General features: G+C 36.4%; 1 protein-coding gene across 7 annotated transcripts; it reads right to left on the minus strand.

Annotated features, from left to right (window-relative positions):
* Positions 1-34,223: 34,223 nt before the first annotated feature.
* On the minus strand, positions 34,224-121,168 carry MINDY3 (MINDY lysine 48 deubiquitinase 3). Of its 7 annotated transcripts, XM_032425585.1 has the most exons (15): positions 120,864-121,168; positions 108,871-108,950; positions 105,165-105,225; positions 103,304-103,477; positions 100,008-100,059; positions 99,034-99,148; positions 96,293-96,366; positions 95,371-95,450; positions 80,679-80,749; positions 75,735-75,815; positions 57,945-58,017; positions 42,908-42,980; positions 40,640-40,727; positions 37,028-37,099; positions 34,224-35,198 (listed from the first exon to the last, which is right to left on the minus strand). In XM_032425585.1, exons 1-15 carry the CDS (start codon positions 120,955-120,957, stop codon positions 35,049-35,051), a joined length of 1,338 nt encoding a protein of 445 aa, XP_032281476.1. In that variant the 5' UTR covers positions 120,958-121,168; the 3' UTR covers positions 34,224-35,048. The 7 variants fall into 7 exon arrangements, with proteins under 7 accessions (XP_032281476.1, XP_032281477.1, XP_032281478.1 ...); XM_032425586.1 differs by lacking the exon at positions 75,735-75,815; XM_032425587.1 differs by lacking the exons at positions 105,165-105,225; positions 108,871-108,950; positions 120,864-121,168 and adding an exon at positions 101,355-101,529 and having other exon boundaries at positions 103,304-103,387.
* Positions 121,169-127,823: the final 6,655 nt, after the last annotated feature.

Consider the following 127,823-nt stretch of genomic DNA (forward strand, 5'->3'; position numbering starts at 1 on the left):
CTGAGGAATTAAACAAGAGAAAATGTTTTCAATTGGCTATGACTGAGTAGAAATGGGAGTCAAGAACAGTCACAACTTATCTCATTTGACTTGGGTAATAACTGTGTGAGACAGGTATAATTATTCCCATTTTACAGCAGAGGAATTAGAATTCAAACATTAGTGACCTAGCCAGCACACAGCCTGGTACCTAGCAGCTAGTCACTGCATGCTTTCTAAATGAGTAAGTCAAGTATGTGATAGAGCCAGGATTTAAAATCCGATTTTATAATCTCAAGTCCAGTGCTCTTTCTGCTTTATTGTCCGTCTTCCTGGAATGGACTGGGGTGAGCCTAAAAGATCAGTGGTATCCTGTGTTACTCATTCAGCAGTGTTTGATTTTGAAAGAAGAGGGATATGTTGGTTTCATAAGCCTTTATCTCTTTTGCTTAGTTCGTCGATAATTATTTATACATTCCTATCATCAGCCTTCTTTTTTCAATTGAGATATAACTGATCTATAACATTGTATTAGTCCAAGGTATATAATTTAATAATTTGATATATGTATACTGTATTGCAAAATGATAACCACAGTAAGTTTAGTTAACATCCATCACCACACAGTTATAGACTTTTGTTCTTATGATGAGAACTTTGAAGATCTACTCTCTTAGCGATGTTCAAATACATTTTACAGTATTGTTAACTATATTCACCATGCTGTACATTACATCCTCAGGACTTATTTATCTTGTAACTGGAAGTTTGTACCTTTTGAGCACCTATGTCCATTTCACCCCCCCCAACCCCGCCCCAATCCAACCCCGTCTCTGGCAACCACCAATACGTTCTCTGAGTCTATGAGTTCATTTTTTTTTTTATCCATGTGTAAATGAGGTAATACAGTATTTATCTGTGTCTGACTTCTTTCACTCACCATAATACCCTCTAGGTCCATCCATGTTGTCAAATATGGCAAGGTTTCCTTTTTTCTCCTGGGTGAATAGTATTCCATTGTAAACGTATACCACACCTTCTTTATCCATTCATCCAATGATGGACTTTTAGGCTGTTTACATATCTTGGCTCTTGTGAATAATGTTTCAGCAAACATGGGAGTGCATCCATCCCTTCGATAACATGTTTTCATTTCCTTTGGATACACACCCAGAAGTAGGATTTCTGGATTGTGTGACAGTTCTGTTTTTAAGTTTTTGAGGAATCTCCATACTGTTCTTCACAGTAGCCGAAGTGGTTTACAATTCCACCAACAGCACGCAAGGATTCCATTTTCTCCTCATCCTTGCCTATTTTGTTCTCTCTTGTCTTCTTGATGATAATCATTCATACAGGTGTGAAGTGATAATGTAGTTTTGATTTGCATTTCACTGGTGATTACTGAATGCCTTTTCTTACACCTGTTGGCCATTTGGATGTCTTCTTTGGAAAAATGCCTACTCAGTTTTCTGTGCCCATTTTAAAATCCAATTGTTAGGGGTTTTTTGAAAATTGCGTTGTATGAGGGGTGCCTGGTGGCTCAGTCAGTTAAGCGTCTGCCTTCAGTTCAGGTCATGATCCAGGAGTCCTACTCACCGGGGAGCCTGCTTATCCTTCTCTCTCTGCCCCTCCCCCTGCTTGTGCTCTGCCTCTCTCTCTCAAATAAATAATAAATAAATAAAAAATTTTAAAAATGGAATTGTATGAGTTCTTTATAAATTTTGGATATTCACTCATTATTTGATGGGCTTGCAAATACTCTCTCCCATTCTGTAGGTTGTCTTTTCATTTGTTGATGGTTTCTTTTGAGTGCAGGAGCTTTTAAGTTTAATGTAGTCCCATGTGTAGATTTTTTTTTTTTAAGATCTTATTTATTTGATAGAGAATGTGAGAGAGAGAGAGAGAGAGAGAGAGAGGGAATGTACATTGGCAGGCAGAGGGAGAGGGAGAAGCAGGCTCCCTGCTGAGCAGGGAGTCAGACACTGGGCTCGATCCCAGGACCCCTGGATCATGACCTGAGCTGAAGGCAGACACCCAAGCAACTGAACCACCACCCAGGTACTCCTCGATTTTTTTTTTTTTTAATTTGTGCTTTTGGAGACATATCCAAAAAATCATTGCTGAGACTAATGTCAAGAAGCTTCTTCCTTATGTTTTCTTCTAGGAGTTTTATGATTTCAGGTGTTATGTTTAAGTCTTTAATCAATCTTGAGTTAATTTTTGTTGCTGGGGTAATACAAGGGTCCAATTTAATTTTTCTGTGTATGTTTATCCAGTTTTCCCATGACCATTTGTTGAAAAGACTAACTTTCCCTACCAGATGTTCCTGGCTTCCTTATCAAATATTAGTTGACTGCATATGTGAGGATTTAATTCTGGGCTCTCTATTCTGTTCTATTGGTCTGTGTGTCTATTTATATACCACACTGTTTTGATACTAGCTTTGTAGTATAGTTTGACATCAGAAAATGTGATGTCTGTCTTTTTTCTGATTTCTCATGATTGCTTTGGCTCTTTGGGGTCTTCTGTGGTACCATATACATTTTGAGATTGTTTCTATTCTGTGAAAAATGTCATTAGAATTTTGATAGAATTTTTTTCTGTAATTTTATTAATGTATCACATTGATTTGTATTTGTTGAACCCTCTTTGCATCCCAGGGATAAATCCCACTTGGTCATGGTGTGTGATCCTTATAATAAATTCTTGAATTCAGTTTGCTAATATTTTGTTGAGCATTTTTGCATCTATGTTCATCTGGGATATCGGTCTATAGGTTTTTTTTTTTTTTTTTTTTTTTTTGGAGTGTCCTTAACCTGGCTTTGGTATCAGGGTAATACTGGCCTTATAAAATGAGTTTGGAATGGTTTCTGCCTCTTCTAATTTTGGAGCAGTATGAGATGGATTGGTGTTAATTCTTCTTTAAACGTTTGGTAAAATTCACCAGTGAAGCCATCTGGTCATGGACTTTTCTTTGTTGGTAAGTTTCTAGTTATCAGTTCAATATCCTTACTAATAATTAGTCTGTTTAGATTTTCTATTCATGATTCAATTTTGATAGGTTGAATGTCTCCAGGCATTTATCCATTTCTTCTAGGTGTTTTGACATATAATGTTTATAATGGTCTCTTGTGATCCTTTGTATTTTGGTGGTATCCACTATAACTTCTTCACTTCCATTTCTGATTTCATTTGAGTCCTCTCTTTTTTTCTTGGTGAGACTGGCTAATTGTCACTTAAAAAAATCTTTTCGAAAACCCAGCTCTTAGTTTCACTGATCTTTTCTGTTTTCTCTTTAGTCTCTATTTCATTTATTTCCCACCTGACCTTTGTTCTTTTCTTTTTCTAAATTTGGATTTAGTTAGTTCTTCTTTTTCTAGTTTCTTGAGGTATAGTTAGGTCGTTTGAGAATGTGTTTCTTAATGTGTCAGTTGCTATAGACTTGCCTCCTACAACTGCTTTTGCTGCACCCCATAAGTTTTTGTATATTGTATTTCCATTTTCATTTGTCTGAAGATATTTTCTGAACTCTCCCTTGATTTCTTCTTTGGCCCATTTACTACGTGTTGTTTAATCTCCATGTATTTTTTAAATTTTCCAGTTTTTCTTGTAATTGATTTCTAGTTTCATACCATTGTGATCAGAAAAGAAGCTTGATATGATTTTAGTCCTCTTAAATTTATTAAGATTTGTTTTATGATAGAACATGCGATTAATGCTGAATTATATTCCATTGTGCTTCAGAAGAATGTGCATTCTGCTTCTTTGGGATGGAATGTTGTGGAAATGTTGTGTAAGTCCATCTAGTCTAACATGTAGATTTTGCCCAATGTTTTCTTACTGATTTTCTGTATAGATAATCCATTGTTGAAGGTGGGGCACTGAAGTCCCCTACTATTATTGTATTGCTGTATATTTCTCCCTTCATACTTGTTAGTATTTTTTCTTAATATATTTAGGTATATGTTGGTGCATAAATATTTACAAATGTTATATACTCTTGTTGGGTTATTCCTCTTTTTATATAATGACCTTTATGTCTCTTACTACAGTCTTTGTCTTAAAGTCTATTTTGTCTGATAAAAGTATAATATCTCTGCTTTGTTTTGGTTTCATTTGCATGGAATATCTCTTTCCATTCTTTCCTTTCAGTCTATGTGTGTCCTCAAAGCTGAGATGAGTCTCTTGTAGATGGCATATAGTTGGGTTTTGTTTTGTTTTTATCCCATTTAGCCTCTCTATGTCTTTTGATTGGATTCTTCATTTCATTTACATTTAAGTAATTATTATTCATAGGCATAGACTTACTATTGCCATTTTGCTCATTGTTTCTGGCTGTTTTATAATTCCTTTGTTCCTTCTTCCCTTGCTCTCTTTGTGATTTGATGATTTTTCCTTAAGAGTAGGCTTAGATCCTTTCTCTGCATCTTTTGTGTATGTACTATAGGTTTTTCCTTTGTGGTTAACATGAGGCTTACATAAAAATCTAATATTTATACCAGTCTAGTAATTTGATAACAACTTAAGTCTGAACACATTTTAAAACACTGCATTCTTCTATCTTCATGTTTTACGATTTTCATGCCACAATTTATGCATTTTTATCTTGTGTATCAACTAAAAAATTACTGTATTTTTAATTATTTTTACTCCTTTTGTCTTATTCATACTAGGTTTAGGAATGATTAGCCCACCACAATTGCATTAAGGTATTAATTTAAATAAATATTTAACTTTGTCTATGAAATTTATATTTGAACATGTTTTTCTATTACTAATTAACATCTTTTTTGTTTCAGCTTAAAGAATTCCCTTTAACATTTATTGTAAGACCAATCTAGTGGGAATGAACTCATTTAGTTTTCTAGACAGGAAACTATCTCTGCTTCAATTCTGAAGGAAAATTTCGCTGGGTAGGATATTCTTGGTTGTTGATTTTTCCTTTCATCACTTTGAATATATTGTGCCACTTTCTTCTGGCCTGGAAAGTTTCTGCTGACAAAAAAACCTGATATTCTTATCATGGTTCCCTTATATGCAACAACTTACTTTTTTCTTGATGTTTTTAAGATCTCTACTTATCTTTGTCATTTTAATTACTATATGACTCTTTTATATCCTATATGACTCGGTGTGGGTATCTTTGGGTTCTTATTTGGAACTCTCTGAAATACCTGAATTTGGATATCTGTTTCCTTTGCCAGGTTAAGAAAGTTTTCAGCCATTATTCCTTTAAGTGTTCTACCTTGTCTGTCTCTTCTCCTTCTGGGACTTTATAATGCAATATTAGTTTACCTGATACTGTCCTCTAAATTCCTAAAGTGTCATCAGTTTTTTAATTTGCTGCTCTGATCAGATGAATTCCACTGCCCTGTTTAAGGGTAGTGCTAATCCTTTCTTTTGCTTCGTTTATTCTGTTGTTGAACCCATGTATTTTTTTAGTTCAGTTACTATATTCTTCAGCTCTGTTTTCTGTTTGGTACTTTCTTAAATTGTCTATCTTGGTGAAATCTTACTTTGTTCATGCATTGTTCTCCCGACCTTGATGAGCATATTTATGACTATTATTTTGAACCCTTAATTAGGTGAATCACCTACCTCTTTATAACATCTTTTTCTGGTGTTCTTTTTGTTTCATGTGGAACATATTCCTTTGTTTCTTTATTTTCCCTGATTCTCCATGTTGGTTTTTATGTAGTAGATAAAATAGCCACCTTTCCCAGTCTTGATGGAGTATTCTCTTGCAGGAGATGAGCTTTATTGTTCTACCCTGTTATAGCTTTTATTTGTTTCTCAAACCTTTGTGATTGTCCCAACTCTCTGATTTGTTCTTTTTTTAAGTTTTTGTTTTAATTTCAGTTAGTTAACAGTCAGTGTTACATTAGTTTCAGGTATACAATATAGTGATTCAACAGGTTCCATACATCATCAAAACAAGTGCCTTCCTTGATCTCCATCATGTATTTAACCCATTACCCTTTCTACTTCCCCTCTGGTAACTATCAGTTTGTTCTCTAAGAGTCTGAATCTTTCCCTTTGTTCATTTGTTTTGTTTCTTAAACTCCACATATGAGTGAGATCATATGGTATTTCCCTTTCTCTGACTGACTTATTTCACTTAGCATTATACTCTCTTGTTCCATCCATGTTGTTGCAAATGGCAAGATTTCATTCTTTCATGGTTGAGTAGTACTCCACTGTGTGTGTGTGTGTATGTATACCACTTCTTTATCATTCATCTATGAATGGACACCTGGGCTGCTTCCATAATTTGGCTATTGTAAATAATGCTTCATTAAACATAGAGGTACATGTATGCCTTTGAATTTGTGTTCTTGTATTTTTTTTTGGTAAATACTAAGTAGTGCGATTACTGCTAGTACCAAGTAGTAGTCCTATTTTTAACTTTTGAGGAACCTCCATACCGTTTTCCCCTGGTGACTGCACCAGTTTCCTTTACCACCAACAGTGTATGAGGGTTCCTTTTTCTCCATATACTCACCAACATTTGTTGTTTCTTGTGTTTTTGATTTTAGTCATTCTGACAGGTGTGAGGTGATATCTCATTGTAGTTTCGATTTGCATTTCCCTGATGATGAATGATGATGAGCATCTTTTCATATGTCTGTTGACCATTTGGATGTCTTCTTTGTGGAAATGTCCATTCATGTCTTTCATGTCTTTCCATTCTTTTAAGATTTATTTTTTTAGTCAGTGGTGGGGGGTGCAGACAGGGAGAGTGAGAGAGAGCACAAGCAGGGAGACAGGCAGACAGAGGAGAGAGAGAAACCCAAGCAGACTCTATGCTGGCCCAACATGGGGCTCAATCCCACAACCCCAAGATCACAAATCAAGCTGAAATCAAGAGTTTTGGACTCACAACCAACTGAGCCACCCAGGTGCCCCTCTCTGTACATTTGATTTTTTATTTTTATTTATTTTTTACTTTTTTTTTTAAATTAACATATAATGTATTATTTGTTTCAGGGGTACAGGTCTGTGATTCATCAGTCTTAACACAATTCACAGCACTCACCATAGCACATACCCTCCCCAATGTCCATCACCCAGCACCCCATCCCTCCCACCCCCCTACACTCCAGCAACCCTCAGTTTGTTTCCTGAGATTAAGAGTCTCTTATGGTTGGTCTCCCTCTCTGGTTTTGTCTTGTTTCATTTTCCCCTCCCTTCCCCTGAGATCCTCTGTCTTTTTTCCCAAATTCCTCATATCAGTGAGAACATATAATTGTTTTTCTCTGATTGAATTATTTCACTTAGCATACCTTCTAGTTGCATCCACGTCATTGCAAATGGCAAAATTTCATTTTTTGATGGCTGCATAATATTCCATTTGTGTGTGTGTGTGTGTGTGTGTGTGTGTGTATACAACTTCTTTATCCATTCATCTGTTGATGGACATCTAGGCTATTTCCATAGTTTGGCTATTGTGGACATTGCTGCTATAAACTTTGGGGTGCATGTGCCCCTTCAGATCACTACATTTGTATCTTTGGGGTAAATACCCAGTAGTGCAATTGCTGGGTCGTAGGGTAGCTCTATTTTCAACTTTTTGAGGAACCTCCATACTGTTTTCCAGAGTGGCTGCACCAGCTTGCATTCCCACCAACAGTGTAGGAGGGTTCCCCTTTCTCCGCATCCTCGCCAACATCTGTCGTTTCCTGACTTGTTAATTTTAGCCATTCTGACTGGTGTGGGGTGATATCTCATTATGGTTTTGATTTGGATTTCCCTGATGCCGAGCAATGTTGAGCACTTTTTCATGTGTCTGTTGGCCATTTGGATGTCTTCTTTGGAAAAGTGTCTGTTCATGTCTTCTGCCTATTTCTTGATTGGATTATTCTTTGGTGTTGAGTTTGATAAGTTCTTTATAGATTTTGGATACTAGCCCTTTATCTGAGATGTCATTTGTAAATATCTTCTCCCATTCTGTCCGTTGTCTTTTGGTTTTGTTGACTGTTTCCTTTGCTGAGCAAAAGCTTTTTATCTTGATGAAGTCCCAATAGTTCATTTTTGCCCTTGCTTCCCTTGCCTTTGGCAATGTTTCTAGGAAGAAGTTGCTGCGGCTGAGGTTGAAGAGGTTGCTACCTATATTCTCCTCAAGGATTTTGATGGATTCCTGTCTCACACTGAGGGCTTTCAACCATTTTGAGTCTATTTTAGTGTGTGGTATGAGAAAATGGCCCAGTTTCATTCTTCTGCATGTGGCTGTCCAATTTTCCCAACACCATTTGTTGAAGAGACTTTTTTTCCATTGGACATTCTTTCCTGCTTTGTCGAAGATGAGTTGACCATAGAGTTGAGGGTCCATTTCTGGGCTCTCTATTCTGTTCCATTGATCTATGTGTCTGTTTTTGTGCCAGGACCATAATGTCTTGATGATTACAGCTTTGTAATAGTGCTTGAAGTCTGGAATTGTGATGCCACCTGCTTTGCTTTTTTTTTTTTTTTTTCAACATTCCTCTAGCTATTTGGAGTCTTTTCTGGTTCCATACAAATTTTAGGATTATTTGTTCCATTTCTTTGAAAAAAAGCTGATGGTATTTTGATAGGGATTGCATTAAATGTGTAGATTGCTTTAGGTAGCATAGATATTTTCACAATATTTATTCTTCAAATCCATGAGCATGGAACATTTTTCCATTTCTTTGTGTTTCCTCAATTTTTTTTATTTTTTTATTTTTTTATTTTTTTTTAAAGATTTTATTTATTTATTTGAGAGAGAATGAGAGACAGAGAGCATGAGAGGGGGGAAGGGTCAGAGGGAGAAGCAGACTCCCTGCTGAGCAGGGAGCCCGATGCGGGACTCGATCCAGGGACTCCAGGACCATGACCTGAGCCGAAGGCAGTTGCTTAACCAACTGAGCCACCCAGGTGCCCTGTTTCCTCAGTTTTTAACATGAGTATTCTATAGTTTTCTGAGTACAGATCCTTTGCCTCTTTGGTTAGATTTGTTCCTAGGTATCTTACAATTTTTGGGTGCAATTATAAATGGGATCGACTCCTTAATTTCTCTTTCTTCTGTCTTGTTGTTGATGTATAGAAATGCAACTGATTTCTGTGCATTGATTTTATATCCTGCCACTTTACTGATCCTGTATGAATTCTAGCAGTTTGGGCATGGAGTATTTTGGGTTTTCCACATACAGTATCATATCATCTGCAAAAAGTGAGAGTTTCACTTCTTTGCCGATTTGGATGCCTTTTATTTCTTTTTGTTGTCTGATTGCTGAGGCTAGGACTTCTAGTACTATGCTGAATAGCAGTGGTGATAGTGGACATCCCTGCCATATTCCCGACCTTAGGGGGAAAGCTCTCAGTTTTTCCCCACTGAGAATGATATTCGCTGTGGGTTTTCATAGATGGCTTTTATGATATTGAGGTATGTAGGTATCCCTACACTCTGAAGAATTTTGATCAAGAAAGGATGCTGTACTTTGTCAAATGCTTTTTCTGCATCATTGAGAGGATCATATGGTTCTTGTTCTTTCTTTGATTAATGTATTGTATCACATTGATTGATTTGTGGATGTTGAACCAACCTTATAACCCAGGAATAAATCCCACTTGGTCATGGTGAATAATCCTTTTAATGTACCGTGGGATCCTATTGGCTAGTATTTTGGTGAGAATTTTTGCATCTATGTTCATCAGGGATATTGGTCTGTAGTTCTCCTTTTTGATGGAGTCTTTGTCTGGTTTGGGGATCAAGGTAATGCTGGCCTCATAAAATAAGTTTGGAAGTTTTCCTTCGATTTCTGTTCTTTGAAACAGTTTCAGAAGAATAGGTATTAATTCTTCTTTAAATGTTTGGTAGAATTCCCCTGGGAAGCCATCTGGCCCTGGGCTCTTGTTTGTTGGGAGATTTTTGATGACTGCTTCAATTTCCTTAGTGGTTATGGGTCTGTTCAGGTTTTCCATTTCTTCCTGGTTCAGTTTTGGTAGTTGATACATCTCTAGGAATGCATCCATTTCTTCCAGATTATCTAATTTGCTGGCATATAGTTGCTCATAATATGTTCTTATAATTGTTTGTATTTCTTTGGTGTTGGTTGTGATCTCTCCTCTTTCATTCATGATTTTATTTATTTGGATCCTCTTTTCTTTTTGATAAGTCTGGCCAGGGCTTTATCAATCTTATTAATTCTTTCAAAGAACAAACTCCTAGTTTTGTTGATCTGTTCTACTGATCTTTTGTTTTCTGTTTAATTAATTTCTGCTCTGATCTTTATTATATCTCTTCTCCTGCTGGGTTTAGGCTTTATTTGCTGTTCTTTCTCCAGCTCCTTTAGGTGTAGGGTTAGGTTGTGTATTTGAGAGTTTTTTTTTTTTTTTTAAAGATTTTATTTATTTATTCATGAGAGACAGAGAGAGAGAGACAGAGGGAGAAGCAGGCTCCCAACGAGCAGGGAGCCCGATGCGGAACTCGATCCCAGGACCCTGGGATCATGACCTGAGCTGAAGGCAGACGCTTAACCATCTAAGCCACCCAGGCTCCCGAGACCTTTCTTTTTTCTTGAGAAAGGCTTGTATTGCTATATACTTTCCTTTTAGGACCACCTTTGCTGCATCCCAAAGATTTTGAACAGTTGTGTTTTCATTTTCATTTATTTCCATGAATTTTTTTAATTCTTCCTTAATTTCCTGGTTGACCCATTCATTCTTTAGTAGGATGCTCTTTAGCCTCCGTGTATTTGAGTTCTTTCCAACTTTCCTCTTGTGACTGAGTTCTAGTTTCAAAGCATTGTGGTCCGAAAATATGCAGGGAATGATCCCAATCTTTTGGTACCAGTTGAGACCTAATTTGTGACCCAAGATGTGATCTATTCTGGAGAATGTTCCATGTGCAGTAGAGAAGAATGTGTATTCTGTTACTTTTGGATGTAATGTTCTGAATATATCTGTGAGGTCCATCTGGTCCAGTGTGTCATTTAAAGTCTTTATTTCCTTGTTGATCTTTTGCTTAGATGATCTGTCCATTTGAGTGAGGGGCGTATTAAAGCCCCCTACTATTATTGTATTATTGTTGATGTGTTTCTCTGATTTTGTTATTAACTGGCTTATATAATTGGCTGCTCCCATGTTAGGGGCATAGATATTTACAATTGTTAGATCTTCTTGTTGGATAGACCCTTTAAGTATGATATAGTGTCCTTCCTCATCTCTTATTATAGTCTTTGGTTTAAAATCTAATTTGTCTGATATAAGGATTGCCACCCCAGCTTTCTTTTGGTGTCCATTAGCATGGTAAATGGTTTTCCACCCCCTCACTTTCAATCTGGGGTGTCTTTGGGTCTAAAATGAGTCTCTTGCAGACAGCATATTGATGGGTCTTGTTTTTTTATCCAATCTGATACCCTGTGTCTTTTGATTGGGGCATTTAGCCCATTTACATTCAGGGTAACTATTGAAAGATATGAATTTAGTGCCGTTGTTTTGCCTGTAAAGTGATTGTTACTGTATATTGTTTCTGTTCCTTTCTGGTCTATGTTACTTTTAGGCTCTCTCTTCTCTTAGAGGATCCCTTTCAATATTTCTTGTAGTGCTGGTTTGGTGTTTGCAAATTCTTTTAGTTTTTGTTTGTCCTGGAAGCTTATTAGCTCTCCTTCTATTTTCAATGACAGTCTAGCTGGATATAGTATTCTTGGCTGCATATTTTTCTCATTTAGTGCTCTGAATATATCATGCCAGTCCTTTCTGGCCTGCCAGGTCTCTGTGGATAGGTCTGCTGCCAATCTAATGTTTCTACAATTGTAGGTTACAGATCTCTTCTCCCGAGCTGCTTTCAGGATTTTCCCTGTCTCTGAGACTCGTAAGTTTTACTATTAGATGTCGGGGTGTTGACCTATTTTTATTGATTTTGAGAGGGGTTCTCTGTGCCTCCTGGATTTTGATGCCTGTTTCCTTCCCCAAATTAGGGACGTTCTCCACTATAATTTGCTCCAATATACCTTCTGCCCCTCTCTCTCTTCTTCTTCTGGGATCCCAATTATTCTAATGTTTCACTTTATGGTATCACTTCTCTCTCGAATTCTGCCCTCGTGATCCAGTAGTTGTTTATCTCTCTTTTTCTCAGCTTCTTTATTCTCCATCATTTGGTCTTCTATATCACTAATTCTCCCTTCTGCCTTATTTATCCTAGCAGTTAGAGCCTCCATTTTTGAATGCACTTCATTAATAGCCTTTTGATTTCAACTTGGTTAGATTTTAGTTCTTTTATTTCTCCAGAAAGGGATTCTCTAGTATCTTCTCTGCTTCTTTCAAGCCCAGCTAGTATCTTATAATTGTCATTCTGAACTCTAGTTCCAATGTCTTACTAATGTCTGTATTGATTAGGTCCCTGGCAGTAGGCACTGCCTGTTGTTCTTTTTTTTGAGGTGAGTTTTCCCATCTTGTCATTTTGTCCAGAGAAGAATAGATGAATGAGAGAACAAAATGCTAAAAAAATGCTAAAAGGGTAACAACGACCCTAGAAAAATATACACTAATCAAATCAGAAGAGACCCGAAACAGGGGAGAAAAGAAAAGGGGGAAAAAAAAAGAATATGATGAGGCTGGTGAATATAACAGAGCTACACACTAGATTTTGGGTGTATTTTGGTCTGTTAGAAGAAATTGCCTCCTATAATTTTAAAGAAAGAAAAACTTATATATATGCAAAAGTAAGAGTAAATATGATGAAGGGATGGAATATGACTGTAAAGATGAAAATTAAAAGATTTTAAAAAAGGAATTGATAAGTTGGTTGAAAAGTGAAAAAAATTAGAGAATGTGATCATGCGGGAGACTAGGACAACATCATACACTAGATTTAGGGTATATTTTGGTCTGTTAGAAGAAACTGTATCCCAAAATTTTAAAGAAAAACATATATACAAAAAATAATGTTAAATACAATGAAGAGATAGAATATTATAAAAATGAAAAATTAAAAAAGATTTTTAGAAAAGAATTGAAAAGATGTTGGTTGAAAAAGGAAAGAAGAAAAATTCAACTAAAAAATAGAAAAAGAGAAAAATAAAATTTAAAAAATTAACTTTGAAAGACTAAAGAATCATGGGAAAAAAGCCATGAATTCTATGTGCAGTGTTCCCCTAGTGCTGGAGTTCTGCCATTCTCATTGATCGGTAAACTTGGTCTTGGCTGGCTGTTCTCGCTGATCTTCTGGGGGAGGGGCCTGTTGCCCTGGTTCCCAAATGTCTTTGCCAGAGGCGGAATTCCCCTGCCCTTGCCAGTCTGGGCTAAGTAATCTGCTCGGGTTTGCTCTCTGGAGCTTTTGTTCCCTGCAAGCTTTCTGCACAGCTTTGGAGGCTGCAAGTGAAAATGGTGGTTCCCAACTTCCACCCTGGAGGAGCCGAGAACTCGGGGCCCTGCTCCTCAGTGAGCCCCCAGAGAAAAGCAGTCAATCACTCCTGTCTCCCCGGTCTCCGGCCACACTCCGCGCTCACCTGGCCCGTGACCGAGCGTTTCTATCTCTGGCACCCGACTTGGTGTGGAGTCTCCAAACCCAGCAGATCCCTGCCGTGCACTCCCGTGCTGCTCCTCCCGGGGGAGGAAGGGGAGTCTCCCTGGATCTGCCGCTTGTTGGGTCCCTGCTGGAGGAGCAGTGGCCCGACTGTGCCGCAGATCACAGTCTATGGCAACCCCGAGCTGAGAGCCCGCTCCTTGGCTCCGTCTCTGCAGCCAGCTTCCCCGCTTCGATACCTGGGAGCTCTGCCGCACTCAGGTACCCCCGGTCTTCCTGTGACCCCGAGGGTCCTGAGATCACACTGTCCCACGAGGGTTCCACCCCCTGCTTAGCCACTGGAGCGACGTCCCTCAGTGGAGCAGACTTCTAAAAGTCCCGATTTTGGGCTCTGCGGCTCTGTCACTTGCCAGAAGCGGCCGACAGAGGCCCCCTCCCCCGCCGTCTATCCTCCCGAATATCGCCTCGGATTCACTTCTCCACATGTCCTACCTTCCAGAAAGTGGTCACTTTTCTGTTCAGAGAGTTGCTGCTATTCTTTTCTTCGATCTCCTGTTGAGTTTGTAGGTGTTCAGAATGGTTTGATCCCTATCTAGCTGAATTCATGAGACCAGATGAAATCCAGGTCTCCTACTCCTCTGCCATCTTGCTCCTGCCCTTTTTGTACATTTTAAGTTGGACTATTTGTTTTTGGGGTGTTTAGTTCTTTATATTTTTTGGATAGTAACCCTGCATTGGATATGTTATTTGCAAGTATCTTTTCCCATTCGGTAGATTGCCTTTTAGTTTTGTTCATTGTTTCCTTTGCTGTGCAGAAACTTTTTAATCCCAAAAGTTTATTTTTGCTTTTGCTTTCCTTGCCTCAGGTGACCTGTCTAGAAATTATGTTCCTATGGCCAATGTCAGAGAAATGACGGCTTGTATGCGCTCTCTTCTAAGATTTTTATGGATTCAGGTCTCACATTTAGGTCTGTGATCCATTTTGAGTTCATTTTTGTGTATGGTGTAAGAAAGTGGCCCAGTTTCATTCTTTTGCAGATTACTGTCCAATTTTGTCAACACCATTTTTTTGAAGAGACTCTTTTTCCCATTAGATATTCTTATCTCCTTTGTTGAAGACTAATTGGCCATAAAATCGTGGGTTTATTTCTGGGCTCTCTATTCTGTTCCATTGATCTATGTGTCTGTTTTTGTGTCAGTACCATACTGTTTTAATTACTACAGCTTTGTAATATAACTTGAAGTCTGGAATCATGATACTTCTAGCTTTGCTTTCTTTTTCAAGATTGCTTTGGCTAATCAGGATCTTTTGTGGTTCCTTACAAATTTTAGGATTTTTTTGCTCTAGTTCTGTGAAAAATGCTATTGGTATTTTGATAGGGATTGCGTTAAATGTGTAAATTGCTTTGGGTAGTATAGACATTTTAGTATTTGTTCTTGCAATCCATGAGCATGGAATGTCTTCCCATTTCTTTCTGTCTTCTTCATTATTTTCATCAATGTTTTATAGTTTTCAGAGTACAGGTCTTTCACCTCTTTGGCTAGGTTTATTCTTAGTTATCTTATTATTTTTGGTGTAATTGTAAATGGGCTTGTTTTCTTAATTTCTCTTTATGCTGCTTCATTATTAGTGTATAGAAATGCAGTGGATTTTTGTACACTGATTTTGTATCTTGCAACTTTACTGAATTTATTTATCAGTTCCAATAATTTTTTGGTGGAGTCTTTAGGTTTTTTTTTTTTTTAAAGATTTTATTTATTTGAGATAGTGTGAGAATGAGCAAGGGAGAGGGGCAGAGGAGAGGGAGAAGCAGGCTCTCTGCTGAGCAGGCAGCCTGATGCAGGGCTCAATCCCAAGACCCTGAGATCATGACCTGAGCCGAAGGCAGATGCTTAACCATTTGAGCCATGCAGATGCCCCTTTAGAGTTTTCTATATAGCATCATATCATCTGTAAATAGTGAATGTTTTACCTCTTCCTTACCGATTTGGATTCTTTCTATCTAGCTAGCTAGCTAGCTAGCTAGCTATCATCTACTTATTGTCTAATTGCTGTGCCTAAGACTTTCAGTACTATGTTGAATAAAAGTGGATAGAGTGGTCATCGTTGTCTTGTTTCTGGCCTTAGGGGGAAAGCGCTCAGTGTTTCCCCATTAAGTATGATGTTCACTGTGAGCTTTTCATACTTATGGACTTTATTATGTTGAGGTATATTCCCTCTAAACTAGTTTGTTAAGGGCTTTTATCATGAATGGACGTTGCACTTTGTCCACTGCTTTTTCTGCATCTATTGAAATGATCATATGGTTTTTATCCTTTCTCTTATTGGTGTGATATATACATTGGTTGATTTGTGAATATTGAACCTTGCTTGTATCCCAGTAATAAATCCCACTTGATTGTGGTGAATGATTTTTTTAGTGTACTGTTTGCTAGTATTGAGGACTTTTCCATCTATGTGCAACAGAGATACTGGCCTGTAATTCTCTCTCTCTCTCTCTCTCTCTTTTTTTTTTTTTTTGTGGTGTCTTTATCTGGTTTTGCTATCAGGATGATACTGGCCTCATAGAATGTATTTGGAAGTTTTTCTTCTATTTTTTGGAACAGTTTGAGTAGAATAGGTATCACCTCATCTTTAAATGTTTGGTCCAATTTTCCTGTGAAGCCATCTGGTTCTGGACTTTTGTTTGTTGGGAGTTTCTTATTATTGACTCAATTTCCTTGCTGGTAATTGGTCTGTTCAAATTTTCTCTTTCTTTCTGCTTTAGTTTTGGTAGGTTATATGTTCGTAGGAACTTATCCATTTCTTCTAGATTTTTCTAATTAGTTGGCATATAGTTTTTCATAATACTGTCTTAAAATTATTTGTATTCCTGTGCTGTTGGTTGTAATTTCTCCTCTTTCATTTGTGATTTTATTTTAGTCCTTTCTCTCTCTCTCTCTTTTTTATGAGTCTAGCTAAAAGTTTATCAGTTTTGTTGGTCTTTTCAAAGGACCAGCTCCTGGTTTCATTGATCTGTTCTATTTTTTTTTTTTTTTTTTTTTTTTTTTTTTTTATATAAATTATTTCTGCTCTAATCTTTATTATTTCCTTCCTTCTGCTGGTATGGGTTTTTTTTTGTTGTTGTTCTTTTTTAATTCCTTTGGTTTTAAGGTTAGCTTGTTGCAGATTTTTTTCTTGCATCTTGAGGTAGGCCTGTATTGCTGTAAACTTCCCTCTTAAAACTGCTTTTGCTGCATCCCCAAGGTTTTGGACGATTGTGTTTGTTTTCATTTGTTTCCATGTAATTTTTGATTTGGATCCTGGAGTTTTAAAAGTCAGTTGACTCAGGACTAGGTGAGCCTGGAGGGTGAATGATAGCCTGGTCCTTTCCCTTAAAAAGACAACAGCCTGAGGAGAGGCAACATAGAAGCACAGTTTGCACAATGGGAGGGAGATCTGCATGTTGGGGGTATTTCTCTGGCAACAAAGGAGCTGGCGGGTGCCATTTTGTTCCCTCAACCCAGCATAAAAACAGAGCCACCTGTGGGAGTTAGTGCTACAAAGACACTTACTAACTAACCTGCTAGCAGTGTGCCTCACCCATAAGTTCTGAGGAATCACCCACTCCGAGCCTGCTGGCCTTGGTCCTGGGCTCAGCACTAATTTTGCTACACTCTGTGCACCCCACCCAGACACCAGCTGCACAGATACCGTATGCCCTATCCCTTACGCTCCATGCCCCACCACTATGCATAGATCATGTGTGCTGAACCCAGACCTGGCTACCACCACTACCATGCTCTACACCTCAGGCTACCACAGCACTTCAGGGGATCTGACCTAGGACCAGTTCCAATTTTGCTAACACAACCGCCCCGCCCCCATGCCCTTCTGCAGTCATGCCCCCTCAGAGGTGGCCAGCCTGGGACCCACTAACATCATAGAGATCAAGCACAGCCTACAACAGGCAGAGAGTCAGTGCAGTCATTTGGACTGAAAGGAAAAGTGACTCAGACACAACTGAAGGATGCAAGCAAAACACATAGGAAACTCCTGAAGAAAGACCCCATTGAAGGAGTCACCCTTTTAAGCCGAGGGGCTTGCTCAGTGATCTTCTGTAACTGAGTTTCAGCTTCCCTAGAAGTGTTAATCCAGATATAGCAGGTGATGTTAGCCACAGCACAAAATCCTCCTTGCTCAGCTAAAAAATAATCAGGAGCTATCCTGTTACCAAATACAACTTTTGGCCAGAAAGTCTAAGGCTCCTTATTGGGCAGCTATTGCTCTAGCCGCAGATTCTTCAGTAATTTCAAGAATTAAGAAGTTCCTGATGATAGCCTCATTTACATTTATCTTTAACCAGGGAAATAGGACCTGCCAGAAGGAGTGAATCCTGAATCATGAAAGCCTGCTAGTAGATCTTTTCTAACTTGACTATACAAAGTCAGGGGAGTTAACTAATGAGATATCTTTGCTTGTGGAAAGTTAGAAGCAGGGTTAGATTTTCTCAATGGCTGAAATATTGTTCTTAATATTGTTCCAATGGCCTGGGAAGTACAAATGAGGGCATTATCTTTCCGGGGCAATGCTAGAGTAATGGAAAAGAAGAAGAAATATTTTTATATTCAGTTAAAGTAGAAAATCTTTATCAGTCATCTTGGGTAGAAGCAGTCTACCCCAATGTCAGCTACCTCTCTTCTGCATCAGTTTGATTTGGAGGTCCCGAGTGTCCATCCAGGACCCAGTGTGAGGTGACGACTTGTTCAACAATGAGATATTCATCCAAGGCTCAGCGCCTTCTAATTTTGCAGCCTTGTCAGTGGTCAGGATCACTTGGTAAGGTACTTTCCAATGAGGTTCGAGGGCTGTTTTCCTCTGATGACATTTCCAGAACACCTAATCACCAGGCTTCACACTGTGACCAACAGGATCCTTTAAATTGGAATCCAGGAAGGCTTCTTTAACCTGTTGATGATAGGCTTTAGCGTAAGACATTAAGGATTGACCAGAGCTGGTCGTATTAGCATGAGATAATGAGGGATAATGAGAGATCAACAGAAAGTTGTGTACCAATAGACACTGGTCTATCAGTGACTATCCTGTGTGGAAAGAGTTTGTTTCCCAAAGGGGATACTGAGAACAGTCAGCAAGACTAAAAGCAATACCTTAGGCCAGGGAAGTCTGGTAGCTTTGGCAAGTTTACTACTTTTAAGTCTGACGATCCCATTAGTCCTCCTGACCTTGCCTGAGGATTGAGGATGGTAGGGACAATGGTAATTCCAAGAAGGTTGCAAGGTTTTTAAGGCTCATATGATAGGGGCTCTGTAAACTGGGTGCCTCCATCACTGTAGTTTGAGGAAGGTATAGCAAGTGGGAAACATTCTCTAACAGTTTCTTATCATCAGCCTTGAATCAGAAAAAGCTTCAACCCATCCAGAAAACACACCTACAGTAACAAGAACAGATGGATAACTCATACTAAGTGGCAGTTGAATGAAGTACAGGTGCAGGTGTTCAAGGGGTCCAGACAGAGGCCTGAAGCCTCTGGGAACAAAGCCAGTTTTTCTATGATTACAGAACTAACAGGTCAGACATTGTTGGTAGAATATTTAAAAAAATTTATAGGAGTCTCTGTCAGTGTCTATTCATAATTGGAGTCAGTTTAAATGCACTATGGTAGGTGAAGGAATGCAGAAACTGAAAAATGGGGCTTGTCAGGGCGCCAGGAAGAACGAAGTGGTTGTCTTTGGTTTCCCATAGCCCTGACTGCGAAAGCCATCGTTTACTCATCTTAATTTCTGACTCAGGAGCACACCATTGCCATACTAAAAGGATGGCAAAAGTCTGGCAATGAGGAGCCGTTTCTTGCAGGAGGAGAATGGACTTTACACATGCTGCAATCTTAGAAATATGATATAAAGAAGGCTTAGTATTACCTATTGAAAGTGTTTCCCTTATAATTTACATATCAACTAAACCTAGTTACTTTAACAAGCCCTTTGGAATATTCCAGGTTAAAAAAGATTTCACTTAGAATTTGATTTTGGGAAAGGTTGTGAAAAAATATTAAAGTTTTTAAAGCACTTGCCTAAATTGGATCACAGATAATCATGAAACTTAATAATTTAAAGATAAACTTTCACAGTCTGTTACCAAAAGCAGACCAGAAGTCCAAGAATACTGTCCTTTTAACAGAAAGAAAACCAAATTCTACAACTGCGGCAGCTTACTTTTGATATTAAAATTCATTTTAAAATAAATTCATTTTAATTTTAGCCAGCTTGACTACACATTAGAGATTCCTTTTCCACAAACTTGCAACTTTCTGTTTTACATTCTGATTTTGTCTGATGTTTTTCCTCTTTAAATAATCACACTCGCTTTAGGACCAAATTGCTTTCTTTTCCCTCAACAACAAAGTGTATTTCCATTTCTCATAACTTCTCTTACTGAAAACAAATCCTACTTCCCTGGTGTACAAAGATGTTTTCCTTATTATTTTTAGTATATTTAATTACATCTATTATTTTGAATTCTTAATGCTCAGAAACCTTAATTTCTAGTGAAAACTAAGAAGTAAACGAGTCTAAACTGCTTTACCAGCATTCTTTAAATTTGCAAATTTATGAATATATTTCATAATTTCTAGAAACATATGCCTTTTTCAGTTTTCTAATATCTCACTAACACATCCAGTTATCTTCTGGTTTCTCTGTAGTAAGAAGCCAAAGTAGATAAACTTATGTACAGTAATTAATGTTGCATTATTTTATCTTACTGGGAAATGATCTAGATTTTCAATGAATTTAAATTTTTTTTTTTTAAGATGTTACTTTTAAGTAACCTCTACACCCAGCATGAGGCTTGAACCTAAAACCCTGAGATCAAGAGTCGCATGTTCTGACTGAGCCAGGCCAGGCGCCCCATAGATTTTCAATGAATTTAACTTAACTCATCATTTAGCAAACCTTCAAGGTTTCAAGTTACTAAGATTTGGGAACCCATTTAAAAAGCTTAATTAAAAATTTTTATTCCATCTACTTGTTCTTAACATTTATGTCTAGATTACCTATGAAAACTTCATTAAAAACTAGACAAAATCAACTACCATTCTAAGTAATTTTTGCTGACAAATTGCAACAGATATAACATGAATTTAACAGGTGAATTCAGGTAGAATAAAAGATGATTATCTGCATTATATTCAATATTGATAATTCTAAACATGTCTGTTTTAATTAAGTTTTAATTTTACTGAAGATTATCCCAGATCTTATGAACTTGAAAAACATTTGGGTTCTGTCCATTATATTTGAGAATTTAATTACATAGGTGCTTAATTTTTTTAGTCAATTAAATAGAGCTTACAAATTAATTTTAACAATACCAGCTGGAGGTAGAAACCACCACACACCTGTAACACATATGCATAGACACACATGAACATGCAGAACCAGAGATCTTATGGCTTCTGTTTTAAAATTATTGCCATTGTTATAAAAGTTGGATCTAAATTTATTTTTCTGGTAGATGGAATACGTTAAAGTTACCTGTCTAGATAGGTTAAGCTTTTCCACTTATATTTGGAGAACACAATTAAGATTTATATGTCATCTCTTTGGCATATATATTTTATAAATATATGTATGTATACATATTTAAAATGTATATGAATTACCCCCCTGAAGTTTGTCTATCAAAGAGATGGGCTAGATGAGAGTTCTTGGGAAGACTTTGGAAAAAATTTACATGTAACAGACAGGGGGAATAATGCACTCTCCTCTTGGAAGGACTTCGATTCCCTTAAGGTCAGAATTTTTACAATACTTAAAAGCCTTTTGAGATACATAGGGGAGGTTTTTGGAATTGGCACAAAGGATTGGCGGACTTTGAATCATTTCAGGAACCACACTTCTGGTTTTATAAAGACTAGATTTATAGAACAAGGACAGTTTTTTTTTTTTTAATTTAATTTTATTATGTTATGTTAGTCACCATACATCATTAGTTTTTGTTGTAGTGTTCCATGATTCATTGTTTTTGTATAACACCCAGTGCTCCATGCAGTACGTGCCCTCCTCAATACCCATCCCCCACCCCCTCCCCTCTAAAACCCTCAGTTTGTTTCTCAGAGTCCATAGTCTCTCATGGTTCATCTCTCCCTCCGATTTCCCCCCCTTCATTTTTCCCTTCCTTCTCCTAATGTCCTCCATGCTATTCCTTATGTTCCACAAATAAGTGAAACCATATGATAATTGACTTTCTCTGCTTGACTTATTTCACTTAGCATAATCTCCTCCAGTCTCATCCATGGTGATGAAAAGTTGGGTATTCATCCTTTCTGATGGCTGAGTAATATTCCATTATATATATGGACCCCATGTTCTTTATCCATTCATCCGTTAAAGGGCATCTCAGCTCTTTCCACAGTTTGGCTATCGCGGACATTGCTGCTATGAACGTTGGGGTGCATACGGCCCTTCTTTTCACTACATCTGTGTCTTTGGGGTAAATACACAGTAGTGCAATTGCTGGGTCATAGGGTAGCTCTATTTTGAATTTTCTGAGGAACCTCCACACTGTTTTCCAAAGTGGCTGTACCAACTTGCATTCCCACCAACAGTGTAAGAGGGTTCCCCTTTCTCCACAACCTCTCCAACATTTGTTGTTTCTTGCCTTGTCCATTTTTGCCCTTCTAACTAGTGTAAGGTGGTATCTCAATGTGGTTTTGATTTGAATTTCCCTGATGGCTCAATGATGAACATATTTTCATGTGTTTGTTAGCCATTTGTATGTCTTCTTTGGAGAAGTGTCTGTTCATGTCTTCTGCCCATTTTTTGACTTATTTGTTTTTTGGGTGTTGAGTTTGAGAATTTCTTTATATATCTTGGAACCAACATTTTTTTTTTAAGATTTTATTTATTTGGCAGAGAGAGAGAGAGAGTGGCAGACAGAGGGAGAAGCAGGCTTCCCGCTGAGCAAGGAGGCCGATGTGGGACTTGATCCCAGGACCCTGGCATCATGACCTGAGCCGAAGGCAGACACTTATCCAACTGAGCCACCCAGGCATCCCGGATACCAGCCCTTTATCTGTAGCATCATTTGCAAAAATCTTCTCCCATTCTGTGGGTTGCCTCTTTATTTGTTGACTATTTCCTTTGCTGTGCAGAAGCTTTTTATCTTAATGAAATCCCAAAAGTTCATTTTTGCTTTTGTTTCACTAGCCTTTGGAGATGTATCTTGAAAGAAGTTGCTGTGGCCGATGTCAAATAGGTTACTGCCTATGTTCTCCTCTAGGATTTTGATGGATTCCTGTCTCACACTGAGGTCTTTCATCCATTTTGAGTTTATCTTTGTGTATGGTGTTAGAGTATGGTTGAGTTTCATTCTTCTGTATATAGCTGACCAGTTTTCCCAGCACCATTTATTGAAGAGACTGTCTTTTTTCCATTGCATATTTTTTCCTGCTTTGTCAAAAATTATTTGACCATAGAGTTGAGGGTCCATATCTGGGCTCTCTATTCTGATCCATTGGTCTATATGTCTGTTTTTGTGCCAGTACCATGCTGTCTTGGTGATCACAGCTTTGTAATATAGCTTGAAATCAGGCAACATGATGCCCCCAGCTTTGTTTTTTAACATTTGCTTGGTAATTTGGGGACTTTTCTGATTCCATACAAATTTTAGGATTGTTCGTTCCAGCACTTTGAAAAATGTCATTAGAATTTTGATTGGGATGGCATTGAAGGTATAAATTGCTCTGGGTAGCATAGACATTTTAACAATATTTATTCTTCTGATCCATGAGCATGGAATGTTTTTCCATCTTTTTGTGTCTTCTTCAATTTCTTTCATGAGCATTCTGTAGTTCCTAGAGTATAGATCCTTTACCTCTTTGGTTAGGTTCATTCCGAGGTATCTTACGGTTTTTGGTGCTATTGTAAATGGAATCATTTCTCTAATTTCTCTTTCTACAGTTGCATTGTTAGTGTATAAGAAAGCAACTGATTTCTGTGCATTGATTTTTTATCCTGCCACATTACTGAGTTGCTGTATGAGTTCTAGTAATTTGGGGGTGGAGTTTTTTGGGTTTTCCACATAAAGTATCGTGTCATCTGCGAGAAGAGAGAGTTTGACTTCTTCTTTGTCAATTTGAATACCTTTTATTTCTTTTTGTTGTCTGATTGCTGTTGCTAGGACTTCTAGTACTATGTTGAACAATAGTGGCGAGAGTGGGCATCCTTGACGTGTTCCTGATCTTACGGGAAAGGCTCTCATCTTTTCCCCATTGAGGATAATATTCGCTGTGGGTTTTTCATAGATGGATTTTATGAACTTAAGGAATGTTCCCTCTATCCCTATACTCTGAAGAGTTTTAATCAGGAAAGGATGTTGTATTTTGTCAGATGCTTTTTCTGCATCAATTGAGAGGACCATATGGTTCTTCTCCCTCCTCTTATTAATGTGTTCTATCACATAGATTGATTTGTGAATGTTGAACCACCCTTACATCCCGGGGATAAATCCCACTTGGTCGTGGTGGATGATCCTTTTAATGTATTGTTGGATCCTATTAGCTAGGATTTTTTTGAGGATTTTGGAATCCATATTCATCAGGGATATCAGTCTGAAATTCTCCTTTTTGATGGGGTCTTTGCTAGTTTGGGTATTAAGGTAATGCTGGACTCATAGAATGAGTCTGGAAGCTTTCCTTCTGTTTCTGTTTTTTGAAACAGTTTCAGGAGAATAGGTATTATTTCTTCTTTGAATGTTTGGTAGAATTCCCCAGGGAATCCATCAGGCCCTGGACTCTTGTTTTTTGGGAGGTTTTTGATCAATTCTTCAATCTCGTTACTGGTTATTGGCCTATTCACATTGTCAGTTTCTTCCTGTTTCACTCTTGGCAGTTTATAGGTTTCTAGGAAGGCATCCATTTCATCCAGGTTGCTCAGCTTATTGGCATATAGTTGTTGATAAAAATTTCTAATAGTTGTTTCTATTTCCTTGGTGTTAGCTGTGATCTCTCCCCTTTCATTCATAATTTTATTACTTTGGGTCCTTTCTCTTTTCTTTTGGATAAGTCTGGCCAGTGGTTTATTGATCTTATTAAATCTTTCAAAGAACCAGCTTCTAGTTTCGTTGATCTGATCTACTGTGTTTCTCGTTTTTAATTCTAATTAAAATCTGCTCTAATCTTAATTATTTCTCTTCTAATGTGTGCCTTAGGCATCGTTTGTTGCCTTTTCTCTAGTTCTTTAAGGTGTAGAATTAGATGGTGAATTCAGGATTTTTCTATTTTTTTGAGTGAGGCTTGGATGGCTATGTATTTCCCCCTTAGGACCACCTTTGCAGTATCCCATAGGTTTTGGACTGATGTGTTTTCGTTCTCATTGGTTTCCATGAATTGTTTAAGTTCTTCCTTGATTTCCTGGTTGACCCAAACATTCTTGAGCAGAGTGGTCTTTAGCTTCCAAGTGTTTGAATTTCTTCCAAATTTTTTCTTGTGATTGAGTTCCAGTTGTAAAGCATTATGGTCTGAGAATAAGCAGGGAATAATCTCAACCTGTTGGTATCTGTTGAGACCTGATTTGTGACCCAGTATGTGGTCTATTCTGGAGAAAGGTCCATGTGCGCTCGAGAAGAATGAGTATTCTGTTGTTTTAGGGTGAATGTTCTGTATATATCTATGAGGTCCATCTGGTCCAGTGTGTCATTCAAAGCTCTTGTTTCTTTGTTTATTTTCTGCTTAGATGACCTGTCTATTGCTGAGAGTGGAGTATTGAGGTCTCCTACAATTAATGTATTATCATCAATATGACTCTTTAGATGGCTGCTCCCATGTTGGGGGTGTAGATATTTACAATTGTTAAATCTTCTTGTTGGATAGACCCTTTAAGAATGATATAGTGTCCTTCTGTGTCTCTAACTACAGTCTTTAGTTTAAAATCTAATTTGTCTGATATAAGAATTGCTACCCTTGCTTTCTTTGAGGTCCGTTGGCATGGAAGATGGATCTCCATCCCTTCATTTTCAGTCTGGATGTATCTTTAGGTTCAAAATGAGTCTCTTGTAGATAGCATATGGATGGGTCCTGTCTTTTTATCCAATCTGCAACCCTGTGCTGTTCTATGGGAGCATTTAGGCCGTTCACGTTGAGAGTGATTATTGAAAGATATGAATTAATTGTCATCATGGTGCCTGTGAAGACCTTGTTTTTATTGATTGTCCCTGTAAATTTCTTTTCTATATCACTCTTGGGGTCTTTCTCCTTTTATAGAACCCCCCCTTAATATTTCTTGCAGGGCCAGCTTAGTGGGCACATATTCTTCCAGTTTCTGCCGGTCTTGGAAGCTCTGCATCTCTCCATCCATCCTAAATGACAGCCTTGCCAGATAATGTATTCTTGGCTGCATGTTCTTCTCGTTTAGTACCCTGAATATGTCTTGCCAGCCCTTTCTGGCTTGCCAGGTCTCTGTGGGTAGGTCTGGCGTTATTCTGATGTTCCTCCCTCTGTACGTAAGGAATCTCTTCCCCCTAACTGCCCTTAAGGTGGTTTCCATGGTTCTAAGATTTGCGAGTTTTACTATTACATGCCGGGGCATTGGCCTGTTTTCCTTGATCTTGGGAGGGGTCCTCTCTGTGCCTCTAGCACACGAATGTTTGTTTCATTCCCCAGATTAGGGAAGGTCTCAGCTACGATTTGCTCAAATATATCTTCTAGTCCTCTCTCTCTCCACCCCGTCAGGGATCCCAATAATTCTGACATTGGAACGTTTCATGGTGTCACTTATTTTTTTCATGGATTCTGAGTTTTTCCCTGTCCTCCTCTTTTACCTTTTTACCTATTAATTGGTCGTCGGGATCACTAATTCGTTCTTCTGCCTCACCCTAGTTGTTAGATTATCTTGGTTAGATTGGATCTCACTGATAGCATTTTTAAGTTTTGCCAATTCAGCTTTCATTTCTGCCCTTAGAGACTCTAAGTTGCCATTAATCGATTTCTCCATTCTAGCTATTGTCTTCACAGTTGTGAGCCTGAATTCCATCTCCGACATCTTGGTTATATCTGAATCCATTTGTAAATCTGTGGCATTAGTCATAGTCTCTGCATCTTTCCTATTTTGGGGGCTCCTCCTCCTAGTCATTCTGTTGAGGGGTGGTTGAGGGAATGTAGAGAGTCCAAATTATTGACCACAATCCAAGCAAGGTGCACCTGTTTTCTGGGGACCTTAGGGTTGCTGGCCTCTTGTTTTCCCAGCCTGTCTTCTGGGGGAGGGGCCTGCCACGGTGTTACTCAGGCAACCCTGTTTGGGCAGATTTGCCCTGTCCCCTGTGGTGGGGGATGGGCTCAGTGAAAACTGTTTTTTGGGGGCTTTTGTTCTCTGGTGGCTTTCCCTGGTGGCTTTCTGCGTCTCTTCTGCGAGTCAGAGCAGAAGAGACCGTTTCCAGCCCTCTGCCTCAGAGCAGAGAGATCGCAGTCTGTTCTTCAGTGAGCTCTCCAGGCCACACTATCTCCATTTCTGTCTGTGCTGCTATAAACTGCAGAGTCCTGGGTTGTGCGCCCCTCCACAGCGCCCCCAGTCCTCGCCACCAGGTCAGGGCACATCTCTGCCCTTTGTGCTTCTAAAACCACCCCCAGTTTGCACATGTGGTCCCCCGCTCCTGGTTTCCATCAGGGGCTTGCCCTAAAGTCCTTTCCCTGCCGCTAGCAGTCTGCGAGTCTGTGCCCCGTCCCCAGCGCGGGAGGCTGTCGCTCACCGGCCAGGCTCCCTCCCGCTACCGTTTATCCTCCGGTATCTGCCCACAGAATCACAGAACCGCCTGCGATATTCTGTTTGTAGAGCTCCAGATCTATCTTCTTACATCTCAGGCTGATTTTGTGGGTGTTCAGAGTCGTCTGGTAGATATCCAGCTCAATTCCAGGGACTGGTTGGAATAGGGTCTCCTACTCATCCACCATCTTTTCCGCCCTCCAAGGACAGTTTTTAATTCCTCAAAGAATTGGGTTGCCATCTAAATGATATTAAAGACTAACCTCTATCCACCTATGTTAGAATGACTTTTTTTCCCTCTGGATACCTTTATTTTAAAAAGTAATTTCATAATAGTCACTTCAGAGTGGAAAAGCAGTTCAGACAGAGAATTACTAGGATGAGTACTCAAATGATAGAGGGGAACATCAGGAGTTATAGCAGTCTTACAATCTTTAGTTCTAGGTATCTTTTCCTGTTTTTCCTTAGCTTTTTTTTTGTAATGAATTTCAGTGAAACTACTTTGGAAATTTGAAAACTTCAGGATACTTCTTCATGCCAGTTAAAATAGGTATCCCATTCCACTTAACTAGAACCCTTGCTTTCAAGTGCATTTCTTAAGTGATCTTACTAACTGGAACATTCCTCACAATGATCATTGTATTTCTAAGCTGTAATTCCCCTGAGGGCTGGCAGCAGTTTAGTAGGACCCTAGCTGCAAATGGAGTTAACCCACATTTCTGTCTGGCCTTATTTTGTCCACCCCCATCTCCATCTAATGGTTACCAAGCCAAGCTCCTCAGGAGATGAAACAAGCTTAGTAAGATTTTGCTGTTTTTGCTAGGTATCTGCAATTTTTGGGACTCTAGTTCTGAGATGTAAAATACACAGGTGTGCTGGAAAGTGGTATGCTTGACTCTTGAGAATTTAAGGATTCCATTAGCTAAGCCTTTGGGTTTCTCAGAACTGATACCTAGAAGAAGGGCTGTGCCTCAGGGTTGGAGATTGTGTGTGATTCACAGTGTATCTCATTGCACAGAAGTTTTCTTGAGGTTGGTGGGTGACATAGTGTCAATCTAACCCTTGCTGTGGCCAAATTTTCTATCATGGGAGTCTTCTTAAGGTGGTGAGCACCCTAACAGCCTTTAAATGCTTGACCTGTGCCCACCAATTTTTGCAGCTTTTTGGTCTCCAAGATCCCTGTTAGCAATAGCTTTTATCTACACTAAAGAAGGCAAACAAACTTGCACCTTAATGTATCTGGAGTAATCAAGAGATGTTACTGTGTCTGGGACACAAGGAGGCCCTTTGTGCACCACCAATTTTCATGGAACCTTACTGACATTTTCCACCTAGGGAATTGTGGTCTGAAAGGCTAGGGGCTTAGCTCTAGCAGCCCCTTCTGCCAGCTCAGTGGGGCTCTGTGCAAAATTGCCAGCTCGTTTGGGCTCCAGGCATAACCATCAGCCCTCTCAAGCTGACCTGCCCTGTAAAGGAAATACAACTAGTTTGGGAGCTCAAATGTAAAAAACAAAACACAACAAAACAAAAAACTGGAGCTCACAACTGAGAGAAGCTTACCCACAGCCCTCAGAAATGGCAAGAAAGTGAACTCAAAAGCTTCTTGGGTTCCATGCCTGTGTTTCTTGTCTCCAAATGCTATTGGAGTTCACTTAGGATCCCATTGCTGCTATTAAATCTGTTAAAAAAAAAATCAAGTAAAATTTAAAGATCTAACTGGCTTTAAGAAAGGACTCATGAATCAAGCAGCATCCCATCTAGTAAATGGGGAGGGGGGGTGGGCTTTGAGGAGTTGTACAAAATGGAAGGTTTTTATAGGAAAGAGGGTGGGCCAAGAAAGTAATTAGCAAAATAAAAGGAAGGATTGTTTCAGGCAAGATCACCTTCTCTTACAAGGAAGTTCAAGGGATCTTATTTTGCATACCATTTCATCTTCCTTTGGGGATGAAGACAGCCCATGTGGCAAGTCACCTCATTGATGCTGACCAGAAAATTCCAGTTTATTGACTGGGGGCTTTAACCTAAGTCATCACATTTTGGGCCTGTGATTTTCTTTTTAAGAGCTCTAATAGTTTTTTTTTTTGGTAGAGTCTTGAGGGTTTTCTATTTATAGTATATCATCTGCAAATAGTTTTACTTCTTCCTTACCAATTTGATGCCTTTTATTTCTTTTTCTTGTCTGATTGCTGTGGCTAGAACTTCCAGTACTATGTTGAATAAAAGTGGAGAGAGTGGACATCCTTTACTTGTTGCTCATCTTAGAGTAAAACCTTTTAGCTTTTCACCATTGAGTATGATGTAAGCTATGGGTTTGTTATAATGGCCTTTATTGTGTTTCTTCTATTCCTACTTTGTTGAGAGTTTCTATCATGAATGGATGTTGAATTTTGTCAAATGCTTTTTCTGCATCTATTGAGATGATCATATGATTTTTATCCTTCATTTTCTTAATGTGGTTTATCTTGTTGATTGATTTGCAAATACTAAATCATTGGAATAAATTTCATTTGGTTGTGGTGAATGATCCTCTTAATGTGTTTTTGAATTTGGTTTGCTAATATTTTGTTGAGGACTTTTGCATCTATGTTCATCAGAGGTATTTGTCTGTAATTTTCTTTTTTGTAATATCTTTGTCTGGTTTTGGTATCAGGGTAATGCTGGCCTCATAGACTGATTAGAAGCATTTCTTCCTCTTGTATTTATTTGGAATAGTTTGAGAAGTATAGGTTACTTACATGTCTGTAACTGTTTGGTAGAATTCACCACTGAAGTCATCTGGTCCTGTACTTTTGTTTGTGGGGAGATTTTTTTTTCTTAACTGATTCAACTTGGTTACTAGTAATCAGTCTGTTTAGATTTTCTATTTCTTCCTGATTCAGTCTTAGAAGTTTACATATTTGTACATTTCAGGAATTTTTCCACATCTCCTAGGTTGTCCAGTTTGTTGGAAAGTAAAATTGTTCATAATAGTCTCTTATAATCTTTTGCATTTCTTTGGTGGCAGTTGTTAACTTTTCTTTCACTGATCATTCTTTCTTGAATTTCTCTTTTTATCTTGAATATTCTGACTAAAGGTTTGTCACTATTTTTTAAAATCTTTTCCAAGAGTCTGCTCTTAGTTTCATTGATCTTTTCTATTATTTTTTTAGTTCTTTTATTTCTGCTCTGATCTTTATTATTTTCTTCCTCCTACTAACGTAGGGCTGTTTTCTTTAGACATAGGCCTATATTGCTATACACTTCCCTCTTAGAGCTGCTTTTGCTGCAGCCCAAACATTTTGAACTCTAGTGTTTACATTTTAATTTCTCTCCAGATATTTTTTGATTCCCTCTTTGATTTCTTGATTGACCTGTTGGATGTTTAGTAGCTAATTGTTTAGCCTCCATTTGTTTGTATTTCTTCCAGTTCTTGAAATTGATTTCTAGTTTCATACCATTATATATCTGTTAATGTTAAACTACTGATTTTATCTTAAACGAACTTAATACTTCTGCAGTACTCACTAGTTATGTATTACATATAAGCACATTGTACACACACACATACAAATTTATTGATGGGTTTCATATTGTATAGGATTTTTGTTTTCATGACCATTGGAAATATTTGGTTTTTAATCTTTCTTATAATGTCTTTGTCAGATTCTGTTCTCCTCTCAGCACCATTTTGGCTTCATAAAATAAATACTCTTTTGTCTATTTCCTGGGGGTACTGGTTTACAATTTGTATTATTTTTTCCTCAGTGTTTGGAAGCATTTGCTAGTGAAACCCTCTAGGCCAAGAGTTTTCTTTGAGGGAAGGCTTTAAAGTATTGATTAAACTTCTTTAATGGATGTAAGATTTTCTTCTTGTGTCAGTTCTGTTTTATTTCTTATATAATTAGTACATTCATCTAAAATTTTAAATTTATTGGCATAATAAATATCTTCCAGTATTTTTAATACCTAGTGAATTTCTAGTGTGTTATTTCATTCTTAATTTTTTTCACTATTTTTAGATTTTACTTACATTGAAGTTACTTAACATATAGTGTATTATTAGTTTTAGAGGTAGAATTTAGTGACTCATCAGTGGCATATAACACCCAGTGCTCATTACATTAAGTGCCCTCCATTTAATGCCCATCACCCAATTACCTCATGCCCCCAGCCACCTCCCCTCTAGCAACCCTGTTTGTTTCCTATAGTTAAGAGTCTCTTACGGTTTGCCTCCCACTCTATTTTTATTTTTTTTTCCATCCCTTCCCCTGTGTTCATCAGTTTTGTTTCTTAAATTCCACATATGAGTGAAATCGTATGGTATTTGTCTTTCCCTGACTTATTTGGCTTAGCATAATACACTTTAATTCCATCTGTCGTTGCAAATGGCAAGATTTCATTCTTTTTGATGGATGAGTAATATGCCACCGTGTGTGTGTGTGTGTGTGTGTGTGTATGTATACACATAGGATCCATATCCAGCAAATGTTAACTTCTGGATTTGTTTTTTCCCTATTATGTATCTGCTTATTTCATTTTCTTTTATTCTCACAGTTCAATGTTTTTTAGCCTGTTCAGAATTATGCAACCATCACCACGATCTAGTCTAGAACATTTTTATCACCCCAAAAAGAAACTCCATACACATTAGCAGTTATTCTCCAATTATGTTCTCTACTCCATTTATCCTCAACCCCTGGTGACTGCTAATCCCATTGCTGTTTCTATGGCTTGCCCATTCTGGACATTTCACAAAAATAGAATCATATATGATCTTTTTGTGATAGGCTTCTTTAACTTAACTGTAATGTTTTCAAGGTTCATCTATGTTGTAGCATGTGTAAATCTTTTTTTTTTTTTTTTTGGTCAAATATTCAGTTGTATGTATATATTTTTCCCATCCATCATTTGATGGACATTTAGGTTGTTGCCATTTTTGGTGAGTATGAATAACATTACTATGAACCCCCATATAAAAGATTTTGTGTCAACGTTTTGTGCAGATATATGTAGCTAGTATTGAATGGCTGGATCATATGCTAACTCTGTATTTAACTCTTTGAGAAACCATACAACTATTTTCCTAAAGTGACTTTACCATTTCGTATCCCCACCAACACGAGGGTCCCAATTTCTCTAATCTTTGTTAAAGACTTGTCTTTTTGATTTTTAGATATCCTAGTGGGTGTGAAATGGTTATTTTGTGGTTTTGATTTGATTTTGCTTAGTAACTATGTTGAGCATCTTTTCATGTGTTTACTAGCTGGACATTTGTGTATCATCTTTGGAGATACAGCTCTTCAAATCATTTGCCCATTGAAAAATACTTGTTTTTTATTTAAATTATGAATTCTTTATATACTCTAGATACAAATTCCCTATGATACATATGATTTCTCCCCATTCTATGGGGAGAAAATATTTCTTCATGAGGTCCTTTGACACACAAAGGTTTTAGTTTTGGTTAAGACCAGACAATCTTTTTGTATTTGGTATTTTGAGAAACTGTTGCTATGGGTTCAAGGTCATGAAGACTTACTCTTTATAGTTTTAGCTCTTACAATTAGACCTCTGATCATTTTAAGTTATTTTTTGCATATGGTGTGAGGTAGGAGTACAAATGTTCTTTTGTTATGTGAATATCTCTTTTTATCTTGTTTACTTTCTTTGGTTTATTTTGAGACAAAAGCTTAGCTTTCCAATTTCCAAACCTTTAATTTAAGGCTGTTCATTTCCCTCTAAGTATTGCTTTAGTCACATCCATAATTTTTGCTTTTATTTTTATTATCATTCAGTAAAACATGTTCTAACTTCCAATTTCTCTTTGACCCTTGCGTTATTTATAAGTGTGCTACTTAATTTCCCAACTTTTGGGATTTCTCTAGATTGCTTTATGGCCCAGCATATAGTCGATCTTGGTAAGCATCTCACATGCATGTGTAAAGAAAATGTATCCACAGCCTTAAGTGTAGTGTTCTATATCTGTCTCTTAGGTCGAGCTAAGGTCCAGTCATGTGAGTAAAGACCCCTCCAGTCTCCCAGCTGAGCCTCTAGATTGAGAAGCAGACAAGCCCTCCCCACTGTGCTCTGTTTAAAATCTACAGCCACAGAATTTGTAAAATGATTGTTTTATGCCACGAAGCTTTTGGGATGGTTTGTTATATAACAATCATAAAAAGTAAACACTATTTTGTAGGCTCAATGTTTACGGGAAAATCTATTATTTTTCATAATCCTATGGAATTTGGGACCAGAGTTAGCACAATGTGTTTTATATACATTTGGAAGAAGCCAAGAGTAACAACAAAAAAAGACATCGCACAGCTGTAATTCTAGTAGCTAGTATCACACTCCTGAACATGTCACCAAAATTCTTTTCTTATGCTAAAACCTACTTATATTAGAATTGTTAACATTATAAAAATAAAATTTAAATAAAACCCCAAATTCACAGAGCAAATATATATTCAGCTAAACAATGAAGGTAAAATTTAGTTTTTTTTTTTTTTTTTTTTAAAGATTTTATTTATTTATTTAAGAGTGGGAGTGAGGGAGAGGGAGCAGGCCCCACCGAGCAGAGAGCCCAACGTGGGGCTTGATTCCAGGACTCTGGGATCATGACCTGAGTTGAAGGCAGACACTTAACTGAGTCCCACAGGTGCCTATAAAATTCAGTTCTTAAATTCCTAAGAGGATACTTGACAAATGCTTCTCAAGTGAAGGAAGGAATGTATTTCTGGCTATTCACATTTCAAATTGCTGGGCAACAAACCTATTGAAATAAAGTAAAATCTCTCTTTAAAATGAACAGGATGGGGCTTCTGTAACTTTGTCTACTCAGGTTCTAGTACTCCTGGCTGTCCAAGTAAGTTACAGAACTCTGAGGTCAGCATACGGTTTGGTCTCCTTTTCAAGGCGTTGTGGAAGTTCATTAGGCATTTGTTCTATGATGTACTCTCAGGATTGCTGGGCAGAAACACTGTTGAGTATTAGTTTCTTTTGAGTCACTAATAGAAAAAATGCCAAGTTACAGTTAAAGAAAAAAAAATGTTTATTTAGACCATCCACCAGGATCATAATAAATAATGCAATATACTAATGTAATAACAGATGTTCTCATGCATTTATCACATAAATATACAAGAAAGCTGGCTTACAGGGCTGCTGGGACAAATTTGGAAAAGTGTATTTGGCAATACAGTAAGTTAACAGTGTTAAGACTATCAAACAGATTCTCTTACCTATCATTTTTTTGAAATACATCCTCTAAATATCAGTGAGTAAATGGTAATGTTCCCTTATAGTTTCTACTTTTTATAAACATGCCAGAGCTAAGCCAATTGGCAAAGAATCCAGGTTGATAATTTATCAGTATTCCTAATGGAAACCAGATTTTAGAGAAGAAACAACAAAGATTTAACTCTTGTGCATTTCAATGTGGAGGCTGATAGACTGCAAGCCAGAATCATTGAAACCATAAAATGTCTGAATGAAATAAAAACCCAAAGTAGTTTATAAATAGTAACTTTGATACTCAATATACAAATGCTGTATAGTATTAGGATGTTTACACTTCAATAAATGATCAATTATCTGACTGTAAAAGTGATGAACTCTGATTAAAGCTAGTAAATTTGCTAGTAAATTTCACATAAAGAGTTAAAATAGGATAACCTTTAACATAAAGCTTTAAAACAAATAATTTAAACATATCTTAAACACCAAAAATGTGTTTTTAATTGTTATTTACAGTTAATCAGTGATACCAGTGTATAGCTTAATGTAGCCGACTGCCAGTCTTGCATCCCTCTTTCAATATCTGCTATTACAATATTCCTTATAAATAGGCAAATTAGTTTAGTGAAGGAGAGCGATCTGTGGTCCACAGTAATTCAATGTATGGCCATTTGGTTTGGAGACAGCGTTTAATAGGAGTGTCATCTGTTTGTAGCATGGGATCTTCAAAACCCATAACAACTGCGGTCCCTTCAACATACATTACCTGTTGAACAAAGCAAGCCACAAAGGTCAACCAATATTCTTAGCCAATTCTTATGAAGGATATAAAACTGTGCATAGGCTAGCAAACAAGGCGTTGCATATTGTTTCATATGGAACTGTATATTTAATTTTATTTTGGTAGATATGAGCAAGAATATTTGCTTACTAGTTAATGTGAAAATATATTTGGAAACAAGATGATGATACACATTTTAACTGATAGCTTGGCAGTTGATTTTTAGATTAAGATCATGATTTAAAAAATGTGAATCCCGGGCGCCTGGGTGGCTCAGTCGGTTAAGCGACTGCCTTCGGCTCAGGTCATGATCCCAGGGTCCTAGCATCAAGTCCCACATCAGGCTCCCTGCTCTGCGGGGAGCCTGCTTCTCCCACTCCCACTCCCCCTGCTTGTGTTCCCTCTCTCACTGTGTCTCTCTCTGTCAAATAAATAAAATCTTTAAAAAAAAAAAAAAGTGAATCCTAAAATACATGCAGGTTGTTTTTGATAAAGGAAAAAATCATCCTTTAATTAACATATACCAGTTGGAAGAAATGTTTATTTTATTTATATAACATATACTTCTTCCTGCTTTAATATGGAGGCACTGGAATGGAAATGCTGTCTCATGAGATGAGAAACTGTAATAGAAATAGAGCTATATATTCAGAGGAGGACTTCACTTTCTTTCAATTTAAAAGTGTTAAATTTCCAGAGCTGGAGGCAAATTTGCTATTGTAATTATGAAATGCTATTCATGAGTGTACTCCGTACTGCATGAAAAATCACGGAGAAAAAAGAAGGGTGTTGGGACAGAAACAAAAAAAATTGGCAGATAAAACTAGCCAGGTAGTGGGGCGCCTGGGTGGCTCAGTTGGTTAAGCGACTGCCTTCGGCTCAGGTCATGATCCTAGAGTCCCGGGATCGAGTCCCGCATCGGGCTCCCTGCTCAGCGAGAAGCCTGCTTCTCCCTCTGACCCTCCCCCCTCTCATGTACTCTCTCTCATTCTCGCTCTCTCAAATAAATAAATAAATCTTTAAAAAAAAAAAAAACTAGCCAGGTAGTTTATATACAGGGGCAGGTGGATATTGGAAACAAGTTTTATTCTGATTTAATTGCAATAAACTTTCAGACCTGTCTATGAAATAATATACTAATACCCCAACCCATTATAAGGGCTCACTGTGTACATTAAACGAGTCAGTCATTAATCTCTTTTTGTAGGAAGAGAAATTCCAAATGTAAAATTTAAAAGGAACAGATACAGACTGCCTTCTTCCAAAGTACATATATGTTTATATATTCAGTGTTTGGTACACATGATTGTAATTATGTTCTTCCAATATAAAAGCTATAAGCTTTCTTAGTTTTAACTGGGAGTTTCCATAAAAACACATTTGCATCTTTATTTGCATTAATATATTACTTTCTAGTGATGAAATAAATTTAATACAATGAGACTACAACTCACATTTTTAACTCCCCACAGTACAACTTCCATTTCTGAAAAATTGTCCACAAAGAATTTAACTCAATTTATTACAATTATCAGATAAAACAGGACCTATTTCATGGGCAAAACTTGATTTAGTAATATCTATACAGCCAAGAGTAACAAAATGTAGTAAATGTAGTTATTTTGTCAGTGAAACTATTGTTCCAAAACTCCAATGAAGATCTCAATGACTAACATATACTGATCAGATCAAAATATAACCAGTTCTAAAATACGCTGTAATAGTAAAGAGAATAGAGACTCTTAGGAAGTTTTATGGGAATCAAACCTTCTGATATACTCAAGGTGAAGACAAATTACTCTGAATGACCATACCTTCTCATTATAATTTGACTGCTTCAATCCATTGTAGTGATAGACAGTAAAAGACTCTGGACCACTGGAGCCCTATTATAAATAAAATACTATTAAAACTTTAAAGTATACTTTTATATTAGGCAATTTCTAATTAGCAGTTGAAAGGAAAATTTTGGTTGGAAAATCATTTGCTGAAACAAGAAACTTAAGACTTTATCTACTAGAAAACAAAAACTGAAATAGTTGCTTCTGGGGAAGACGCAGGAAAGTGGGGAAGTATTGATTTTTATCATAAGCTCTTCTGTACTGGTTTATTTTTTTTAAAGGACAGGGTTCTAAAACACAAAAGTATTTCCTAAAATCTTACCTCTCTTTTACTGGTTGTAAATAATTTGTTCCTCTCAATAAATACATAAGAGCAGTAATGTCACTTTTCGTTAGCCTGCAAACATCTCTGTACCAATATTTTCCATTCGGCTTACTATACTGAATTAGGGGTTTCCACCCACCCTCCCCCATCTAAATATTGTCAACTTTGAAATAGTGAGAAGAGCCTTGTGGGAAATGAAAACGCAAATTATAGTGCTGAGAGCCTTTAATAATACCCAATAAAGAAGTGAAATCCTATAAATTCCTATTTTACTAAACTTGCAGGAAATCTGATCATGTTATCCCTACTGCCTTAACCTTCTGTTCTCAGCTAAAGATCAAGTTCAATTCTCCTAACCTGGTATTCAAGGCCATTAATGGTCTGGCCCCACCTGAGGTACCTGGCTCCAGTTATTTCCCTCAGGGCCTAGGGCCTTGTGTTCCTTGCCTTATCTGATTGATGTAAGGATGCGCATGGGACAAAAACTGGTCCTGGTCCGTATTAGAATTTGTTCCATTTCTGGAACTAAGAGAAGAGAGCTGCTGGCAACAGTGGCTTCCATGTTCTAGAGAAAGGAGGGGAGTGGGACAGACGGCCCCAGTCCTCCCTCCGTCCGTTCCTGAATGCCTGTAAGCTACTCCTCACAATTACCCTTCCCTCCCACTGCAGTCAATTCAGGCTGTGATTTGCAACCAAGAATCCTAAAATACAGGACCTAATCTACCTTTTCTGCCATTTCTCCACCTACTTGGTTGTCTGAATTTTCTGTTTCAGACAAACGTATTAAGTCATTTTCCCATGAAAAGACTTTTTGTTGTTGGCTCTTTGTACATTCATTTTTTTTTTTTTTAAACTTCTTGAAAGTTGAGAAGAGATCTAAAAAAGCGGCGTGCTTGGGTGGCTCAGTTAGTGCTTTCGGCTCAGGTCATGGGATGGAACGCCTCATCGGGCTCCCTGCTCAGCGGGGAGTGTGCTTCTCCCTCGGTCTCTCCCCCCCCCATGCTCTCTCTCTCTCAAATAAATAAAATCTTAAAAAAAGAGATCTAATAAATCTAAGCTTATAATTCTTTGCATCCTACTCAAAATGCTTTACAAAAAATAGAAAAATCAATAATGTGATCATTTTCTTAATTGTATACATGAGTTGATGTAGAATTAGTGTCTTAGATAATTTGGCTGTTTATTTTCAGAGTACTTTAACTCAAAGTAAACATTTTACTGGAATGGATACACAATTTATATTCTTCAGTTCCACTCATTAACAATTGGCAGAAAATGCTAAAATATCAACAGAAGGTAACTGTGACACAGGGGCCAGTACCTACCCTGGACTGAATTAGCCACTGTCTAGCTGTATGACTGCAAGCTATTTTCTTACATTCTCTAATCCTCAATTTCCTCGTTGACAAAATGGAGGGACTATAGTACCTAATTTATAAGGCACACAGTAACCCCGGGCACAGTTATGAGCTTTAAAAAAAATGGTAGTTGCTTCTGCTATTCTTATTATAAACAAATTGCCTTGAAATGCTTCTCTGTATTCCTCTGCAGCCCCCCTAACCTCCCTCTCCAATCTGCCTTTCCTCCAGGCAAAGAAATTGCTCTTCCCTAGCACTACTTTAAGCGTTTGCAGATTACTGAAGTTAGATATTTTCCTGGCTGCCCTTCTGACCCCAGTTTTGCAACTTTACTTGATTAAATGTTTACTGAGTTTCACAAAATTGGTCTGTTAGGTACAAAGGAGTATAAAGATGACCTCAGTGGTGTGGGCGGTGGTCAGAAGAGATGCGCCACAGAAAGTTCAGAAGAATGAGAGTAGGTGGGAGTGTGACCAGTCTTCCTCAGAAGCAGCAAGTCTCAAACTCTGGCACCTGGAGAATCCCCTGGAGAAGGGACCTGAGGATTTGCATTTCTAATAAGCTTTTGGAGATTACACTTCAAAAGAACCAGGGGATTTAAATTACCTCAAGGAATACTACAATTAAAAGTTTAATTTCTTGAACTACTAAGTTCTTAGAATATTTACAAATACTACTATGTAACGAATCACATCTGAAAAGAGTTGGTAACTATCCCACTTTGTTTATATTTCCCAAGCACTTTTCAAAATCTGCCCCCAAATTTAGGGCAATGGTTTTTAATTTAATGCTATAAAGTTAATGCTATCATTTACTGAACATTAAGATATCTAAAACAGAGAGGAGACCACAATCCAGTAGTCATTTTAATAATGTCAGAAAAGAGTATTTTTTTTTCCATGAAGCATTTACCAAAATTTAAAGAAGTCTAGCTATCCTGTGATATACTGACTTTTTGAATTTCACCTCACTTTCTTTCCTCACATTAACCATAGCAGATCCAGATTCAGAAAATATGGGTTCTCTTTTAATTACCAAGACTGAATGTCAATAATGTCTACTCTGTTAAAGATAATTTAAACCTGAAACATCAAATTAACACTTATATCTTGACATTTTCCCTCCATCATTTTAAGCTTGGCAGTACATGTCCTTTATAAGGGAGGTGAAATAGAAACTGGCATTTCTATTGAAACAATGATCTTTAACATAAACCACAATGGTATCTGATGAAACGATCCCACTATATCTGGCCTAAATTTAGCATCTGGTTTAGCAGTAAAATCCTTCACTGAGGTAGGAAACACGAAGTAAAGACAGGCGTAGGCTACAGAATGGGCTTTTGTCAATGATGTACTCATAACTCAGGAGTATTGAGACTAGCTCCTCTCAAGACCCAGTGGAAGACAAGTCCTAACATGAAAGAGCACAGCTCCTCTCAAAGGTTCTTCTTTTACTCAACTAAAATTCTCCTGGAACTTAGGCGTTTCCCCAACATATGTACTCCTTTACCTTCTCTATTTATTTAAATGTATTTAAAAAGTTCCAAAAAGATACATACCATCTATGAATAACAGTGACCTGAGAGAAGGAAAATAGGGTGCAGGTGGATAAAGAGGATCTTACTCTCTTTACTCTCTTTCTCTGTTTCTTAATGTGTATATAGTGGTGCATGTATACTCTTCCACTACCCCCTCCCCAGAAATTTTGTGTTACTGTTTTGGAACACACGTACCCTTCTACCCTCTCTGTATGGAAAAGTATTTACATCATAACCGTGCTTTCTTCATCTTCTATCTGCATGTTAGACCATTTTACATGAATAGAAAAGAAATGCTGAAACAATCACAAAATGCTCATCCCAGTAGAACAAAACATTAACTATTTCTTCAACTATGTTACCTGATCAGGAAAAAATTCTTGAAGGAATGGACCCAATAATATGATTCCTAATCCTTCTGGATCTAATTTATTCTTCATGAGATTTATACTATGGGGAGGGAAAAAAGAAAAAAGAAAATCAGTGGATACCAAAGGAGAAAAAGCTTATTTTCCTTCTTTCATAAAGATTAAATAACTAGTACTATAACACATCTGACTGCCAAAAATCTTAACAGCTGTTCTTTTTAGACCCTTAATGACAAATACACAGGAATGACATCTAATTCGCCAAAATTTGGTTATTTTTAAACCAGAGTACTCTGTTACTATTTAGAATTTAAATGATGATGATGACTTTGGAACATGGTCCCTTATTAGGTAAAGTAATTTAAAAAGCTTGGCTTGTAAAGGCAGGCTTATAACCTCCCACAGGCAATTCTCTTTGCTTCATAGGTATGCCTGAATTTAACAATCATATGAGGCATTTAACTTAAAAAAACGTTTAAGCTCAAAGAGAAGAAGAAACAGTATCAAAAGGCACATCAGATAATCAAAAACATCTCCCAAAAGACTTACTTTCAAGAACCAAATGCGAAGCTTAAAATTTAAGCTTAGACGATGTAACCCGGAGGGTAAAGGGTGAAGAGGTAAAAGAGAGCTGAGGTGTAGTGAAGGACAGTGAGCGGCATGGACTATAGTATTCCAGAAGCAGCCTCCAGTGAATGGTGCTTTGCTTAGCCCTTGCCATTTAGGTGGAGCCAAGGCTGGTGAAAGGGGTTATGTGTGACTAGGAGGGCAGAGTTGTAAAAATGAAAATGGTCTTTGCAGAAAATTTTCATTTTCCATGTTCTCTCCCCAATCCTACATGCCAGGGTAAATATACCTCGTTCTACAATGCAAAGGATATGACGGTTGAGCGGGTCTGAGTAAAGGCAGCAGGTTAGGACATGAAACAAATGAAGGCAAGGTCATATTTAATGTATTTAATTCATTAATCCTAATGAGGTGCTGTTCGTTTATAGGCCATCACATATTTTAAATGTGAGTAGACCAAAATACAGAACGAAGAACTCAGTCCAGTCTAACTTAGTATACTAACTTTATAATTCAAGGTATGTTATGTATTCTGATGAAAAAAGGAAAATTAAGTAGATGATATATAGCCACATATGTAAGAATTTGAAAAAAAAAAAAAAATGAACTTTTCTTTTTTTCCTCCTTTCCCTCTTAAGAATTGTCAGTAACCAAAATTACTTGAGTTCAATTCTCTTTTGCAAATTACAGTCAATAAACAAGACGGTTTCTACTTGGAAATCCATTTAGAATAAATACATATTTTGTAAAATTGCAAATCATAATTACAATTATACCATTTATTGGACAAGTTCAATCTTCTGAATTGAGTTCCTCTTTAAGTTGGAAACAATAATATCATAGCTCTAGGTAATAAGAGACAAATTAATTCAGATGTGAGCAATTTGAAAATGTTTGTGTGTTTCATACTCTCAAAGAAAATACACCAAGCTATTTAAGAACAGTTTTATATATCAAGTTTTAAAAACTGTGTATACTAATATGTTTGATGATGCTTTTGCTGAATCTTTTCCTGTGATGTTTTGTAAGCTCTAATTTGTTCATTGTCAGATAACTTTCAGACTGAAAATAAACTGCAGAAGGAGGAAAAGTTAGTATAGATCATAGGTGATCTTTAAATTTTCCTATTTGAGCAAAAGATATATCCCCTTACTGAGAGATTCTCCTGGATAACAAAAAGCACAAATTTATGAAAGAAGTTATAGATGTATCAATGTACAAAATATAAAAGAATGAAGAGGACATGATATTAACATTTGGCAAGACTGAAAACTATATTCCGTAACATACTGGGGTTGCTTACAAAGGTTTTAGATCAGTCAATTTAATGATATAGAATGTCCAATGTCTTTGATCAAATGTCTTTAAGACCAAGTCAGAAGGTTGCTGGTCCTTTAAGCAGGGCGACTAGCAATACGGACATTATAGGTAATTGTTATTACTTTCAGATATGAACAAAATTAAAAAAAAATGGAAAAGGTTTTGTAGTGAGAAAAAACAATAGAAAAAGAGTATGTTGAGTCTCTGCTATAAATACGGATTAGTTTGATTTCTTCCTAAATCTTTGCTTTATATAAAGAACTAAGCTGCCGATATGCAGGTTTAGATTTTTAAAAAAGGCCAAAATGTGTGTACTGTTTTAAATGTAATGGAATCCTTTTGAGTCAGTTAAATAATATTTCCTATTTAGCTTACTATTCAGGATCTGAAACAAGGTCCAATGCTTTCATCACATCTTCTAGAAGTGAATCAGGTATAAATCCATTATCTGGGGGGAAAAAAAAAATAGCATTAGCATCTTGAATAAGAGTTTGCTTCAAGAAATGCTATGAGAAAAATCACGTGCCTATTACTCTCTTCTTTGAGTTTTCTTAGGCACAGAGGCAATGAGTTATTTTTCTAATAAAAAAAACTCCACATGACTTCTACCTGAGAATTCCAAGGAAACTTGAAAGTCAAATTACTCCTTTTTAAAGAGGCTTATAAATTTCAACGATAAAAGTGTTTTTCTATTTAAAGTTTTCATAATTATTTAGTAATTATGTCTTTGAATAACAATGTGAACCTTTAAATTCCCTTTAAGAAATCCAATTAAAATAAGTCTTTACCAACAAATTCCTTTAGTTACAATGTTGGTTATAATGTCATTCTTTTTGAAAGAATGTTAATGATGTGCTGTTATTTAGATATCTGACAATATAGGACCAAGAGCTATCCCTGTAACAGACTTCATTTAAATAAAAGCCATAGATTTAGTGGGAAAAATTCAAAAGTTGAAATGCAGAACAGAATCAAATGGTTGATGAAGACTAGTTTATGGAAAATACTCCTTTTCTTGGGCTTGCTGAGGAAATAGCATTGGGAAAGGGCCCAAACTTGGATGATGCAATAGCACATGACACACAAAGAAGGCGTGTAGGGCCATTTGAAATCACTGTTTGAACAAGCAAGTTCATTCCCTTAAATGTGCAATGTCTGAGTTTCTCTACCCATTTACTCATTCCTGGAGACTGTTTCAGCTTTAAATCAACTTTCCACACAATATCCTTTTCAGGAATTAGATAATTTAGAAACAAAGTCTTGTCATGGAGAACAAGATGTACAAAAGACCCGCTTCTATAATCATACTGCAGAATAAAATGTAGTGGTTCTTTCAGGATGTGGCATGGACTTTACCAGAAAGGAAAGAAGTTAAGATTTTACAGTCTTAAACCTCTTAAGCAGATGCTTAGCCATTTGAAGAAAAATGGGCCTTGACTGAAAGGCCAAGAATCATTTAGGATTTTTTTTTAAGATTTTATTTATTTATTTGACAGAGCGCACAAGCAGTGGGAGTGGGAGAGGAAGCAGACTCCCCACTGAGCAGGGAGCCCGATGCAGGACTCAATCCCAGAACCCTGAGATCATGACCTGAGCCGAAGGCAGAAGCTTAACCGACTGAGCCACCTAGGTCCCCCTCATTTAGGATAGCCCCTCATTTAAGATAATTAAACATGTATAATTTTTAAAAGTGAAGGTTTAAATCCAAATTTTCAAGTTACCAGTAATTTGAGGCATAGAGAGTAAGTAAAGAACTTGTTAGAAGGTACATGTGAAAATATTCAAGCTTTGTAAGCTTAAATTTGCTCAGGTTAAAAGGTAGAAAACTCATTTGTTTAGCTAAGTCACAGCTAAAACCTCAGCATTCAAAATGTAAAACAGGCTTTATTTGGCCACTAGTTGACCGGAACAATTCTCTGCATAGGTTTCCTTGTTTTTTGGGCTATCGTGTATATCCACCTGATAAACTGTATTACAGTGTTCCTCAGGAGCCCTGAATGGTGGGAGGTCTTATCTCTTCTTAACATAATTAGAGACTCAGCTTCCACCCAGATAAGGAGCTAACTAGCACTATAGAGAGGCAAACAACAACTAGGAAAACAACCTTCTTCACTCAAACACGATTAACCTCAAACATAGATATTCCAACATATTTTTAAGATACCTATGAGTATCTTAAGGACAGACATTCTGGAGAACAACAGTAACTACCAACTCAGTGATTCTACATTTAGTGTATACAGTATTTTAAAGCTAGACTATAATGTAATTTTCATAATATACCAAAGACTTTTACTATACCTCCAATTAGAAGAGGCGATTTGGAAAACTGCTTACCAAAAAACCTTTATAGTGATGTTACTTTATTCTTGAATTCATACCAAATAAAGTATCAGACAAATTCTTTAGAAAAAGAAATCCTTAAGTCTGAAAGCAGATGAAGCTTAGGACATCTAGTATTTAGGCAACAAATACCTGAGAGACGATTAAAGTAGAGATGCAATGATAAGCCCTTGGTACCAAGAGCAGAGGAAATACCAGTGAGGACCATTTGCTGACCAGTTACCCAGACCTCAGCAGCACTCTACAGCTTGAATGCATCGGTAACTTAACCAGATGAGCATAAAATAGACTTCCACAGGCTTTAAGGCTCAGAACAATGAGGAACAGGAGGTGGAGAGAGGACAAGAGAGTGCACCAGTTGTGATCTTAAGCAGTTAAATTGTTTTAAAACACTTGAAAAGGGGAAAAGCTGTGTGTTTAAAAATTAGAAGCTTTAACTGTAAAAAGTGTGGAGTGGTTGAGAGGAGGAATAACTCAATGTAAAAAAGCACCGATGAAGGAAAGTTAGCGTTGCAGTTAAGTGAGTCATTTCCTGATCAGCTCACCATTTACACTGAATCCTGATTTCTGTTCTGAAAGCCAAGGGAATAAAAGGGAGAGCCTGGCAAGTGTTGTCACTGGTTAAACTGCTGCAGGAGGAAAGCAAATCCCAGGAATTAACAGAGAAGGCAGGAGACTTGTGAGGGGATGGGGTAGAACACGGCAGCACTTAGGACTGTAACATTTTCAAACCACTGTTGGTGTGAGAGTCAAGTTTCTTGGGAATAGAAAATAAAATTGAGATCTAAAGGTAATCTAATGCCATTTGTTTTAGTCAAATAGTAAATTCCTTTTTACTAAACACTGTATTATACTTTACCTAATCCTATTAAAAATTTAGTAACGTATAGCTGCAATTTAATATAACCTGTAGAAAAAAGTATGCAACTTTTGTCCCTAGGCGAAATTATGACATTTTCATTTTCAGTGTTCCTTGGCCTCTTTGCCTTAGTATTACTACTGGTTTGCTCATCTGGCTCCCCAGTAGATGTGAGCTCCTGCCAAGCAGAGGTTGCTTGTCACAACAGCTGCTCAACAACCCTTGTTATATTTAATTATTCAAGCTAGCCCTAACTTAAAAGTTTCAACAAAGTACTCTGTTCAGGCACCATGGTTCAACCAAAAATGCTTTGTAAACATATGAAAAATCAGAAAGAAAGGAGTAGTTAATTTATGGCTTGTCCTGCAGAACCACCTGTATTATGTGATAGGAAAGCTACAAAACAAAACATGGCGGGGGGACACAGAGAAACTATTGGTGGAGGGTGGTGGGCTACACCAAACAGCGCTAACCTTGCTACAGCAAGGTGAAGGATGGCAGTGACGACGGGGGGCGGGGCGGGGGGGGAGTAGCAAGGGAACAGAGAAGAAAATGGTATCATTTAAGAGGAATAGAGAGGACTGAAATGAACAAAAGGCAATTTCTAGAGAATGTCTAAGGGCTGATGAATAGTAAACAGTCACTGTATCTCATCAACCTAAAGAAATAGCATTTAAGGGGCTCTTTTTAAATCCAAATACATATCCCTTGCCCAAACTGGGCTGCTTCCTGAAATGTAATTATACCAGGGGGAGGGCTGAGGGAGAATAATAAGAGAAAACAGAACAAATCCCATTGTGTGTAATACACAAACATGTGTCTATCATTTCAAATACCATCTATGTAGAATTCAGTGCTTTGAAGAAAACTAAGCTCTGTGCCACCTTTTTTTTTTTTTTTAAACAACGACATGGTCAATTTATTGAGTACTTGAATAATCCATGTAAAGTAGGTATTAAGTCCATTTTAGGGAGGAGAAAACTGAGGTTAGGAACGTGCCCAACATCACACAGCTGAGTAACAGAGGTGGGATTTGAATCCAGGCTGTCGGATACCAACAGAAGTGTTCTTAGCAGTTTAGGAAGCCATTTGACTTTTAATTTTGAATTGTAGTTGATATTTAGTGTATGTATGTGTGTGTGTGTGTATATATATACACACACACACACACTGATTCAATTATATGTTACAAACGTTCACCATGAGAAGCATATTACAATATTGACTATATTCCCTATGCTGTACTTCTCATCCCTGTGGCTTCAATTTTAGAATTGAAGTTTGTACCTCATGATCCCCTTCACCCATTTTGCCCCTCCCCGCAACCTCCTCTCATTTGGCCACCATCAATTTGAGTCTGTTTCTCTTGTCACCATTGTTGTTGTACTGCTGGCTTGTTCCTTTGTTTTTTAGATTCTACATCTAAGTAAAATCATATGGTATTTTTCTTTCTCTGTCTGGCTTATTTCACTTAGCCTTATACCCTTTAGGTCCGTCGATGTTGTTGTGAATGACAAGATTTCATTCTTTTTTATGGCTGAGTAACATTCCTGTGTATAGACCACATTTTTATCCATTCTTTTATAGACACTTGGGTTGTCTCCATAGCTTGACTATTGTAAATAATGCTGCAGTAAACACAGGGGTGTCTCTGTCTTTTCAAATCAATGTTTTCCTTATCTTCTGGTAAATATCCAGAAGTGGAATTACTGTATCATGTAGTACTTGTATTTTTAGTTTTTTGAGGAAACTCCATACTGCTGTCCATAATGCACCAGCCTGCATTCCACCCCCCTGCATGAGGGTCCCTTTTTTTCGATATCCTTGTCAACACTTATTTCTTGTGTTTTTGATACCAGATAATTCTGACTGATGTGAGGTGATATCATGATTTTGATTTGCATTTCCACTAATGTGATGTTGAGCATCTTTTCATCTGTCTGTTGGCCATCTGTAGGTCTTTTTTGGGAAAATGTGTATGGCGGTGTTCTGCTCATTTTAAAATTGGATGTGTTTTTTTGGTGTTGAACTGTATGAGTTCTTTATATATTTTGGATACTACTCCCTTATCAGATATATCATTTGCAAATACCTTCTCTCATTCAGTGCTTGCCTTTTTGTTTTGCTGGTTTCCTTTGCTGTGCAAAAACTTTTTAGTTTGATGTAGTGCCAATAGTTTATTTTTTTTGTTTCCCTCGAGGAGACAGATCCAGGAAAATAGTGCTAAGTTTGATATCCAAATTACTGCCAATGTGGGTTTTTTGGGGGTTCATTTTTAGGAGTTTATGGTTTCAGGTCTCATATTTAAGTCTTTAATCCAGTTTGAGTTTATTTTTGTGTAGGGTTTAAGAAAGTGGTCCAGTTTTTCCAGCCCCATTTATTTTAGAGATTGTCTTTTCCTTATTGTATATTCCTGCCTCCTTTGTCATAGATTAACTGACCACATAAGCATGGGTTTATTTCTGGGCTCTCTATCCTGTTTCATTGATCTGTATGCCACACCATACCGTTTTGATTATTATAGCTTTGTAGTATATCTTGAAATCTGGAATTGTGATACTTCCAACTTTGTTCATCTTTCTCAAGCTTGCTATGGCTTTTGTGGTTCAACATGCAATTTAGGATTTTTTGTTCAAGTTCTGTGAGAGCCACTATTGCTATTTTGATAGGGATTTCACTGAATCTGTAGATTGCTTGGGGTGATATCAATAATTTTAACAATATTAATTCTTCCAATTCAAGAGCCTGGTCTATCTTTCCATTTGTGTTTTCTTAAATTTCTTTCATCAATGTCAATGTCTTGCAATTTTCAGAGTACAGGTCTTTTGCCTCCTTGGTTAGATTTATTACTAGGTATTTTATTCTGTTTGATAGAGTTGTAAATGGCATGGTTTCCTTCCTTTCCCTTCTTATTAATTCATTATTTCTATATATTGATTTTGTATCCTACAACCTTCCTGAATTCATGAATTAGATCTAATAGTTTTTTGGCAGAGTCTTTGTGGTTTTTTATATATAGTTGTATGTCATCTGAAAATAGTTTTACTTCTTCCTTACCAATCTGGATGCCTTTTATATCTTGTCTGATTGCTGCACCTTCCACTACTATGCTGAATAAAAGCGGCGAGAGTGGGCATCCTTGTCTTGTTCCTGATCTGTATTCTGCCTACAAGAAACTCCATACCTAAGGACACATACAGACTGAAAGTGAAGGGATGGGAAAGGTATTTCATACAAATGAAGTTAAAAAAAAAAAAAAGCAAGATAGCAATACTTACACCAGACAAAATATAGACTTTAAAACAAAGGCAGCAACAAGACAAAGAAGGTCATTACATAATTCCAACAGAAGACATGGGAATTGTAAATATCTAATTATATAAAGCAAAAATTAACAGACCTCAAGGGAGACAATGAGAGTACTACAGTAATAGGAGGAGACTTTAACACCCCACTTACATCAGAATATTATTTTATCCATTCAGTCAGCCTATAGCCTTTCATTGGAGCATTTAGTCCATTTACAGTTAACGTAATTTTTATAGTTATGTATGTATTGCCATTGTGCTGTGGTTTTCTTTAGCGTTTGAATTGCTTTCTCTTTGTGTATCTTTTGGTTATCATGGGGTTCATATACAGCATGCTGTGTGTGTCTATATTAAGTTCAAACACATTCTAAAAGCATTATTTATTATTCCCTAGTCCACATTTTATGTATACAATGTCCTGTTTACATGTTTTTTTGCATCTTTTGACTAATTTTTGTACATGTAATTGATTTCACTGCTTTTGTGTTTTAACCTCCATATTGACTTTATACATAATTAATCTACTACCTTTACTATAATGTTTGCGTTTACTAGTGAAACTTTTTCTTTTCATAATTTTCTTCTAGTTGTGGCCTTTTAAAGGAGTTCCTCGAACCTTTCTTGTAAGGCTGGTTCACTGGTGAGAACCTCCTTTAACTTTGGTTGCTGTGAGAAACTCTCTCTCTTCTTTGATAGCCTAGCTGGGTTGAGTATTCTTGGCTCTTTTTCCTTTCAGCACTTGAACATATTAAGCCACTGACTTCTGGCCTGCAAAGTTTCTGCTGAAAAAATTAGCTGATAGCCTTATAGGGTTTCCCTTGTGAAAGCTGGGGAGCAAGATGGGACATCTAGGTACATGAAGCTCAAAGATCCCGAAAGATCTTCTTCACCAAAACATGTTACTGTAATCAAGCTCTCAAAAATCAAAGACTGAGAACTTTGAAAGCAGCAACAGAAGAAAAGACTCCTCATATACAATGGAATCTCAATAAGGCCATCAGTGGCTTTCTCAGCAGAAACCTTGCAGGCCAAGAGAGCACGTGCTCAAAAGAAAAACCTGTCAACAAGAATACTTTACCTGTCCTTCCTTTCTGAATGACAATTTTACTGGGAAAGCTAAGGGAATTTATCACCGTGTACCCACCTTATAAGAAATACTAGGGTTTTTTAAGGCTGAAATGAAAGGACACTAAATTAGTAACATGAAAATGTAAGTAAGTATAAAAGTCAATGATAAAGGTGACTATACAGTCAAATTCAAAATCCTCTATTGGAAGTGTAACAGAAGACTGTTTATGTCAAACACGTCAAGGAACTAGAAAGAAATGAAGTCCCACAGTAATGGAAGGAGAAAAAAGGAACAAGAATCAGAGTGGAAATAAATGAAATAGATACTAAATAGAAAAAGATCAATAAAACTAAGAGCTGTTTTTTTGAAGAGACTTGAGAAACCTTTAGATGCACCAAGAAAATAAGAGACGACTCAAAGAAAATCAGAATCAAAGACACGACACCTGATACCACGATCATAGAAAATACAAATGATCAGAAGAGACTATTAACAATTATATATTAAATAATGGGACAACTAGACAAGAAGAAACAGATAAATTCCTAGAAACCTACAACAGACTAACTGTGAGTAAGGAAATTGAATCAGTAATCAAAAAACCTGTCAAAAGTCCAGGACCTGGTGGCTTCATTGATGAATTCTAAATGTTAAAAGAATACATACCAATTCTTCTCAAACTCTTCCAAAAATAGAAGAGGCAGGAATATTCCCAAACTAGACAAAAAATGGCACAAGAAAGGAAAATTGCAGGCCAATATCCCTGATAAATACAGATGCAAAAATCTTCAACAAAGTATTAGCAAATCAAATTCAGCAATACGTTAAAGGTATGATACACCACGATCAAGTGGGATGCCAGGACGGTTTAACATCCACAACTCAATCAATATAATATACCATGTTAACAGAATGAAGGATAAAAAAAATCGTATTACGATCTTCTCAACAGATGGAGAAAAAGCTTTTGACAAAATTGAACATCCATTCACAATTCAAACTCTCAACACAGCAGATATTTATAAAGGGAACTACCTCGACACAATAAAAGGCCATGTTTAACAAACCTACAGCTACTATCACACTCAATAGTGAAAAGCTGAAACCTTTTCCTCTAAGGTAAAGAACAAAGGTGTCTACCCTCACCATTTTTAGTCAACATAGTATTAGAAGTCCTAGCCAAGCAATTAGGCAAGAAAAGGCATCCAAATTGGGAAGGATGAAGTAAAACTGTCACTATGTGCAGAGAACATTATATATAGAAAACCCTAAATAAATACTAAAAAATGGTTTAACAAATTCAGTGAGGTTGCAGAATACAAAAACCTGTTGCATTTCTATACACTAATAAAAATAATCCCATTTACTATTGCATTAAAAGAATAAAATAGGAATTTAATAAGTTAAAGAGCTATAATACATTAATGAAAGAAAGATACAAATAAAAAGCTATTCTGTGCTTATGGATTGGAAGGATTAATACTGTTAAAATGTCCATAGCAAGCTACAGATTCAATGCAATCCCTATCAAAATACCAACGGCATATTTCACAGAACTAGAATAAACAATTCTAAAATTTGTTTGGAACCACAAAGACCCCAAATACCCAAAGAAATCTTGAGAAAGAAGAACAAAGCTGGAGGCATCACACTTCCTGATAGCAAAGTACATTACAAAGTTACAGTAATCAAGAGTATGATACTAGCATAAAAATAGACACATAATGGCAGAGAATAGAGATGTAAACCCACAAATGGCCAATTCATAACAAAGGAACACACAAAAGGAAAGGACAGTCTGTCTCTTCTATGAATGGCATTGGGAAATTTGGGAGAGCTACATGCAAAAGAATGAAACTGGACCACTGTCTTATACCATACATAAAAATTTAATATCAGAAAACATGCAACTCCTATTAGAAAACATAGATGGAAAGCTCTAGGACATGGCTTAGCTATGACTTCCTACCAAATGGGAGAAAATATTTGCAAATGATATATCTGATATGGGGTCGATATCTAAAATACATAAACTCATACAACTCAACAAGCAGAATACCTGAACAATCTGATTAAAATATGGGTAGAGGATCTGGATGGACATTTCTCTGAAATAGATACACAGATGGCCAACAGGTATATGATGAGGTACTCAACATCACTCATCATCAGGTAAATGCAAATCAAAACCACAATGCATTATTACCTTACACTTGTTGAATGGCTATTATCAAAAAGACAAGAAATAACAAGTGTTGGCAAGGATGTAGAGAAAAGGGAACATTGGTGCACTGTTGGTGCAGCCACTCTGGAAAGTAGTATGGAAGTGCCTTAAAAAATTAAAAACCTAACTCCAAAAGATATGTGCACCTCCATGTTCACTGCAGCATTATTTATAATAGCCGAGATATGGAAGCTAAGTGTCCATCAATGGATGAGTGGGAAAAAAAAAAAAAAAAAAAAAATATATATATATATACACGCACACACAATAGAATATCACTCATCAATAAAAAAGGAAATCTTGCCATTTTCTACAACATCATGGAAGGCGAGGGTATTAGGCTAAGTGAAATACATCAAAGAAAGACAAATGCTATGTGATCTCTGTTACGTGGGGAATCTAAGAACAAACGTTGGCTCACAGATAAAGAGAACAGACTTATTGCTTTGGGGCAGGGTTGGTGGTAGGGGATAGAGAATGTAAAGGTTGAAGGGTGTCAAACGTGTAGGCTTCAAGTTACAAAATAAAGGGATGTAATGTACAGCAGGGTGATTACAGGTAATATTGTACTGCATATTTGAAAGATGCTCAAAGAATAGACTTTAAAATGTCTCACCACAAGAAAAAAACCTATGTATTGTGAGCATTTCACAATATACACAGTCATTATGTTGTGCAGCTGAAATTGTCTTATGTCAATTATACCTCAATGAACAAACAAAACAAAACGTTCTCACCCTGTAATGGTGTGTAAATCACTTTGAACTCTAGCATATAGGTTAAGAGGCAAAAGTGTTAAAAATAATTATGGCTACAATATGTTAATGAATACACAGTATAAAGAGATGTATACTGGGACATCAAAATAAATTATGAGTACGGCACATAAATGGGCAGAACTTTCTGATGTAACTGAAGTTAAACTGTTACCAGCTTAAAATGGATGGCTGTAAGACATACGATGAAAGCCTCACAGTAATCACAGAGCAAAAACCTGTAATAAATGAAGAATCAAAGCATACTGCTATAAAATCAAGTCACAAGACAGCAAGAGAAGAAAGGAACTACAGAACTGTAGTCAGAAAGCAATTAAGAAAATGGCAATAGTAAGTCCTTACCTATCAATAATTATTCTAAATGGTTTTAATTCTCCAATGAAAAGAGTGGCTACATGGATAAAAAAAACAAAACCCAACTATACGCTGCCTACAAAAGACTTCACTTAAACTTGAAGAACTCTCAGAGGGATCAAAAAAAGATTTTCCATGCAAATGGAAACCAAAGAGAACAGGGCTAACTATACTTATATCAGATAAAATAGACTTTAAGTCAAAAACCATTACAGGAGAAAAGGTCACAATGTAATGATAAAGGGATCAATTCATCAGGAGGATATAACAATTGTAAACCTTTATGTACCATATTTTGGAGCACCTCAATTTAGTAAACACTCATTAACACGGGGGAGAATTTTAGACAGCAATGAAATAAAAGTGGGGTATTGAATTCCTCTACTATTAACAACGATGATCGATGCAGAAAATCAGTAAGGAAACTGGACTTAAATGACACTTTAGACATATACAGAAGACTCTATTTAACAGCAGCAGAATGCATATTCTTCTTAAGTGCACATGGAACATCCTGGATAGATCACATGATAGATCACAAAAAATGTCTTAGCAAATTTAGGAAGATTGAGATCATACCAAGTATCTTTTCTGACCAGCAAGGTATGAAATTAGAAATCAGTAACAAAGCTGGAGAATTCACAAAATCATGGAGATTCAACAACATGCTCCTGAACAACCAATGCGTCGAAGAACTCAAATGGAAAATCAAGAAATATTGTCAAATGAAAATGGAAGCACAACATATCAAGACCTATGAGATGCTGCAAAAGCAGTTTTAAGAGAAGTTTAAGAAAGATCTCAACTTCACATTACACCTCAAAAAACTAGAAAACAAAGACAAACTAAGTCCACAGTTAGCAGAAAGAAGGAAATACCAAAGATCAGAATGGAAATAAATGAAAGAGAGACCAGAAAACCAACAGAAAAGATGAGACTAAGAGCTTGGTTTGGAAAAAACAGACAAGCCTCTAGCTATATACACCAAGAAAGAGAGGGCTCAAAATCAGAAACGAAAGAGGAAACGTTACAACTTGATGCCAGAGAAAGTATCAGAAGAGACTATTATGAACAATCATGCACCAACAAACTAGACCACCTAGAAGAAATGAATTTCTAGAAATATATAACCTACCAAGACAGAATCATGAAGACACACAAAATCTGAACAGATCACTAACAAAAAGGAGACTGACAAAGTAATCCAAAACCTTTTAACCAACAAAAGCCCAGGAACAGATGGTTTCACTGGTGAATCTACCAAACACTTAAAGAATTAATGCCAGTTCCTCTCGAAGTGTACCAAAAAAACTGAAGATGAGGGTATACTCCTCAACTATTTTATGAGGCCAGTATTATCCTGATACCAAAGCCAGATAAGGACACTTCAAGAAAACTATAGGTTAATATCCCTGATGAATGCAGATGCAAAAATTATCAATAAAATATTAGTAAACCAAACCCAACAGCACATTAAAAAGATCATACACTATGATCAAGTGGGATTTATTCCAGGGATGCAAGGATGGTTTGACATACAGAAATCAATAAATGTGGTACATGTCACATTAATAAAATTAAAATATGATCATCTCAATATGCAGAAAAAGCATTTGGCATAATGGAAATCCCTTCATGAGAAAAACGCTCAAAAAATTTCTTATAGAAGAATGTAGCAGGAGGGGAAGAATGAAGGGGGGGAAATCGGAGGGGGAGAAGAACCATGAGAGACGATGGACTCTGAAAAACAAACTGAGGGTTCTAGAGGGGAGGGGGGTGGGAGGATGGGTTAGCCTGGTGATGGGTATTGAGGAGGGCACGTTCTGCATGGAGCACTGGGTGTTATGCACAAACAATGAATCATGGAACACTATATCTAAAACTAATGATGTAATGTATGGGGATTAACATAACAATAAAAAAATTAAAAAAAAAATTTCTTATAGAGGTTATGTTCCTTAGTGTAATAAGGGGCACAGATGACAAACCTACAGGTAATATCATACTCAATGATGAAAAAAAGTCCTTGCCACAGCAATTGGGTAAGAAAAAGAAAGAAAAGGCATTCATACAGATGACATGATCTTATATATATAAAACTCTAAAGACTCCCTTAAACCACTGTTAGAACTAATAAATGGTTTCATTTTATATGCAGGATACAAAATCAACATACTGATACCAGTTGCATTTTTATACATGAACGGACTAGCTGAAAGAGAAATTAAAGCAATCCCACTTAAAAGAGCATTGGAACAATGAAATATTTAGGAATAAGTTTAACCATGGAGATGTAAGACATATACACCAAAAATGAAGACACTGATGAGAGATCAAAGATGATACATAATGGAAAGATATCCTGTATACTTGGATTGGAAGAATACTGTGAAAATGTCCATAGTACCCAAAGTGATCTACAGAGTCAATGTAATCCCTATCAACATTCCAAAGAAATTCTTCACAGATAGAAAAAATTTGTTTGGAATCACAGAAGACTGCATAGCCAAAGCAATCCTGAGAAAGAGAAATAAAGCCAAAGGTGTCATACTACCTGATTTTCAACCTGTATTACACAGCTATAATAATCAAAAGAGTATGGTTCTGGCATAAAAACAGGCACATAGACCGGTTCAGCAGAGTAGAGAGCCCAGGTTTAACCCCATTCATATATGGTCAACTAATTTTTGACAGGGATGCCACAAACACACACTGAGGAAAGGACTGTCTCTTCAATAAATGGTGCTGGAAAAACTCGGTATCTACATGAGATGGCTATGAAATGGAACGAAACTGGACCCCTTACATGACTCACAAAAATTAACTTGAAATGGATCAGAGACTTAAATGTAAGACCTGAAACTGTAAAACTCCTCTAAGAAAACATAGGAAAAAAAACCCCTCATCATTGGTCTTGGCAGTGATTTCTAGGATAAGACATCAAAACACAAGCAAAAAACCCCTAAAATAAACAAGTGAGGTCACATTAAATTAAAGAGCCTCTGCACAGCAAAGGAAACAACAAATTGAAAAGACAACCTACAGAATGGAAGAAAATCTTCCCAAACCCTCTATCTGATAATGTGTTTGGGGCGTTAACCCCTTAAGAATTCATAGAATTCAATAGCAAAAAATAAAATAATCCAATTAAAAAAGAACAATGGGTCTGAAGAGACATTTTTCTAAAGACAACAAATAGCCCATAGGCATATGAAAAGATACTCTATATCACTAATCATCAAGAAAGTGCAAATCAAAACTACAATGAGGCATCACCTCACACCTGTTAGGATGGCTTTTATCCAAAGAGATAAATGTTGATGCGTATGTGGAGAAAAGAGCACCAGTATATACTGCTGGAGAAAATATGAAATGGTACACCTACTAAAGAAAACATATATAAAAAATTACTCAAAAAATAATTGAAAACAGAACTACCATACGATGTAGCAATCCTAGTGGTAGGTATTATCTGATGGCACTGAAATCAATAGTTTGAAGAGCTATCTGCACTACCCCAGTCACTGCAGCATTGTTCACAACAGCCAAGATGTGAAAACAACCTAACTGTCCACCAGGGGATGAATGGATAAAGAAGATGTGGTTTATATACCTATATATACAATGGAATATTGATTAGCCATGATAATGAAGGAACCTTCTGAAAAAACATGGATGGACCTCAAGGGCATTACGCTAAGTGAAATAAGTCAGACAAATAAAAAGAAATACTGCACAATGTCACTTGTATGCGGAATCTAAGAAGGCTGAATTTGTAAAAAAGAGAGAAGAATGATGGTTACCGGGGGCTGGGGAGGTAGGTTAGTGGGGGAGGTGTCTTAAAGATGTTACTTGCAACTAGTAGATAAATAAGTTCTGGAGAGCTAATGCACAGCATAGTTATTATAGTATAAAATATTGTGCTATAAATAAACTTCAAAGTTGCTAAGAGACTAGATCTTAATTGTCACCACAGAAAAATGGTAACTATGTGACATGACAGAGGTGTTAGCTAATGCTACCGTAGTTACCATTCTGCAATATATAAATTATCAAAGCAACACTTTGTATACCTAAAATTTACAGAATATTTGTCTATTTCAATTTTAAAAAGTATTCTGGAAGACTTATTTAATATTAATTTGAATAACAGAATAAAGGAATACCTTTTCAAAAAGCTTGTTTAGAAGGTGATATTTTCCTGTTTAACGCAGACTTTCAGAGGTCAAGATGCAAGTAATCATAACTCTGTTACCCCAAGAAACCTGCAAACCTTACACCATGTGAGAATTTGACAATCATTAAGCATCCTTATTTGTTCCCATTTTTACGTTTCCAATTTAAAATTTTCAAGAAATGCAACCTACATTTTATTCAATAATCCAAAAATACTTTTGAATAAAACTCAGTTATCAATCCATTTCAAACATATAGAGATATAAAACACCGAGTCAATGATAATAAAAGAAAATCTTTTACCTTCTGGATCATAGGTTTGAAAAACTCTCCTGGCTTGTTCTGAAGGAGCCTCGGGAGCAACTAAAGCCATGTCCTGAAAAGAGAAAAAGCCTGCTATCAACCAGCCACAATAATATCACGGCCTTAAAAATAAACAGAACAAATATGAGGCTAGGGTGAGGAAATTAGGAAATCGGGAGTCAGAAGATTTTGAGTGATATTTCTATCAGATGTGTGTGACTAGGTAAGTCACAAACTCTCTGGGCCTTAATTGGACATTTGAAAAATGGGAATAATAGTGCAACCACAGGCAATTGTTGTGAGCATGATACTGAAGCTTTATATAAAAACACGTGGAAAGTCTAATATTAAATAATTACTATAAAAATGCAACCTGCAAAAAGTAATGACTTACACTTTTGCTTTAATCATTGTTCAAATAAAAAGAAATAAAACTTACAATATATCTAGTTTTCAAATATTTAAAAATTAAATCCAGAGATATGATAGCAAGCAATTACACAGAAATACATTTGGTATTTATTACTTTAGTAAACCTATTATAGCAATACCTAGGCACAGATCAATAATCAAGTTTTGCATGTCCAGAATTTTAATTTTTCTTAACTCAGAGGAAATATCTTGAAGGCAGATTTCTTTTTCCCATAAAATTCTCTATCACGACTAATTTCTTTGCATAGTAAGCAATATTACAATTTATCAAAAAAATCACAGAATTCAATGTTATCTTAGACTCTTCACAAACCTTTGCTCCACATATTTAAACTGTTACGAAATTCTATCTGACTGATAGAAATCTAGACTCTGAGCTACAGTTGTTTTCCTCTATTCATAGCGTTGGCCTGAGCCTTTGTCTAAAATTGTGTTCATTCATACAAACCTCATTAGAGAACAAGTTTCTAACTATCCCCTTTTACCTTCTTGAATCCTCTTTAACAAGTTATAGGATAAAACTGTTAAATACAATTTGAAATGCTATTCCTCTGTGGAAATAAATTTTTATAGTAACTTTTGCCCTAATCACCGCTCCCCTCTTTATCTCGAAGATGAAGGAACAAAGTGTAAGAATCAATTAGTGTAGTTCTTATGATGAGACAAGGTGCTTCAGTTTGTATGGAAATAGAAGTCAAATGGAAACGGGAAAACAACAGATGCAAGCCCTTACACATATTTCACATAATAAAGTTAAGAAGTGCTATTTTATAACACAGAAAAATTTGGGAATGTACAATTCTTTCCCATTTACTACCCCTTGATAGCAACTTTTAGGGTCTCCTTTCCCTGCACTTTCAATATTACTTTGCAGATAACTGCATGTCAAGTGGCATGTTTTCATCTGGCCTTTCAATCCCTTTCTGATTTTATCACCCAGTCCTTCATTGCTGGATACTTGGACAATGTCTGATCTTTCGCTGTGATAAACACAGCCGCACCAAATAAACCTGAACATGTAATTTTCATACATGCACAGTTTTATCTGTAGGATCGAGCACCAGAGTAGGACTGCTGGGTCAAAGGAAGAATGCATTTGTAATTTGGGTTATGTTTATTTAGCCTATTTAAAATAGTATTTCTTAAACATTCTTTCCTTTTTATAATACATCACCAGTACGGCCTTAGCCCTATAATTAACTTCGTATTGACGCTAGGATTGCCATGTTGTCAGCTCTCTGATTTAGGGAGCAATTACTAACACTGGGGCTATTATTATGATCCCCTAGCTGCTTTTATCACTTCCAACTGTAATTACAAAAGTTGCTCCATGTAGTTCACTGTAAGCTTTAGTTTTCTTAACTATTTCCAACCCCACTTCTTTTCGATTCTTCCCTTTAGCATGGCTGTTGGAATTTGGGGATTCGTGACTAAAATTCTGGATGAGAAGGTAGAGCTGCAGATGAGATTTTACCCAAGGGTAAACTTATACTGGCCCAAGATGAGGATACATTCTTTCTATTAACCATCTGCTGCATTTCAACCTTTGTTATTAGTAAGTGATGAGGAAAAGCTTAAAATGGGTGTTAAAACAGGACTTTGAATTATCTAAATAAAGGGAAAGGAAATACTATTTTTCTCGGTCACAAAAGAAAATCTTTTCAGGGGAAGAGGGGGCAAAGAATACAGCTGAAGTATTACTTTAATATTCTTACAAAATGAAATTTTGGGAAATTACTGTTGAGCTAATGAGGAAGATTCCAGTGTTAGCCACAGAAAAAGGCTTACATCAAATTCTCTGGCATTAAAGATGTCAGAAAATGCAGGCGCGTGAAAGAACTGAAAGTGAACTACCTGATGCCTTATCTCTAAGCTCTAAGTGCTATAAATAAAAAATATGCTAACGTAGAGAAGAATTAAAACAGACTTAATGAAATGTTCACTGCATATCGCTTACCTCTGGTTATGAACATAAAAAAAACCTTAGGCTTTAGAAAATGTATTATTCTTGTTTGAACAGGCTATATATGCTGGCCTGATCTAGAAGATCATTTGAAGCTTGGGCACAACTCCCAGTGTACTCTGGTTTAACAAATGTTCATTTAGAACATTTGGGGGCTGGCGTACTTTTTCTGTAATGGGCCAGAGAGTAAATAGGGCCATATGATCTCAGCAGCAAGACAATACAATAATACATAAACAAATAAGCATGGATGTGTTCCAATAAATTATTTTACAAAACCAGCTGGTGGCTTCATCTGGCCTGTGGGCCAGTTTGCTGCCCCATGCTGTAGAGAATATATTATTTCCCCAAGTGCACTGGCACTTATATTCAACATCCTTCTTTCTGACACATCTGGGAATACAAAGGTGTCCCTTAACAAGTTTTACGAAGAAGATACTTTGCTCTCAGCTCAAAAGAGGGTAGGGAATCCTAGCTGGAAGGAATTAGCAGAGCTGTGGGTGGGGGACTAGAACTGTGAGAAAAGCCGCAGTGAGGAAGGGAAATCAGCCTTGATGAAAGAATGAATCTGATTGTGAACACCAGGGGTTAGGAGGTGACGGTTATGTATCCAAATAGAGCACATGGAGTTCTCCTAATGCTGAGCACACTACGAACACTCCATGCCTGCCAACTGCAAGATGCTCATAGGCCAGTGGGAGCAGGACCTGAGCACTGGAGGAGGCCAGGGCTGGAGAACGTACGAGGTGAGACACGGAAACGGAGGACAGATTACTTCAAAGATGTCAGAATTGAGGACTGCAGAAAGGAACTGTGGTTGAAGTTCAGAAGTGTAAAATAAGTAGCTCAAAACCCTGGACGTGAGCAAACAACCCAGATGTGAACTACCTCAAGAGAAATTCCTTTTCTCCTCCCAAAATAAAACCCAATGGCACTGGTCAGGTTCCACATAATGAACCCAGCAACTGTAATGGTCATTACTAATAAAGTAAATTATGTCATGATCTTTTTTTAAATCTTGTTTTGCTCCTTTTGTCTCAATGATATACTAATAGCTAACTGGCTAAACTCCTTAGAAATTAACTGTTTTTAATCATACCACTCATTTTAGGATGTGTTTATGCTAGAGGGACAAAAGAAAAGGAAAAGCCCCCCCCAACATTAAATTCCAATGAAAACATTCCCAAAGTTTTCATCCACAAATCAAAGCCAGTATAGTCTTCCCAACTGATTACTGGCTTGCCTATTTTGACTGTTTACAACGCTTTTAGATTATCATAGAAAATGATGTTTTGTTAAAGGTTGTTTAAGTTTATGTAATGTTTAAATGTTTATGGATGAAATCTGGGGAAGTTATAAAACCACCTATTCCCATTAAAGTGTTCCATGTTGAACACTTTAACTTTCTAATTTGATTTAAAATGACAAATACCAACACTAATTTTGGCCAATTTATTTAACTTAAAGACTTCTGAACAAGGTTCCTGGTTTAAGGATCTTGAACAGAATGATCCATGTGGTGAATCTGGTAATATATTAAATGTCAAATGTATTTCATACTTGCATAGCACGTTTGAATGGGAAGTAAAGAATTCATTCAACTGAGAAAGTGTCCTTTATAATCTTAAGACAAAATATTTTAGTGAGAGATACAACTGCTCTATTTTTCTTGCTGACCATAAAGGATGAAGTTAAAGAGAACTCTCAGTAACAGTTGTAGTGTGAGGAATAATGCGAGAACTTTACCTTTTAGGTTTCCATTTCTAGGACTTCATATAGCAATAGCTTTTATATATTTAATACATTTTTTGCATACAACTATGCACACACCCACAACGTTCTGAATACTGGCTGGCAAGCCTGTTAAATGGTAAAGACCTAGGTTGTATATTTATGGTCACAATCTAATGGAAGAGAGAAAAATATGCTACTATATGCTTATGTTCATGAATAGTATTAAGAAGATTACCTCCTAAAATAAAATCCAAACATACATCAACCCCCCCGCCCTCTGAAAACCACTGAGTTATAGAGTTTCTAATGATGTAATTCCAAGTTATCCAAGTCAACAAGGCTAGCTGTAAGCATTTTCTTTTCTTTATCCTAGCTTTATTAAGCAGAACAAAATTTCCATGGGTATTGCATCTGAAACTCTTTTAGGTACCTCCACTGGGAAAAGATACTAAACCTAATAGTTATTTAAATAGTGTTTTAGTTATCTAAACTCTGATTTACCATCAACATTATTTTTACTCTAAAAGTAGTTCTCTACTTGGTCAAATATAATCAGATACTTTTATCAGAGGAATGTCAGAACAAACAATTTCAATTTAGCCAATTTACTGGCCAACAGGGATTGCTAAACAATATAGCTTTTTAAAATTATCTAGCCCCAACCAACTTTCCTTAACTGACAAAGTGCTATAGAAGAGAAGGGGAAAAAGAAAGCCAAGCTGTAATGGGACTATCTAATATCCTATAGTCATGAAACAAGTATCTCTTTTTCGTGTAGTTCTGTCTGCACTATTCCTATAATTATTTGCTGTTCACCATAAACCTTTTAAAATGTAACATTAGCTATCCTTCTAAACACCTACTGAAATATAAGGCAGGCCTGTGTTCAGTTTGTTGGCTAGGTATAAGTAGCTCATGACTGAAAAAAGGTCTTTAAAGTTTATTCATAATACCTTTCTTCATTATCAAGATAAATCTCCTAAGTAATCAAAGAACCTGTGAGAGTTTTACCTAACTTCAGGAATGATCACACATATATAACATTTTAGCTCGCAGACATTTCATAGTGCCACGAAGAGCTCTTCAAAAGAAAAAAGTTAACTGGTACATAATTTCCCTTTAAGCTTTAAGTAATGTTTCGCTTTAAAATCACTTTATATTTCATATTGACTCACACTCACTAACTACACTTCTGGAAATATTTTGGGAATCACTACGAAACCAATTTTAAATCAATTACCAAATGCTCTCAAGTACATAATACTCTTCAGTGCAAATGTCAGAAACAATTCAGGTAGTGCCACGTCAACTGAAAGTAGCTAGGACAGTGGACTTTTTCCTTATTCTTCCATTACTTCTCCCAAAATGGGCAAAAGCCCCTGGCTCTCTCCACAACAGCCCGCTGCTGTGTAGTGCTGATCTGTGTTGCATTAGCAGAGAAGTCAGGGAAGGAACATAAAGAAAAGCCCTTCAAGATTCTTTCTCCAAAAAAAAACCACTCTAAATGTACAGGCAGAAACACGGCAGTAGGAGGAAATCTCCAATGGACATGATTAGAATCATTACTATTATTACTACTAATGAATGGGCTTCTCTTTCTCCCTATTGTCGTAACTATACAACTCACCTTAATAATCCTAGCCTTTCTCAACTGGTTTCCGCCAAAGAATTCATCCCTAAGGCCTAACGCTTTGAGTAATGACTCTGCTGGGTTATCTATAATCATCTTCTGTGTTCTCTTGCTTATGTGAAGAAGCAGGTGAAGAAGCTGTTAGCCTTTCAACTACTGAATTTTTTTTTTTTTTAAAGATTTTATTTATTTATTTGAGAGAGAGAGAATAAGAGAGAGCACATGAGAGTGGGGAGGGTCAGAGGGAGAAGCAGACTCCCTGCCGAGCAGGGAGCCCGATGCGGGACTCAATCCCGGGACTCCAGGATCATGACCTGAGCCGAAGGCAGTTGCTTAACCAACTGAGCCACCCAGGCGCCCCATCAACTACTGAATTTCATGAAGAGAACAGCTAACCTAAGCCATTCCTCTCTCCGCACATGAATACCTACATAATTCAAGAAGACCGATTTTCTGACTTCTTTAAATGGTTTAAGTTAATATTCAATGATCACCTGGATAAAAATCAATCAGAAAATTCCTCCTTATTTCTAAGTAAAGACTCTATCATTTGAATCATTTTAAATTCAGTTAAAACACCTGGACTCAAAGTAACTTATGGTGCTAGGTGGTATTGTTGTTCTCAATTTCTTGCGCCTCCCAGCCTTTTAAGAGGATTATTTATCAAGGCCTGTGGCTATGGGCTGTGAAGTACCTCTCTGGGAGGGGTCTACTTCCTACCCTCACTGACATCAGGTTTGGCCAGGTGACTTCTTTTGGCCAGAGCAATATAAGCAAAAGTGACATTCTGCTAGCTCCTAGAAGCTTGAAGTGCCCACCCGTGGCTTTGCCAAGTGTCTTTCTCTTTTCCCTCTACCAGGAGAACTGCACATTTCTGACAGGCTGCTCCTTCAGTCCAGATCTTAGAATGAAGAAGGCACATGGAACACACCTGCAGCCACCATGTAAACTAAGAGAGAAATAAGCTCTGGTGTGTGTTTGGGGAGAAGGGGTATGGTGGGAGCGGTGTACCCAGTATAGGCAAATATGGGGTGCACTGTCTATAGAGGATTTAAATATAACAAAACTCACCTTGTTGAAATGCTTTTATAATCACCAACACATGCAGGGAAGTCTAAATAATTCTAGTGGTCTAATATCCCTCCTGCCTGGGGTGGACTGCTCTCATTGCCGCCGCCTTTTTTTTTTTTTAAGGTTTTATTTATTTATTTGAGAGAGAGAGAATGAGAGGGAGCACATGAGGGGGGGTGGTCAGAGGGAGAAGCAGACTCCCTGCCGAGCAGGGAGCCTGATGTGGGACTCGATCCCAGGACTCCAGGATCATGACCTGAGCCGAAGGCAGTCGCTCAACCAACTGAGCCACCCAGGTACCCGCCTCCTTCTTGAATATGGAATAAATCACTGAAATTTCAGGGTTGTTAATTCAAGAAACTGGCAAAAGGAATTAAAATCTCATATCCTGGCTGGGGCTTTATTCTGCTTGTGCCACATGTACATTTACTCTTCCTGTTCATAGTTGGCCTACCTTTTCCTCTTGTCTTTCCCTTCATGTTTACCCTCTGACATTGATTGTAATACTGTAAGCTGCATAAAGGGGAATCTCCACATATACAGACTTTCTACGTTTCATATGAAAATGAATGCCTACGAAGATTACACTGTAGTCCACATAACACTATGTAATTTAAGGTTGGCAGGCTTGCATTAGTTATCAATGCAAAGTAAGGGACAACCCTGACCATACACCCTTCCCTCGCCCACAAATCCTTCCTTTTATATTATTTGAAACAAGGTTTGACTATGAAAAATAGTCACAATATTCAAATTTCTAATACTCTTAACTTTTATCAGAGCTTTACGGAAAAGTTCTTCTTGTTTGTTATGAAGGTTATTCTACTTCCATGTACATGCTTTACATTCATGCCTTGGAAATTCACGGTAAGCCTTCCATATCAAGCTAAGCATGCAGACATAGTAGAGTGAAGATGGTCTGGGAATAAAGGGTTATTCCAGCTGGTCCCATATCTGATCCCAACCTTTGCTTCCTTCTTAGTCTTCTAGCACAACCAGTATAGTTCAGCCATACCAAACCAATTACTATTCCCCAAATATAGCATGGACCGTCACATCCCCCATCTCGTCCTTTCGCTTTATCTTTTCTCCAAGCCTAGAATATTGCCCTTCATATTAAGTCAAAAACTTATCATGTCCTTTAATTCAAGTATCATATCCTGTGCACTCACCTCTCCCCTCTTCCAGTCTCTATTCCACCCTTGTGTAATTATTTGTTTTTTTGTTATCCTAAGGGACAGAAAAAGTGAAAAGCTACGGAGTCAGAAGACTGGAGTTTGAATCTTGGCTTTGGCGCTCACTAGTATATAACTCTGGAGAGGTTATTTTTCACTGGCCCCAGGCTATAAAATGTAGATGAGAAACGGTACTTACCTCACAGGGGTGCCCTGAGGACTAAATGAGGAATGCATGCAAGATGGTTAGCATAATGCCTGACACAGGCGACGCTCAGTAAACGGAAACAGAAAATTACTACACCGCATCATTCATCTTTGCACTTCAAGAGGACTTAGTACAATGCCTAATGGTAGCTATACTGGGTCCTGCGGGAAAACAGGTAAAGCGCAGTTCACACCAGTGATCACAAGCAGGTAAAAAGCTGGAAGAAATTTTAGGGGCAACAAGGGAGTAAGAGAAGCAGGAGTCAAAACACAAAAGACATCAAGGCTGGACCATGAATAATGAGCAGGATTTTGGTCGCATTCTGGGCAGAGGGTGACATAAATAAAAACACAGAGAAATAAAATCACAAACTTGCTAACACTATCATACATTACATACATAAGAGCTTTTGCTCTATTCTGCTAGCCAATGTATTTACTGCAATTATTTCCATCAATTATAGACAGACACCTAGAGATGTCGACCTATCAACACCGATTCTAATTAAAACTCATGACAGAACACCTGTAGGCCTTTTTATCAATGATATTTTACCTTGTTTGGATAATTATATGACTACCGTCACAAAAAAATATTAGAAACAAATTGAAAGGGAAAGAGGGATGGCCTTCAGTCAGCAGGCTGACATGACTGACATGATTAACAAGCAAAATCCTAAAAATAAAAACCAGACACAGAAACGGCTGCCTAAGGGCATTCAGAGTAGTATGAAAGAGAAGGTAAGAGCAATTTGTCACTTTAAGGAGGCAAGAATATTTATAATATATTTTGAAACATCTCTGATAAAAACAGTTAAAAATAAAATTTATGATGGCACAAATCCTTGGCATAACTCTACAGATAGCTGATGAGGGTTAGCTCCAAAGTGTGCTAAGCAGTTAGCAAACAGTTTGTGGTTAAAAATTCACAGTTTTTCAATAATTTAAATAAATTAAAATTGTTAATTTATGTAGACTTCTACCCAAACTTTCCAAGTCGTTCAAATACCAGATGCTATTCTTACGTTAGAGGATAGGTGTTAAAAGCACACATGACAAGTTATGACTTCAACTATAAAAATAAATACTTTAGGTCTCAAATCCATTTCCTTTCTATAGTAGAGAAGGCATGACATTGAAACATAAGCACAGACTCACAAATCTACTTAAGATAAATGGATGGGGTGACTGACTACATTAATATAGCAAACTGCAACATTCTACATGTTACAGAATGCCCACCTGTGAATTTAACCTGCCTTCCACATTCCACGACTTTGACCCAACAAGGAAAGACACACAGAGGCTGAATTTTCTTTATAACAAAGTCTCTAAAGCATTGTTTCACTTTTTCTTAAAATTGTGTTTATGACATGTAGAGAAATGTATTAATGGTCAAGTAGGGCTGTCCAGTTTTTAAACAGCTAAAAAAAGAAACCTAACACTTAATCGCAGTAGTCTTCCTAACGTTACATCCAAGGATGAACACACAAAAGGAGCTTGCCCTGGAGAAAGAATTCTAAACAGACTCCCAGTAACAGATACCACCATAAGAGTAGTCAGCTCATGCGGGAACAGTTACATGTTTTGTTCCTCCTTCGCATTCAGTTCAGTTTCTTTATATATTCTGAGTTTCAACAGTCATGTGTTTTCATTTTATGTGTTCTTACCTAAAAGGAAAACTGCTTTATCACAGCAAAGGTCAAAGGTGATACTCTGCACACACACAGAGTCCTTTTTATAACCATAAAAGAGAACAAAAAGAGATGTAAAACTCATCTCTCCAACTTCAAAAGACAGTATGAAATGGATTACCAGGGAAATTAGTCACCGATCTTCCGAAGATGAAACTAGATGTTACATAGGTAAGTTCCAGCTATTTTTATATTGAACCAGCAGCTGTCACCCCACATTGAGATTGAAATGCACAATAAAAACAAAAACAACAAATTTATTTTGTCTACTACTTTATACACATATAATTCTAACAAACTCAAAAGTATATTTTCAAACGTAAAGCCCTCATCTTCAATTTGCTCTAAAAATTAATTTCATAATTAGTTCCAGTTCACGAGGAAATAATGAAAATCACCCAAATAATTTAATCTTAAAACCAAAATATAAAAAAAGGAAGACAAAAAATCAAAGGGAAAATTGATGGTTAGAGAGAAGAAAAAGGTAAGTGGACAACTGCCCAAATATTCTGTCAGGTGATATTTGGGCATTTAAAGTATATATGTTTCAGTATGAAAAGACCTGACTCCTAAAAGATTATTTAAAAATGTTACACAGCCTATTTTAACAATAAGAGCTATTTTTTTTTAAATTAAGGGAAATAATTCAAAAAAGATAAGTTTAAAAATATAGGTTCTGTATTCAAGCATCTACTACTCAAAATCATTTCTTTTACCTGTGCAGTAAGTTCTTAAGTTTTCAATTTATCAAAAGTACCACGGTACTTGAATTAAAAATAAAAGTACCATGGTACGATGACTTTTAACATACTACCCATACCTATAAGGCACACTCTCTCACAATGCACTGATCTGAAAATTTTATTCTGTCATGGCTTAAATGACTTGCTTGGAGAATTCTCCACCCTACTTAATGGAAATTAAGTTTCCTTCTTTGAAGAAGTCCATTTTCACCCACATCCTCTTATTACACGGTTCTGTGGGACCCCTGCTGCTTGATGAATCTGAGTTCCTATGCGATCCCTGCAGTTAATATTGAGGAGCAATAGCACATAACCTAAGTATAAAAGTCCCACTTATACAGGATGGTTTCTATGTATGTTTTGCAACCACATTCTCTAAGATACATCAAAGAGTACAATATCATATTTGTTGTTTCCAAGATACAGAGGTTTAATAAGAAGAAAGATCACTTGTCTAAGTCAGATGGAAGAGTAAGAGGATTTATAAAATGTGGCAGATAGTTAAATTTAAAAACTTAAAGGAGATAAAAAAGATGGTTATAATCAATCTGAAGTTTTACCTGCTCATAAAAAGTCAATTATTAAATTTACTTTTACCATTGATTTTCAAATAAGATTGAATTGTGAAAAATCTCTACCTACCCTACAAAATGTGTTGAATGAGCTCCATGGGTCAGGAAGAGGGTTCCAATAAAATAAAAAAGTTATTTTTTTATTTTGGGCCACTGGACATCTCAAATATCTGGGTAACTTTATTAAGTAAACAGTTTGGCACTCAAATTTAAAATCACAAACTTTACACCTCTTTTAAAATAAACTATAAAGTTATTTTACTGAATAGGAACAATTTTCTTACCCATCCTCAAACCATGAACAGAAATTTTAAATATGATAGAGTATATGTGACAATGCTTATTTATAAATACTCATCAAAGTTGTTTTTATTCACTAATCTGGAGAAAGAATCTGTATGTGTATTTAAGTAGATAAGGCAGAAGAGCAAAAGTGAGTTCTTCTGTTTTAGTCTCCGTATATACATTAACTGTTATTTCTTGATTTATAAGCTTAGAGATCTATTGAATTCTTATGATCAAAGACAACTTAGTATTCCTAAGTCCCCATCTCTCCCCCTTATTCACATACCAACATGGTTATATCACAGTTTTTGCTGAGAAAAATCTTCAGTGTTTTCTGGAATTCATTTGTTCAACAAAAATTTACTGAGCACCAACACTGTGTCTGGCACTGTTCTAGGCAGTGGAAAACAGCAGGAGACAAGAGAGACTAAAATCCTGCCTTCAGAGAACTTACTGAGAAAGACAGATATATAAAACAAATATATAGTATGCACCTAAAACCAGAATATATTAAAAACTCTTAAAATTCAATAACAAAAAAACCAACAACCCAATTCAAAAATAGGCAAAGGACTTGAATAAACATTTCTCCAAAGAATATATACAAATGGCCAAAAAGGATATTAAATAAATGATGAACATCATTAGTCACTAATTAGGGAAATGCAAATCAAAATTACAATGACCACTTAACACTCACTAGGATGGTTTATAATAATAATAAAAAGGAAAGAGGAAAATAACAAGTGTTGGAACCCTTGTATATTGCTCATGTGAATGTAAAATGGTGTAGCTGCTGTGGAAACAGTTTCCCAAAAAGCTAAACATAGAATTGTCATATGACCCAGCAATTCCAGTTCTAAATATTTACCAAAAAGAATTGAAAACAGGGACTCAAACAAGTGCTTGTAGAGAAACATTCGCATTATTCACGCTAGCCAAAGGTGGAAGCAGACCAAATGTCCACTGAGTAGATAACTTAATTGTGTTCTGTGCATACAACAGAGTATCGTTCAGCCACAGAAGGGACTGAAGTAGTGATGATAACGTGCTGCAAAGAGGACGGACCTCAAAAACATTACACTCAGTGGAAGAATCCCCAACAAAAGGTCACATGTTGTAGGATTCCATTTATAGGAAATATCCACGATAGGTAAATTCATAGAGCTTGAAAGCAAATTGGTGGTTACTGGGGTTCTGGAGAGAAGGAATGGGGAGTACATGCTTAATGGATATGGGGTTTTACTTTGGAGTGATGGAAATGTTTTGGAACTAGTTACAGGTGGTGGTCGCACAACACCCTGAATGTACTGAATGCCACTAAACTGTTCACTTGAAAACGGTTTTGTTATGTGAATTTCACCTCAATTAAAATATACCTATATCTGTGAGAATGTTAATGAAAAGGTGGGGGGAGTAAGGGGTTGACCTCTTAGAAAAGGTAACCAGGGAAGGTTTACTAAGGAGGTGACTTTTGAATACCGACCTGAAGGAAGAAAGGAATCCTGTATACAGACACCTGAGGCAGGATCATTTTAGGCAAAGGGAACAGCACGTGCAAAGGGCTTGCCTCATTCCTGACTTAGAGGAAAGATCAGCGTGGCCAAGCAAGACAGGAAGGGGAGTAGCAGGAAATGTGATTAGAAAGGCAATGGGGAAACAATCAGATGAGGTGAGGTAGGGCCTACTAAGTTATTCTAAGGACTTTGGCTTTTATGCTTAATGAAGGGGAACCAATGTAGGGTTTCGAGCATAAGAGTAACATGAAGTGACTTACATTTTAACAGGGCCATTTTAGTTGCTGAATTGAGAAGATACTACAGCTCCTCGAAGGGCAACAGCATAGTCCTCAGTTAGGAAGCTACTGCCAACGATCTAGGGGAGAGATTTCTCCAATTTGTCTTTCAATTCTTTCAGTAACTTTTCAGTTTCTAGTTTGTCTGTCAAATGTTCTTTCCTCATAGCCTCCAGAATTTCATGGATATAATAACTTCTCTTACAGTTTTTGGTTTTTTGAAGTTTTCTTTTGAGCCCTATACTGTCCTATACTATCTCCATTCTTTCTTTTTTTTTTTAAATTTATTTTCTTGAGTTCCTTTCCCCCTATTGCTTTAAGTTTTTTTATTATGTTATATTACCATACATTACATCATTAGTTTTTGATGTAGTGTTCCATGATTCATTGTTCCATGATTCATTGTTCACCCAGTGCTCCATGCAGTACGTGCCCTCTTTAATACCCATCACCAGGCTAACCCATCCACGTACTCCCCCTATTGCTTTGATTTCTGTTTTTCATGTAAGCATTCCAAGCATTGCCCATGTGGGTGGGACTTGTAAACCGCACTGTGGGGTTATGTGGCTGGGCCATTTTGTTGAGATACCCCGAACTACAGTGTCTCAGTCTTTACTCTTGACTGGGTCAACGGGCCCAATGAAAAATTAATTGCTTTAATCATGAGTGGGTACATTCAACAAGAGCAAAGCTGCTGAGCTCTTTCTGAGACTCTAAGATTAATCATTAAAAACACTCATCTCATTAGCTTTCTCTCTCATCTATCCAATCCAATCTGTCACCAAGTCCTGTCAGTTTACCGCAGGAATAAATCTCTCAAATTTATGTACTTCCATTAATGTCTACCATCATTACCCTGGCCAAACCACATCCCCTGCTTACCTAGAATACTACAAAAGTTTTCTTTACCCACTCCCTAGGTTATCCTTCAGGATGTCTGTTTTCCACAATCAGCCATAGTCATCTCCAAAATGCAAATTTAATCCTGTTTCTTTCCTTCCTATTTCCCCCAAAACTATTCCCACAACCGATTTTTGCTGTCATTACTCTTTGAACAGAGTCTTTCTAGTCAAAGACCTGTTTTTGCTTCTGTACCCTCATCTTACACCTTGCCCCTCGAATCCTCAGTGCTCCCGCTCTTCTCTTCCAGTTTGTTCCCACCATAGTCCTTGGCTCCTATTTCTTGTCTAGGGAAGGCTTTTTTCCCTCTTCCCATAATTTCATCTTACTAATGCCTTGATGCTCATTGTAGACATCAGTTCAAGGAAACATTCCTAATCTTCCAAAACTAAGATACATTCTTAAGAGCTTTATAGACCTGTACTTTGTCAGCCCTCATCATAGTTATAATTTTATAGCTTTGTAAGTGATTCTTTGATGAATGCCTCCCCCATTAGAATGTATACCTCCATAAGAACAGAAGCACATCTATTTTTGCTCACCACTGTCTTCACAGCACCTAGCATAATGCCAGGCACATACTATACGCCCAGTAAATTTCTGACAAATGAATATACACACGAATGAGGACAGTTGCAACTACCATCACCTCCGGTGTGTCACATCAAGAATTACACTGCTTTCCAAAAGCATTTTAAAGTGTTAAATTACAGAATGCTTTGAAAATTGTGACCTTTAAACATGCTTTTTTACTTAATCATAATCAGCACAAAGAGGTCAGCACATGAAATACATATCCATACAAACATATCAGTTTTACAGAAAAAGACCTCAGCATTTACATTACGCTCCTGTTTGTTTCAGGCCATGGAACATAAAGTGAGAGAATCCCCCAAAAGAAATAAACCCAAACTCAAAAATAAGTAAGAAAAACAAACCTCTAGACTACTTTTTGAGGAACAAAAACAAGGCCAAAATTACTTGGTCAAATATAGAAATATCAAAGAATGATCAAATAATAGGTCTTATAATGTAAAGAACAGCACAATTTACATATTTTCTATCTGACGAAGACTACATAAATACTACTTTATTTAAAAAAATTTTAAACTGGACCTAATAAATGTTATGAAGCATTACTGATCTCATTCACTACTTATGTGATCTCCCAGCTTTTATCTCAAAGGGAAAAATTCTTTATTTGCAACTCTTTTTAAAGAACCACGTTCAAACAGTCTAAATTCAGTTGTTTTAAAATACACTGAAGAGGAAGTACTCATGCTTTTAAGAAGCTTCAGAATGAGTCATGAAAAAATATTTTTAGAAGATATAAATATCACTGGAACCCAAGTGCGGAAAATTTATGCACAGGCTTTATTCATTGAACTAATGAATCCCTACACTATGTGCCAGACTATGTACCAGATCCAGAGATACAAAAGTAAGTACCAAAACAATTAGTATAAAGTCAAGACTTCTAAAAGAGAAAAAAGGTACTTGATATATGTGATTCTTATTATATAGTTGAAGTTGAAGACCCTAAATAGTTGAAGACCCTAAAATCTTACCATAAAATTCTTTCTAATCACTTTCTGTGTTTGTGCATTTTCCAATCAGGATTATCGGTAGCTCCAGGGATGCAAGTAAATGGAGATTTGAAAATGTTGTCTGACTTAGGAGGCGTACACGGAGCTTGTTCTGTGAGACAGGGGTTTTTCTCTCTATGCACGTCACATCCCTCATTCAACGTTTTGTTGCACGTGATTGAGGTCTGTGATTAAGATGAATGAGAGGGTCCCTGCCCTACACAAGGCTCTCTGGACACACAAAAAAAGGTATGGGAAGTAGGAACCATGCACTGTGTGATAAATGCAATTGCACAACAGATCAAATGCTATGGAAACAAAGAACACAAAGCAGGTGGGTAGAAAGTGTATGTTTCATAGCAAAGAAGGTATCTATCAAAAGACCTAACAGATGCTAAAATACAAAATGCCTGCGTATGTGTATAGCTCAGTTGACACTGTTCCTTCCATTAACCTTCTGTAAAATCTCTTCTGATACTTAACAACAAATTTATTTCTTAAATATCAATCATAAAATTTAAGATTTAAAATATTTTCATCTCATTATCTTTTATATATGAAACTTACATTGTTTCATAGAATTTATTAGCTTTCCTGTGCTAAAAAAATGGGGCTGGAGATAAAAATAATAATTGGCTTGAAACTACATTTTTGCATGTAAATTGGAACTGATTTTCTTTTCTGGAAATTTAGAACACTTGACACAAAAATTAGTCAATGATGAAATCTTCCCTCTGGAATTCAAAGTTGTTTAGTTTTTATAGTTTACATTATGTTTTTAACTTCTTTTCTAAAACAGCAAAAGCTTTCAGACTAAATTTAACTTAGTACTTTTACTACTGTAGTTCTGTCGAAGTCTGTACTTTTTGAGTTATATTTTATAGCTTTTTATGTTTAAGGTAAGTACGTGTCTTGCTCTAAATCCACTCACTAGATTTTGGCAGCACATTAAAAGTAATCCAGTAATAAGTGAGGAAACAGATCCCCACAACTTAGCACTGTCAGCTCACTCTTTGGTATAATTTATATAATTTATATGTTTTTTCAGACACTAGTAAAATTACACTAACAAGTACAATCTAAAAAAGCATATGGGGTAATCAGGGAAGTCCTCTAGACATAAGGAACCTCAAAATAAACAATTCTGTATTTTCTCCCTTTACTCCAACATCAGCAACTCCATGTTTAATAAATGCAGAATAATGACGATGGCAGTGAGGATGATGATGGCAACAGCCAAAATTTCCCGGGCACTTAACTTGCATTAGGTAATGCTAAACATTTTATATTTAAACCTGACGACAAATCTAAGAGTGAGGTATTATCAGAAACCCTTATTTTAAAGACATGGGAAAAGAGGCTGAACAACATTTGGAAGTGGGAAAGCTAGGATTCAAACGAAGTCTGTCTGACTCCAAAGCTCTTAACCACTCCATGTGGAGAAAGAAATACTATCATTAAAGGATGAAATTTAGAAACAGGTTTGTTTTAAGAATTTGAAAATAAACATATTCAAATGCATTTAATCTATGTCAATACTGTAACCATATATGTATCAAAACTGTAGAATTTATTACATCTTAAAAGAACACTTCTATACCACTGAACTATTAATAGATTTAAAAATATTTTCCTAGATGTTATAACTAAAATTATTTTATACTATGTAAATTAGTCTTAACCTCTCTACAGAAGAGCACTCTAAAACTTTTAGTTATTTAACAGTGATTTCTGAAAAATATCGAAAACCAAAGCTCCAAAGTTATAAAAGATAAAGAAATTATAACTAAATCATGACAGAGTTTACTGAAATAATTGTAAAATAGAGCAGTGTAACAATATTTTCTTTACTATTAATTTTTTAGATTTTGGAACAATCCACTTGTTAGTAGGAATACACTGAATTTTGCACAAAGATCCAAACTAAATATGGACTTAGATTACTCATTGCCTGATGTCATACTTAAAAAAAAAAAAAAAAAAAAGTCCTGCTATAAGCATACCTTGGCAAAAAATACGGTGAGGTGAGTTTCACTGCCAACAATCCAAATAGGGAATTTTGGAGATTTCAAGTAAGAACCAACCTAGAACAAATGTAGCAAAATAAACAAACAAATGAAAATTTTATACTGCCTGCTGAATATTTGCCCACGAATATTAGAAGCATAACTGAAGTGTCCAATTCATACTTAAATGGAATAATGTATTGTGCCAGAATGCCTCACCCATAAAGGTCAAATGCTGAATGTAAAAATCAATGTTATAAAGACAGCCAGGGCTAAGCTTATATCGTACCTTTATATCAGGGTAACAATAATACAGATTTAACACAGCTGGAAAAACTTAGCTTAGCCCTAAGAATCATTCTCAGGTTTTACTAAAGTTGCTAAACAGAATGACCACTTCCAGATTTTCAGCTTTGTTCTCAAATCCTTAAACTACAAACTTGATGATAATTACTTTATCAGGAGAGCAATTATAAATTAACAAATGAATATACTTACGAATAAATAACGTAAAGGGAAAAAGCCTTAAGCACATCCTGTCTTCAAAGAACTAGGGCAATATGATAATCTCTCTAAAGCAAAATATATAGTCCAAAATATTTAAAAATATGAACGAATCCTGTCACTTGATTCTTCATGGTTGCAGGTAAGTTCTAAGTTCTACAATATGAAGTCTCCTTACAACGTACAAAAAGTTACACTTACAGCCTGTCTCATGGCTATATATTTAATCTATAAAAACCACAGTATCCAAAATTTGAGAGTATCATTTTTGTGTGTGACTGAGAAAGTTTAAAATCAACAACAAAAAAAACAGACTTGGGAAATGCCATCATGTTCACATCAATCAATTCTATACTCTTATGAGGACAGAGACTACAACTTAAAAACAACCTTACCAATCTAATTTGGTTTATTTTCTTTTCTCACACAGACTCCCTGGAATGGGGAAATGCCAAGTGGCTACCTGCAGCAATCAGGGCAATTCTTCCCTCATTAGTCAACAGCCCTGACAGGATGCCCTGCTTTCAACCACCACGATGGCTCTTTGGAATTTATCTAATCATTAGGAAGTGGGAAATAGGTACTCTCTCGTATTCATGGACAGAAGCACCAGTATCTTTGTCCTATGATGGGAAGGATGAGCGGGATGTGATGGCAATGGTGAACCAGGAGAGCAGGAAGGATGATGGTTTGGGGAAAACAGAGAGTAAGAGCAAAGGACAAAGACAAAGGAAAAGCTCTGATCACAGGTTCAGAGTAGAAGGGATTTCAGAGGTGCTCAGCCTAAGTTCTTCAATTTTACATCAGAAACAAATATACAGGATCAGTGCCTTGTCTGAATTCAAACAGGTAACTAGTACAGAGCGGGAATTAAAACTCAGGTTTTCTGACTCCTCATGTGGTAGCAGCCTCTTGTGGTGAAAAGTTTAGTGGTTATTTAATTTCTCTTTTAGAAAATGTGCGTTTGTGTGTTATTTAATTAAGGTAGAAGTAAAATATGAGGATAATATATGGTAGGATCAAAAGGTAAATGAATGAACTCATTAAGTGTCTTATGCTAATATAAATAAGTTAGAGTGCATAAATAGTGCAGCCCCTTTGGAAAAACAGTCTGACAGCTCCTCAGCAAGTTAAGCATGTAATTACTATATGACAAACAATTTCACTCCTGGGTATACGTCCAAGAGAAATGAGAACATGTTCACAAAAAATTTATATACATGGATGTTCCTAGCAGTATTATTTATAGCAGCACAAAGCAGAAACAACCCAAATGTCCATCAGCTGATGAACAGATAAACAAAACTGATATATAATACAACAGAATATTTGGTCATAAACAGAACAAAGTACTAATACATGTTCAAACAAGAACAAACACTGAAAACGGTATGTTAAGTGAAAAGAAGCCAGACACTAAAGGCTACAGATTGTTATGATTCCATTTAGATGAAATGTCCAGAATAGGCAAAACCACAGAGAAATAAAGCTGCCAGAGGCTGGGGAGGAGTGGGGAAGTGACTGCTAATGGGTTTAGAGGATCTTGTGAGAGTTAAGAAAAACATTCTGAAATTAGGTAAGTGGTGATGGCTGCACAACCTTGTGAAAAACCACTGAACCGCACACTTTAAAATGGTGAGTTTTATAGTATGTGAGTTATCTATTAAAAAAAAGGGCACAGAAGGGCGCCTGGGTGGCTCAGGTGGTTAAGTGTCTGCCTTCAGCTTGGGTCATGATCCCAGCGTCCTGGGATCAAGCCCCGAGTTGGGCTCCCTGCTCAGTGGGGAGTCTGCTTCTCCCTCTACCTTTGCCCCTTCCCCCCCTCACCCTAGCACTCTCTTCTCTCTCTCCCTGAAATAAAATCTTAAAAAAAAAAGGGGAGGGGGCAGTCAAAAGCACTCAGTCACCTTCTTCATTCATTTTATGTGTGTAGACTTGCATTTGTGTTAATGAACACATATAGTCAAAATGATATGAAAATGTTAATTTCTAAAGAGCAATTTGCTATAATATTAAAAAACGGGAAATGTTCAGGTTCATAAAACTAATACACAGTGATTTCCTTAATGTTATTCTCTAAATGTTCGGTGAAAAGTAAATGTATACAGGTTTTCAGAGGGACATCTACAGTTACGTACAGATGAACACACCAGTGTAACACAGTTTTTCCAAAAAAGCTGTATCACACCACCCCAACCACTTTCCTTCCAGGTCTCCCACACTCCGGGCCACTCTGCATTGCCCTAAGTGCCCTGGAGCCAGGTGTCAGACAAGCAGATTCACCCCTGAACCTTAGAACTCACTGAAATTATCTAATCTACAGGGAGCCCATGAAACCTACCTAACTCCATCCCAACACCCATACCAAAGCCGCCCCCTATGGTCGCACCTCACCGTTGCCCTGTCCACAGGTATAATCCCCTCGGTGGCCCTGTCTGGTAGCCCTCCCTTGTTTGGAAGTGAAAGTAACGGAGAGTTCTGCCTTTCATCTATCTGAGTACCACTGTGTTGTGTCCGGCCATTAAAAGAATCTTTAAATCTTATAAACTACCAGTTACTGCTAGAACTCTAGAGCAATATGTAATAGGAGAATACACAGCCACTACTGTTTTCCCACTAAGATCTAAGGAGGAAAACAGGCATTCCCCTGTTCTACCTAACAGCTAAAGAAAAGCAAAAACATGATTTAGAAAAGCTTACAATTCTGGTGAAATTGGCCATTCATTCATTCATTCAACAAATGTTTACTGAACACTGTATATGTACCCAGAAAGACAACGTCACTGGCTTCAGAGAGTCTATAATCCACTGGGGATGACAATAAAAAAGCAAATTCAAGATTAAAAAAATAAGTAAACAGAAAAGATCATTAAAGAGTGATTATTCTTAGGACATTGTGAAAAAGAGTCACTGAAGGAACGGCTGAGGAAAAGGTCTCTGAGGCACCACTTTAAGTAGGACCTGAAAGGGAGAGGGAGCCGTCCATTTACAAGCTGGAGTATTCCAGGCAGACATGACAGCAACTATGAATGAAGTCTTATCAGGCAGGAAAGGGCTTGGGTGTGTTTGAGAGTCTGGCAGGAAACCAGCAGGGCTAGAGCACAGCAGTGGAGAGGGCAAAGCAACTGAAGAGGGACAGACAGGACCTAGATCAGGGCGTTACAGGCCAGACGGTGAAGATTTCACAGTGTATCATCTCCACACCCGATCCTCCTGCAAAACACACACACGCTTTACAAAAAACAGCTTTATTCAAATATCTTTGACATATGAACACTGTGTATATTAAAAGTGTGCAACTTAATGTTTTTGTATATGTATACACTGTGAAAAGATCACCACAATCAAGTTAATTAACATAGTCATCACTTCTATGTAGTTATCATTTGTACGTGTGTGCACGTGCACCGAGGCATGCACACACACTTTTAGGACCGATGAATGTTTGTGTGTGTTTCTTGGGAGAACGGGATGCAGCCTGATGCTCTGGTTGCCACGCTACTTCAGAATAGCTTTAGCTTGTAAATTAAAGTCACCAAAAATAAAAGAGTTACTACTGTGATACAATACGATCCCTACTAACGGATAAGGGCAGGATGAAACCTATTTGATTATCATACCCATATCACTCCTTTCCAAGTGTTGTCAGGAAAGAGGAATACTTCCAGTTAAAAGACAGACAGACAGACAGAAAGAGGGCAAGACACCGTTATTTTACTAAATCACCATCACCTGAACCACTGCTAGGGACCCACCATTCTAAAATGGAAAAGAAAATTAGATCTACTTCTTCCTTCCTCCAAAATCAGGCCATCTCATTAAGTGTAATGATTTGAACCCTGTTTAAAACTATTTGGAACATCCAATAGTTATTTCAGATGATGCAGGAAAACAATGAAATATTTATCAATAAATGAGAAGTTCATGGCAGTTCCTAACCTTAGCCCATGTGCTAAAGAATTTAATGCTGTGAAATGCTTGGAATTTGTTTTTTTAAGTGTGAAATCATTTTTCAGATGGAAAAGACAAAAGTTCAAACTTCAGGCATCTAGCAAATTCTTTTTCTTTGCCTGGTAAGTATTACCAGTTGTTTCCGTGAAGTATACTATTATGAGGAAGAAACAATACATCCTCTTCCCCTGGCTTACCAAAAAATATATTTTCAATAATGGTGTGTCTATTTTTATGAACTGTTTTTTACTGGGCTCTGCCCTCTACCCTCAAAAAGGAATAAACCTCACAAATAGGAAACTTGGCATGATCAGCCAACTTAATTCTACCCTTAATATGCCTGTCAGTTTAGGAAAGGAGATCAGGAAAGAACTGAGAAGTACATAGTAAAAGCAGTAAGCTACATGTCATCATAGGAGAAAATATTGTCCACAATAGTGGAGGTGTGAATAAAAACATTGAAAAATACTATAAAAATCAACTTACCTTACAGTATCTTAAAGCTTCCATTAATGTTAAGAATCCTACAGCAGCTTGTTCATGTATACCAAGAAGTTCTACAAAAAAAGTTTGTACTGCATTAACATACATAAATCTGAAAACTACTTAATGTAAATATAGATGTATACATATATACATTTTACACCAAAATTTTTACTTTTCCCCAAAAGTATACTTTAAAACCTAGCACATTATTTATTGTTAAGCGTTCCCATCAAATTATCATTATATTACTACTTATTACAAAATACCATTAGATCATGTTTGTGGTGGGTGATGTGATGCTTCAGATGTACATTAAATGTATTTATATTTATAAAACCTTATATTCAACTTTAACTTTTAAAATGAAGACACTGTCCCCTCTGAAACCCAAGGAATTACTGACAAAAATAAAGAAGAGATACTTAATAATATCCAGGCAAAACAGCCACCTTGAATTGACTTTGACTTAAACAAATAAATATGCTAATCTTTACTTGTAAAATTTATCACTGTATAGCAGTGAACCTACTTGCACAATACTTAAAACACGGGTATTTGATACCATCCATTTCTCCTATAAACAAACACAGTGTGCTTAAGATTTGGGAAATAAAGACAAACGGAACAAGGTGTCTGCCTTACAAAGACTAAGTTTATCAAGACAAGAAAAGAATGTGTCTTTTTTCTGTTTACATATACATATACACTGTGTATATATATATATATATATATATATATATATATATTTTAAAGATTTAATTATTTATTTGAGAGAGAGCAAGAGCGAGCAGGCCTGTGAGAGGGCAGGGGCAGAGGGAGAGGGAGAGGATCTCAAGCAGGCTGCATGCTGATCACAGAGTCTGATGCGGGGTAGGGTGGGGGTACCTGGGCTGAGTCCATGACCCTGAGATCACAACCTGAGCCGAAACCAAGAGACCGACCCTTAACCAACTGAGCCACCCAGGTGCCCCATATACACTTTATCTTGTGATAAAAGAACATCTGCTTACTATATTAGGGAAGGTGTATATTGGAATTTGTTTTTTTAAGTGTGAAATCATTTTTCAGATGGAAAAGACAGAAGTTAAAACTTTTGTGAGGGGCGCCTGGGTGGCTCAGTAGGTTGAGTGTCCAACTCTTAATTTCGGCTCAGGTCATGATCTCATAGGTTGCGGGATTGAGCCCCACATGGGGCTCTGCACTCACGGGGGAGTCTGCTTGAGGATTCTCTCTCTCCCCTCCCTGTCCCTCCAGCTCTCTCTCAAATGAATAAGTAAATCTATTTTTAATAACGATTTTATTTACTTGAGAGAGAGCAAGAGTGAGAGAGATCACAGAGGCAGAGGGAGAAGGAGGCTTCCCGCTGAGCAGAGAGCCCAATGTGGGGCTTGATCCCAGGACCCTGGGATCAAGACCTGAGCCGAAGGCAGATGCATAACCCACTGAGCTACCCAGGCATCCCTAAATAAATCTTTAAAAAAGAAAAAAACAAATGGGACAATATTTGAGTTGAATCTTTAAGCATATGTAGGAATTTTGCAGGTCACCAAGAAGAGAACATGAAGAAAATTCAAGGCGGAGGAAACAACAAAGTATGAAAAGTTATGTATTTAATGTTTGAATATGTCAAACCTTTCTTTAAAGGTTTCTAGCCTGGGGAACCTGATAAATGGTGATTAACTAAAAGGAAGTTAAGTAAGGGAAATTAAGAAGTCCTGAAGTGGTATGGAGAGAGAACACGACTTTGGTTTTAGACAAGCTGGGATGGAGAAAACTTCAGGACTTCTAGCTAGAGATGGATTCACAACTGGAAGTAAGGCTCAGGAACACAGAAGAGAGGTCAGGGTTGGATACAGAGCTTTGGGAATCAGCACAGAGATGAGAATTGAGGTCATGCATGTGGATAATAAAGAACAGACAAAGCTCAGAAAATGAAGAATAGATTATTCCACAACAGAGATGTAATTATAATGATAATCAAATCTTTTACAGACTAGCTTTCAGCTAACGTACATTAAATGGAACTGTAATAGTAATTTGGGTCCATATATATTTCTAAAAAGCATTTTTTTTCTGGTTAAAAATTATGCCCACTGTAAATACAATGTATTTATAACTTTGTTTCCTTTTTACCATCTGGTCATGTTTTGTCCATTTTTCTATTAAGATATTGTATTTTTCTAATTAATGTAATATCATCAACTCTTGGTCATACTATGTATCCTTAAATAACAACATTCAGACAGTATAAGCTAAGAACTGGTTGTTGAACCTTTTGGATTTGCAAGTCCAAAATTAACAGAATGTGTATGTAATTATATATATAGTTTGTATTTTTTCACTAGCTTCTTACAGGTACTCGGGAGGTATAACAATAGTTCTCAAATTGTGTTTTAGGATTCTTAGGGGTCCACAAGACCCTTTTAGAGACTACGAAATCAAAATGCTTTCCATTAGAAAAACATTAATTGCTTTTTTCTCTTAAGCTTTTATGAGTGTAAAGTGAGGTTTTCCAGAGGCCAAATGATATGTTTGTTCTACCTCAAAAGATTGAATCTATAAACAGATATGTCCACTAATAACCTTAACCTAGACATTGAAGGGGTTTACAAACAATGTCACTCTTCTTACTAATTTTCTTCTCATTTTAGAAAAGTTACTTATTATAAATATTTATATTAACAAGTAATGGGTGTATTATTGTTATTTTAAAATGAGTTAACACATATTTTTAAATTTCTCAGTCTTAATTTTTAAGAAGAAAAATACTGAACATTATTTGGTTATAACTCATATAAGCAAAAGCTCTTTTGGGATTTTGAATCATTTATTTTTTAAATTTTTTTAGAGAAAGACAGCCTGGGGGGAAGGGCAGAAGGAGAGAGAGAATCTTAAGGAGGCTCCATGCCCAGTGTGGAGCCTGACGGGGCTTGATCTCATGACCCTGAAATCATGACCTAAGCCAAAATCAAGTCAGATGCTTAACCGACTGAGCCATCCAGGTGCCCCAAGATCTTCTATCATTTTTAAAAGTGTCAAGAGCAAAATAAATAAATAAATAAATAAAACAAAACAAAAACAAACCCACAAAAAAAAAACCCCACAAAAAACCAAAACCCAAAACAAAACAAAAACAAGTGTCAAGAGCATGAAACCAAACAACATGTGAATCACTGGATTATAGCATTCAAAGGAAAAAAAGGGAGTGCGGGTGAGCAACCCTAATAGGTAAAAATGGTACTCCATTACCTTACTAATTTTTCCTTCCTCTTCCTTCTGAGGTTTAAGCACTAAATGTTTTCAAGTTCAAACAATACATATGTTGAGAAACATTTCCACACTTTAATTTCTAAAATCAGATACCACCACCTAGTGTTATGATTAGATACTACAACATCTATTTCCTCGGAATTTTAAACAAATACCTGAAACAGTATATTTATAATAATATCATGCTACCAACTCTAGCAAACTAGCTGTTCATAATTCTTGGGTAATGAATTATTCAGATTAGGTCAGTGAGCACATATTTAGGCATGTAGTTTAAATGGTAATATTTAAAAATTACTATTTCTTTAAATAAAATGAATATATATTTAAAATTTTTATCTTTAGTAGCTAATGTGTGTCCTTAGGAGTATTTATTAGTTTACGAAGTTGTAAATGTAGTGAGGATATACCAATCTCACAGAGTACAATTTACAGAATTTACTTATGTAAGACTTGTAAATTGACTTCAAGACTTATTAAGACATTTGCAGAAAACCCTAATAATTGTGTCATTATATTTTAGAATTTTCTAACTTTGTTTTCTTAGCCTTGCATTTAAGATTAATCACGTTGAGTCCCTATCAACCCTATCTGCTTCAGTCAGTGAGACCGTATATACATGCAAAGTTTTATATTCCTCAGTTTGCCTCTCTTTCTTCTTCTCTTCCACTTCAGCTGTCACTTCTCACTGCTGTCAGTGCATCTACGGAAGGCCCACTTGGGCCTTTTAAATTTGATGCTGACTTGGAAACCAGATAACTGCACTGCATTTATTTAAGAAACATACCCTGAGTGCCAAGTATTGGGGAAAAAAAAAAAAAAAACAGAAACAAGAAAACAATGCTGCATATTGCAGGAATACAAAGCTACCATGGGGACTACAAAGATGAAGCAAGACAAGATCCTTTTTGCAAACCATATATCTGATAAGGGGTTAACAACCAAAATATATAAGGAACTCTTAAAACTCAGCTGCAAAAACCCAAATAATCCAATTAAAAATTGGGCAAAGAACATGAAGAGACATTTCTTCAAAGAATACATATAAATGGCCAACAATTCATGAAAAGATGCTCAACATCACTAATCATAAGAGTTGCAAATTAAAACCCAACAGAGGTATCACCTCACACCTGTTAGGATGGCCATTATCAAAAAGAAAGTCAAAACAAATCATAAGTTGGGGCACCTGGGTGGCTCAGTCATTAAGTGTCTGCCTTCGGCTCAGGTCATGATGCCAGGGTCCTGGGATCGAGCCCCGCCTCGGGCTTCCCTGCTTGGCGGGAGGCCTGCTTCTCCCTCTCCCACTCCCCCTGCTTGTGTTCCCTCTCTCGCTGTGCCTCTATCAAATAAATAAATAAAATTAAAAAAAAAAAACAAATCATAAGTTGTTGGTGAGGATATGTAGAAATTGGAACCCTTGTACACTGTTGGTGGGAATGTAAAATGGTATAGCAACTATGGAAAACAGTATGGAGGTTCCTCAAAAAGTTAAAAATACATCTACTGTGACAGAGCCATTCCATTTCTGGGTATTCAGTCCAAAAGAATTGAAATCAGAAACTCAAAGAGATATCTGCACTCTCATGTTCACTGCAGCAGTACTTACAGCAGCTAAGATGTTGAAACAACCTAAAAGTCCAGCAACGAATGGACGGATATGGAAATTGTGGTATATACAGATGATGGAATATTACTCAGGCTTAAAAAAGAAGGAAATCCTATCATATGTGGCAACAGGAATGAACTTTCAGGATACTATGCTAAGTGAAATATACAAGTCAGAGAAGGAGAAATACTGCACGATTCCACTTAGATGAGGTATTCGAAATAGTCAAATTCAAAGAAGTAGAGCAGAATGATGGTTGCCAGGAGATGGAAGGAGGAGGAAATGGGGAGTTGCTATTCAACAAAGTTGCAGTCATGTAAGGTAAGTTCTAGATATCTACTGTACAACTTTGTGCTTAGAGTTAATTCTGTATCTTAACTTAAAAAATCATTATGAGGGTAGATCTCATGCTAAATGTTCTTACTACAATTAAAAAAATTCCCCCCCCAATAGTAGGTATCAAAGTAGAATGTGTTAAGTGCCATGAAAACAAAATGCTCAGAGGTAAAGATACATCACTTTCGGCCATGAGAATCAGGAAGCTATCCATGGAGGGATGGCATATGAAGTAGGCAGTGAAGGACTGCATAGGCACAAATGGGAGGGATATAGGTCTTTGGCAAAAGGCGTAGCATGAACAAAGAAATAAAAGCAAGTGGCATAATTTTTTTCAAGCATAGGTTTCTGATGGTTGGAAAATAAGCTAGAATGAAATTATACAGGGTCCTTGAGTAAGTAAGGTAAAAAATCTGTAGTTAGAAAAATTTAAAAAGAACGGACTTATTTGCAAGAATGTTAGAACAGCTAAACTAAAAAGCAGTAAGATACTGAGAAAGATTTGGCTATCTCACTGATATATAAATTGCATAAATATAAACAATCTGACCTATGAACCTATGAATCTATTTTTGAAAGTGAAAAGCTTTTCAAACCCATTTACTGGTTGTTATATTCCTAAGAAGTCAGGTTGCTACAGCGTTGACATATAGCTAGGGTTGCCCAATTTAGCAAATAAAAACACAAGACGCCCAGTTAAATTTAAACTTCTGATAAAAAAACAAGTAATTTTTTTAGTAAAACTGTATTCCAAATGTTGAATGGCACATACTTATACTAAAAATGATTTATCTGCAAATAAATTTGGAGTCCTGTATTTTATCTGGCAACTTAGCTCCAGCTAATTAACTTTTTTTTTTTTTTTTTTTTTTTTTTTTTTTAAAGGTTTTATTTATTTATTTGACAGAGAGAGACAGCGAGAGAGGGAACATAAGCAGGGGGCGTGGGAGAGGGAGAAGCAGGCTTCCCGCTGAACAGGGAGCCCGATGCGGGGCTCGATCCCAGGACCCTGAGATCATGACCTGAGCTGAAGGCAGTCGCTTAACCAACTGAGCCACCCAGGCGCCCCTAATTAACTTTTATAGTAATAAAATATAGAGAAAATAAGCACTTCTGCCCCTTTCTCAAATTTTGATAAACCAAACACTTCAAATTTGTATACCAACTAGCCACTTAATTGCAATTCGTATTACTTAAAATCAAAATGATCTTAATTTTCGGTTTAGATTCTCTTAGTATCCTAAGTTCATCAACGTTCAATGAACTATTTAATTGTAGCCTGGATGGACTGTGATAATGATTTCTATTAAAAGGAAAAAGAAAGCAAGCTCTGGGTTTCTGATTGATAAAAGCTGACTCTCTCAATCCCATAAAATGAAGAAAACATTCAAATAATCAAATAAACATAAACAATAAATGTACAATACATACAATAACACAGTGCACAAATACAACAGAATGCCTTAAAGGTAGGAAAGAGACCATGGAAAAACCGATCTATAGGCAAACAAAGCAAAGAAAATCTCAGTTCAAAAGACATGCATTAGTACAAAATAAAGACAGATGGCAGGTAGACCGGGGCCAAACCACAAAAGGCTTTGAGAGCCTTCGTAAAGAGTCGAAGTGCATGGGGAAGCCAGTCACTGAATGGTTTTAAGTGAGAAACTGTCATGATCTGACTTAGTTTTTAAAATATCCCACTAGCCACTGTGACAGACTAGAGGGTGGGCAAAAATGAAATTAAGTGAGGAGTTCTACTGCAGGTTTATGTGTACTCTATCGTAGAAGCAAAAGATAGTTTTAACAATTGAGGTAGAATAAAGTACATGGATTCGGGAACTATAGAACCTATATGATCAACACTATATACTTTCATTAAAAGGTACAAAAAAGCCCAATCTAAATGGGAAGACTTACTACTGTAAAGATGGCACTTCTTTAAAATAATCTACAAATTTAACATAATTCATTCGAATTCTCACAAATTTCTTAAAACTGCAACTTAAAAAGCTGAAAGAAGTTCAATTGGACTAGATAATGTAAAAATGGCTATAATAATTTTACATTATTATATTTTTATTATAATAATAGTAGGAAACGTGCTGACAAATATCAAAGAACATAAAACTAGGCAATAAGGTAGTTTTGGCAAAGAACTCACAAATAGATTAGTGGAATAGAAGAGTACAAAGAGTGTTTCATACATATGGGAAAATCTGTTATTTGATCAAGTAGGTGTGTCAGGTGGAGAAATGACAAGTTAGGATATTAGGCAATTCTTTGGGAAAAAGTAAAAAAGTAGGTCTCTATCTTATACCACTCACAAATAAATAATCCAAATGGATTAAAGAATTAAACATTAAAAAAAGGCCTACAAAATCATTTGAAGAGAATACTAGGAAATATTAGTTTAATATTGTGGTGGGAGAAATACAAAAGTGATTCAAGAAAAAAATTAAAACAGAAGCCATAACAGAAAAGATGAAATGATTTGTCTTTATAAAAATGAAAAACTTGGGTATGATAAAAGATACCATTAACAAAGTTAAGGCACAGAAAAGGCTGAGGGAAAATATTTGCAACACATTTTTAAAACAAAAAGAAAGAATTTATAAAGAGTTCCTAACAATTACGAGTAAGACAATAACCTTTCCCTTCAAAATGCCAAAAGCTAGAAAGAAGCAATTCCCAGAAGAGGAAATACTAAAAGCTGACAAACACACAAAAAAGATGATCAAGCACAGGCTCAGGGGGAATGAGAAATGTGAATTATCAGTAAGATGACATAATAAAGATGCACGGTTCTGAGTATTGGCCAGGATACAGAAAAACAGGAAGCCCCCTACATCACGGTTCTGAGTACTGGCCAGGATACAGAAAAACAGGAAGCCCCCTACATCGTTAAAAGCCAAGTTGATACATTAGCAGTTGGTAAAGCAGACTTTAGAAGGTAATCTGGCTTTATCTATCAGTTTTACAAATGTTCTTCAAAGATTAAATATATGAGTTATCATATGACCCAGGATTTTCATTCATAGATACCAAAGAAAAATTAAAACATATATCCTCACAAAAGCTTACATAAATATTCCTAACCACATTATTCAGGACAGCCAAGTGGAAACAAGCCGAATGCCCATCAATTGACTAATGAATACATAAAATATGGTCTCTCTACACAATGGAATATTATTCACCAATAAAACGGAGTACAGTGCTGGTATATGCTAAAACATGGATGAACCTTGAAAACATTCCAAGTAAAAGAAGCCAGTCACAGGAGACCAGATATTACATGATTCTATTTATAGAACTACTTATAGAACTATTTATAGAACTATTTATAAGAAATCCCCAGTTTTGGCAAATCTATGGAGACAGAAAACATTAATTGCTGCTAGGAGCTGAGGGGCAGGCGATTATGAGGAGTGATTGCAAATGGGCACAAAAAAATGTTCTAATATTGATCTGGTGATGATTACATAACTCTAAGACTCTATTAAAAACCACAGAATTGAAATAAATACATACATACATACCATGGAATTTACATTTTAAATAGTATCACATGTGTGGTATGTGAATTCTATCTTGATAAAGCTATTAGTAACAAAAATTAACAGATGCCTAAATTTTTATCACATTCTACTTTTAGAAATCTATCCTACAGGAATATTTGAATATGTAAAAATTTATATACAAAAATGTTCTCTGCAGTTTTTGTTTATAACAGTCAAAAATGGTAACAATATACATGTTCACCATAAGCAAACTAAAGGCAAAAGACAAACTAGGAAAAATATGTTGATTGTACGTTATATTATATTATATATATATATATATATATATATATATATATATATATATATAAATATATGACAGATCAAGCATTGATATCCTTAATAGTTAAAGGAAAGAAAAATGCCCTATTTCCTTCTTGGACTTTCCTAGATATATATAATATTCATTTTCTCTCCAACTGCCAGATAGATGCTTACTGCCAGGAAAAAGCCTAACTATAAGCTTTACCGGTCGGATCCACTCCAAATCACTCTATGCAAACTCATCTCTACCTCTTACTGCTGACTGCACTTTTAAAAATCTCTCCCATGATCCATTTTTTCACTCCTTCTTAAAGCAGTGGACTCAAACTCTTTCTCTCCTTTTATGCCTCCAACTTTACCTCTGTCCATTCATTCTCAGAAGACTTCAAAGTTCTCCCTATTTAAATCTTTCACACTTCAAATGTCTTTTTCTTTTCTCAGCACATTCTTTTTTCCTATTTTAGAAGAACTGTGCATCCTTCCAAGGTTACTGTTACTCCTGACCCCATTTACTTTGATTAAAGGTGGCTCCCTTCCCTTGGCCAACAATTTTTTTTATTTTTATTTTTTATTATGTTATGTTAATCACCATACATTACATCCTTAGTTTTTGATGTAGTGTTCCATGATTCATTATTTGCGTATAACACCCAGTGCTCCATGCAGAACGTGCCCTCTTTTAATACCCATCACCAGGCTAACCCATCCTCCCACCCCGCCCCCCAGAACCCTCAGTTTGTTTTTCAGAGTCCACCGTCTCTCATGGTTCTTGTCCGCCTCCGATTTCCCCCCTCATTCTTCCCCTCCTATCTTTTTTTTTTTTTAACATATTATTTGTTTCAGAGGTACAGATCTGTGATTCAACAGTCTTGCACAATTCACAGTGCTCACCATAGCACATACCCTCCCCAATGTCTATCACCCAGCCACCCCATCCCTCCCACCTCCCACCACTCCAGCAACCCCCAGTTTGTTTCCTGAGATTAAGAATTCCTCATATCAGTGAGGTCATATGATATGTCTTTCTCTGATTGACTTATTTCGCTCAGCATAACACTCCAGTTCCATCCAAGTTGTTGTAAATGGCAAGATCTCATTCCTTCTGATGGCTGCATAATATTCCATTGTATATATACACACCACATCTTCTTTATCCATTCATCTGTCGATGGACATCTTGGCTCTTTCCACAGTTTGGCTATTGTGGACATTGCTGCTATAAACATCGGGCCAAGAAACAATTTAAGTGATTTCTATACCTTAAAACAAAAACTACATTCACCATCTCTTCACCTGGGCAATCAATTCCACTTTCCCTCTTTCACCAGTAAAATTTCCTTGCTTACATGGCTGAAATATTTATTCCCTATGATCTGGTTTCTACCTCAGTTGTTCTTGTAACGCGAAGACCTTGTGAATTGCTAAATTCATAGCCTATTCTTAGTCCTCATTCTCCTTGAATGAGAAATACAGCATGGCTCATTCACTGACTCTGTTTCATGGACAAGAATCTTTGGATTAAATTCTCAAAATCAGTATCTCTCCATAAATGAGGCACTAACTACCTTTCACGGTATGAAATTTAGTAAGATAAACTTTTCCCACATCATCTTATATATTTATTATTGCGCTCGATTCTGTGAAATGTAGTATAAGAGGCAGCCTATCATAATGATTAAGTATGCTTGTTACATGGACTCAGACTACGGTTGTTCAAATCTCAGCTCTATTTATTAAGCTGTGTGAAATGAAGCAAGATACTTAAAACACTCTGTGCCTTAGTTTCCTCTATGATCTTCACAAAGTAGTTCTAAGAATGAAGTGAGTAAATGGGGGGAAAATACAGTAATTAGGTACTAAGAGCAGTGCTTAGCACTGTTAAATAAATGTTCACCACTGCTGTACAATGAGTACTCCTGACCATCATCAGTAGCTGTACCCGCTCTTCAAAGAAAATGAAATACTTGAGGACAAAGACTGTTTTTTCTGCCACCAAAAGATCCACAGAAACTTCAAGTCCGTTTGCCATGTTTCTTCATGTGTTCATTTATTCAATAAGCTTTATCGGAAAACCTACTAGTTATTTGTACTTTACTCTCACGCATCTCATCAGTTGAATTCTATAGCTTCTACCTTCCTGTAGTCTCTCCGACAGAGGCAGAACGGTACAGTGGGAGAACGTGCTATGGTGGAATGAGCACAGGCTTTGGGTGTGGTCCAAAGCAGTTTATGCCTCTGCTGTTTGACGCCGGGCAAATTACTCAATCATCTGAGGCTCGCCTTTTTATCTATCAAAGTTAAGATACATATCTAAAAACATACTGGTTAGCACAAAGTACATAAATACTAGTCGCTGTCTTTTTTCTTCTATTCCAAATGCCTTCAGTGACTGTCTTCCTAATGCTTGCCATCTAAAATGTAAACTTCTTAGTATTCAAGATCCTCTGAGTTCTTACTCAGCCCCACGTTTATGATCCTTCCTCTTACTAGTCTCCTTCACAGATCCAGTGCTTTCATCTGCTGGTCCTCAAACCTGCCTGCACATCAGAATCATCCTGGGGTAATTTTAAAATTATTATGCCCAGGCTCTACCACTTAGGGATCCTAACATTTATTTACTCTCGGCTGAGGCCATAGCATGGACATATTTTTAAGCTCCCCAGTGGTCAGGTGTAGTCAGGATTAAGAACCAGGGTGCTAGTCTGATCTGTCTCTAGCCCCTAAACACAACCTGTAATTTTTCACAAAATGCCCTCTTGCTCATTCCATCTCACCCCATTAAAATGTTAACTCCTACTTAAAGTATTTCTGTTTACCCCAACATAATCACAGTAGAAGTTTTCTCCTTCCTCTGTAATACTTTGTTTCAACATGCTTCATTTCACATTGCATTATAGTTATTTGTGTGCACGTTCTTAATTCCCCAAACTAGGTGTGTGTGCTTTTGAGGGAAAGTTAAGTTCTCCCTATGGGCCAGTTGAGGCATTTTAGAAATATGATCTTAATCTTCGTAACATCCCTTTGAGGAAGGCATTAAACCTCCATATTTTATAACTAAGTAAATTGAAGCTAGGAGAAGTAAAGTGGCTTGCCTAAGGATTTTACAACTAGTAACTCTTTAATTATACTTTTTCTTTGTACATTACATATATCACAACCTCCTCCCATGTTGTCAGATCAGAAAAACATCCAATAAATGCCGAATAACATACAGATTTTTAAGTTTGGTGACTGAAAACAAATTCAACTTCAAGTCAACATTCCTAACAATTAAGGGAAAATGAAAGAAATATGCCCTGCCTATTTTCTTTTCCAAGATAAGTACTTTAAAGTCATTGCTTAGTTTTTTTTTTTTTAAGATTTTATTTATTTATTTGAGAGAGAGAGAGAGAGAGAGAGAGAGCACATGAGAGGGGGAGGGTCAGAGGGAGAAGCAGACTCCCTGCTGAGCAGGGAGCCCGATGCGGGACTCGATCCCAGGACTCTAGGATCATGACCTGAGCCGAAGGCAGTCGCTTAACCAACTGAGCCACCCAGGCGCCCATTGCTTAGTTTTGATAGTTAAACTATACTGAAAAAAAATTCACAGCGAGACAATAGCTTTCAAAGCTAGTATTTCAAGCAACAGAAAAGAATGAATTTGTACACATCAAGAACCAAAACTTGGATAAGTGACTAATACTCTATGGGGAAAGTAACAAATTCACAGCAAGAAAAAAAGCCTATGGGAGGATAGGTGAGGAAAAGCCTAGGGAGACAGAACAGCCTGGGTCTGAAAGTAGGAGAGTCTTAGGAGAATTTGCAGAATGAAGAGAAAGGAGGACCATGATAACTAGTATCAAGAGCCAGAGCAATGCACCAAAGTCCAGGTGGAAAGACTTATGAGCTGTAGAATTATGAGGAGTAGCCAAGACAGGGACAGGTGGGATGAGATACCTCAACCCAAGTTCAGCAGGAACCAGATATTCCTTCCCTGATCATCTGAGATGATCTAAGATACTTCAGGCCCCAGAAACCGTAGGGGGAAGGAAAAAGAGAGGGTGTGTAGAAGCCATGTGGGTGAGGGCATATTACTGAAGAAAGAATGACATACCTTTAACTGGCAGGATTAAATGCCTTCACAGCTTTGAATCAGAGGAAGGTTCAAGAATAGAATGGGCTCACTTACAAAAAACAGAGCAAGGTAACTTGTGTAGTTTTTTTGTCCATGAGTTTTTTGTCCTTTGCCGAAAATCAGCAAAACTAGGTTCTCATTCTAACCTAAACACGAGTGAATAATTTGCCTATTTTATCTAATGTACGGCGGGAAGGTAGTTATTACATTTCTTAAATAAATGAAGGGCTGGATTGTGCTATGGTGCTTTTAAACCTGAAATTCTATTATTTTTACTGACCTTTCCCTCCCTTAATATTATATCCTTTCCTGTTTCTTTACTATACCTATTTTTAAAATTTGAGAAAAATTCAAATTTAAGATCAAGATTCCCTCATTTAAATGGGAGTAAAAAGCAGCAACTCAATCATAATATTTGCTTCTGCTATCTGGTGACAGTCTCATCTCATTATTATAAATTTTATAATATTATAAAATTATAAAATATAAATATTATAAATAAATTTCTTTGTGAACTGTAGAAACTACAGAAGCTTCCCATCCTATGCTTTACATACTCCAAAAAGAGATACATAGTAGTTAATATAAGTTAACTACTTATTTATTTGACAGAGAGAGATACAGCGAGAGGGGCGCCTGGCTGGCTCAGTCGTTAAGCGTCTGCCTTCGGCTCAGGTCATGATCCCAGGGTCCTGGGATCGAGCCCCGAATTGGGCTCCCTGCTCAGCGGGAAGCCTGTTTCTCCCTCTCCCGCTCCCCCTGCTTGTGTTCCCTCTCTCGCTGTATCTCTCTCTGTCAAATAAATAAATAAAATCTTTAAAAAAAAAAAATAAGTTGAATGAGTAAATAACTGAATTTAGACTGACCCGGTAATAAGCTGAAGGGAATTTTATTCGGAACTATCTATTGGCTCTTAAGTGGATGAACTGGCCAATAATGTGTTTCACTTCAAGGTCCCTGGGAACGCACAAAACTACAGCAAAGAAATCACTGAGACCAGAAATGGAGGTGTGGTGGAGGGGGTGGTAGTTTAAAATTCTCACATAACATTAAATCTGCCCAGCATTTCAAAGGAAATTATACACACTAAATGTAATATAGGAAAAAACCACTAGACTCACCAAATATTTCAAAGTGTATTACTTGTAATTCTCAATATTAAAAAAATGCAATAATGTCTGAGATTTACAGATACCACTGGATAAATATGTACTAGATTTATAGATAAAAAGAGATCTACACCTTCTAAAGAAGTTAGTTCTACAATCCCAATTTTATACTAGAGAAAACTAAAGGTGGGAGAAGTAACTTGACTAAAGTCTTACACTTGGAATTTGAATCCAAGTTTGTCTGCCTCCAAACTCCATTCCACACTCTTTAAGTGACAGTGCCTTGAAGACAGGGAAGGATTCTTCTATATTAAAGCACTTATGTTAACCTCTAAGTAACACAGAGCCATTAAGTAGATGAGTAACAGTCAACCATACTCTAAGGAAATAGTCCTCATCAAAGAGTAAACACAGCAAAAAATATACTTACTCATTCCTGAGCATTCTCTATCACCATCCCACACATTAGAAACAGCATGTCCCGTCAGTAGGAGGTTAATTAAACTTTGGCTATTAATAAAAATTTAAAAGTAATTAAAGCATGAATAAACTAGTTTTCACATCAAATGATCCCTGTGGTAAAGCATAAAGTAACGACTTCTACATTATGTTGGTTAAGAAACAAAGTTAGGGAATACCTTCCATTTTTATTTTATACACTCAACTGAACAACAGCTTTCGAAATGTATCACTGAGTGTATCATCACAATGGTATCTACTGTTCTATATATTCATCTAAATTTAACAACTTTAAGATATCACGTTTAAAAAAAAAGATATCATGTTTAAATGGATGGAAAAAAGATTACTTAGACTAATAACTTAATATTTATAATCATCTATAAATATTTATGTAATTATTATTTTTTGTTTGATGGTCAATTGAATTTTAACATCTGAGGCACAAAGATCTAAAGAGAAGGACTTATGCAATAGAGTGGGTTAACTATCACTGTTTCACTGATTTTAATAGAACTGTAAAGAGCTTGGGGGGGCGGTTTCAGAGAAAAATAAGGAAAAAATATTTCCTTCAAGCAGGAAAGCATTTACAAATAGGTAAGGATACACTTAAAAATTCATTAAAAAATTAAGTGGAACATAAAGCAGAATTTGTTAAAATACCACCCGCTGTCATCTTTAAAGAAAATATGTGCCACGGTAAGTGCAATGCATACATAAATGTGAAGTGGAAATTATCATTTCGTACATAAAGCCAGCAATGCATAAAGCACAGACTACTCAAATCCACATACTTTACGCTGTCAACACTGAATGAAGTATCTGACTCAGATTAAGTCAAGTTTCTAAAAACTTAAGTCCATGTAGGGAGAGAACAGATTTCAGTTAATTACCTGCCATGTCCATATACAGGATCTATCAAAGGTTCATTTGAATCTTCAATTTCATTTTTTATGTTTTCAATGCCCTAAAGGAACCAAAAAATTCATTGACTTATTTTAAAAACTAAAAATGAAAATTACAGTAGTTTACAAACTGACCATTTTTTACTATAAATGAGTAAAACACATTTATTTAAGTAACTTTTCTCCCAAAAAATTATCCAGATTTGATGTGGGAGAACACATGAGATGATAATGGTTAAGAAGGAGCTCCTCCAAGAATATCTTTTCTTTCCTCGGCTCTATACAAAGAGCACTGACTGTCTCATGGGTAATAGATCCATGAGATCTTGGTGCAAGGGGTACTGAGAGATGTTTAAGTTTCAGGAGGAGGGAGGAGAAAATTATTAAATCTTAAGAGTTAATATCCATTTAATTTCAGGCTAAAGTAAATTCAGACTTAATACGTCTGCTAAGGCATCTGAAGTATCAGGCCTTTTAAAAAACTTATTGGTATTAAAGACATACACATGAGTGTTGATAGCGATGTCTATTTAAATATACAAAATGTCTAAGTGGTACAGAAGAAAACAGAGTTGATTGTGCATTCTCAGAAATATCAGTAATTTAAACATGTACTGACAAAATGAAGTGTAAAACTAGGAGGGCAGGAACTTATTTTCTTAAAAACCAATTTTCTGATATTTTTTTAATTCCTCAAAAGGGCATCCAAATCCCCAGAAGTCTAGGTAAGTACAAGACCTGGTCATTTTCATTTCATCAGCCCTGAAAGAACAAAGAATAACTGCCCGTCACCGTGCTATTCACCTAACTTTAACCACTGGTTCTATCAGATTAAGGCCATTTCTAAGGATTAAAGACATTAATCAACAATCCAAATATTTAACGAATGCCTAAATATTGTAGGACAATACAAACAAGTATGAGATTTTGCACTTGCTGCCTTGTAAACAATACAAAGCAGGCCATGATAAAGCCAAAAGCAATAATAAGAACAAGTGACAATCACTGGTGAGGGAGGGGACATCATCTCAAAGACCAGCTCAAGTAAGAACAACTAGACATGATGGTTTATTGGCTGTAAAGGGAAGAGGAGGTATCAAAAGTTTTGAGAATAAAAAATGGGGGGAATAATGAACAGTCAAAGCCAAACTCCTAAGAGATCAGTCATCTCAGATCCCACCCTCATTGCTCTTCACCACATCTAACCAACTACAAAGTACTTTTGCTTCTTTCTCTTAAACGTGCTCCGAAAATGTTTTTAAATTTCCAAATTTAGAACATGCTTCTAAATATGCTTTCTTCTCCATTTCCATGGTCACTGCCCTAGCTGAGGTTCACTATTCAGTAACCACTCTTTCTTGTTTTCCTGACTCTAGTCTTCAACCCCACCACCAACTCCCTCTTGTACAACTCTAACCTCAATTTAAGGAACCTTATCAACAAAAAGATCTTATTACCGTGTCCAAAATTTTTGCTCTGTTCTAATTTCGGCCAGGTGAGACTGCCAATTATTTTTTGCACAGACTACAAGGGCCTTCACATTCTGAGCCTTTTTTACGTAAGTGCACTGTCTCATCTCCCATTATTGCCTTCCTGGTATATTATGCTGCAGTAATACTGAACTCCTTATAGTTCTTCCGGTGTTACACCCCCAAATTCATTATGCCTTTATACTTGCTGTTTCCATGGCTCAGAAAATCTTCCCACAGCTTTTCCATCTAGAAAACTTTTCCTCATCCATCAAGACGCTATACCCACCACACCGTCCCTACTATGTAGTCTGTCCTTGATTCCACCAAAAAAAAAAAAAAAAAAGAAAAAAAGAAAGAAAAGAAAAGCAAACCTAAGACTCAGACATACCTTCTTCTATTTTCCCCCATGTTTTGTGCATGCAACAAATAAACATCTAAAAACAGTGTCATCATGGAATTATTAATGTGTCAATTTATTTTTTATAGTACTGAAGAGGAATCATTTAAAAAAATTGTTTCTCACATAATTCCAACCCTTAGCAGAGAGTCAATGCCCAATAAACACCTGTCAAATGACAGAAGTCTGATAGCAGACATGGTAAATCTAGCAGGATACTCAACTGAGACTAACAGGCTGTTAGAGATAGGAGATTAGCAGTTGGGGAAAAAAAAGGTAGGACAGGAAGTGTACACACTGGAATTAACCACATAAAAGTTGAGAGAATAAAATGCCCATAAAAGAAAAAGCATACAGTAGACAGGGACTGAAAACTTCTGTGATATAAAAACTTAGAAGGGGAGAGAAAGGAGGAGTTAACAGGGAAAGAAAATGAAGCTATCAAAAAAAAAGGGGGGGGGAGGAAGTGGGATCATTAGACATTAAAAAAAGGGAACTAGCACAGTGATTTATCAGTAAGTTAAGAGAGGGACTGAGCATCAGAAAGAGCTTCCAGAAGGTATTAAGGTGTCAAATGCCAGATACTGTTAAGATGAAAGAAAATAAAATTCAGAAGAACTGAGTGCATTTCATAATTAGAACATTACTGATAACCTCTATAACACAGAAGATCAGGGGTAAAACTAAGTTTGAAAGTGGTTAGGTACTAAGTGAGTGGTGAGGAAAGAGAACTTGATGATTCCTTATTATCAGCATAAGAGATTTTTAATCTGAGATTTAGAAACAGTATGAAAAATAAAATTACTCATCACAGCATGAAAAACAGTACTGAACTCTAATAAAAGCCAGAAGAAACAAACCTTTGTCAGTAACACAGAATACAGAAAAAGCAATACTCCAAATCTGTTTCCCCACATTGAATACTGGTCCAAGACAGCATCTTTTAATTCTGATAAACTTCTGAATGATCTTTTTCTAGGGGGAAAAAAGAATTAAGTATTAGTATTATGACAAGAATGACTACACTGACAAATGGGAAAATTTTTAAATCATCTTATACATTAAACTATATATGTACAAATGAGATTTCTGTGTCTCAAATTTTCAAATACAAATTTAGCCACTAAAAGCAAAAGCTATTGCTGACAAATGTTGCTAAATATATACCATTAAAATAGAATGCCTACTTGGCAGGAAAACTCTTCATCACTTAGGTGAACTGTCTGGCATCAATAAATTCTACAATAATTATACATTTTTAAAGAATGAAGTAGCTCTAAGAAGTGTTCAAGAAAAAAGAAAACTTAACTCTGTAAAGCCTGAAAATTATGTAATAAATATCTGAATACCAAAGATAAGGTGTACATTTGTGGCTTCTTTTAAAAGAAATTAATGTCGTATTTCAAATGCCACCTGTAATTCTATCAATGTAGCCATCCTTACCTTTTACAATAAAAAGTTTAACGCTCTAATGAAAATATGGCACTTTTGACGAGAATCATAGAAGGCATATTTTGGCAAATGAAACAGTAATTCAAATATTTATCCTATTAGAAATCTTTGTATTCATTCAGGTCAGAGAAACATTAAGCTAGAATGATTTTTTTCGTTGTAATGATGAAGAAGCTTTTAATATAAAAAAGTGTATTCTGGTAGTTAGCTAATTTAGGAATCAGAATAATTTAAGTAAACATTTATAAGTTATTATTAAAAAGAACTGATAACAAATTAATCCTCAAGTATATAAATCTAAGTACCTTTCCACAGTATGAACAGACTTAAAATGGCAATGTGTCCACAAGGTAAGTATTTTAAATGTTCCAATGTTACTTACTGAATTAATGCATGAAATCGCTCAAAGCCAAGCTCTTCGACAGCCAAGGCAGCTATACATAAAAGACACTTTTCAGCACTACACATGGCAAATAAATGACACAAGATACACACAGCAGGCTGTAAATACTTTCAAGCAATCAAAATTTTCCCTATTTCCTTACTCCCTTAAAATTCTCAGTTTATTTTCAACTTTACTATAACACAAATTTATATTTCAGGATCTTAGTTACCATGATTATAACTAAAATGGACATAATACTGAGAATGTAGAGGGTGATTAAATAATAAACATTTATTTTCAATTCAGTTAGGCTAGTATATAAAATATGAGAAATTATTGAGAGTGCTTCACACATCACTGAAATGTGTCCTGCACTTTTAAATAATCTTTCAATTCACAGATCCAAATAAAATCACCATAGCTAATCTTCCTTCTTTATAACATAAAATCTTTAGGTTAATGTTTAATTATTAAACTAATGTGTATAAAAAGGCATAGCACTTTGAAACTACACAGGTTCAACAACAGCTTTAAGTTTGTTTCCTCATTTGTTTGTACAACTGTTAGAGAAGTTTTCAGTAACTTATTTAGATTATGATCATTAATACAGTACAATGATAAATTAAAAAAAAAACAGGAAATAAAAGAAATCATTTAAATCCAAGGTGATGTTTATGTAGCACTTTATACCAAGTGCCAGAGCCCTTTCTAAATGCTCTGCAGGTCTTATCTCATTTAATCCTCTAACAACCCTATCATCCCCATTTTACAGAAGAGGAACCGAGGCAGAGAAGCCGCCTCCCTGGAGCACAACGCAACAAACAGCAGAGCCGAGATTTGAATCCAGAGAGTCTTGGCTCCCTTTACAAAGATAACATCTTTAAAGATCTCATACATGAATCAAGATACTCTAAATTTATCAAAATGAACAATTTCATATATATTTTATAAAGCAAATCTTAGTACTTTAAATATTAATTCTTACTAGAGAATGAAATAAATTCATTATGAATTCAAAATTTGGATTTTTTTGAATTACAATTAAAAATGTTTCTTTAGGCTATCGTTTTAAAATCATTTTAATTTTCAAATGTTTTAAACTACTTTTAAAAATCTTTACCAGTCCAAATGGGTTAATTTCAATAAGCTTTTGACATGTGTGGGAAACAAACTGAAATTGAACCTGAGCATTCACTACTGCAAACAAGTGTGCGTTACCAAAAGCCAAAAACTACACACACCACACAAGCCAATGAAATTAATGTTTGTGCACAATGTACTATTGACAAAGGGGAAAACAACTCACATGTAAAATTTCAGGATAAAATAAAAATTCGACCTAACCTTTTCCAAATTGTACTAATTTGCTGTGCAGCGCTTGATTACCTAAATAATTCTACTGGGTATACACTATGAAAGTAGACATAAAGATAGTAATTTAGAAAAAAGAGGCAAGCAAAATAAAAAGCTTAGCAGGCAGGATGGTGAAAAAATATAAAACACAAGAAAAAGAACATAGCTGGGAACAAAGGAAAGAACAGGTAAAAGATTGTTATACGGAATAAAAACTTTAATGTAAGTTCTTTACATTTGTCAACATCTAAGGTAAATTCTCAAATTTTCAGTTAACAAAACTTTTCAAATTTTTACAGTCCTAAAAACAGATTTAATATGGTTTTATTTCATATCCATTTTTAAAATGGGGCAAAGTAAATTGGAAAACTACTATGTTTTTTGAAGAGAAATTAAATCTAATATGCCCACCTAAATTAGTTACTCAAGTACCAAAGTTAATACATTATGAGGCTATTTAACCTAGAGCGATTTAACCTCTACCTGCAAAAATGTACAGTAGTATACCCCATTGGTAAGTACAGTGTACTACAAAAATACTAACAAAAAACATTAAAAGATCTTACTATTTTCTTGCATATTAATATATAGATTGGCTTTATGCAGATATTCTTTAAAACAACTTTTAATTAGTTCAACTGTTCCTCTATCAGAATTTTAATGTCCTAAATGCAACTATTAAACGCGCTTTCATGAAACCCAGTAAAACCTGGAAAATATTTTAAAGCCAACCTTAAGATTTTTGACTATCATCCTTGTGAATATTTTCCACTTGTTTTCTTCAACTGTCATCATCAACTCTCAAAGTATGTTAAATTCTTTTTGAAAGGCTATGTTTAAAAAGGCCTCAAATGGAAACATCGTTCAACTGTTTAAATTTTAAAAATTATTCCTTGCAAATGTACTCCTAGTAGAATTTGCCCCTATAACTGCAGGAGAAAGAAGACGCTGACATATCAGTCATTTCAGCCTGTGGAGACAATCGTGCCTCAGGGATCATCCTACATGGAAATCGAGATTATGTCATGAGTAATCAAAATTTACTCTCTATAAATCAGGTGTCCAATTTCTTTAAAAATAATTTCTGCAGAGATGATAGTTAATGGAATGCATCATAGGTAGGATAAGTCACTTCTTCAATATAAGCACGTGGAACTACCAATTATCAAAAGTCACACACTAGCAAGAGAATTCCTGAAAAGTAAAACAGAACAGCGATTCTTTATCTACCTTCAGTACCACCAGAAGTCTCCATTTTACTAGTGTATTCTGGCAGTTTTGAGGTCGATTGCATAAGAATTTTCAAAGGCTAAATTCCACAGCATATTTTTTATGAATAAGAATAGCTAATAGAGAAATCTTCAATAATAAAAAAACTTAAATGAAGGAATAATTAAAATCCTTTTTTTAAAACTACCTTAAAATGATCCATATATGTAGACTGTATTACATAATGTCCAAAAAGTTCAGGAGGAAAAGAAACAATATGTAATGAAGGATAATGTACCCATCTCTGCTCTACGAAACTAAAGATATTTAAGAAATTTTCTAATGTCCCCAAAAATCCCTTTTTTCCAATACTAAGAAAACCAACATTAAAGCATCTAAAACTAAAGTAAGTAGGATTATGTTCTTTAAACTTTTTAAATGAGAGTTCCAAAGCTCCGAAGAGATTGTCATCAAGCAGAAATTAACTAAAACTTTTAGAAAAGTTTAAAAGATGCAATTTTTTTTTCTAAAAATGACACGGTAAGTGCAATATCCTCCAACAACTAAAATAACTGACAGGGAAATGAAAAATACTAAGGCTCATGAATTAAGCTCAGGCTAAAAAAACAGATGTTATGAAAATTTTAAAATATTTTTTCTTTAAAATTTTCAATAGTTTTATTAAAACAAAGGTACAAGAAATTACTTCAGGAAATAAAAATGTATCTTACAAGAATGTTCCACTTGGCAACTAGACTCTGCACGACTCCCAGAAATACTAGCCGTTTCCTCAGTTGTCTTTCCTCTTAACCAGGAAACCAAGCAGTATGATCCAGAGTTGTCACAACAAGCACTTTCTAAAATATCACATAAGGTATGACAAAGGAGTTCCTTCCGCTCTTCCTCTAAAAATAACCAAAGTATCAGTTATAATGGTTTTCTCTGAAAAGAAAAAATCCTGTCATGGATAACAATATTAAGACTGTTTTAATTTAATAACGAAATTCAAGCATTTTAAGTGGAGGATTCCTCCCCCCCCAATAAACAATCTGTTTAAAAAAAAAAACAATGTGCTTGAGGATTAATATGTCATCACTATTAAATATTGCCATTAATTAGAAAAAGAATCCTGAAAAATGAAGAATTAAACATTAGGAGAAAGAATACGTTACTTGGAATAACCTGGTACTGATCGCTCCCCTTCCTTATGCTGCAAAGGGAGCCCTGGAGCCATGAGGTCTCCTTGACTGCAGAACCAGGCACAGTGTCAGGGCCTGCTGAGACTTCTATTTCTGAGTTAGTCTAATGTCTTTGGTCTCCTTGTCCCAAAGGGGTAAGGATAATGAGATAATACATAGTCAGCACATACAATACCACAATTCTTTACATTAGCAGACGCCATCATGCTTATGCTGCATAATACAGAAGCTCCCGATACTATACTGCAGTGATTTGGACATTAGACTTTTATAGAAAAGGGCAATCAGAAAATGCTCAGACAACTTCTTCCTGAGCCTTAGCCACCTCCCCTTTTCAAGCAGTATAGCTCTCCAAAAGTAGTACTGCCCCTGAAACTTTCAAAGGGGATATGATGTGTACACATCCTATGTAAAATTTTATGCTATGGGGAGAATTCTACTTCTCTTAATAGATCAGCAGTTCTTTAAAGGCAAGAATTAGGTCATTTTATAACCACCACGACATTTACATTTATGACAATGCTATATATTTTATCAATGTGAATATATTCCTGTATAACAAATATCATAAATTTTATAAATAAAACATTGATGTTAATAATAGTATCTCTTGGTTTCTTCTCTACTACAATTTATTTTGCATTTCAGCTATTAATTAATAAAAAATACATGAGTGACACTTCAGCTCTTAAATTCACAATCATTAGAAGATTCTAAGGGTATGGTTTGGAATGGAAACTGTTTTGCCTTTATATATCAAACTAGGATTATAATACCATTCTTCCAGAAGTTATCGTGATGTTCCCATGAAATTGTTCACTTACTGAAGGAAAGACTTTGTAAACTGTCAAGTGGAATGCAAATGTTTGTTATTATCAGGTAGCACCACACAGCTCTCTGACCTAATCATATTGCAGAAGCTAGAACAGCTTCGTTTGCAATTTAATCCAGAGATATTTGCAGTGTTATCTGCACTGTTTAAGGCACTGTACTAAAAGCTGCAGGAATACAAAGATAACTCAGTTCTTGCTCAGAGCTAAGTAACACAAAACAAACACAAATGACTATTCCTTATGGTATGCTATCATTTAACAGTTCAGGGAAATGGCACCACTTTTTAGTGAGAGGCCAAAGGTTTTTGTCCTTAGTTCTATTATCCTGTCTTAGACCTCTTGGGTAAACCAAATTTGGGAATACACATATTAACATTTGGAGTCACTGTTGATGAAAATCTCTGAAACACTGAAAAAAATAAACCTCAAGAAAAAATATCCCGTTTATAGTTTATTTTTTAAGATAAATAATTTCAGTTAAACTACTGCCACTGAAAGCTGCACAGATCATCTATAAATTAGAAGGTGAAGGAAAAGTTTATAGAAGACCACTATCATACCTGGGCAATCCCTCCAAGAAGACTTCTCTGAAGAGAACAGGAGCTTCTTCAAAAGAAATGCCTTTACACAATTAAAGCAATAATTATTAGAATGCATTATAAACATACCTTATTCTATTATTTTAAAATGGAAAAAAAAACCCTAATTTGTACCCCTTTATGATCTACTAAGTAGTGTTATAAAAATTTCAGATAGTTTCCCTTCACATTCAACAGTAACTGAGCATATTATTCAGAATATACTACTATATAAACTTGATTCTAGATCCATAAAATTCTTCTTTCATGATACATATTTGCTGGCAAATAGAAGAACTGACTCAATTGACTCAAAATAACAGACGCATAACATAACACATAATGAAACTCATTGCTCATTCACAAAGTGAAGACCCTAGAAACAGGAAAAAGGCTACATTTCTCTTAGATTCCTTGGGGAAAAAGAAATCAAAATACAAACGTGGTTCTGCTCTATTAGCTCTGATTTGTGATATGAGAATATCACTACAAGTCTCATCACTTTATTATGAGTTCCAACTTCTGTTTTAACTAAAAAAAGTTACAAGATTTAAAAAAAAACAAACTGACCTCTCACCTTTCCTTAAGTGAGTCAAGTGTGTTATACTAATGATTTGATAGAAAACAGTTCAGTAGTGTTTCCTTCTCAAAGTGCAGTTTATGGACCACTTCCATCCTCGTCACCTGACTTGTTTATTAAAAATGAAGACCCTTATGTGCCACCTGCTGTATCTAAATTTCCACGGGGCAGATCCAAGAAAAACGTTACTTCGATGCTTCTCACTTACATATTTGAAAGCAGTAGTGTGTCGATAAGAGGACTGCTTTTAGTCAGACACACCTAGGTATGCATCTTGGTTCCACTACTTTACTAACTAAAAATAATAATAGCATAAACTTTAAAAGGCTGCGAGTGAGGATTATATGAAATAATACACGTAATACACTTAGCACAGTACCTGCCACCTAATAAGCAATCATTTCAAAATATTTTAACAAAAAACTAAGTAATATTCTACAACATTCTTATAGAAGTAAAATCTACCAATACTATAATCAAGTGTTTCTGACTTTTCCCCAGTACGGCAACAACCATAAAACTGAGGAGTATAACTACATTCCAAAATTTGGGAAAAATGAGGTGGGATACCCATTATTTCACCACTAATACGAACGCTGTTAGCATTTTGATATACTTTCTTCCAGTCTTTCTTTCATACCTGTTTTATCTTTTATTACAAGTGAGAAGCATAAAAGGTATGTGACTATGTTTCCCATTTTTGTTTTCCCACAGGATTCCTAACTGTAATTCTTAATCACTAAATGTCTACTGAGCTATCAAAATGTACTCAAACATCATTTCATGTGTAAATTACATTACAGTATATTAGGTTTATAATTTTTTCTTTTACTACTATAAAAACTTACTGAACACAACCTTTTCCGTATTAAGGATTACTTTTTTAAGAATCATAGAAGTACAATGATTTCATCAAAAAAAATCTGCATTATGCTTCCTGTTATAATGTAAATTCCCTCCCCAAATCAAAGTACAAATGTACTATACGGTAATATGAATATGCCAGCACCATCCTACCCATATATGCACTGGCAATTATTTTATATTTAAAAATTAGAAAGAGTAACCAACAGAATATAGTTACAGTTTTATTTGTACTTTTTCGGATTCCTAGTGAGGTTGAACATCTTGATTCTCTGGTTGTCTATCATTATTCCACCTGTGATGACCGCATACACATCATTTCACCACTGGAGTTTTAGTGTTTTCTAACCAATTTGTACAAGTTCTTTGTGTAAGAAGACAATATCCACTTACTGCAATATTAATTCACTGCAAGTATTTTTCTGAGCCTGGAACTCATCCTTTCTCTAGTGTTGACAATACATTAGTTTAGTTTTTCTGTGATTAAATATTATATCAAGAACATATTTGGTATATGGTATCAGATGATCTAAACTCATTTTTCTCCTCAAATTGGCAACCAGGCGTATCAGTGACATTCATTAAATTTCATTTTATTCTACCACTGATTTGTAGTATGTGATAAATTCTTGGTAAATTGCTATATGTAATGTGGTTTACTCCTGTATTAACTACTGGGTTCCATAATAGGCCTATTCTTCTGGCAATAGTACCATGTTCTAATTTTTATAGTTTAAAAAAGTTTTAATATCTAGACTTGCTCATTTCCCTTCATTAGGCTTAATGGTTTAGTTTTGACTTTTACATTGAAATATTAAAAAAAAAAAAACCAAAATTCTTCTATGATTGAAAAGATTTATGTGACTATGAAACTAAATTACTACCTCAAAGATACAAGAGGGCTTTGAACATCACAATTATCCCTTGCAAAAAATAGCTATCATTGTGGAAATATACTGAATTTTATAAAACAGGGAGCTCCTGTGGTATACCTTGCATTTAACAACATTCATAGACTTTTAGTAAAACCCAGAAGGGGCAATATTAATATAATCTAATTTAAACACAGACAGGACAACGAATCTTCAAAATCAGATAGTAGGATTCTGCAAGCAACCAAAACCTGTCCCCAGCATAACAGTATAACAACTCTAATATTAATTTACAGTTAAATTTTATTCTTTATATTCAGTTACTCCCAGGCAACGTTCAAACATTCAAACTTTTCTTAATTTTTTTTAATAATTCTACTAATGCAAAAAAAAAAAAAATCAATTTTACCCTTTAAAGAAATAAAATGATGACCTATAAAGGTTCTATTTTGGAATCAGGCATGAAAGATTTTTTTGCCTCCTTCAGAGATAAATTTTTAATTTAATAATGTGGAGTATAAGGCTTGAGACAAATTTACTTTGCAGCTAACAGTTCAGGAATGTGTTCCTTATGCCCAATGAATAATAAATATCACATTAAATATGTATTTTCCAAACGTGCTGATTAAAACATAATAAATTCCAGCTTCTCTTAGAACAGATGTGAAGTGACACTGCTGCTCAGACATTTTAAGTATTACAGTAAACTGAAAATTCAATTTGTGGTTTTAACAACGTAACATCTGCAGCAAATCGGCCTTTGAAATTCGAACAATACATTAGGATTCAAAATCATATATATATATATATAAATATATTCAGATTAACACTATCTTGCCCAAAGAAAAAACCTTTTTTAAAAATTTTGGAAATTCTGTTTGAAGTCAGTTATTACTAATTTTATTTTAAAAGCCAACAACCTAAAACTGTAAATACAGCTTATTTTAAAAATGTATAAGGTTTTAGAGCATGAAAATATTATTCATCTTCAACTTTGTAGGAAAATCATTTTTACAGAAAGAACAAATGAAAAGAATTGCTATGATATACCTAACAATAGCATAAAACATTACGACTTGACAGGATCACTGTATTAGAAAGATGTCATTATCATTAATTCCTCATTTTCTGAAGGTCAGGGAACACCTATTATGTTTTCTTGAAAATAAAGACAGTCCAAAGGCTATTGCTGCATGACCTGCTTATGTTCTGAATTCATTTTTTATTTTGGATATTTATAGCAATTTACATGAACAAAAGTTAAGAGATAACTGATCATGTCTCATTACATATAGATAGTAGAAAACGAAAAGTCAAGTATGAAACGTTTGAACATGTCCCTCTAAGGAGTTGGTAAAGTAGTCTATGTTACCTGAACAGGTGCAATAACAGCACAGGGGCCACCTTCAAACTGTTCTAATGCAGATCCCTCTGCTTCACTAAACACAAACCCTAAAAATGAAAGCAAGTAGCAAAGATTAAAAAGGTAATTCAAACAGCAGCCCAAAGAATTTTTAACGTACTTTGCTTTGAGAAAGATCACTTATTACAAAAGCAAAATATCTCCAATTTATTCAGGCACAGTGGTTCTTAATTTTTTGGGGGATCAAGAAACTCTCTGAAAAAAGATCTGGAGCCTATGCTCCCACCCTGTGCCCCAAATGCATGTAAACACACACACACACTCACGCGTGCGCACACAAAGTTTGCACCTAGGGATCCCTCTAAGTGGACTAAGGGGATAAAGTGTGGACCTTAGTAAAAGAATACTAAATTAAATACTTTATTTGATGAAAGACAAGTCTATCTACTGAATTCAAATAGAATTTTTAGGATCCTTTCCATATAGAGTATTTTTTCAACCAAATCTTTGAGTCACATTCTATAAGCTAAAAATTAAAGGCATCATAGACAGGGAATGTGCTCATACTAGCTCTATCTCAATTTCACAATTACCCAACCAGCACCGACTGAGAGCAACTAGTAGATGTTCCTACAGACAGCATAGGGCCAGAAGTCCAGAGGACTGAGTTACTATCTGTATCACTGTTGGGAAATCATTTCGCCTCCCTAGGTCTCTGTGTACTTATCTTTAAAATGATCGTTTCCAATTCCAACATGCTAGGAATATGTAAAGTTTCACTAATGGTTGTAGTTCAGTCATTCATCCCACGAACACTTAATGAACATAAAATACTACAGCAAGCATCTAGGATGTATGCATGAATAACAAAGTCCCTGGTCTGCAGGAGCCAACAGTATAGGTGAACATGGACATATGAACAAATAAATAATAAAGAAGAAGTGAATGTTAAAACAGAAGTATGGGGGCGCTTGGGTGGCTCAGTCGTTAAACATCTGCCTTCGGCTCAGGTCTTGATGGGATCGAACCCTGCATCGGGCTCCCTGCTCTGCGGGAAGCCTGTTTCTCCCTCTCCCACTCCCCCTGCTTGTGTTCCCTCTCTCACTGTGTCTCTCTTTGTCAAACAAATAAAATCTTTAAAAAAAAAAAACAAAAAACAGAAGTATGAAGACAGTATTATGGATACAGAAAGGAACGATTAACTCTGCCTGAGTCAAGTCACAACAGGTGACTTTGAGGCTGATCTTGAACAGGAATTTGTGAGGACGAGGATGAGGAATGACTTTCAGGTACAGAAAACTTACCTTTATTAAAGGAAAAAGGTTTGGTAAGAACAAGACAAGTTTATGGGGCAGGGGGAAATTTAACGTAGCTTAAGGGTAGCATGGGGGTAGGATGGGAGAGATGGTAAATGGGAGGGAAAGCTGACAGGAGGTTAATACTGGGAAGGGCCAGACCCTGACAAGTACTAAGTGAACTGTAATATGTTTAATACTGTTTTTTTTTCCTTTTTTAAAGGAATAGAATGGGGATGAGACTGTTTCAACAGCCATACAGAGATGTTATCGACCTAATAAAATTGACAATAGTATGGAGAGGGGAAACTCTATCTAAATAGTATTTCTTAGGTAAAAATTAAGATTTGATGAGTATGTGCAAGTGGGACAAAGAAATGAGAGCAGATTCTGAAGTTTCTAGCTTGAGACACTAGGTGATAACAATTGAGATAAGAAACAGCATAGAGGAGCCCATTCCATCCCACCTCTGCTCTCTTAACCTTTCAATCCCTCTCTTTCAAACAGTACTTAAACATGTCTCACATATTTAAAAAACAAAAAATCCTCCTTAAGAATCCACCCAAATTTCTTTTAGTAAAGAGCTGGAAACTTATGTAAACACAAAAACCTGCACACAGATGTTTACAGCTCCTTTATTCATAATTGCTAATATTTGGAAGCAACTAAGTTGTCCTTCAGTAACTGAATGGGGGGGTAAATGAGCTGCGGTACATCCAGACAACAAAATATAATTCAGCACTAAAAAATAAATGAGCTTAAAAGTCATGAAAAGACATGGAGGAACCTTAAGTGCATATTACTCAATGATGTAACCAACTGGAAAAGGCTACATACTGTATGATTCCAACTATAGGATATCCTAGAAAAGGCAGAACTATGAAGACCATAAAAAGATGAGTGGTTTCCGGGGATTGGTGGAGGGAGAAAGGGAAGAGGGATGATACACAAAGCACAGATTTTTAGGGCAGTGAAAATACTGTGAAACCATATTATACATTTGTCCAAACCCAGAGAATGTACAACACCAAGAGTGAGCTGTAAACTGTGGACCTTGGGTGATAATGATGTGTCAGTGCAGGTTCATCAATTAACAAATATTCCACCCTGGTGGGGTGTCTAACGCTAATAGGGAAGCCTACGCATTTTGTGGGAGCAGGAGGTATATGAGAAACCTCTGTAGCTTCCCCCACAGTTTTGCTGTCAACCGAAAACTGCTCTAAAAAAGTGAAGTCTAAATTTAAAAAATCCAGCTGACCATTAAAAAAAAAAAACCACCAAAAACTCCAACCACCACCCTCTCAAAGCCCACCTACTTGTCTTATATGCACTCTCTCAATCTCCTTACAATTATTCAACCTTACAATATTATTCTCCTTATAATTTATTTAACCCCCAAAATTTGGTTTTCAACCTCTGACTGCACCAAATTCATTCTCACCAAGTTCATCAATGACCAATACAGGCAAATTCTCAAGTCTTTTTTTATTTACTCTCCAGAGAATCACCTGAAATGCTGACCATGGACTTCTGAAAAACCTTTGCCCCTTGGCTTTACTGGTCCCTCTTGCTGCAAATTTTCCTTTTCAGTTTCTTCTCAGTTCCCTTGGTCAACTCCTCTTCAATGCTAATGTTCCTCATGCCTTGGCTTTAGGATCTATGGTTCTTTCATTCCATATATTTTCCTTAGGTAACTCATCTACTCTCAAGATTTCCATTACTGGTTTAATGAGAGAATTCTCAAATAGAGCCCAGATTATAATTCCAGACATAAACAGAGTTTAGTTTTCTTAACATGGTCCTGTATGATATGATTTCTACCTAAATCTCCTACCTCATCCTTTGCCACTCTTCCTCTTGGACTTCAGGCATGCTGAGCATCTTTCAGGTCCTCAAATATCCATTTTCTGTCAGGTTTCTTACCCTTTGAACATACTGTGCCCTGCACTTGAAACACCTGCTAATCCTTTGTCATCTTGAGGCAAGATCCTCTTGGTTCAAGACCCCAAAACATGACTTATATCTGTCCATTTCTATCCCATCTCTGGTCTACCCTGAGGTTCAAACCACTGTCATCTCTCATCTAGAATACTGTTAAGTTTCCAAGTAGATGCCCCCATTCCTCCCCACTTACCCCACCCCCCATCCTTATATGTTCACCATAGAGTTACCAGAGGAATATTTCAGACTTGGAAATCGGATTTTGTCACAGCCTACTTAATACATTTCAGTGGCTTCTCATGTGACTTTAGAACATCCCAAGGTCTTTACTTTAGCCCTAGTGCTTGCTGTTCCTTCTATATGCATTTCCCCTTCTCTCTTTAGAAACCTGAATCCTTCTCATTATTAAGGACTCATTTTAGGTGTTAACTTCTCAGAGATATTCCCTGATAAACCTAAGTAGGTCTCTCCTACCATCAGCATAACCAGTACTTTTTATAATCTATGATTACTTCATTATTGCTTGTTTACTTGTTTATTATTTGCCTTATAGGTATCTTGCCTATTCTGCTGACCAGTTTTCCTAGTGTAGTTAATGCTCAATAAATGCTTTTTGAACTGTTGCAAGGAAAGATAACAGGGGAGTCTGTTTCTAGGTGTGCCAAGTCCAGTTGTGAGATAACCATTTGGCAACATTTATTTATTTAACATTTTATTTATTTATTTGAGAGAGAGTTAAAGTGAGAGAGATCACAGAGGGAGAGGGAGAAGCAGACTCATCGCTGAGAGGAGAGCCCGATGCTGGGCTTGATCCCAGGACCCTGAGATCATGACCTGAGCCGAAGGCAGATGCTTAACTGAATGGGCCACTCAAGCACCATTTGGCAACATTTCTTAGAAGTGGGGAAATATGGGTCTGAAGCTCAGGGCAGGGATTAGGATTAAACACAGCAATTTGAATCATCCTCAACACTGGCAGTCAAAGTAAATGAGAACAAGTAAACAAAAATAATGGAGTTGGGAACATTAAAAAATAAGCAGAGGCTGAGTCAGCGAAGATGGACAAAGACTGGAAAGGTAAGAGAAAAACACACTGAAGTCCTCCAGGAAGCAAAGAGTAGTCACTTGCTACAAATGCTGCTGAGTAGAGTAAAAACATAAATTAAAACACTGGATTAAGCACATCTCTGGGAATACAAAAAAAGAAATCTAGAGCACTGGAGAGAGTAAGTGATTTAAAGTGATTCAGAATACAAGGAGAAAGAGTAAAAGCAAACTACTTTTTAAACAAATGAAGGCAAAAAATATGGTAACTTGAAGGGTAACTGGATAAAGAATTATTATTTATATAGACCGAAGGGCATGAGTTTAAAAACAGGAAAAGAGTGATTACATGGCAAAGAGGAAGTTTAAAGATTCCAAGTCTTAGAGTTGTGGTGTGGTTGGGGGGGTGAGGGGGGAAGGACTGGATAAAGAGAGGTTCTCAAAGTGTGGTCTATGGAAACTTGGAAATCTGAGACTCTTTCAGGGGATCTACTAGGGGTAAAAATAATTCTCATAAGGGTACTAAGACATTATTTGCCCTTTACACTGTGTTGACATTCAGAGCCATGGTACAAAAGCAGATAGTAGGTGTGACTGCTGGTGTCTCAGCACACACACACACACACACACACACACACACACACACACGAAGGCAGCGTCGTTAAACTGTATTAGCAGTTACCATACCAGTAAACAAAACCACCCTCTCTCAAACACACATACACAAAAGCCAATTTAACTAAAGAATGTCCTCACTGATGCTAATTTTATTAAATCTTGACCTTGAATAAAGCGTCCTTTTTAAAACTATTCTGCATGACAAAAAGGAAACTACCCATAAAGCACCTGTGCTACATACCTTGATGATGACTGATCTTTGTCTCAAGAAAAAGCATGTGTATAATTTCTGAATTGCAAGCTGTAAGTACTTTTTTGTAGAGCACTGTTTTTATTCTGAAGAGCTACTGACAAACTATGATTATTCAGACTTGGGTATGTGGCAAACCCTTTCTCAGAAGTGAATGAAGTGAGCCTGATACTTCAAGAAAAATAACTTTCAGTTATATTCGCCAGTGATAAAATTTCAGGCTTTCAAGCATAACTAAAATTTTGGAAAACCTGCATCTGCCACTGTGAACTTGACATCTCAATTCTTAGATATTTTTCTAATGAGATCAGTGGTGATATTAATAAATGTGATTTTTGATATTGAAATGTGTTATCATTTGGAATGTCTGAATAAACCAGTGGACCAATAACTTTCAAACGACTGATGCTTGCTGTTAGAAATGAATGCATGGGTAAAGATCCATTCAAAGTACAAGACAAACCAATGGTTTTCAATTTAACAGAGTACAAAAAATTCATTCATGTGGTTTCAGATTGCGTACTGAGAATAACCTCTAAGAAACTACTGTCAAGTTTTGGTGTAGTATCAAAGACAAATATCCACAATTACCTGAAAAGGCTGTTGTATGACTCCTACCTTACCAATTACAATCTTGGTGAGGCTGGATTTTCTGCATCCACTTCCTAACAACATATTACAACAGATTGAACAGAGAAGCAAATGTGAGGATCCAAGCTGTCTTCTAATGAGCCAGACATTAGAGAGACTTACAGAAATGTAAAACAATGCCTCAGGTCTCATTAATTTTATTTTTCATACTGAAGTCCTTAATAATTTCTCAGAGTATAATGGGGCCCCAAGTTAAAAAAACTTGAAAGCCACTGGCCTAGCAGAAGAAGTGAATCTTAGCAGGCTTCTAAATTAAATATATAGGCAAAGAGGAAGTGATATTACTGAATAAGAATGAGGGGAATGAGAGAGAGAGAGAGAGAGAGAGAACTGAGGAGAATGTTAATTCTAAAAAACAGGAAAAGCTGACAAGATAAAGAACTGAGAGAAATGCTGAGGGCTCAGCTAAGGTTTGATTACTGCATTTGTATTGATGCTGACCACAATTTTCTCCATTGATACGTAGCAGCCTGGGAGAAACGAAATGATGACAGGCTATATGGAGGATGAGAAACAGTTATGATGCACAGGACAAAGGAGCTCTAAGGGTGCTGGTTATCATGTCAAGACAACCAAATTTGAGGTCCAACATAGGAACAAGAGATGAAGCCAAGAGGCCCCCCACTCTGTCCAGTTCTGTTCCTAATGGAAATAAGCAAAGGATCCCTGACGTTGGGCCTAAGGGCAGAAGCGAAAACTAGAATCTATCAAACATTCGGGATATGTAATAAACATGAATCAGGAATGAATTCTTACCTTCCTTAAAATTACTAATAATGTAATGCAGTTTTCAAGATCCATGGGTGGGACTTATAGCTGAAATGAACTACAATGAGTTGCTTTTGTATAAAAATCCCATGGCGAGAATTCTAGGCAGATCTGCTGTACTCCAAATTCTGTTTAATTATGTATACATGTTTGAGTGTGCTAACTGATAATGAGCAAAAGGCTATAATGAAATAAATATAATGAAATAAAGTCAACTAAATGTAAATTAAGTATTCTATGCTAAAACAGGACTAGGCTAAGTAGGCTTCTTCCTTTATAATAAGGTTTCACTTGAGTTTAATTTTTTAGGATATACAGTTATTTTTCTTGTATTCTTATATTCAAATTATCTCCTACTTTTAAAAGGAATTATCTTTTCACAAAATGGTTTTTTCTGATTAGATCTGAAATTAGCCATCTAAAGCATCTGATCCTAAATACATAATTTTGTATCACATTCCACAGTACTACAGACATAGAAATCTGTTTTATAGCTCGTAACTAATTTAAACCTGAGCCATGAACCTCTTTGTAATTTTCCAATCTTTTACTTTCATATGACTTACTATGCATATATACGTTACTCAAATCATGTTTTTTAACTTCTGCCTCCATAATTCTAGGCTCCCAAGTAAACAAAGCCCTTAGAAAGACTTGGTTTGTCATTACAAACTCAATGATATTGGTTGAGTCAAATCTGAACTGTGCCTTCGTTTCCTCCTCTATAAAGATGAGGAAAACTACATTTATCCTTTGCTATCTCGCAAGGTTATTGCATGGATTAAATAAGAATTCCAAAAACTGTAAAGCATAATGCAATGTAAGATATTATGATAGATACTTTGAACTAAAAAACAAAAGTATTTGTATTCAAAGTACCAAGAAATTAACTTTGTCATATAAGCTTACAAATTTTAAGTTTAAAAGAACTGGATCTTAGGTGACATGATTCAGGTAGGCTGGAGAAAGGAGTATATCCTTGAGAGAAATAAGAGGCATCCAACAACAAAAACCTCTGAAGTGGTATGATCCACATTATTCTCATTTTGGAAGAAAAATTAATTAATAATGGTGTATCAGGGTGCCTGGGTGGCTCAGTCGGTTAAGCGTCTGACTCTTGGTTTCAGCTCAGGTTATGATCTCAGGGTCATGAGAAAGAGCCCCATGTTGGGCTCTGCCCTGGGCTGGGAGCCTGCTAAAAATTCTAGCTCCCTCTGCCCCTCCCCCTACTTGTGCATGCTTGCTCACCCTCTCTCAATAATAATAACAATAATAATTATACTGGTTTATCATTTACTTTGGTAAAATGTTAAATCATTATAATAAATGTATTAACTTGTAAATACATTTGATACTTATATTTTAACTGATCCCTCACTTATCATGTTGTTATTTTTTTCATATTACATAACAAAAATTGTCCTATATCAAAAGTCCAAACTCTTAATTTCAGCCAACTACAGCTCCATTCCCCTTCCACCTCCATGAGGCCCCCCAAAACAATGAACTGGTATAAACAGGAATTGTGTTTCTCTCTCTTGGGTTAATCTTATACACTAAACAATAAAATAACTTAAAGCTTAGGAGAAAGAGGGGGGAAAAGGAAAAAAAAAATGATTTCTCAGAGCTTATAATCTAGATCAGGATTTAGATCATGCTTATAATCTAGATCATGTTTCTGTAAATGCAGTTTTGGAACACAGCCATACCTATATTATCTAGGGCTGCTTTTGCTGCAATGGCAGAGAGGAGTATTGAGACAGAAACAATAAATGCAGCTGACTCTTTTACAGAAAAAGTCTGCCAAACACTGAACTAGACAATCAATACTGAAAAGAAAACAGAAATTCCCAGTAAGTCAAAATGTTTTCATTTATAATAAGATTTATACTTACTCCTGTCAGATCTAGATGACTCTTATTTTGGTTCTGCTGGGAGTTGATCTATCGCACCACTTGCTACCATCCCCAGTACTACTATCCTGGTCTAAGCCACCATCTCTACCCCAATGGATTACTGCAAATGTCTCTCGTTTGATCTTGCTGTCTCACTCAAGCCACTACACTTTATCCTCAAACACAGCAGTCAGTTTAAAAACTTGTCATGTCATTTCTCTCCTCTGCTCCAAACCTTGCAATGACCTCTCATTTCATTCAGAATAAACGCCAAAGTCCTTACCATGGCCTGTAAGGCTTTACTGGCCATTGTATGAAAATTATTTTTTACATCATCTTTTATTACTCTCCCCTTCCCTCATTCCCTCTTCAGCTGAACTAGTTTCCTTCCTGCTCCTTGAACAAAAAGCCAGGAATACTCTGCCTCAAGTCTTTTATAATGGCTATTCTCACTGCCTAGAACACTCTTCAGATAACTGCATAACTAACTGAGTTGCTTCTAGTGTTTGCTCAAATCTCCTCTTAAAATAAGGCCTAGCCACACCACCCCATTCCACAACTCCCTATTTCTTTACCTTCTAACTATTACATGTACTTCATTTGTGCTATGCTTATTATTTGTCTGCCTTCCCATCCTACCTACCAAGTCTAACCTGCAGAGGCCTAGGAACACCGCTATAGTTTGTGGGAAAGGGGCGAGGATAAATGGTGCTTCTGAATAAGAGGTAGAAAATACACACTTTTCTTAAAAAATGATCACAGGCAATTGAGCAGGAGGGAAGGAGGCAGGAGTAGAGACTCAATTTCCAAGTTAGAAAATAACAACTGCAAATCTTTAAATTATGTGACTTACTGTCTTTCAAAGAAAAACTGGCAAAAAAAAAAAAAAAACCCACACAAACCAAAACCCCATAAAACCCTGTTTTTTTCCGCAAAGAAAAAGGAATTGCAGAAGAGAATTATCTAAAACTGCCAAATGAATTAAACTATGGGCCACTTCTGTGGCTCACTGACTTCACATATTATCTGAAACTGCCAGATCAATTAAGAAAAAAACCCAACTCGGTGCTGCAGCAACTCCTGCAGCTTGTTTTAATGTATCAAAAAAAAAAATTTAATGTGATCAACATGGGTTCATAAATGGAATGTGCCTAAACATAATTTTACAAATATTTACCCTAAACATCTTACACTTTAACTTGCTTCCAAAAACTTATAAGATTACAGTTGTCAAAGCACAGTTACAGACTAGAAAATAGAGCCAAAGTTGGTGTCACATTACAAATGCATTAAGGCAAATGCAGCAAAGCAAGGTCTTGTGCCTATTCTCATAATCCCAAATGACTGCCAAAGCAATCTTTAGCAATGATTTCTGCCTCTAAATGAATAAATGAATACAACAGTTAACATCGCAAAGCCAGTAACCAACCTCCCTCTGATTCAGAGGTGGTAACTTAAAAATACATATTTGGTCACCTGAAAATCTTGATCAATGTAAGACCATGAGGAATTATATATCCACAATATAAACATACTCTAAAAAGAAAAAAAAATCCTTTATTTTTAAATGGCAATGACTGAATGAATCTTAAGGAACTTCTTGCGGCACAGCATTTTCGAATGTCATTATAAAGTTGTATTTTAAATAATGATCATGTATCCTCTATGCTTCAATATAAAATAAAAGTAAAAAAATAATGATTATTCATCAAATAAACAATTTCTTGTAATTGTCAGGTCACGGCTAGAGAGTGATCTTTGGCTTAGCCTACAATTAAACGCTTTTTAAATTAAGTCTTAAGAACCTCCATTGTCTTGAGTGTTTACTGTATGTCAGATATCGTGCTAAGTGCCTCAATGGACTTACATGCCTTCAATCCTCACAACGACCCTGTAAGGTTGACACTACTATTATCTGCATTTTACAGAGAAGGAAACTGAGGCTTAAGTAAATTAAACAACTTGAATCTGGAACCAAAGCACACCTGTTCCAAAGCCTTCTCTTAACCATTATTAGAATGGCCTCTGAATTCTCCTGGAATCTGCATCACAGCATTAACATAAACAAGGCTGAATACTATCTTATTCTATGTTGTAAAAGCTTAATTAATGCTAACTACTTACACAGGAAGTAAATTTTTCTTAATCCTTCACAGCCTTGTATACTTCTGGGCTGTTCACTATTAGGATAAATTAAGTCAAAGTAGAAAGTAAGCTTTTTAAAATCTGCAAATGCAGGAGCCCAAGATTTCAGAAAATATTACTTCAGTGACGTAATTAAAATGTGTAAAAAGAACCAAACTAATTACATGTTAAGGTTCGGAAACTCAAAGGAATATAGTGCTGTATTAGGAATTGGGAGACTTGTAATTCACTCCCATTCTATAAATTTGTGCAACTTTGTCCTGTTTAGCCCCACCACTCATCTTCCTGATAGCAAAAAAAGAGTGATGGACTAAATAAGCTGACTGTAATACATTATGAGTCTAATTTTACCAGCTCTTAAATGAGGCATATCTGGGAGAGAGGAAGGGATTTACTTAAACCCCGAATTTTTGTTACAAAATACACACTATGAGGTAGGAATTTGGATTTACTATGCTAAAATTGCCCCAAATCCTTTGAGAACAGGTATTCTCTAAATAAATGATTTAATAATAAGAACGAATAACTATTATTTACTGGCCTGTGATGTTTTACATACTTACATTACCAATCCTTCTGACTCCAAAGGCTCTTAACCTCACTTAACTTCACCAGTCTTTCTGAAGTCACCTTAAATAGTGTGCAATGTTGTGTTTTATTATAATTTCAGAATTACAGATAATTGCTAGCATCCTTAAGTACCTAACGCAGGGCCTGGCACAGTGCAGAAATTCAATAAATGGTAGTTTTTATTTCGTTAGTATTCGTATTAATAAAACTTCTTACATAACTCAAAATCCTGTCTGGATAATTAGACCAGCACAGAAAGTGCTATGATCCACATTTCCTTTTAACTGTAATATATACTAAACCATCTCAAAGCCCGGGATGCTTTGGGTCAAGAGAGCACCCGATAGCAAGCCACACTATATTCATACACCGAGTACTACGGCTAGCCACGTAATTAAAATACAAACAACAGAGCTGCTTTCTGGAATTAGCCACTTTGACTTTCCTGTGGACTTCGCTCTCTCCAAAATTAATCCAAACACAAATATCATGAAGCCTTGTTAGTGGGTAATGATTCAGGGGGCCGCAACACTTCCCGAGAAACTGACCCCGGGGCACAGAGCGCACCCTCAGTGTCGCACACCGCAGCCCAACAACCACCCCTGCTCTCCGGCCGGAGGGCAGCCCAGGGAGTGGCAGAGGCGCTTCGGGGCTTTAGAGTAACCATTTAGCTGTTACCATTCTCCTACCCAACCACTCCCCCCAAGGCAGGCAGGGCGTTTCTAGAAAGTCCAGTTTCAGAACTGAGCAGGGCAACCGGGACAGAGTGCGGGGCAAGACAGGGGGCACAGCAAGCGGCTGGAAGTCAGAGCCCAGCCAGGGTACCTTGCGTCCAGCGGCAGAAGATGGTGTCAGAGAGACCGGGGCTGCTCTTGGTGCCCCACACCAGCTCCATCAGCTCTTTAGTCAGTTCGGACATGATGGGGTACCGGCGAGCGGGTCTTCGCTTTCAGGACTCCTGCCCCGGAACATGGGGAAGGGGCGCCTTCGGAGACAGGAGTTGCAGGACGGCAGCGGCAAAAGAGCTCGGGGGTTGGACGCGAGGAAGACGAAAGGAGATCTACTTGCAGAGACCGCGCCTGTCAAGCCAGCCAAAGCGGCAGCAAGGAGTTTCCCGTACCGGAAGTGCCGGGCCACTTCCGGCTCCCCTTTCGCTACCGCCCCCCACGCCAGGAGGGCCCCGGAGTCACCTCCCCGGAAGCGGAAGTGGGGGGGCAGGAAGAGCTTCGGACCTCTCGGGAGGTCACCCGCCTTCCTGAGCTCAGCCTCGGGCTTTAGGTGGGGTGGTAGCTTTTGCGCTGGCAGACACGCCGCGTTCCCTGGGCGGTGGCATGTTTTTTACCATCCAGGAACACCTTCCTCGGCGCACTGCCGTGGTCTTAGCTGTAGGCTCTGAGGACCAAACCTTAGGGCCTGAACATAGCCTAGTCTTTAAAATTTGTAATATTAGTTATACTGAACTACACTCTAAGACGATGGTTGAGTCTCAGCGAGGAAACATCCATGTTTGTGTGGAGAGCCACCAATAATGTAAGGCTGTCAGCCTGTATGCCTCGATAAATCGTATAAAGTCTAGCCAACTATTATATACATTACCGAAGGGTGTGGTGTAATGTGCATTATAGAAATATCTCTACCGGATGTAATGCAGAATTACAAAGCTATTTATAGGGAAACAGATTCAAAGCAGCCTGTCGTGGTAACTTCTCTGTAACTTGCTTATGACCGTTACCTTCATCCTAGTATTTGCAAAGAATTACTTACTCATCCTAGTATTTGCAAAGAATTACTTACTTATACTACGGATATAAATTTATGGAAGTCAAGGACTTGTCTTATTCATAGTACCTAGTGGTGCATTGAACATTGCTGGATCAATAAGTATTAGTAGAAGGAATGATACTTGCCTTTACTGGAATTTAAAAATTCATTATCTTTCAGCATGTGAGGGATCAGGGGAAGTAGTACTGACTGGTCCAGTTGAATATCTAATGTTTGCTTGGTGGTTTACAATTTATGGGTTTATTTCACTTCCTGAAAGACATAGAAGGGTCTATGTTCATAGAGGATGTAAGTGGCAGACCTCTAAGTTCAGAGGTGTTTGCTGCAATTGTTTTCTTTCCACTACTATACAGGTAGTTATAGATTTGATTAACTATCTATAGATATGGGAAAAAAGGGCTAAACTTCCAAAATGTAATTTTAAAAATAGAATATTTCTTGATCTGTGATTTTTCTAAGTTTCCAGCTACAAAGAGCTGGCAAAATCTGTCCTTTCCACTTTTAGGTTATATTCTTTATTTGCAATGTTTAAAATTTTTTAATTAGCAGGGCATATTTTTAACAAGGAAGATTTGATTAATGTTAAATTATGTTGTTTATTTCATTAGTTATAACATCTAAAATGTGAACTTGCTTAAATACAATAGAAATGCAAATTAATATTTAAATTTTCTTATTCACTGTATATAAACATAATACATATTGAAAGCAGTCGAGTTTGTTGCATTTATATCTGGTACAGGACAATAATGCCTTTCTCTTACCAAAATAACTTGAAAATTATATAAATTTACTTTGAAGTATTTATATTGCTCCATATTTTAGCACATACTTATTTCTTAGTACTATCTATGTGTATCATTAAGATGTACACAGGTTGCATGAATGATCTTTAGTCCTAAAAGAGAGTCCTAAAAAAATCAGAAACTTTCTGTTCATATGTAAATTTTATTAGTAATTTTTCCCTTTAATTCAAATTCAAGTCAGTGCACAGCCATAAAACTGGGCTGAGATTTCCATCATGATTAATTCCCTTGAGTCTTCTTTACTACTTCACAGCAACTACTCCATCAAATCCTAACTCTGTGTTTAGTTTCCTGTCTTTCCCAGAATTTCTCTGTCAAACAAAATACAATGACTTCATTACCTGGTTCCCAGCAACTACCATGGAAAGAAGAATTCTCCAACTGGAAGCCCTCAAACACCCAATTTAGTGTATTTACATTCCATTTACCTAAGAAAAATCAGATCTTTAAAAAACCTACCCTACAATATGATTAATACATTCTAGGCAAGTTACTCAAACAATCCCATAACTCACTTACTAATAAAACTATTTTTTAAAAAAGATTTTATTTATTTATTTGACAGAGAGAGACACAGCGAGAGAGGGAACACAAGCAGGGGGAGTGGGAGAGGGTGGATGCGGGGCTCGATCCCAGGACCCCTGGATCATGACCTAAGCCGAAGGCAGACGCCCAACAACTGAGCCACCCAGGCGCCCCATAAAACTATTTTTTAATATGCCCTACATCTTCCAATAACAGCATAAATCTATTAAACAAATGAAATTCTTTCCTTTGCATTAGCCTGACTTCATCTCAGCAGGATAATTTTCCTACTAAGCAGTTAAGCCCACCATTGTCATTCTATAATATGGCATAGTGCATCATTTCCCAAAGCATCTTCTACTAGCATTAATACATGCTGGAAAAGGGGTTCTATCATTAAATTCTGGGTTAAATAAAGTTAATTGTTCACTGCAACTCTGAGAGAGAGGATTGTATTCAGAGTTAAAAGTCATTTGAACAATTTTATTCACTGAGCTTCTCACATAGTTTATGTTCTGCAGAATACTGTTTGAGAATCACTGGTATAATGGAATAGGCTTTTGATTGGAATGAGAAAATATGAATGTTATGAATATGAATATGATTAAGAGGTATAAACTTAAATTTAAAAAAAGAAAATATGAATGTTACTTCTTATGTGAGTACTAACTGTGGCCTTGGATGAGTCATTTTAACTATACTATTTTTTTATCTATAAATTAAAAGAACTACCTTTAGATAATCTCTTAAGATGTCATTCACTTCAGATTCTGTCCACTTCTATGATTTAAAAAATTGTCTGCTAAGAAGTTAAGATATATGGTAAGAGTGAGAAGAAAAAGAATGTCGAGCATATAGAATAAACAAATAATTTAGCATTATTCTTCACTAACACATTATTCTTCACTAACCACTAAAAGAGGTTATTTGCCACTTAACACTTACTTGTGCTAACATTATGGAATGAGAAGATTAAGTCCCAAATTGTATGTTAATCCAAGACTGGCTATATTAAATAGGTACAGAATATTTGCATACTTGGATGTGTCATAGGCACCTTGAACTTGCTATGTGTCAAATAAAACATCTTTTTCCATAAAACCTACTCCTTTTTCAATGTTTCATAATCAGTGAATAGTACCATCCTCTACAAACAAGCACACTTTTTAGTGTTCTCAATTTTGATAGGATGAATAAACAACCTCTTTGAGGCTCAGTTGCCACATTCATAAAGGAAGGTCATTAATAATAATTACATCATACAATGATTATGAGATTTAACAGAAAACATCTTATGTAAAAGAAATATGCAACTGAAAAATACTAATCTTATGTTAGCTATGTTAATGGCTTGAACAAAGTACCATAGGAGCAAAGATGGAAGATGAGTTATTTCTGCATTTGAGCGGGAATTTTGACTAGAGAAGAAAGGGAGGACGTGCATTTTTGACACGAAATACTATTATGGCAGGAGCTTGGCATTTGTATCACTAGGAAGAGATGAGTCAGGAATGCCAGGTTAAGGAGGGTGCCATAGACTGAATTGTGTCCCCTCCGAATCCATATGTTGGATGGATTACACCCTCAGTGTAACTGTATTTAGAGACTGTTCCTTAAAAGAGGTAATTAAGTCAAATGAAGTCATAAAGATGGGGCCCTAGCCCAATGGTGTCCTAATAAGAACAGGAAGACACCAGAGATCTCTCTCATCCCACATGCACAGAGACAAGAGGCTATGTGAGAACACAGTAAGAAGGTGGCTGTCTATGAGCCAGGAAGAACCATTAACCAGCCCTGATGGCACTTGGATCTTTGTACTTGCAGCCTTCAAAATTGTGAGAAAATTAATTTCTGCTACTTAAGTCACCCAATATTTGGTATTTTGTTATAGCAGTCTGAGCAGACTAATATAAAGGGCCAGAATCTTAATAACATTGAATACTATCTTACATAGTTAAGCAGCTAATATTTATTGATCACATTTTATGCCAGTCACAGTACTAAGGAATTTACATGTATTACAGTATAGAACCCTCACCATTCTGGAAAAAGTACTACAGTGATCTCTTAGGAGGGTAAAAACTTTGCCCTGAGTCATGCAATACATGGAAAAACTAGGATGCAAACCCAGATTTTTCTGACCCAGAACCTGTACTGAAACAAAAAGTTCAGAACACAGGCGGTTTGATTCCAGAGCCTGTGGCCTTTAATACTACTCAGTTCTTAATAATATGGACTTTACTCTAAATATAATAGGAGCTAGTTAAGATTTTTCAATGGTGTAGTAATAACATCATCCTTGTAATTATAACTGGCAGTATGCAGTGAGGACAATGATTTAAAATGGGAAAGCCTAGAAACAGCTAAACCAGTTAGGAAGATACTGCAATAATCCTTGAAGAGATGCTTAGGACTTAAAGTAGAACAGCATTAGTGGCAATTTCAGTGAGGGGCAAATCCCTTGGACATTTTAGAAGTAGAATGGATAAAACTTGGTGATTTACTATGAAAGGAAGGGGACATTAAAAATTTAATAAAACTTAACTATGCTTAAATACAAGATTAGCATCTCTGTTGATCAGAAATAGAATAGAAACACAAATGGGGATCAAAGCTATAGGTGGGCTTGGTTCCAGATATGGAAACAGGAGTAAATAAGTAAGAGTTTGTCTTCCGAAGGCTGAAGTTTCCTGAAGCTACTACCTAGAAACTGGATTTGAGGAGGCTGACCCTGCTCCAGAAAGAAAGCTATGACCACTGTATTATACTGTGTTCCTGGTAATAAAGAGGGTGTAGGAGAATAAGTAGATCTAAAGAGAACAGAGAGGAAGTGTATTAATTTTCCATTGCAATCATAACAAATTACCACAAAATTTAGTGACTTAACAACACAAATGTATTACCTTAGTTCTGAAGGTCGTATGTCTGACAAGGGTCTCACCAGGCTAAAGCCAAGGCTATTCTTTCTATAGGCTTTGGAAAAGGTTCATTTCCTTGCCTCTTCCAGCTTCTAGAAGCTGCCTGCATTCCATGGCTTGTCACCCCCTTCTTCCACCTTTAAAGCTAACAAAAGCTAGTTGCGTTCTTCTAACATCACACCACTCTGAGTTCCTCCTCTTGTTCCTCTTCCAGCTTTAAGGACTCATGTGATTACACTGAGTCCCCGCAGCTGCTCTGGGATAATGCCCTTATTTTAAGGTCAGCTAATTAGCAACCTTAATTTCCTTTGCAACCTAATTCCCCTTTTCCACATAATCTACACAAGTTATATTCACAATTTCCAAGGATTAGGACCTGAACATCTTTGGATGGAGGTATTCTTCTGTCTGCCAAATGGAATGAGAGATAATGATCAGTGTCTCAAGGGCATTGATATGAAGATGTTCATTAGATGTTCACTAAAATTTGGGGTCTAGCATTTATCCATCCAGTAAGTATTTACCTACTGTCTACTATACAGGCACTTTTCTCTCTCTATATATATACACACACTGGGGATCCAGTAGTTAAAAAATTGACAAATATTCTTACCCTCATCAAATTTACATTCTAATATGGATAACATACAAAAAAAGAAATAAATGAAGTATTTGGTGTGTTACATTAAACCCTCTGTAGAAAGGAAAGCAGAGAAGGAGAGCTCTGGGTGAGGAGTAGGGGTTGCAATTTTATCTAGTCCTTCCCTAACTCGTGATAAAGTTGCATGTAAGCAGAGCCATGAAAGAGTGAGCCAAGATATACAATGATAAAATAGTTCAGGCAGAGGAAATATCACCTGCAAAGACAAATGGAGAGAAAGCCAGGTTAGCTGGCAGAACTGCAGGCTGCACACTGAGGTTGGGGACAAATGAGGAAATAGCCTTTTTTCTTTGCTGCAACTTTCCTACTGGGGCTTATTAGGGGTCCACCCAGTTTCTTTCTCTCCCACAGATATCTTGGGAACCACAAGGTCTGTAAGATTATATGGTGGAAGAGGCAGAGGGGTTTTACTGCAGCCTGACCTTACAGCAAGGTATCTTTTTGCACTTGATTCCACTCAAGAATTCATGTGCCACATGATAAATGAGACAGAATATTGTGTTCAGGTATGGAATGTACTGCCTCTGAAGCATAAAGCAGGCTACTAAGCATTGCGCTCTTTTCTTAGTGGTTGGAGGTACAAGGTACATAACTTATCTGTTATTTTGGAGGGACGTCCAGAAACGCCCAGACCAATAAACCCAGAAACGTTTCACTGATTTGATAGGACTCCTGTATCTTTGTAGAGTTTATCCTTCACCCTCTGGAGCACATTTCTTACCAGGCATCCAGAGTACAGCTGACCCTTGAATAACACAGGTTTGAATTGCACAGATCTATTTAATATGTGGATTTTTAAAATTTAGTACAGTACTGTAAATTTGCTCTTATGATTTTCTTTTTTTTAATTTTTTAAAAGATTTTATTTATTTATTTGACAGAGAGAGAGAGAACAAGATCACAAGTAGGCAGACAGGCAGGCAGGCAGGCAGAGGGAGAGGGAGAAGCATGCTCCCTGCTGAGCACGGAGCCCGATGCGGGGCTCAATCCCAGGACACTGGGATCATGACCTGAGCCGAAGGCAGACACTTAACTGACTGAGCCACCCAGGCGCCCCAGCTCTTATGATTTTCTTTCTTTTTTTTTTTTTTTT

Source organism: Phoca vitulina, unplaced genomic scaffold (genome assembly GCF_004348235.1).
Source record: "Phoca vitulina isolate PV1807 unplaced genomic scaffold, GSC_HSeal_1.0 scaffold33, whole genome shotgun sequence".
Taxonomy (NCBI): Eukaryota; Metazoa; Chordata; class Mammalia; order Carnivora; family Phocidae; genus Phoca; species Phoca vitulina.

Excerpts from the sequence above, each read along its gene's own strand:
- MINDY3 (XM_032425585.1), bottom strand. The coding sequence starts at position 120,957 with ATGTCCGAACTGACTAAAGAGCTGATGGAGCTGGTGTGGGGCACCAAG. Across the intron at positions 108,951-120,863 it reads CTTCTGCCGCTGGACGCAAG|GGTTTGTGTTTAGTGAAGCA; the intron begins GTACCCTGGCTG and ends TTTCATTTTTAG. Across the intron at positions 105,226-108,870 it reads CTGTTATTGCACCTGTTCAG|GCATTTCTTTTGAAGAAGCT; the intron begins GTAACATAGACT and ends AATTGTGTAAAG.